The sequence below is a fragment of the Erithacus rubecula genome (assembly GCF_903797595.1).
Source record: "Erithacus rubecula genome assembly, chromosome: 6".
Classification (NCBI taxonomy): domain Eukaryota; kingdom Metazoa; phylum Chordata; class Aves; order Passeriformes; family Muscicapidae; genus Erithacus; species Erithacus rubecula.
Genome location: NC_136688.1, coordinates 38,301,376 through 38,433,545, shown reverse-complemented (window position 1 = coordinate 38,433,545; position 132,170 = coordinate 38,301,376). Strand labels below are relative to the sequence as shown.

Sequence of the window (132,170 nt, the reverse complement as noted above, 5' to 3'; positions counted from 1 at the left end):
GTTCCCCACTGCCTTGTCTCCTCCTTCTCCCCAGATTTAGGTGTATGTTTTCTTCTGCAGTGTGTAAATCAGAGGCTCCCTGGAGCACTTGTGCAGGGGAGCCCCATTCCCCCTTTGCCTCTCTGCACAGCCACTTCCAGCAGGGCTGGGGAGGCTGCCCGTGCCCATCGGCTGCTCCTGCAGTGCTGTGTGCCAGCTGCCTCAGTGTGCAGAAACAGCTCCCACGCATGCACCCAGGGACTGGGACCTGTGGATTGGCCAAAAAAAATTAAAATTATTGCGTTGGAGCTTTCCTTTGTTTGTTTACTTATCTTGCTAGTAAACAGAGCAGCTCTTGGAGATTATGCAGGATGGAGAAGAGGAAGGGAAACCAGGCTCTGAGGTTATGACCTCCTAGTGGATGCTGGGCTGTTTACATTCCCTGCTTTGGTCCCAGTAACTATTGCAGGGCAGTTTTTTCCCAGCACTCTGCCAAGCTGCAGAGCTTTTCCCGTTTGTGCTGTTTCTGTTCTTTTCCCTGCAGCACTTTCTGGCGGGCACTGCTGCCACAGCTAGTTTAGGCGGCTGGCAGTCTGGTGTCCCTTGAGGGACAGAGTCCTGCACTTGGTCTGCTGCCTTGTGTTTCATGAATGAAAGCCTCTGAATGGGGATTTCAGGAGCTGTTAGCTCTGCATAGCTGAACTGAGCCAAAACCTGTGGCTCTCTGGAGAGCCTCAGGCTGCTCAGAGGGACCATGGCTACAAGATATCCAACTGTCACTAGCCAGCCGCTGCTGTCAGGACCCAATGAGTTAGACAAGGACTGCCCAGCAGGACTGAAAAGGAGGGATTGAGGAAGAGGAGAGACAGCAAAGACAGCAAAGGGGACTGACACAACTGCAGACAGTGCTGGTGATGTGGACAAAAGAGCTGAGCAGGGAATGAGCCGAGCATGGCAGCACATTTTATGGGCCTGCAGAGGAGCTAAAAACTGCCTTACCTCCTTGGAGAGCTGCCAGCCTAGCCAGGATGGCATCCTGCTCTGTACCATCTGGGCTGATTGCTGGAGACACTGCTTCCCTTGGCCCAGGGAATTCTGCATCCCTGGGGGCTGAATGTCATCCCCCAAATGCTCATGTGAGGGAGGACAAGGCAGGACAGAGGCTGGGTAGAGCCTGGGAGCACGGGAACATCGTGTGCTGGGAGGCTGTTTGGATTAGAAACTCTCAGCGGATAAGTGGGCTGGAGAAAATGCCAGGGAGGAGAATCAGTTTGCTGAACTCTAGTAATTGGACTCATCTGCAAGAGTTGGGTAAGCAAAGTGAGCTGCTCACGCTCAGCATAGGCAAAGAAAAGGAGCCAGCAGAGGAGAGCCAGCAGAGCCATGGCCCAGCAGGAGCAGCAGGTCAGGCTGTCAGCTCAGCATGGACTAGGTGGGTGACATGGGAAGAAGCAGCATTACTGCTGGGTGCCTAAGCCACTTGCTGAGCACAGAGTGACAGAGTGAAGGAGGTCACAGTGCATGGGTGTAGTGGGAACACAAAGGGGAAGGATGTACTAAGGTGTTTTTGATGTGACATGATTGCTCTTCAGAAAACCTGTGCTCAAAAGCCCAAGACAAAAATAAGTCAAGACCAAAGCTCTTGCAGTCACAGATGTAGAGGCAGGAATGAATCTGCTGAAGGGAGCCCATACCAGTGTGCTACAGGGGAGAAAGTAGGTCACTTAGTAAGTGAAGGAGATGGAAATGATGAGCTGAACTGAGTGTGGAATGCAGGTTTAAAACTCCAGCTTCCAGGGAAAGAAGACAACAAGCCCAAACAAACAGCTGCTGATCAAATGCAGGTACGTGGATAGCTGGAAAGCTGAGCTCTGTGGCTTTTCAGGCGCACGCACACATTGGCTGAGTCATCGGCAGTTTTGGCATGCTTGAAATTCACATCTGACGCTGCAGGTACCAGGGCACGTGGTCTGCTGGTCTTCGCTGATGCCTCTGGTAACAACTGTCTCCTAAACTGGTCATCCTCAGGAAAGCCTGGCTGCTATAGCTGCCTGGGTGGCCAAGGGGAAACAGGCAAGGATTGCTAAGGGGAATAGCAGATGAATTCAGATTCGCAAAGGATTTGGTGCAGCTCCTGGCTTGGCCACCTACACGTACGTGAACTTGTCTCTGCCTGGAAAACGGCTGCTCTCTCATCCTCACATCAGCACAGCACACACAGGCAGGCCAAGCCCATAGCCAGACCCTTGTTGTACCAATGGAGTCCACAATCCCTATGGAAAATGAGTAGGCGGTTCTGAATCCAGCCCAGGGACCGTCTCCTGCCAGCAAGTTTGTAATTTGTGCCCCCCCTCCTTTTAGAAGCCTTAAAAATAGAGACCAAGGCTGGGAAGCATGAAGGTTTTTCTAGGGCTTGTTGTGGAAGCAGCCCAGGCTGGGCTGCCTCTTGCTCTTCCCAGCCCCTGGGAGAGGCATGGGAAGCTGGCGTCTAAATGCCTGCCCTGGATGTGGAGCTTCACTCGTCGGCTCATTCATCTATGGCAGAAGACCAGGTCTTCCCTCGTGATACAGGCAGCTGGAGGCAGCTGGTTCAAAGGCCAGGCTGGTCAGGAAGAGGTGAGGGAAGTGTGGGAAGTCACTGCATGTCATGTAGGAAAACAAGCTCCAGCAAGGGATGAGGGAACATGCTACAGAGCTGGGTGGGATCTGTTGTCCTCAGCATTGCTATTAGTGTCCTGGACCTTCATACCCTGAAAAACATTGGGTTTTTTCACTGCCACCAGAGGCACGAGTGCTCAGAAAGCTCCATGGCGCCATGCAGGTGTTGGCTGTGGCCCTGTCACCACTTGGAGGGTACAAGGCAGGCTGGCTGTGCTGCTGCAAAGGTGCTGCTGGGGGCTCATCCCTCCGGGCTGGCTCCAGAGAAGTCCCAGGGCAATCCTGGTGTGGCTGCAGGAAGCCAGGCCCTTGGAGCGAGACACAGTGTGGCCTGGACGCTTTGTGGTCACCGAGGGGTCCGTGACACCAGCAGTCTGCGCTGCTTCCTGGTCACAGCCAGCTCCCCGCAGCTCCCTGCTCACGCTCCCGGCGCTGCAGCTGCCCCGGGCTCGCTTGGCTCATTGTCTGCTGCGGCTGATGGCAGCTATTCAGTGGCTGCCAGGTTTCAGGGAAAGGGAGAGATGAGCCACTCCTCCACCCACATTCTAGGAAAGCCTCTTGGGATGAAGCCCTGCCGATACACACGTTCACTCTTCTCAGCAGGGAGAGTGTGTGCTGTGAAGCTTATATCCCCCTCCGCCCGCATCCCACATCCCCCCCTTATCAGCAGGAGTGATGCTGAGGAGCAGAGCTTGGAAGCAGCCCTGGCTGCTGCCTGTCCCACACAATAGTGGAGTCTGCTACTCCCCGTCTCCTTGCCTGTTTGCCTTCCAGAGCCAGGCAGAGTCTCGCCATCACTATTATTTTGCTTTGTGTCAATATTATGACAACTAAAAGCAGGAGAACTGCATCCACATGATAAGCGGCCAGAAGCTCTGGGCTGGGTGTGGATCGGGTTCCAGTTTGGCAGGGGAGAAAAGGGCCTGGCAGCCCCTGCCCACGGACTGGCTGGGCTGGGAAAGCTGGAGACAAGGGACAGCAGCAGCAGAGCAGCACCCAGTTTGTGCCTGCGTGCCTCTCTTTGTTTAGTGCTCACTGCCCTTTCCCCAGGGTAGACGAAACGTGATAAATGCACAGAATATGCTTGGTTCACTGGTGGTAAAGTAACCTCTGTCTAGACCTTTCCTGAGGAGAGGATTCTCCTGCTGGGAGAATCTCACCCCTCCCACGGCTGCCATACCCTGTGCCTCCTCCAGTGCAGGCCCAGGGTGTTCTGTCTCTGCCGGTAGCAGAAGGTCATGCACACTGCTGCACCAGCCCGTCCTGCCTTCAGCCTTGTTTTTCCCAAGCATAGCACTCTACAGCTGCTGGAGAGAAATTCCTGCAGGCTTTCTGGGACTTGAAGGTGCAGCTCCCACCTAGGGCTTCGAGAGAGGAACTTGGGCAGAGCAGGGTGAGCTGTGCTGTGGTTATTATGTCTCTGCTTCCAGCTCTGGTCTCTGGGCACTTGGTGTGCATGGGGCTGTTGTTCTGGCACAGTAACTGTGCTTGCTGTCAGGGCTGCTGACAGAATGCTTACCTGAAGGTGCCCACGTATGCTTGGGGCTGTGGTGTGGCTCTCCAGTGCCTCACCCTGCTCCAGGGCTGTGCTCTTCTGCAAACACCCGTGGCCTGGCAAGTCCCTGCAGCATGGGGCTGCCCAGCCACCGGCCACTGAGCACTAAGCTGAGTGGCACTATGTCTGCCAATGCTGATCTGTGCCTGGAACGCTGGCTGGATCAGGGCTGTGGCTTTACAGGGCTTGGGTCTGGCAGTGTCAGGGACCTCCTTCTTGGTAGCATCATCACTTTCCCCATGAGGGATTTGTGTCTGAAAGCAGTGCCCAGGTTTGCAAGGATTCCCCTTGCCTGGCTTCTCTGCTTGGAGAGTTCTCAGACAGTCGTGGTGCTCATCCCATGCCCCTCCAGAACTCATGTCTGACCTAGGCCAGCCTGCAGTGCCCATGGGGACCAGACCCTGATGTCCCCAGGCATGGGACTGGACTGTCAGGTGCTTGCAGCTTTGGCTGTGGGTCCCTGGGGAGGCTGAGCTCCCCTCCCCAGGAACCAAAACAAACAGCAGAGTTCCTGCCACGTGCGGCCGGGGCTGACTAAGGCCGGACGCTTCCGCCTGCCGCGGGCAGCGGTGGCCGGGGCTGTGAGCCACCACTATGGGGTGCACAGCCCGGCCCATTTCCCCCTATTGTCAGCCTCCCCCTCAGCAAACACATCCCCCTGCGCACCTGGGCTGGGGCAGGCGCTGACGCCACCGCAGCCAGCCGCCGGGGACAGGGGATGTGCTGCCGAGGGCATTGCAGAGTGGGAATTGCTGCAGCACAGCTCTGAGGGCCCAGGTGCCCAGGCAGGTTGTGTGCAAGCTGTTTCCTTGAGGAGCAACACTGGCTGTTCAGGGGTCATTGGTGCAGCTCTGCTTTGCCTGCAAGGGCACTGGAGAGCCCTGCATTTCTCAGAAGTCAGTAGCAGTCTCCTGAGAGCAAGACCTGGGTTCCCTGTGACAAGAGGCTGGAGCTGGGCATGCCCCAGCCAGACCATTCCTATCCTCATTCTCACTGTGGAGACACAAACTGCAGATGATTGACCTGCTTTATATCAGTGCTAGCTATAGACTGGCTCACTGAGAGTGGAGCTTAGGAGACTCTAAGAAGAGATCACAGAACCACAGAAAGCAATCAAATGAAATGACGAGGGTGAGACATGGGGGTTCTGGGATGATGGGCAGATGTGAGGAGCCCACTGCCCTACTTCCTTATGCTCTGACCTCAGGAGTCCTGTCACAGTGCAGGACATAGGGAGCTGCTGGCAGGGTTCTTGCTTACTGGGGTCAAACACCAGAGTGTGACTGTGCTGGGCACTGAATCATTTACAGTTGGCCCTTCCCTTGGTAGAAGTCTATAGCTTTGATGAGACTGAGTCCTGTGTCCTAAATAGCAGCAGAACAAAAATAATATCCTTGAGGATTTCAGAGGTGCTCTCTGAGGGTTTCAGGGTGACAAGCGAGGTCCTGGCTACAGTCGGTTTAAGAACGATGCAGGAGCAAGTTTTTGTTGGGTTCTTTCTGTGTGAGATGCTAAAGGTGGGATTTTGCAGAGAATAAGATGCCTGTGAGAGAATTCTGATGCTGAAATGGGACTGTTTTATGGAAAAGATTACTTAAGAGAGACCTTGCCTGCAATGAGCAGGGTGAGGTTTTGCAGGGAAGAGCAGCTACTTGTTCTGGGCTCCTTCAGTGCTTGTGGGCAGCCAGGGGCCCTGCTCTTGTCCCTCACCCACCCTGAAGGTGTAGGAGGCAGGAAGGTGACCCTGTTCCCTGGCAGGGCTGTGCCATGGCATGCTTGCAGCTGGGTGCCAGGGCTGGCCTGCCTCCCCTGACAGCCAGGGCTCACCCACACCATCATTCCCACCCACCTCCTTCCTCAGCTCTGTGAGCAGGGCAGGGAGGTGGCACAGGCAGGCAGTGGCATATTCAAGGTGATGCTCTCAGTCAGCAGCCACTGCATGGGGCTCGCTGCAGGGGTGGCATGTGCTCTTTAATGAAATGTCTCTATTTGCCTTATGTCCCTGACTGGTTCCTGGAGCTTCCTCTGTCCCTTGTTCCCAAAGTGCGTAACTCTGCTCCCCAGAGCCGAGTGGGAAGCGGCGCAAGGGACATGCTGGTGCATTTATAGCATCGACCTCCAGCCCTCTCCTGCAGCTGGGGAAGGGCAGATTTGGCTCCCCAGGGAGGAGCATGGCAGAGGGGAAAGCAAGCAACTGTGACCCCAGCCGGCTTGATGCTTCTCCCATATGCAGGAGGATGTTGCTGATCACAGGTTACCAGTGTCCGAATGTTATTTCTCTTCTCCTGTCTCTGTTCCACACTGCCTAGAAAGTGGATGCTCATCCCAGGAATGTAAACTCTGCCCAAGGCCTCTGAGGAAATAGCTTCAGACCAGGAACAGGACTGCACTCAGCAATTAAGGGCTGGTCTCCCCAGCCACACAGCTCCTGGGGGAGAGCCCTTTGCTCCAGAGCCAGAGGCTGGCCTTGTGTCTGAGAGGTGGCCCCAAGGGACCTTCCTGCAAGGACAGGCATGAGGCCCTATGTGGTCACGGTCTTTGCAATAACAGGATTCTGTCTGTCCAGTGAGTTGGCAGCAGCTGCTGCTCAGGGCCTCTGCTCTCGGGTGGGAGGAAATGCTCTCTTCACCCCATCTCACAACCATCCCTGGGGAAGTGGGGAGGGGGTCCCTTTGGCCCAACAGGGTCTGTAGGGTGGCAGAGGGAAAGCACAGGTATGCTCCAGCCATCACATTAAGGATGTTCCTGCTCTTTGCTTCCCAGCCAGGAGGAGTATGAACAGGCTGAACACGGTCACAGCAGTCCCTGGCAGCTGCTGAGTTGGTGCTGTGCCGCTGAGTGATGAACTGCAGCACACCCTCCCCGCGGTGGGGCTGGGATTTCTATCTGCTTATCTCTGCAGCATCTCCATGCTAATTTGCCAGGCCTTGCTCCAGCAGCTTTGTCACACATTCAGTATTACCAATGCCTAGAAGCTCCTGATGGAGCTCAGCTCCTGCTGGTGCCTGAGTCACTGCCGCTTGCATTGCCCAACGGGGCTGAGAACAGGCAGCTGGCATGTCCTGCATCCCCTGGGGACAGATCCCGCAGGGCTGGGAGCAGATCACTGGTATCCTTATGCTGCAGGGCCAGACCTCACATAGTGTTGGGTAGGGAAGCCCTGAAGCAGCCTCCCCACTCTCCCAGGAGGACAGAAATGTGAATCCTGGCACGGACACAGAGCCTGTTATTTCCCTGGGACCTGCAGCCCACGAGGGATCAGGATCGTGTTGCCCGCTGGAATCTCATCACACCTCCCACAGTTCCAGCTTCCCTGGCCTCTGGGGCTTAAAAATAGAACAGAAAAGGCCAACGGAGCTCCTTTGGGTTGGCAGCAGGGTTTGCCCCCAGACCTGCTGTGCCCCTTTCCTTTCCGAGCAGTTGACCAGAACCAGGGATGCTGTTCCTGAGGCTGGGGAGGCTGGAAACCTCTGGCAGGGGTCCAGCGGCCGGGGCTGATGGAACAGGCACAGGGGAGCTTGAGGGGGAAGGGGTGGGTGGACACTCACGGGATGTCTGAGTGGGAACAGGGCATCAGTGGAGGAACGAAGAGGGTGGGTGGGAAAGGGGCTGTTGTATGGGGGCAGAGGAACCAGGTGGGCACAGAATGGGTGGATGGGCACGGGGCAGCAAAAACAGCAAGCCGAGAAGCGCAACACAGCCCTGGTGGTTCCCGCTGGCCGGGGATTCACCGGGCAGAGGACGGTGAATAGACGCGCCGGGACCCCGATGGAGTAATGGGCGGGGGCGGTGTGGGGGCCCTGGAGGAGGGGGCTCCGCCGCGCCCGGGAGCAGCGGCCGTCCCGCGGCCGCCGGGGCCGGGCACCTGCTCCCGCCCCGCGGCGGGGCCGGGGCGGGGCAGCGGCGGGCGGCAGCGGTGAAATACGGCGGCGGAGCGGGGAGCGCTCCCATGGCCCGGCGGCGGCGGAGGTGGCGCGGCGGGGCCGGTGGCCCGGGGTCGGGGCAGCATGCCGGGGGCGGCAGGGCGGTAGCGGCGGCGCCGAGTCTGTGCCGGGGCGGCGGGAGCGGCGATGCGGCTGCTCGGCGCCTTCCTGCGGCTGCTGGTGGCCGGGACGCTGGGGGCACCGCCCGCCCCGGTGAGAGCCGAGGGGCGGGAGGGCGGTCGGAGCAGGGGCAGCCCGAGCCCAGGGGCGGCTGCCCGGGGTGGCCGCGACTGCCGGGACAGCTCCTCCCGGCGCTGGGCGGGGGGCGGCGGCGGGTCGCCCCGTGCCGCCCCCCCAGAGCTCTCCTTTCCCTCCCTGCAGGCCACGGAGGAGCGGGGGACCACCAGCACTGAGTCGCCCGGTGAGTCGGCAGTGGGCGGCCGCCCGTGCCCCGGCTGGGAGGGGGCAGCAACCCAGGGAGAGATGGGGACCACCGGGGCTGTGTTACCTCGGGAGTCCCGTGGTGACAACCGGGGAGGCAGCGCGGAGTTATGCCGAGGCTCGGAGCAACCCGATTCCCCCAGCCCGCCTCGGGCACCCCGCGGGCCGAAGCGGAGCACAGCCCAAGCCCTGGGCTGCCGCCCCTCCGGTGGCGGCGGGCGGGTCCCGGGTGGGAGCACCCCGCTTCAGCTCTCCCTGCGGGAAAGCCCCCGGGGGCGGCTACCCGGCCGAGCGAGGTGCGAGGAGCGGGGGAGCCCCTGCGCGGCGGAGCCGGGGGTGGGCAGAGTGCCTGGGCAGGAGACAGAGCTGGCGATGGAGGGAGAAAGAGCCTGCTGGGGTGGCGGTGTCAGCACAGTGATGCGCACAGTACGGTGACGGACTCAGTGGGAGCACAAGGTGGTCCTTTGCTTCCCTGTGCTCCGTGAAGTCCTCAGGACCCCCTGCGGCTGCTGCACCTGCCCCGGCAGCGGCCCGGCTGGGCTCTGCCTCTCTGGGCGGCTCCTTACAGTCCCTGTCCCCGTCTCTCGCAGTCCTGACCTTTCGGGAGATCTGGAATCGTAGTTTCTGCCGGCCTCTGGAGCAGCTGGTGGACGTCATTACCGAATTCCCCAACGAGGTGGAGTACATATTCAGACCCTCCTGCGTGTCCCTGCAGCGCTGTGGAGGCTGCTGTGGGGACGAGGGTCTCCGCTGCGTCCCCGTGGAGACGAGCACGGTCACCATGCAGGTTCGTGCTGCTGCTGCGGGGCCAGGGCTGTGCCGGGGAGCTGGAGGGCTCCTCACCAAGTGCGGGAAGGTGAACTTGCAGCTTTGCATCCTCTAGACACTGTAGCAGTGTGACTAGCAAGGGAGAAGACTTAAAAGTGCTCAAATGCATGCCAAGCCAGTAGGGTCCCTCTGCCTCCTCTTTGGGCTTTCCCCTGAGGTCAGGTGTCATCCCTGGTGGTACTGACCTCACTCCCTCCTTCCCTGACTTCTCTCTGTGTGGTCTGTCTTGCTCATTGCTGTCATTTTCCCAGATCTTTCCGGTCCTGTGGTGGGGCTGGGGGGTGTTCCAGTTTGCCTGCTAGGACAATGTAGGTACTGCCCTTGAATGGAAGGGAGGAGTGAGGCTTTCCTGTATCAGGTGATGCTTGGGGTGGTGCTGACATGAATGCTCCCACACTGGGGCATGGTGAGCATGAGGGGCTGAGCCAACTGCATTTTCAATCACCACGCTGTGAGCTGTGAGCTGTGGTGTGGGAGGTCCTGGGCTGTTCGACTCTTCCCCCTGTACCAGGCAGCAATTGTCCTCACACTGCAGCCCTTGCACTGAGCTGCCAGAGATGAACCTGCTGATGCTTCAGGGACAAGGAAAAGCTCTGCTTTGCCATGGATGGTGGACTAGGGAATGCCTGCAATAAATCACCAGTGATTGTGGTTTCTTTGTGGTTGAAAGTTTAGTGGAAGGCAGGATGGCAGTTTCCAAAAGCTCTTGGCTGAGGTGGATCAAAAGCCTGGCGTGGACAAGAGTCTGCTTTCCAAGCACAGGTCTCCCTCTACGGGAGGGATCCTGCTGCTGTGTACAGGGTGGAAATGCCACACTTCTGCAGGGGCTAGTGTGGATCACACAAGGGATGAACATACCCTGTAAGACCCTTGGATGTCCAACCTGAGCTTCAGGCTGGGCTGTGGCATGTGACAGGGCAAATACTGTACCCATGACCTGAGGAGGCAATGTGGCACTGACTCCAGTCAGTTCCAACTCAGTGCTGTGGGAAGGGGGTCCAGGAGGAGGAAGAAGCTATGGGATTGGTCTGAAAAATATGACTGGAAGGTTTTTTTCTGTCAGAGAAGGGAGATGTGCAAAAGGGTCAGATATGTGAAAACTCCAGAAAAGCAGAGACTGAAAAATCCTTTCTAAGGCTGGGAAATCCCAAGACCATGGGACTTAAATTAAAGCCCTGGAGACATAGGGTGGCTCTAGCAGAGCCTCCCAAGTTGCCAGGGCAGCTGGGCCGGGCCAGTACTGCCTACGTGTGGAGGTGGAGCCTCTGTTGTTGGAGGTCCCGAGGAACAGGTTAGACATGCATCTTCCCAAGAGCCTGGGGTGGCAAGGCAGTGGTGCAGGAGCCCTTCCAGCCCCCTCCTGCCACTGCCTGAGAAGTAACCTTTGCTCTTCTTTCAGCTCCTGAAGATAAAGCCAAACGGGGAGGCACCCTATGTGGAGATGGCGTTCACCGAGCACAAGCAGTGCGAGTGCAGGTAGAGACTCCTGGTTCCAGCAAGAGCAACCCTGCCAGCTCAGCCTGTGTGTGCAACAGGGATGCCCTGGCTGTGCTGGGACCCCTTTTTGCTGTCTTTGCACTAGGGTTTGCTGGTGCCTGTCTGTGGCCCTTGGTCAGCTGCAGGCTGCACCACTTCTCTGCACCTGCTCCCTGCAGAGGAGGAGCTGCATGCCACTGTGAAGACAGGTCAGGCATCATGCACCATCTGCAGGGCTGTTCTCCCCATCCCTGCAGCTGCCTTGGCATGCCTGGTATATGCTCCTTTAGCCAGAGGATCTGCCTGTGGGTGATGGAGCAAGGCTAGTGGCTTTGAGGTAGGTGTTCGGTGTGTGACAGCACATCCAGGGTGGTGACTCAGCCTGAGTGTGACCAAGGCCCAAAGAGAAAGCTCAACAGCTGAGTCTTGGGCCACCATTTAGGTGAGGTTGCCTCATACAGACCTGGGGATACAGCAGAGGTTTACATCCAAGCCAACAAATGAAAGCTTAAAACACACAGTGCCAACCTGGCCTGGATACACAGTGCTGGCCTGGAATGGATGTGCAACACCAACTTGCCAGAGACTCCTGGCATGCTTGGTCCCAAAAGTGGTGAAAGCCTGGGCAGGACAGGGCCTCTGCCTGAGGACTGCAGTGCTGTGGGAGCAGCTCCACCTGCAGCTGGTTCTTGCCATAGAGACTCCAGCAATGCCTCATGGGGGGTCCTGGTGATCTTTATCATGATCCGAGGGTGATTTAGTATTGCGAAAACTGGGGGGGTGAGTGTCCTGCTGGGCAGCCATTAGTTATGATCCTTGCCTGGAAGAAGATCCTGAGGACTCCCAGACTGGTATTCCCCTGCAGTTTTGTGAGCAGCTGCACTGGAGCAGACCCAGCTGCACATGGTCTCTGTCTGGAATGTCTGTCAGTAGATGCAGAAGGGGGAGTGGGAAGAAGCAGATGTGTTACTTGCCTCCTTCTTTGCTTCCAGCTATTTCCCATGGAGGGAATTTCCTTAGCCTTTTGTGGTTTTCCTAGCTAGGGTAACTCCCAGGGGATCTCCTATGAGCACTTGTGCAGGCTGCCTTCTGCAGCAGTTTTTGGCTTCTTCCTAATCCGCTTTCCACACCTGTACACCACTCCCTTTTGTAGTTAATGTAGGTGTGGCAGATGTTCTGGCTGTGACCCCCATGGAGAGAGAGTATGTCATGGCTGAGAACCCACTACCAAAATTTTGCAGCAAATCTCCCCGTTTATTATTCAGGATGTTGCACCTTGTTTAATTACAAAATATGAAAGCTGTCAGTGAGAGCAGCTAGGGCTGAACTTGCCCTCCCCAGCCTCACTGGCAAAACATCACATCCCCAGGGATGACCAGTCCCTCTGCTGCCTCTGCCTTCTCTCTGCCTGCTGCAATCAGCTGCTGACTGAGGAGTTGGTAAGGGCAAGAGAAGAGCTGCTCATGTTCATTCAAACATGAACGATAGCAGGTAGATTGGGCTGTGCACTGGGGCATGCCAATGGACCAGCTCCTGCAGCTCAGCATGCAGCACTGCCCAATAACCACTTCTCTGTCATTTTTCCCACTCTGCAGGCCCCGGCAGGACCTGATGAGGTTGGGAAGGTAAGTGACATCAGGAGCATTGGTACTGGCTGGAATTGTGGGTCTCATCTCCCACACATCAGCCCTCTCATGGTACTTTCCTTTTGAAGGAGGAGGTCCAAGGGCCGAGGTAAGAGAAGACAAGACAAGAAGGGACGGAAAGACTGTGAAGTGTAAGTGAGCAGGGGCAGGTATGAGTGGTGTCTTCTGGGTCAATTTTCTTGGGATGAGTGTCTTCATTAAGCATTTAGATCTTTACTGACCCTGTAAACAGTGAAAGGTTTGTGCAGAACAGACACAGAAGAAAGCGGGAGGGGACAGTGGCTGTGGGGAAACAGGCCTTTTACCAAAGACTGGATAAGTGCTTGGTAGTCTCCAGGCTCAGCAGCTCAAAGCTGAGCAGAATGGGGATGGATGGGCTGGGTAACTTGACTGTGCTTAGCTCTATTGCCATCACAAACCATGCTGGGTTTCATGGATCCATGAATTTCCAGTTTCAGCCTCATCTTGCTGCCAGCTGTGTCCTTACTGCTGTCCTTGACTGGCTGTTGTTTGGGTTACTCTACTCTTTCCATCCTTTATCTCATTTTCTCAAACTTCTTGCTGTAAAAGCAGAGGCTGGACTCATTATGGGCACTTTTGAGGTATGACACCTGTGGCTAGCACTTTCCTCTAGCATTTCCCCCTTTTGTCCTAAGCCTGCTGTTGGGGGCTCAGCCAGCACCGGCCCCATTACCCTCACTCCTCCCCACAAAGAGGCTGCCTGCAGTCCCTACCCCTGCAGTTCCATGTCAGAGGGGCCAGGCACAAAGAGAGGGATCCAGGGCAGAGCAGGTGAGCCTGCCATGCTGGCAGTGCTCACCCCGTGCCATGCTCTCTTTGCAGATGTGGCACACCACGCAGGTAGCCTCTGCCCTGCCTCCAGCCTCACTCCTGCCACCTGGGTTTGAGCCAGCTGCCTTTGCCCCCAGCATGGGGGAATTGTGGGGGTCACACTCTCCAAACTGCATGGGGAGCAGGACTCCAGCACAGAAGAGCTGACTGTACTCTTGGTTGCCCCTGCTGGGAACACAGCCTGGAACTAAGGACTCCCTTGCCCCATCTGCCCCATTGGCAACAAGAGAAAAGGACTCATGACCAAGCCTGGGGCTGAAGATGAGGAGCTCAAGCAGTGTGTTGGTGTTTGAGGACATTCTAGGGCAATGAGGAGCCAAGCTGGTGGATGTGCTGCTGGAACTGGCTGGGGAGGACAACATGATGTGGGAGTGAGTGGAGATGGCTCACAGAGCTGCACCTGCGAAACTTCTCTGTCCTGCCAATGCTCTGCAGCTGTGGAGGAAGGAAATCTGGGGCAGGCAAGGCTGTAGGGCTGCATCCGTCCCAGCTTTGGCACGGGGCAACCGAAGCAGATGCCAGGGATCTTGCCTGGGAAGCTGTTTTGGTTGGGAACAGAAGGGAACTGGGTCCTCATGTATTTACAGCCACATCCCAGCTTTGCCCTGCTCAATAAAAGCTGGTCAGACATGGGAGCTGGCAGCTCCTGCCTGCTTTCCTGCAGGCAGGGAGCTTCCCCATGGGCACCCACTCAGGCTGGAGGAGGGCAGTGACCCAGGGCTTGTCCCCATCACCAATCCTGCAGCACCCAGGACTGCCCTTGGTGTGATGCTGGAGATGAGCAGGTTGCTCCCTGGGCTGGGGGCTATCCGTGTGCTGGAGTTCAGCTGGGTGCTGGGAGATCCTTGGGTGAGCTGCCCTTCCCCTCCACACCACAGTGTGGGACTGGTCCCTCTCCCTGTTCACCATGCCATCCTGGTCTTATCCCAGTCCAAATGTCTGGCTCAGTGTCCTGTCCTCCCTGGCAGGGCTGATGCAAAGTTTAGGGCACTGGGAGGCAGGCTGCCCACTCAGGAAATACCCCACCAAGGGTCATTTACCTGACATGGGGACAGGCTGGCCTGGGGCCCCCTTTCCTTACTGGGAATGAGGAGCTGGTGGCCCTCATCAAGGTGGCTGTGGGGACTGTTTGCTGCTTTCCTCAGTCAGCCAGCTCTCTGCCCAGGTCCAGGGGGAGGCCACAGCCCCTGGTTTTCCATGCTTTAAGCAGTTCTCCTGAGGCTCTTCCTGTCCCCATTCCCACCCCTACTGCAGGGGGTCTGCGGCTGTCTGCCAAATGCATCCCATGCTGATCTGTGCAAGCCATATCCTGGAGCAGTGCATACAGCTGGAAACCCTAGGGGTGAGCTGGGCTCCTGCATATTTGTGGGGCACCCCTGGCACTGGGTTAAAACAAAATCAAGAGTCATTCTTGAAAGTTTCAAACAAAAGACTGGAGGAAAAGATCTGCAAAGGCTTTGAGGTTACCCTTAAATGATGGGACCTGTGGTTTATCCTGTCTGAGGAACAAGGCTGGAGCCTAACATAGCAAGAATTGGGGTCCAAGGTGGCTCCTTCCCACATCTGACAGGGCTGCCTGTAATGGAGGTTACATTATGACTCTAAGCCATAATGCTGGTGTTGTCTGAGGCTGGCACAAGGACATGGGGACAGGGCAGATCCCTGTCAGGGAAAGCTGGAGGTGGGTGTTGAGGTGATGTGAACCTCCATACTGCCACCGTGTAGCAGGGAATGGACTGTGTGAGCTGTAGCTGTGCAGCTGGGCATATGCTGCAGAAGCCTGCTGGATCCCTTTGGGATCCTGTTTCCAAGCATCCATGGCATCCTGGAGCACAGCCTAAATGGGCTTTGCCTCAAAAGTAGCCCATAAAGTTCCTCCTTCACTACCTCATGGATGAGGGGAACTCGCTGCTCCCCTTCCCATATCACTCAGTCTGTGTGGACCATGTGGTGGCCTGGTCCACACAGGCTTTCCCTATCACTGTGTGTCATTTCTGCCTGGCTGTTTTGCTCTGAGGCCAAGGAGAACCATGTGCAGCACTTGAGAATGTATGTGATGGTTTCTGTATTGTTTTTAGTACCCTATTAGTATTAAACATTTAAAAAAGGAAGTTACATAAATCTAAGTATGTTAATTAATAAAAATAAGTTAATCAAGACTGTTAATAGGATTAAAACAAATTCAAACACACTAACACACAGTGATTTTTTTCAACAGTTCCTGGTGTCTGACATAACCTCTTTGGCCACTGCCTGGCACTGAGATATTCCAGGCAGCTCTGGTGGGGCCAGGCACCTGCCTTGCACAGACCCCTGTGTTGCTTCTCTCCTCCATCACCTGAGCTGCCTGGGGGCTGAGTGTGGCCTTGTCCCCTGCTTCTCCTGTGGCTTGGGGTGCTGGACAAGCAAGAATCTGGATGCTGGGAGGGGTGTTGTTGCCCTACTGCAGCTGTGATGAGCAGGGGGAAACATCACAAGAGGTTTGGGGGCTGCATCTCCAGCTGTCAGGCTCCCTCCAGCTCCTTGGAGGTAGCAGGACCCCAGTGAGCCCTAGCTTATGAAGTTCCAGTGACTGCTGCAGGTGTCACACTCCCGGGGAAATGCTAGCTCCTTTCCTGCCAGAGGGGAGACTCCTAACACCCTCCTCACCCCAGGGTGGCAGGCACTTGCAGCAGGACATCACACCCATAGAGATATGAGGATCAGGGTGGGAGACTGCTGCTCTGAGGGGGAGAGAGGGATTCCTGGCTTCAGGACTTGTGCCCAGTGCCTGTGTTTCCTCTCCAGGGGACCAATCATGGTCTGCTTGTCCCTCCTCTGTGTGGTCCTGGCCATAGCTTTTTTAATACCATTAGCTCCTGGCAACCCTCCTTGGGCACAATAGATGTGTGAGCACTCTGACAAGGTCAGCTACATCTACAGAGCCCCACATCCCCCATGCAGGGCTGTAGGGGGAGACAATAGCCCCAAAGCTATCAGCATCCACCATGCACAGGCAGAAAACATGTTCTAGCCCCAGTGCTCCCAAATCCCTCATCCTTTCCCTGCCTGTGTACCCCTTTCAGACAGGCAGCTGTCCCACAGGAACAACACACCACTGGGTTATCAGCGTCCCTGGGCTCCCTGTGTCTTCCAGCCTTTCAGGGCAAAGGTTTGTTTAATAAGGCTTTAGGAGCCAGAGCTGCAGTAAGTTGGTTTAGGAGGATAGTTATAGGAAGACAAAACATAAAGCAGCCTTATGCACCAGGAACAAAATTTTACATTTTTTGGTAAAGGTGATGTGGGGATTGGCCCAGAGATTTAGCATCATAGCTGATGATGCCCTGATATTAAAACTTCACTGTGTTATGAAGTAACCACAGGTCACAAATGGGTGCCTCTTCTGCCAGTCCCACAGCAAGTACCAGGTCCAGAGGGGCTGAACACAGTGACTGACCAGGCTGGTGTGGCTGTGATGGCTCAGCACAGGGACAGCTCCTGACAAAATGAAAGCCCTCATCTTAGGATCATTTCTTGTTGCAATAGGATACATGCATGGGTTAGCAAGGGCTGGACAAAGATGCAGGGGCTTCCCTCTTCCCAAACAGACTTAGCACAGTTTTTTTAAGAGTATCCCTTAGATTTCATTCCAGCCCTCCTCCCTTTGCAGGTAAGGGAGTTATTGTCTCCCTTGCCTGTGGTAAGGCAGTTATTTATCCTGGACCATTTATGGGACCAACCATCCCACAGACACAGCAAAAACAGTTGGTAGTAACCACTTGAGCACTCCTGGTTCAGCACATCTCCTTTGCTAATGACTGCACTGATCCAGCTGGTCCTGCAAGGTCTCCTGGCCTTCCAAGAAAAAGCCAGGTCAAAAGGGCAGGAATACATGTTTCTAAGATAAATCAAAGACTGACATTTTCCTCATACAAAACATTTGTTAACCACCAGCTGGGATCTCGATTATGCTGTCACTTTGCTGCACGTTAATGCATCTGTGCTGATGTTCCCTGTGCTGTACATTTGGAATAAGTCTGTAAAACCCAATGAGTCTGCAAGAACTGGTAGAAGAGCTGGCTGAGACCCCAGTGTCAGAGCCAACAGCACCTACTTGAAAGAGAAAATCGGGAAGAACCAGGGGTACCCTGGGCTGGCCATGATGAAGGAAAGCACCCACCACCTTAACTGTGGCAGTGGGGAGCTGCTGGAATGGGTGCGCCTTCGGGCAGACAGCAAAGGCTAATCAAAACACAGCTAATTACGCGTTATGGGAGGAAGGAAACGCGGCTGCAAAGCCATCATTTAATGAACGGCAGCTTGGTTAATTAAGGGCAATTAATGGTGAATAAGGATGACAATAGAGTAAGCGGAGCGACAGCGCTCGGCGTGCGTTAACGGAGCGGGAGCGCCTGCCTCGGGCGGGGGCGGGAACCGGCGGGGGGACCCGGGCACGGATCCCGCGGGGGGCGATGATGATGATGATGATGATGATGATGATGATGATGATGATCTCATCCGCGGCCAATCAGCGCCGGCCGCTCCTGCCGCGCCCCTGCCGCTCCGCCCGGCGGCGCCGGGGGATGCTGGCGGCCGCGCTGCCCCGGTGCGGCACGGCGGGGCCGGGCCGTGCGCCGCTCCCGGTGAGCCCGCTGTCCCGGGGCCATGAGCCGCGCCGAGGCCGAGCCCTGTCCCCGGGCGCTGGCCCAGGCCCGCGCCTACCTGGGCCAGCGGCGGGGCCGTGTGGGCCCGGCGGGGCCCGAGGGCGGCGGGCGCCGGGATTACCTGGTGGAGGCGGCGCGGCAGCTGCGGCTGGCGCTGGAGCGGGACGTCAGCGAGGACTACGAGGAGGCCTTCAACCACTACCAGAACGGCGTGGACGTGCTGCTCCGCGGCGTGCAGGGTGTGTGCGGCTTCCCGGGGGCGGCCACCGGGGCATCCCTCCGGGGACACCCGCCAGGGGACCAGGGCGGTCATACCGGGAATCCGTGAGGGACCAAGGTACCCCTGAAGGGAGAGTGACCAGGAAAGCCCCTCTAGGGAGTGTGAGGAGGGCACTGGGGAGTGCATCCCTAGCGGGAGAGGGATGGGGCTGGGGCTCTGGCGGAGCCATGCTCCTCACACGCAGCCTTCGCACCGACCGCAGTTGACCCCAACAAGGAGCGCCGGGAGGCCGTGAAGCGGAAGATCACCCAGTACCTGCGGCGTGCCGAGGAGATCTTCAATTGCCACCTGCAGCGGGCGGCGGGCGGTGCCAACACCACTGCCACGGTGAGGGGCTGGCGTGGGGCCGCACGGTGCCCTGGCAGCGGCTCTGTGGCACTGGGAACGGGGCTGGGGCTGTGGACGCGCAGGTAAAGCAGCCCCGGTGGCTCTCCTTGTCTGCCTCTGCCAGATGCCCAGTAAGATGGTGTAGGGAAAACGGCAGGCACATTAAGCTGCCGAGTGTCCTGGCCTGGCAGTGGCTGCAAGGGAGCTGGCAGCTCTTTGCCTTGCCTGGATCGAGGAGCCGAGGGGGGCTCAGGCTGCCTAGGGTGTTTCCAGAGCCCCACCCTCCAAAGTGTGTGTGCTTAGCTTGCTGCCACCAGAGTGGGTGTGGACATTTTTGTGGAGACTGAAGCCACTGCAGGGAACCACCCTGTCAAATGTTAAAAATGTCCTCTTCCCATGTGTCATCGTTTCCATCTGTATGGAAACAGAAGACAGTGGTTGCTTTCTGCATTGTGAGAAGGAGATGGTTAAAGAAGGGAGAAGGGAATGAGGCAGGGCAATGTCAGAGCCTAATGGGAAGAATGTGGGGAGAAAGACAACAACCTTCCACACAGTTCCCCTTAATATTGAAACAGCCTAGGGCTAGCTTCAAATTTTGGTGTGATTTTTACTTCTGTTGCAAGTGCAAACTTTCCCTAAAAAAATTTAGAAATCCAGGGGTTGGCCAGAAAAGTGGTCCAGCTGATGTTACAAATGAATCACGGCCATATGAGCGTTGTCTCCACGTGTTGAACAGCTGGGCAGTATTGCTGCCTCCTCTGGAAAATTCAGGGACTTTTTCACCCACTGTAATGGACAACAGCATTTGCAGGCCCTACATCCTCCTCTCTTCCCCCCTTGCAGGGCTACAGCAGCCTGCGCTTCCGGCCGATCAGGACCCTGAGCTCAGCAGTGGAGAACCTGAGGCGCTGTAAGGTTGTGGGAGTGATTGATAAGGTAATGAGTTGACCTGGAGGTGGGGGGAGGCTGGGGTTGGACCAAAGGGAGCATAAGCTGGAGGGTCCTAGCAGCTGGAATGGGGGTGCCAGCCCTCAGCACATCCATGAAGCAGTGTGGGAGTATACAACCACACTATTCCCATAAAGAAAAATTCATAGGAGAGGACTCAAGACCCCTTAAGGAGTTAGCTGGGAAATCTGTTAATGTCCCCATTACTTTTGCTTACCAGATCTCCCAAGATATTTATGGGGAGGTTTATGCATCTCATTCTTTCCCACATATGGAATTGTGCTTGATGCCCAGGTGCCATGATGGTGGACTCCTGTGGATAATCTAGACTTCAGCAGAAGCTGAACTATCTGGATGAATAAACTAATTAGAAGTTCATTATCTTGGAGTGAAGATGCCAGGCTTACTGTATCCACATGCAGATGGCACATGGCTCTCCATTGCTGTTCACACATCTCAGTTTGTCAGGACTGATGTGATCCTCCTGTCCTGCCAAGGCCCAGGTTTGAGCCCAGAAAGAGCACTGTGAAACCCTTCAGTGTGAAGGAAGTAAAACTGCTATAGGAGCCACCTCTTGGTTTAACTAATTTCCTGCTTCTTGTCTGCATGGCTATCTTCTTGCCAATAACCTGTGTTTTGCCTTTCAAGAGCCTTAAAACTCTTCCATTTGGGTGGGAGCTTGTTTCAATTCCAGAGTTGAGTCCCTTGGGTCATTCCTGTATGCTGTGTTGGGTCACCACTTCTGACTAGTCCTGTGTATTCTGTCCCAGGTGCAGATTGTCCAGGATCCAGCCACTGGTGAGACCTTTATACTCAAGGTGGGTGTTTTCAGTTTAATCTGCCTGCTTCTCCTTCTCAGGTGGGGGCCACCTTGTCCAAGCTGATGGCTAGGGCAGGTGAGAGGATAAAAAATAGCAGCTCTCAGAGGTTGGATGAAGTTCATGGTTCAAAAAATCTTAATTTGGCTGTCTCAGTCATCCTCTGTGATCACAAGGGAAATGGTTCTACTTGGTCATCCATTTCTCTGATTTGTAACACTTCAAGCCTGTGTTAAACTGAGTCAACCAGGTTAAACAGATTGCAAGGTGTGCTCAGTGCAAGTCCTAGAGTATTTTTCAGTACCCTTTGAACTAACAGTGAAGTACTTCAATAACTGGACAAGGAGGATCTGGCATGAGAGGGAGAAGCATGATTTCCAGGGAAAGAGGAGAAAGGGTTGGGATGGCAGGCTCCTCCCTAAAGGGAGCAGGGTGGTTGCAGAGGAGTCACTGCTCTGGAGCAGCTGTGCCCTCTGGCTCCCACAGGGCAGATGGGGAGTGCCCTACCTTGGCAGAGCTTTGCAGAGCCTTACCACAGCTGGGTGCTGGGGCCTGACTGACTCCCTGTGAGCCCCAAGTTTGCAGAGGTGGGGGAGCCCCATCATGGGTGGCAGGGGAGCAGCCATGGGGCTTGGCAGAAGGCACACTCCCTTCTGCTGGCCTCCAGCCCTGCCACATGCTAGGCTGCACAGAGTCCAAGTCCCTGCTGTGCTGTACCACCCATCTACTTGTACCTCCTCAGAGCCTCCCCAAATCCCATGTTGAGACCCGTGAGCGACAGACCATCATCCCTCATGGGGTCCCCTTCATGGTCAAGCTGTTGTGCTACTATGTGAGTGAGGACTCCATCTTCCTCCATCTGGAGCACGTGCAAGGTGAGTGAGGACAGCCTTGACTCCCATCTGAAGCTTTCTGGTTGATCCCTAACTGTCCTTCCTTTAAAATCCCAAGTATGTTTTCCCTCCTGTTTTGGGACTGTTTTTATAGTGAGAGTGTAAGTTGTCTTCTTTGTGGGAGGGTGGTGGGTACCAGGGCTTGGAGACTCAGTGGACAGAGCTGCTCAGCTGTGAATTGCAGAGGTTTGATAAGAACTGGCTGGGGATGTAACCTAGAAATGTAACCTAGCCTATGGAGACCTACAAGGAGAAAGAGGCTGTGTGTGTGTTATATGGAAACCAGCCTTGGTCTTTAGAGAGATGAGCCACTGGGCCTCATGGGAGGGCATGGTCAGGCCTTTACGTAATGAAGTTGATGTGATTCAGCATCATGAAAAGAAAAACCTTGTCATTTTACTGTAGAAATGGATTTTTGCATCAAATCCAAATCATCAAATAAGCTTTGGCTTACAGGCCCAATATTCTGAGAATTTCTTGCATTTTGAATTCCAGCATTTTACTGGCATTGTCTGACTGTAACAGGAAGGTGATGGAGAAGGAAAATGAACTGAGGTAGTTCACCTGAATGCTGTAGAACAAAGCAATCTTTTGACAAGACCTTTATAAAACTTTTTTTTTTTTTTTTTTTTTTTTTTTTTTTGTTACAAGAGGTCACACTGGATTTTGAGATCATACCAAAGAGAGGAGATGGAAAACCAGGGCATAAGGGGCAGTGAGCATACTGGGGTTTGGGTACATCCAAGAGGCATGCTTGAGGTTGTCCCAGATCTTGGTGAAGAAGTATGACAAGAAGGAAGATGAGATTATTTACTCTCTGCTGGTGGAATGGATGTCCAGCAGCAGCTGGACAGCAGTAATGGCAAATGGAGCCTGATGTGTGTAGAACAGGCTCAACTCCTTGTGCATTGCTATAGGATGAGTTTACAGAAAGAAGCCAGAACTGAATGTAGTGAGGCTGGGAAGCCCTGGTAATATGCTGTGGGCTCCAGGGATTGCTGCTCTGGCTCATTCCTTTTCCATGGCCTTGTGCCATGCTGTGGGAGCTCTCTGGCATTCCTGTCACACAGGAAGGAAAGGCTTTCAGGGGAAAGTGGGGATGACAGTGGGATCAGGAGCATTTGTGAGTATGTGGCTTGTCTATGACAGGGAAGTGGCAGAGGTGAAATCAAGGAGACTGTGCAGAATGGGGAGGGCTGCTAAAGGAGGAGGGAATGGGATTTAGGTGTGGCAATGGGCATGGTGTGCTTGGAGTGCAGGGCTGTATTCTGCCTGGACTTGAGCTTCAGTGCTGGGGACATTAATGGTGTTCAGTCACAGCCCCACTGTGTGGGCCTTGGCCTGGGCCTGAATGGGCCATGTCAACAGTGGGGGAACCAGGGATATTTTCTGTCTCATCACTTGCCCTCCTTTCTGCTTTCCAGGAGAGACACTGTGGTCTCACCTCCGCTCCAAGTACTGTGTCCAGCAGGACTGTGCTGATGCAAGCACCATTCAAACCCTGAGGGACCATGGCACAGAGGATGGTGTGGGAAACTCCCAGAGTGGCAGCCAAGTATCCATCCTCCCTGTTTGGAAAGGCAGTGGCCTCCCAGGCTCTGTGAACTACCAAGTATTGGGAAACATGGATGCCTCACTCCCTCAGCAGCAGTCCCCTGGCAACACAGAGTCTGGCTCAGGGAACCACTGCCAGCTTCTCCTGGCTCCTGCTGGTGGCAGAGGGGCTGCACCTGGAGGACAGGATCCGAGTGTGGCACAGACTGTGTCTGGTGTTGTGGACCATTTTCAAGCAGCGTCAGCCAGATGTCCTGGCCACCTTGCCAGCCAGCAGGGCCTGGTTGTGTACCCATGGAATGATCTAACCAGTGGCACAGGCTGCATATCTGAGAGAACAGCTTCCCAACAGGGCCCCAGGCTTCCCCAGGGGCTTGTCCCTGTACCAAAGACTGTGAGAAGGGGGCAGCCAGGGCCAGGGCAGCTGCCAGCTCAGAAAGGGTCTGAGGCCTCCCAGGCTCAGCCCCTCCAGACTGTTGGTGAGAGGCAGCTCCCTGTAGGAGTTGTCCTGCCCAGCTGTGGCAAATCCAGTGTGTCTGACCCAGCCATGTGGGAGCCCTCACGGGGAGCAAGCCTGACCTGTGGCCAGCTCAAACAGCCACCAGCAGGACAGTGCAGGGCTTTGGCTTCCCATGGGCACAACCAGAGAGCGTGGGCTGTGAAGGAAGAGCAGGTGCAGCTGTGGGCAGCAGAAATCCTCCTGGCCTTAGAGGGACTTCACCAACAGGGTGTATTGTGCCGGGATCTCAACCCCAGGAATTTGCTGCTTGATACATCTGGTAGGTAATGTCCCATGCTGCTGCCCCAAGGAGGAGGAAATTGGTCTCTCAGCTGGGAGACTGCTGCTTGCCCCATTTCCAGAATATGTGGAATTTCTTGTGTTTGCTTTGGTGGAGGGTGGGAGTCTGGGAAGGTTTGGTATTTCTGAAATTGGAAGTGTGATCTCACTTAGGTTTTCCAAGTAATTATTACAAAAGATAGCTCTGGAGTAGGAGAGTTAAGGGCCATAGCCACAGAAATGCATAGCCCCTGCTCCCACATGGGGGTTGGCAGCCTGGGAAAGCTGAGACCACCTGAACTGTGTCTGAGGTTAGTAGAACTAGTGGGTTAGTTTTCACCTGCTTATAGTAGGTGGGGGTATTCTGGAGCCATCCCATCCCTCTGAGCCACAGGTATTACTGTCAGTGCAAGTCCCTGCTCAGCTGGCAACACCTGGGACAAACTGGAGAGCTGCAATTTGCTTAAGAAAAGAAAACGACAGATTTGCAAGGAGAAAGCTAACCTTTCCCCCCCTTCCCTTTTAAAAGCTATTTCTTTCCTCATCACAGCCTGCACTCAGATCCATGAGCTTGGAGCCCACCTAAGCAGTCTTGCCTGCTGGGCACCTTGGGCAAGCACTGGGAGGCCAGCAGGGGCATGTGTGGTGCCAGGGGATGCTCAGTGCCTCTGTGTTCAGGGCACGACAGGGGCCCAGTGCCCTGGCTGTTCCCAGTGGCAGGGATATGGCTTGGCTTTCTTCTGTGACCTAAGTCCCCAGTCTTGTCCTAACCTTCCTGGTTTTGATTCTGGTGCTCTGCAGGTCATGTCCGTCTCACCTTCTTTGGCCAGTGGACAGAGGTGGAGCCCCAGTACTGCAGCCAGGCACGGGAAGAGCTGTACAGTGCTCCAGGTAAGGGATGTGTTCCCTGACTGCTCCATCTTTCTGCCCAGTGGCACCAATTGGTGAGGGGGTTTCTGCAGGCAGTGAGATGTTCCTAACACAGTGTGGCTGCTGGTGCTCCCTGCCTCCAGCTCTAACCCCTCTCTGTCTCTTTCTACAGAAGTGGGGGGGATCATGGAGCCCACCGAAGCAGCTGACTGCTGGAGCTTTGGCTCTCTCTTGTATGAGCTGCTGACAGGAGTGGTAAGAGGCTGAGGAGCTGTGCAAGGAGGACAGGGGAGGAGGAGGTTCAAGGGCTGCCGGCTGTGTAGGGCTGGGAGGGTGCCTTGCCCTACTGGCACCTCAGTTCTTGGTCAGGCCATGTTATATATGATTCCCAGTGCCTGTGCTTGATCTCTGGGTGTTAAGAGCCCTGGCTTTTAAAAGCTGCTGTGTAGGGCTGGCAATGTGGCAATGAAGACTCAACAGGATGCTCCAACTCTCCTTGGTGCCTCTACTTACCATCACCCTCTGCCTCCTGCAGCCACTCTCCCAAAACCATCCATCAGGGATTCAGCCTCATACCCAGCTGCACCTGCCAGAGGGCCTCAGCCTGGCTGCTACATCGCTGCTTACTGAGGTGAGGGGCTTGGCTGGATGGGAGGGAGAATGGGACTCGAGGTTGGGGAAGGGCAGGGTCCAGTCTGGGACCTTTTCCAATGTCCCCATCTCCCCATCCTCCTGTCCTGTTACTTTTCTCTGCAGCTCCTGCAGTACAATCCAAAACAGCGCTTGGGCTCCGAGGAGGTGGCATAACAAAGCTGAAGTCTCATTCCTTCTTCAGCACAGTCCCGTGGAACAAGCTGGTGGGCTAGGCAGGCTGTCCTTCCCCCAGGAAAGGGGCCCTGGGCTGCTTCCCTGGCACTTGTGACCCCAGGTGGCACTGGCAGCATTGCCTGCTGGGGAAGGTTTGCCTCAAGGGCTGCCCTGAGGTGGGCTACACATGAGGTTTTGCAGTCTTACATGTCCTCTGTCTCTGCTTCTGTTTGTTGGCATCTCCAAAGAGGAGGTGTCAGGCTGGGCCAGGCTGTCTTGTCCAGGTCCTCCCTGGTGGGAAAAGGAACCTGGATGCCCACCTCCAGGAAGTGGTGGTGTTCCTCTCCTTGGGGCATCCCTTCCTCAGCACTCTGCCCTAGAACTCCCTCCCTGTATTTTCTATCCTCACAGTAACCCCTGCTCTGTTAGTTTTTGTGGCTTTCAAATGCACCCTGCTGGGCCCTGCTGGCTGGAGCCCAAGCCTATGGTCTCTGCCCCTCCCTGACTGCATGTGTGTGTGTGTGTGTGTGTGGGTCATCCCTGCTGCAGGGTTGAGACAAGAAGGAGCCCTCTGCTTTTCTCCCCCTTGCCCTCTGAAAAAAATAAACTACTCAGTATCACTTAGAGAAGTGTCCTTTTGTTTCTGAGCTGCATCAGCCAGGTGTAGGCCAAGCCTGCTGAGTGACCCAAAAAGAGACCTAAATCTGTTTCTGAAACCTGCCTGGGAGCCCTGGGTTGGTGTCATCCCCAGCCATCAGCACTCTGCAGCCAAACCCCAGGGGGCAGTGGCCTTCTTCCCTTGTGCTCCTGCCTGCCTCACAGCCTCTCAGGTCTGTACAGCTGTATGGCTGCAGCTCAGATTTGGGAGAAATGCCTGGGTTTTCTTCCAGCCTTTTGTTATTGTTACGTGTTGTGGCTCCAGCCTTCCCTGCTTGGGTGCTCCTTTCCACTGGTAGGATAGCATACCTCCCAACCATGCTCTGAGTAGTCATCCCTGGTAGACCACACAGGGAGGATTTAAAGGAGTGAACTCTGAGAGCCAGCACAGAAGGAAAGAGGCCAAGTGTACATACATTCTGCATTAAAGAAAAAACACAAACACATGTGTCTGCTGACAGCCCAAGGTGGAGGCTGCTGTGCTCAGTTGTGCAAGTCAAAGCCACAGGCTCAAGGATGAACTCGCAATGGCAGTGGTGCAGTTCTGGCCCTCCCCTCCCAGCACCCCCTCCCAGTCCATAGTAAGGAATTAGTGGTATCAGCAACATGTCTCTGTGGCTAGCTGGTTCCAGCTCCTGCTCGCCTGCAGCAGTAAAGACACCCTCCCAGGCAGCAGGAGGAGCACTCGTCCACCAGAGGGAAGCAGAGCTCTGGAGAAACACATCTACACCACCAAAGGTACAGACACCTCAACTGCTGTGCAGAAACTGGGGGACTGAGCAGGGAGATGGCCACTGATGCCACAGAAGGCCAGAGAGCAGGAGCAGCTGAGCCTGGGGCTTTTCCTCTCCCTGGCAGCCTGCATTGGCTGAACCCTCCAGCTGCAGCCTTGCACCCTGATCCACCAGCCTCCTAATCCTAATCAAGGGAGGCTCAGGAGGAAGGCTCTTGTGTCCAAAGCCACAGCACAGCATCTTGCAACTCAGTGCCATGGGTGTCACCCAAGCGAGTCAGAAGAAGTTTCAAGCATTACTCTCTTACAGCAAGCCTTAACAGGGCAGATGACATTAGCAGTTTCCTAGCTGCATAGGTTAAGATCTCGACTGTATATTCCCTTCCTGCTTGGTTCAAAGGCCTCATTTATTGCAGCTCCAGACAGAATAAAGGCAAAGTCAAGGTGGACCCTCTGTATCCTAAACCAGCACACAGGCTGAGTGCAAGCAGCATTATTTTAATCAAAACATTATCTTTGTGCAAGAATTTGACTCTCTATCCTTCCCAGAATAAGGAAGGGTTTTTTCCTCTTTCCCTAACCTACCTTAGCCAGGGCCAGGCAAAAAAGCTGACTCTGCAATCTGTTTTCATCCTTAGCTGCCAGGAAAATGCAGGCACCAGTACGAGGAACTGCCCTCCCTTTCATTCACTTGGCAGCTGAGCACAATCATTTTCTGTTAGAAGGGACTGCCCTCTTCACCTGTGGCTGGGAAGGGTAAACCATCTCTGAGGTTGGTGTCAGAGCTGGGAAAACCCTGCCATGACACAGGAATGATTTTGTATTGTCCCAACAAGGACAGCTTCTCCGGGACACACCCAGCACCCCAGAGAGCTTCTCCTGTTCCTTGTTCTTGCTTCCTTTCTCCCTCTGCAACAGCCTTTCCCACTCTTGCATGAATTACAACTCTCCCCTGTTGCAGCAGTAAAAACACAACTTCTGAAAAGCTTTATGAGCCTGTCCCAGAACTCCCGCTTGGCCATCATGCCCTTTAGCTAGCACTGGGAATTCCTCACCATCTGTAACAGTTCTGTTGCTAGAAAAGGATGGTTTCCAGCTCTAAAAACCTCCTCTTTGCTGGGAAGAACAAATTCTTTGGCAGAGTTTAAGGACAGCAGTGTTCACAGGCAGAGAAGACTCAATTTAGTATCACCAGTAACGGGATCAGCTCCCATTGCCTCTTTTCTCTCACCACCAGATAACACTACATTTAGGATGCTGCTGATGCCAGTCCTCACCCCCTCAAACACACCCCACCTTGCAGTCGTTGCACAGTTTTATTTCATTTAAAATCCGCTGTGTTAAATATTTTTGTTACAAGTTCTGTGTAGGGGGTAAGAGTAATAGACTCTGCAGGCACTAGCAACCCCCTCACCCCTCAATTCATGTGTGCGCTATCAGATTAAGAACTGCCCCCCTCCCCCCAAAACCAGCACCCGTGGGCTGGGATTATATGACAGTGAAAGGCCTGGCCCCCCCAGCTGTGTGTGCTGGGAGCAGGCCAAGCCCCTGCACGCAGGAAGCCAGCAGTCAGATCCACCACCAGTGAGCTGTGAGCCAAGGAGAGCTGCTGGGGGCTGCTTCTCACCCCCACATCGGGCATGTAATGGTGAAAGGGTTGTCCCCAGGAACAGTGCTACCTCCACAGAGGTCACAGTGGGCTCTGCCCACCCCAACAAGAACATTCATGCCACAGTGACTGGGCTGGTGAAAGACAATCTCCAAGGGAAAGTAGGGGAGCTGCCACCCCGTGTTACTGTCTGTGGAGGGAGTGTAACTAGGGCACTGCTAGAAGCATGACACAACACCTACCTCAAACCCTGCTCTGACCAAAACTTTTCCTGCAAGTGGCCTCGAGGTCAGACCACCCTTGCAAGGCAGATGAGTGAAATATTTTCAAGCAAAACATGGACAGGACAATAGCCTTTCCTCTCCTCTCCCTCCCAGGAACCTTAGTGCTAGGCAATAAAGCTGAACCTGCCACAGAGGGGCAGGGAAGGGTACCCTAGCACAGCAGCAGCAAGCAGTTTCCAGTGGTATAGGACAAGCTAGAGGTGAGAGTTTGGTGCTGTGAGGGAGAGGATGCCACACAGATGGCTCTGGAAAGGCAGCGCCATTCAGTGGTTGACCCACTGCATTGTGAGATACTAAACCTTCATTAAACAAAATAGGAAAGGAGGTAGGAGCTATCCCCGCAATTCCCTCTGGGACAGCTCCGATGACAGCGGAGGGAGAAAGACTGGAATGAGCCCTGCCAGTTCCTGAATGCCCTGCATTGTCCCTGCTGGTGCTGCCCTGTCCTGGGTGGGTTGTGTGGGGGTGTGGCTGCCCTACAGGTCGAGCAGCAGCACGCGGGGATCCTCCACCGCCGCCTTGATCTTGCGCAGGAAGGTCACGGCCTCTCTGCCGTCGATGAGCCGGTGGTCGTAGGTCAGCGCCACGTACATCATCGGCCGCACCTCGATCTGAGGAGTGACACGGCGCCAGTGAGCTCAGCGCTCCCGCCTGCACGCTCCCCTCTGGCAACTCAGGAAACCTGGCTCTTTCCCCAGACCCTGAATCTGGGTTCAGGCTCTCCTGCATGTGTCCTGCCTGGCAAAATGACCTACCCACCCACCCAGGCTGGGCCCATGCCACAGACAAGATAAGGTCCCTTCCTAGAACTGCTCCCTGTCACGAAGGCTACAACCTTACAACCTCCTCCTTCCCACACCTGAACAGATTATAACCAGCTTGCCCACTCACAGAAAGAGACCAAAGTCCCCGGCACAACTCAGACAAATACCAGGGCCAGCAAAGGAGTCCTACACCCATTAGTCTCTGCTCCTCCTTCACACTAAATTATTTCAAAAGTGACATTAACCCCTTAGAAAAAAGTCCTCAGTCTGTTGAGCCCTGTCCTTTGTTCACTAAAACCCCCTGTGCAGGTCCACCTACCTTGCCTCCTACAGCCACAGGCCTGTCAAAGATGGCATGCATGCCTAAGATGGCAGACTGGGGTGGGTTAATGATAGGTGTTCCAAAGAGTGACCCAAAAACCCCACCATTGCTGATTGTGAAAGTGCCACCATCCATGTCCTCAATGGCCAGCTCATTCTTCCGTGCCTAGAAATGAAAATAAGGTCTTAGAAAGCCACACAGATCACAGAGAGCAAAGAACAAGGGTTTGGACATCCAGTCTCTCCAGGAATAAATACTGATTGCAAGAGCTTTGCTTATTGATTTGTTCAGCTGAAAAGCAGCACAAATTGCTTGAAAATGCATGCTGTCTTTAGAGTGAACAACTATTGGCTTTGGGGAAGGATTCTCTTGCATTTGCTTCCAACTCCTGCTTTTGCAGGAGATTGACACAGAGACTTCTCCCCCAGGGCAGTTCGCCCTTGGCCGTTAAAGACAAAAGTGAAGATACACCATGTCACTAATGCACAGATTGAAGCCTTCTGGAAGTGCAACAAGTAGAGCTGTCCTAGAAGGCAGAGGCACAGCCAGCCATGTAACTGGATCACTCCTCACAGCACAACTCAGTGGGTTAGAGGTCAGAGATGACGACACAGAGACCAAATCAATACATGTCGATCCAGCATTTCCAATTCTTTCCATTCCTTCCAACCCTCTTCAGAAAACTGCCCTTACCTTTTCCCCCAGCTCGTAGATAGCCCGCTCTATGTCAGCAAAGTTCATGGTTTCTACATTCCTAACCACAGGGACCACCAGACCCTGGGGAGAAGCAAAGTCCATGAATAGCAAATTCAGTGCAGTGACACACAGATAGCTGTCATGGGGCAAGAACCTGGACACAGCCCCAGAGAGCTCCTGCCTTCCCCTCAGCCCACAGCAGCTGGTTGGCAGAGCTGCCTCACACGATGGCAGCCTGACAGGAAACTTGGCATGACACACATCAAGGGCTGACACCTTAAACTGAGCCATCATCTTTGCCTTTGTTAGCTTATCTCATAAAATTAACCAGGTCTGTCTGAAGCCAGCTCCAAATTGATAAATTCCCAGGTGAGGCACTGGGAGATTTCAGCTGGCACCTTTCTCTCACCTCTTTATGCTGGGCCTCCCCTAGACTTTGGGAGAAGGCAGTGATAGAACTTCAGCCTTTGTCAAACCTCTGCTTCATAGCAGAATCCTCTAATCAAGAAGGTAACTCACTAATTTGACATTTGTAACTCCATTCCATACTCTCCCTGGACAGAAACATCTCTGTGGAACAGCACAGCAAAGTTAGCCAGAAGACAGGACATCCAAAGCTTTTACTGTCTATGTCATGGATTCATGACAAGACAGTTTCCCTAACCTGGCCCTACTCATTAACAACTGAGATCTATATTTACCCTGTTACCAGAACTCTTATTAAGATGAATCTAGTGGTAGAATATTCTTGGTACTCCATCTTCTCTCAAAACTTATCTCAGCAGTCCATAATGTATCAGGTGTCTCATTTATATAATCAGTTCTAAACAGTTAATTTCTACTGCAGCAGAGCACAAAGTTGAGCTGGCTCAAAGTATCAGATCATCCTCTATGAAAGGCTGCAGGAAGCATGGACAAAGCACCCAAGGTACCTACCCGGGGAGTTGCTACAGCGACACTGATGTCCACATAGTCCCTGTACACAATCTCTTTGGTCGTGTCATCAATCACTAGAAAGAAAGAGAAAAAACTTGTGTTATATATGCAGAACTTAAGATCAAGGTTTTCACAGGCTACCAAATCGTAACAACTTGCTCATGTCTAGCTTAAACGTAACTCCAGAGAAGAATAAGCCCTTGCTGTACCTGTGGGAGAGGCACCAGGATAGACAGAAGGAAAACAGTCCACACAGCTCAGTCCTTCTCAGTAATTCTCCCTTGGTTATTCTGCTCTGTGTTTCAGCAAGCACCTCTGACACGCCCAGGAACTGCACAGTGCCTACAGCAGCCACCTGTACACCAACCAGCAGGCTCAGCCCTCTGCAGGCTGCATATGCATGGCCCCAGCCCCACTGCTGCTCACCCCTTCCTAACTGAGTCCCTCTTGGCAAGCTGTCCTCTACCTATGTAAGTGGCATTAGCAAAATCAGCTGCAGTATGCAGGACTGTTCCCATTTTTCCTGAGTATGTGACTTGCTTCTACAAGCTACTACTCCTGCCATGGACTTGGACGTTTGCTTTCCTCCATTCTGCCACATTCCCTAGACTTGTAAATCACCAGCAAGGGTCCCCACTCACCTGCATTCACAACAGGCTGGTCCTGCAGAGCAAAGGCTGCAGCTTTCACAAAAGCTGACATGAAACCTAGCTTCAGGTTGTGCTTTTTGAGAAAGGTATCCTTGTGTACAGCTCTCATCTCCCTGATGTTGCTGTGAAACAGATGATAATGCTGGTAAAGGTGGAGTCCAAGAAAACACTGTTCCCTCACTCTGTAACAGATTTCAGTGCCAGCCCCAAGGATGCAAATCTGCACCACCAAGTGGGAAACCTCCAGTATGCTGCAAAACCCTTCACATATATGTACATGGCTCTACAGTTCCTGCCAAAGGTTCAAATGGAAACTGGTTCTGGACCACAAGCTCCACAGCCAGGGTAAACCTGCAAGGCCCACACTGCCAAGCACAGATGCAAGTGTTTCCTGCTTAGGCCTGATGTTGCCACCTAATCTCTGGAGATGCCAGTGCTCATACCAGTGTGGCACTACAGAGAGCAAATGCAGGTGTGGCTGCGCTGACATAGAAAGGTGAAAAACCAGTAAATGCCAAAAGCAGTAAACATGCAGGAAATTAAATCAAAGTGATCAAAGGAAAAGATCTCAATCACTCTGCAAATTCATCACCAGACAGCATAACACCACTTTTGTACCCAGCCCTCTGGCTTTGGGAGTTGAGTGAATATGAAAGGAATTTTCCCAGGTGCTATGGTAGTGGGTGCCAGTCTACTCACAGCTCATGACCAGATAAATCACATTTTCTCACTGTTTCTATTAATCAAAATTGAGGCCGTTTACAAAACATCAGCCAAACTGTGGCTACAAGCTCTACCGATCCAGGTTAACACCAGATGCTGTAGAATTGCATGTTTCATCCCTTCCCCCTTCAGAGACCTTTAGTGTTTGAAGAGACTGTTTCACCAAGGAGCAGGATTTTCCATGGTTTAAAGTGTTTGTTTTCCTGTGCCTAACCTTGTTTAGGGTTAGGATTACCGCCCAAAGACATTAGTGCCTCCCAAGACACAAGGACTGCAGCAATGAGGATGCAGCTTGCTATGGAACTGGCTCATTAAGGCCTCCTCCTTTCAGACACTGACTCCCGTGGGAAGAAGGAGGCCCCAGCACAGGTCTTCACAAATCAACTTCACAGTAATCAATCCAAACCACATTACCAGATGCAATGAGAGCCCCAGGCTGGCGTAAAGCGACACCTCAATGAGCCTCTGAGAGGAGATAAAGCTGCAGCACTTCCCTCCAATCAAGACTATTTTGCCAGCCTTATTGTTCTGAGACCCAAATATTTACATGTTTTGTCTTAAGGAGTAGCATAGGATTTCACAAGGCAATTTGATTTGGGCACAATTTCCCCTTAATGTACTGTAACATAAGCTGCCCACCCTCCAAAGACATTAGTGTGCTCAGTCCACGCAAGCACTTGAGTCAGGAGCCCCCCACCTGCTTGAGAGGATGGAGAAGGGTGCTGGTCTGTCTCTGGAAAACTGTGCCATCTGACAGCAAAGGCCTTAGGCCTAAGCAATGCTCACCTGAAAGGCTGATGAGCCTTGGAGAACCAACTCACTGGAAGTTAAATACCTCCAAAAGCAGTAACCTGGTGGAGTGGCAGAAAGCAGATGCTATATCTTGCTGTCTTCTAACAGCCACCATATGCAAGTGATATTAGCCTCTTCTGATCTTCTGCTCAACATTTACTTGTCTTCCACTAAAAAGCCCATAGAAGAGGAACCAGAGACTACCCCTATTACAAGTAGCAGGTCACTCCCAAGGAAGGACAGGCCATTAGGAAGCTATGCACCCCCTCACACAACACCAACACGGTCCTGAAGAAGCTGTGCAGACCACAGTACACACCTAAGAAAGAGGTCCCAAAAGACATGCTGCCAATCTCTCCAAGGAAAACCTGCAAGGTTTTGACTGCTATTTAAAGATGACTGTTCACCTGCTTCTACTCATAAAGGGAAAAAGAGGTTTACTCCTCACCTCATATCGATCTCATTGAAAGTGGTTAGCATGGCACAAGTATTCTGAGCCTCTTTCAGCCGCTGAGCAATACGCTGACGCATCCTATTCATTTTCACCTGCAATTTAAAAAGGTATAAGCAGAAGCTGCCTCAAGCTCATCCAAGGGCAAAATGCACAAGAAACCCCAAACCCCTTTCTCTTGCCATCTGATTGACTAGACACCTGAAAACTAAGGTTTTCACTCTAGGTCAGGAACATAATAGGCCGAGGAGTTTATTTCACTGCTCAGCTCAACACACAGTTCACCGAAAAGCAGTGCTGAAATGCATCACAGTATAGCTACTTCTGACCTCTGCATTCCTCAAGACCTCCAAGCATGCACAGCTTTCCATGTGGCTAACGTGAGAAAAGCAAGACTGCTAAGAAAGCAGGTTGCTCAACCATGCTCTCTTAAGAATGTGCAAGGCAGTTTCAGCAGCCTCAACCCTTTGCTTGTGGACAAACCAAGCAGATCACACTGAGTCCTTCTGTCCTGTGTCAGCAGAGCTCAAGACAAGACTATTTCCTAGAAAAGACCCGTGCCAGATTGGTCCAGGCTTTTCCTCCACACTACTTGTAAGTGGTTCCCTCATGTAGAGAATTCTCCCACCTGTCACAGCTCTACTGAGCTGGGTGTGTACAGGTGGATATGAACACATCTGGAAAGCTCAGGGCTTATGCCAGAACAGATTATCACCTAGCAACAGAAGTGCTGGCAAGGCCCCTGTTCTCACAGCTTACCCTATGCTCTGATCTGGCACCTTTGGTGAGCACTGCCTCCCCAGGAGGGGCTGCCGCTGGGGCTGCAGCCGGCTTCACAGCAGACACTGAGGGTAAAAAACACATCAGTCAAAAACAGAAGCCAGGTAGAAAAAGCCCTGAGGTAGAAAGCACATTTGAGCTCCTTGCTTAAACAACACAGTATGGAAGCAGCCTTGAATTAGACTGAGAAGGTTCCAGGCATAGCTGAGCAATCCTGTTTGGAGCATGCAGGGCAATACTGCGGGAGGCCTGTTCACCATAAATGCCTCTGTTTGCTGTCTTTAACCTTATACACACTCCCCCAAAGAAGAGAGACTTGAGAACAGGAACAAATGGCTGTTGCCTCACCTGGTTTGCTGTCGATGGGCTGAGTTGACACAGGCGGCACTGGTGGCATTGTAGTGGGAATTGGTGCTGCAGCAGGGGGAGGAGCAGGTGCAGCTACAGGTTCAGGGGCTGCAGGAGGAGGAGGGGCTGCTGCTGGTTTAGCCTTGGCAGGAGCAGCTGAGAGACAAGGAAGAACCATGGTAAGGGCACCAGCTTCCACTGGCAGAGACCTGTGAGTCAAACCAACCTAACAAAAGTAAACCCTCAGGCAGAGTGCCTTTATGTTCTCAGCACTACTGAGTTGACAGAAGAGTCACCACAAGAGAAAGCCATTGTGGAAGTGTTTTACTCAAGAACACCCTCGAGGTCCTCATTGGAGGAGGCTGGATGCTAGAGAGAAGAGGGCACAGAAGGGAGTTAGAAGAATTCTCAACTAGTTATAGTTAAGAACTCAGTCTTCTCCAGAGCAAACAAAAGAGAAGATCCCCCTCAGAAGGACGAAAATGACACTTTTCTAATGGACAACAGAATAGAATATTTTCTTCCAGTTACAGAGGCAGATGGAGGAATTATTTAACCTGTGTCAGGATCTGTCTAAATACTTTGCTTTCATCTTCAGAAAAAAAAAAAATGGTGGAAACACAAAGGCCTACGCAAATTATAGGTGCCTGACTTACCTCCAGTTTTCCTGAGTTTGAAAAGAGGTGTCCCCCCTTCCACTTTGCCACCATCGGGTACCAGAAGGGCTTCAATCACACCAGCTGCTGGGGCTGGAACTTGCACTGATGTCTGAAAAAAAACCAAAATCAGTGAAATTCTCCCAAACATTGTTTGGAGAATAAGTGCCCAAGAGAAGATGCCAAAATGTGCACATTCACATTGTAATTTGGCACAAACAGCAGCTATGTCTCACACTATTTGCACCAGTTTTTCACACCCTCCACTGGGATTTTGTGTCAATAGTTAGAAGCTTCAGGAGATGCTGGCAGTGTAACTATAGTCTGATCTCCAGAGTACAGTCAAGAACTGACCCACTGCCAGCATCTTCCTGACAGCAAAGCTGAAAACAAAACTTGGCAGAGAATTCAGCAAGAACTTCAAGGCTTAACAATCCTTTCAGGGGGGGATAAACTTAAAGCCTAAATTTAAAACAATCTGAAGACAACATATGGCTTACAGATTTCTCTTTTGTTTAAACACAAACAGGTTCCAAAAATCAAAGTGCTCAAATTGGAAGGAGGAGTAGAATTACAGTTCCAACAAACATCAACACCATGATGATAAATCAAATGGGTGAGTAAGGGTTATCAAGAATTCTCACTTAAGGCACAGCAAGTTTTCATACTAGATGAGAAAAGCTTTTCTCCATGAAGGGAACAGGAGACACAGTCAGGGCCATGCAGGCTCTAGGAGCTCTTAGCAGGAGAGGAGCCATACAGGGTACCTGCCATAGAACTAGAAAAACTTTTGGTCCAGAAACTCCTACCTTGTCTGTTTCAATCTCACACACCACTTCATCTTCCGCCACTGTGTCTCCAACAGCTGAATGACAGATATGAAGACCACTGTGAGGAGGGAGGTGTGCTCTGGCCTCCCCTCTTTACCCACAGCAGTTTCCCATAATAACCCATAACTTTTACACCCCAGTTCTCTTCTAAAGAAAACACTAACTCAAGCAATCTGCTGCACAGTTAAGAATGATTCCATCTTAGACATCTCCCTTCATCAGACACTACCTCTGACAGAGAGGTGATGAGGCAGTAACTGCAATGCTTACCCCTTAGGAGAGCTGCAATTAAATGCCTCATTTGTCACAGACTGAAAGGCACAGAGCAGGATATCAGCCAGTGAACTGTAATGTATCCCCAAGGTGTCCAACACAGCAGTAACAGCAATGAGAATTTCAGGGAAGAGGCAATTGCTTACCTTTCTCCCACCTGACATCTCCTTCTGTGACTGACTCTGCAAAGGCTGGTGTGTTCACCGTAACCACCTCATCCCCTGTGTGAGAGACAAACAGATATGACTGCACTCAGAGCTAAACATTTATGGCATTGCTTCATTCTTGTCTTCACAACTTTGCTAAAGGAGGCAGGCCATCAGATATCATTTGCTCTCATTCTCCATGCTTCAACACTGATCAACATTTAAACACCAGAGAAATTCACATTTGACTGAAAGGCACATTGTGACAGGAATTCCAGACAAAATCTTTAAGGCCCTGGGGATATAAACCCTGAGTCATCCATGCAGGCAGGACAGCAGTGAGCCTTGACTAAGGATGGAAGGTAGCTGTTGGCAGGACAGCAAGAGGTACATCACCCTAATTCCTGACTTTTTACTTACTATGTACCGCAGTGGTTCTGAAGTAGCGGACAGTGAAGACACTGGAGCTATTTACTCTGCAGAAAGAGAGAAAAGTATGAACACAGAAGAACATTCCAAGCTAAAGCACAGAATCTACATTTGCTTAACTGATGTGAAAGGCTGCTTGGCTGTTCTGATGCATTTGTTCCAATGGACTCATACTTACTGTTCAAGCTGCAATAATCCAGTAAGAAAGGAAACATTACATCCTACCATTGTGAGTGCTCTCAGAAACTCAGCAAGAACTGACATGTATGGAATTTTAATTTAGACAGACAATCCAACAGAACCCTTGTGACTTAAATACTGATTAAAGGGTGACCTGGCCAACCCACACAATACCCAAGACTAGTGCAGCAGCTATTTTTTTACCTCCAGATTAGGACTGTCGTCTCTACAGAAGTTGTTAAGATTGCTCAAAAAAAAAAAAAAAAAAAAAAAAAAAAAAAGAAAAGCACCATAAATTGCCTATGCCAATGCATCCAAAAATGCATCCAAGTTATTTCCCTCCACCATGTTTCTTCATAGGGAGCTGGCAACCTCAAGCATTCCAAAGGATGATTTTTATATCTACTGACATCACATTTGGAAAACTGAAACAAACATGCTTTAGCATTTCCTCTATCACAAGCTACTTTGTACAAATAGACTGGTATTTCAGGCTTTTATGCATGTATTCTTATGGTTATTTCCCCAAATGCATTTTTTAAGACCACCTCAGTAATGAAAACCCTGACATATGAACAACAGCCCTATGAATGACCCCACTACTCCTGAAAGAAAATCTACCAGGAGACTATCATAGAGCAAACACCTCTAGTCAGATAATCAATGAGCAGAAATCCATTTATCACTGGTTTCCTCATTCCTGTCCCTTCCCTAGAGATCTGATTGCGGACAAAGATTGTTTTCAGTTCTCAACCTGCAAAACTGAGATTTTGTTAGGGTTTGCTCCATGTTCCTATGATGCACACAAGGATTTCATGACAGCCAAGCATATTCTGTTTCTCAGACCTCAAATCTTATCATGGCTAGAGCAGTCCTAGTCTCCCCACATGACAGTTTTCCTGTGGATACTTACACAAGCTTCCTGCTGTTTGTGTAAGCCAGTCCTTGGCTCCCAGACACCCCTGTGAATGAGAAAGGAGTTACCCACAGCAATATCATCCAGCCCTCAAGTATCCCCATCAGATAAAAGAAGGCAGAGGACACCACTGCCCACTCTCAAAGAAGTTTGGGACCTGCCCAGAGCTTGCCAAGAACAGTGGTCTTGTCTCATCAAGATTTATACAGATGGGGAAAACAGTTATAGCTTGACAACAAAGCTAATAAGGATAACTTTGAAAAGGGAAAAGAAAGCAGCAGCTACCCTGGTCAGAGCAAAATCAGGGAAGAGCTATGAGGAACCACCTCCAGGACTGCTGAGTTATCCACACCTGTACAAAGGGTAGGAGCAAGGTATCAGCCCTGTAAGAGGCATCCCCAGGAAGCCTCACAGTTGCAGAGACAGCTAAGGAGGAAAAAAAGGACTGAAAAGAGGGTGTAGAGCAGAGTAATGAGCCATCCATCATCCTTCTTCTATGCCCACTCCCTGTCCAGAGAATTATTTTCCAAAACTTGCAACAGGGAAGTACTTGCACAGCTTCCCAGTTTCACATACCCCACTATCCCCTTCTGACACTGCTGATATGTCCTGACACTGCAATTTTTATTATGAACTGAACTCCTGTCCTTTGTCTCTAACAGGGCACTGGGCAGTTTTCCAGACTGATCTTAAAGAGAGTCAGCATATTAACTGGAGAACATAATTATCTCAATTACACATTGCCAGAGGAAGAACCATTCCCCTACTTGATATTTTAAAAAAGCAACAGAATTTCTACACCATCCTTTACTAAAGAATTGATATTGGAATTCTAGAGACCAAAAAAGCAGAGTTAACTGGTTTCTCAAAGTAGAATCAGAAGTGAGTGAATTAATGCTACATGAACACAGCACAGCGAGAAAAAGCAGAGCTCTAAGGAAAAACAGTTTAAGCACTGAAGTGGAGTTCATAGGCACACTAGATTTGACAGGTCACTTAATATTCATGCATAATTTTCAAAGGAGTTTATTAGAGGGCTAGGGATCTGCAACAGCATGTGCTTCAAGCACTGCAATGCTTGAAATACACTGTGCTGCTGCTGTGAAATCTTCACCAGAGCCAAATGGATCAGGCAGCATATTCATCAGGCAAGGGAGGCACTCCCATGGAAACCTAGCTCATTCCACTACTTCTTCACTTCCTGACTGATAGAAATGAACCTCAGACCTATTACCAACCTCCATCATCAGCTCTGTTCTTTTCTATGTAGTCTAAAACAAAATAAAAGTGTAAGACTCACCAGACAAAGGGCATCTTGCCAGAGTACAGTTCCCCTGTCAGAGAGAAGAGGATGTATCAGTATTGCAAGAAGACAAACCCATCCTAGAAGGACTTTGGTTTTTCCCTGAGATTTGAATCAGACACAGGACCAACTGCTCCCATGCTCCAGTTTGCAGGCATACCACCTTCCCACAGCGTGCTAGACCAAGAGAGCACCTATGCCCTTCTCTATCCTTTGTCTCCTCCCAGGGTGCTTTTTGATGCAATGACATTAAATTTGATGCTTTCATATTGCTATGAAAGAGAAGGTAAAGGGTTATGATGAAAAAACATCCCACGATGTTTACTTCTACAGTCATGAATGCAGCATCTAGGATTTTTTTTTTTCTAAAGCTATGGAGCCTTTGAACTCCAGAAGGCCACAATTCCTCTCAATGGTAAAATTTCTACTGCTGTCAATTAGCCAAGAATTCCACATTCTTTGGTTTTACTTCATACCTGTGCAATCATTGACTGCACTCCTAGCTCAGCACAACAGCGCTCAAAAGTAGAAGACATTTCAAAATATTTCAGTTACTTCCCCTACTGTTATTACATTTCTCTCACATCAAACCTGCAGGATTGAGGTCTTTAGAAGCTCTTTAAAAGCAATCAGAAAATAGCACTGTAACTGCAACTGAAATACACTTGACTGGCTTAGAGTAACAGCAACTCAAGAGCCCAAAACAGCTCTCAAAGCCCTTATCCAGCAGCTAAGGTGAAAGTCAGATTTTCTTCACACCTTCAGCATCTGTAGTAAAGTTTGCATACAAGCCCTGATTTCAGTTTCAGCAAAGAAAGCAGGATCAACTGACCTTAAATATCAAAATAAATTGAGCAGCTGTGTGGCAAGACAACACAGAGACCAAGGACCAACAATGTACTTAAGCTTGGCACACCATCTACAGGACTGAGTGCTGCAGAGTACAGAAACATATCCAATGAACACTTTGTATCAAAACTACTAACAGGCCTGGAATCAAGCCCTCGGTGGTTTAATTAGCCGAGCTTATAAATGGATTTACTTGTCGGATATTAACACAGAGTCAACTCAGTGATCAATGGCCAATTCAACAGGGTTGTGAGTAGCTTTGCCAAGGATGCAGGCAGCAAGTCTGACTTACTGCTGAGCTCCAGCACAACACCATGCAGCTACCCTGCTTGCCAGTTCACTGCAGCCATCAATGATTCTGAACCAACAGTCCTGCAAAACTGGCTTCTGGCAGGGCCTGCTGGAGCCCCTGCCCCAAGCCTGGCTGGGTAAGGGAAAGCAGCAAGCACTGTGTAGACTTTGAAGAGTCATCTTGAATGCTACAATGCCTAATCTTGGTGCAGCACTGGCCCCTGCTAATTCAGATCTAGTTTGTGTAGAGTCAGCTCTAAGCTAGGATCAGTAAGACAAACTCCAACTTAACTTCACTGGGTCAGCTGTCTAGAGCACCACAATCCTCAGCACTCTGTATTGGTCCTATTTTTCCCACTTTCCATAGTGTCCCAGATACCATGGAGTCAATCACAAACTGAGTATCAAGCAACCTGAATTCCCCTCTATCCATTAATGTTTCCCTGTGTGCTTTATTAAAAAAAGTGGTTAAAGACATTCGTAGCATGACAGACAATAAATTGTAAATAAAGGAACAGCCCCAGACTGAAGCAAAACCAAAGACAATTTTATTTGCTTAGGACCAGTTTACCGTGAAGTTAAAACCCAAAAGGAAAGTTTAGAAGGCCTGTCCTAAAATAAATCACCACAAGAAAACACATCTTCAGCTCTCTTCCGTCAGTGGTGTCAAGTCTGTGTTCTACAACTGCAACAAAATTGAGGAAAAAATTAGTATTACTCTATTCTATGTCTTTTAGGTTAAGAAATTAGGGAAAGAGCTTAATGTGAGGAGGAAGCCACTAACAAAAGATACTGTGATTTCTCTGGCTTACATTCTGCAGAACTGCTGTGTGTTTATCTCTTAACTACAGCACCTCAGAGATGAACATGCACTCCAGGAGACATTGGACAGGACTGCTTCCTGCTCCCTTTTTTCCCTCAAGGAATCATTCTAATTGAACCTATTCCTGGATCACTTGGCTAAATTTGCCCTCTGCCTTCCATTGGAGCTTTTTCAGTGAGAATAAAAATATTCCAGCTTTGCTACCTGGCATTAGTACTCTGGGTCACTTTAAAAAGGCAGCCTTCACTTCGGGAAAGAAGTCTTGTTCTAATTAACCAGTGACTCACGTACCAAGTGATTAATATTTCCCTCTCGTTTCACATGACTTCTCAGAATTGTTTTTACAACTGTTATTAGGTCAAAGTGACCCTGGCATGCACCATCCCAGGCCACACCTTTCAAGGAGCCATCACCTTTCAGTAGGTCACTACACACTGACATGAAGCATGGAATGCATCAGCTAAAGCAACAGCCAGTACACCAACAGTGAGGGACCAGTTCAGGTGAGGAATCTGATGAACTTGACAGTGCAGTTCATTTCAACGGAGGCAAACCAGAGTGCTGTGCAGCTCCAACAACAGGCAAAGCAGCAACTGGTTCTCCAGCCATGGCTCCTTGAGAGCAAATCAACTGCTGCTTCGACAAGGATGAGAACAAACCACTGCATCACCTGAAAACCCCACTGTACGGCTTCCATGGGTTATATATAGCTTGGGAGGGCAGATGCCAAGAGGGGATGGAGATAATGCTGAGAGGTGAATGATACTGTTACTAAGACAAGAGGCTCAGAACTCCCCCAGTATGAGGAGAGGATCAAACAGGGAAGAAAAAGTTCTTTAGGAACTCCTGTCCAGATGAACAGAAGGATTTGATTCTCAAAGCATCCTACGCAGCTCCTGATCAAACCAATCTTTACCAGACCAGTTCTTCTGTAGACTTGTTCACGTAGACTACAACATCTGCCTGTCCCTGCCTCAACTTCTGACATGCTACAGGCTATTGATGCACATTCATGGTTTCTACTTGATGTGAGTTCAGGACTTTTTCTTCTTTTACAGACAGACAAAACCCAGTCAATCTTTCCCGACTGACTCCACTCTCCTCCCATTCAATCCTCCACTTCTGAATTTTGTACATGACTATTGCTCTCACTTCTGCCATCAGAGGTTTCTGAAGTTCTGGAATTTATTTCTTTCTCTCCAAAAAGCCTGTATTACATCATAATCAAATTTTACTTCCCATATCGCTGCTGAAATGGAAATCAAACCACTACCAGAACTTTTTCAATAGGAAAAAGGTCAACTAGCATTTTGCCTAAAATCTGAATTTCAGACTAGCTTTGTACCAGGTTTGAGTACTTCATCTGACGTCTCCCTGTTCTTTACGACTACACAGCATCACTGAGTGCTGACAAAGTGTGAATATTGCTAAAATGACACTTTAATATGCTTGTTTAAACTGCATTATAATAAATTTGTCTCTACACGTGTACAACAAACTGTAACTGTACAGTTACTTGTAAGTTGTTCATAATGCAGTTTTACATGTATACACACATATTTATAAACACAAACGTGTCATTACATTTCAATGGGTTGTCAACACACGCTCGCCTGCATTTACAGGATGTCTAAAATCAAGTCTCATGCTGTGAGGCTCAAGCCTGTCAATGGAACAGAAGTGACCTTTCTCATCCTGCAGGTATGCACGCACATGTGTGTGCACATGAAGCTGTGCGTGTTTGCTGTTTAAACGGAAGATGTGTGCAGCAGTCGCTGAACGACAGGACCCAGCTGGCCAAGGGCAGCTTCAGGGTTAAGCAGCTACAGCGCTCTGCCAGCCCACGCCGCAGCCAGCAGAGGTTACCGCCGCTCGCAGCGGGTCAGTGACTGCTCCGAAAACCGAGCACAGGATTTAAACAACAAGCCACGCACCGGTTTGTTGCCGCTCCTGCCCCGGGCGCACCGGGCCCGGGGTGTCTCTGCCGGCGCAGGCCGGCGGCTGCCAGCAGCGAGGGCCGCAAATGCTGCAGCCGCTGGCAGGCGGGGCCGCCGGAGCCCGAGGGCGGCGGCGCACGGAAGCCCTTGAGCCGGTCCGCTCTGCCGGTGCCGCGGCGCCGCCGCCCTTCCCGCCGGGCCGCGCCGGGCGGCAGCGGGGCAGCGGCACCCGCTGGAAGGGGCAGCGCCGCGCCCGCCGCCGCCCCGGCTGGGGGACAGCCCGGCCACCCCTTCCCACGCCCGGCCCTGACGTGTGCCCGGGGCGGCGGCGCCGAGCGCCAGGCAGCAGGGGACGCGTCCCGGTGCCCTTGGCGCCGCCGACCTCGCCCGCCCAGCCGCCGCCCTCCCTCGCCGCCCCGCTCCCCGCGGCCGGTGCCCGCGGGCCGTACCTGTCGGAGGGCGCGCAGCGAGCGGCCCAGCGCGCGGCCGAGGCAGCGGGACCGCCACAGCGGCACCATCGCGGCGGCGGCGGCGGCGGCGGCGGGAGGGGCCGCAGGGCGGACACCGGAACCAGGCCCGGCGCGAGGCGGAAGCGCGCGGGACCGCACCAAGCCGGCCGGAAGGAGGGGAGCGGCGGGGCGGGACCATCGCGGGGGGCGGGGCTGCGGGGCAGGGCCGGGCGAGGGTCCGCTCATAACATATTACCATACGTGATAATATATGTATCAATGCATTCTATATATCTCATGTTAAATAGTCTTATTTATGGATCACATACGTATAAAAATCTATGTATGACGTGTTTATATGAGCATGTATATAGACGTTATTGTATGTAACAGCACATGTATTGCAAGGTGTAATAAATAATCCTGTGCATTACGAAAAGTGCCGTTTCAGGACGCTCTTCTTTGAAGCAGCTCTGCGTTGCTGCAGGGCAGCTCTTCCTGCGGTTTTCCGGCTCACCTTGGCAAACCGTGGGGCTGAGCTCGTGTGGGATGATATTGCCGCAAGCATCACCCACTGGGATGCTGCATGGTTAGAAACGGGCAATGAGGTCATTTCGCCATGGGAAACAGGAAGATTAGACCATAAGTAAGCCCTGCTCCTCAGGTTTGCTCTGTATGTTGAAAACATTTGAGAATTCCCCAGGTAGATTCTGTTTTCTTTCTGCTTCCAGGCAGGGAACCACAGGTGGAAGAAAACCCAAGGAACCTATTTACAGATTCTGAGAATCAGCCTGGGATAGTTATAAAGGGCTGTCTGGCAGCCAGGCATCTCTCAAGGAGCCAAGTCTGGGTTATGCACATGTGCTTTATTTAGCCACTGCTTAATAATATATGAATGGTAAACTACAAGCTTCAAAATATGAGATCATTTTTAAAGGAAGGAGGTTGAATAAAAACCAACAGGGGATAGTCTCTGAAGCTTTGAGGACGAGCTGACTGCTTTAATAAAAAGATCACTGAGCCAGAAATGCTCTCTGCCAGGGATTTCTCTGTGATCTGCCTTTCGAAGGCTAATATCCTTGAACAATAGTGACCACCTGATGTCAACTGCTTTTAACCACAACCTCCTGCTTACCCAACGAATACAGTAAGCATTGCTGTGCTCAATAAGCACATGGAAGCAAAGCAGATGAAGCCCCAGGAGTGGCATGCCTGGCTAGGCTTTGCTCACCCACCCACAGCTCCTGCATGAGAAATGTCTGACAACCACATGTGCTGCCGGGGCAGGCAGGTTTGTCCTGGGGCTGGGGTCAGGGTGTGCTCAGCTGGGAGTGATGGATGCCAGCTCTGCAGGTGAAGCACCCTGTGACAAACAAGGGACTCTGTGTGGCTGCTTTTCCTGTGTTGTCCCATTTCTTGGCCATGTCCATCACTGCAGACCTCCAGGATAGCCAAAACTTCTCCGTGTCCCCGTAGTGTGGGATGTTGGAAATGCCTGACCAGTTTCCATGGAAGATGGGTAGCTGGTGGGATCTGGGCCAGCTCCTTCCTTGCCTGTGGCACTGCTTGTATTTTCATCATCTCACCAACAGTTCACCATCCTGGATCCAGAATGGGCTTTCCAGCCAAATTCCAGGGTAAAAATGCTCTTCTGGGCCTCTGGTCACCTGGGCACCAGCAATTTGGCACCCGAGAGCCCTTGCCTGGCTGGCTCTGGGGGCTGTGAGTGTGAGACAGCAGGGCAGGTGGCTGGGCGCTGGTGTCGGAGCTGACCTCCTGGGTGTCCATCTGCATATTCAGGAGTCGTTCCCAGCTGGTTGGCTGCCTCCGGCCGCCCCACTCCCTCTTTAAGGCCGGAGCGCGGCGGGAGGACGCGCGGCGCTGCCGCTGCGGCTCAGGGGGCACCGCGGCACCGCACAGCGATGTGGCAGCTGCCGAGGGCTCAGGGGACACCCGGGGACAATCGCCGTCCGGAGGCACCGCACGCTGCCCCGCGTCCCAGCGAGCAGCGCCCAGCGAGCCCTGTGCGGCGGGTTCAGCTCTGGAGAAGGCACTGCCCTCCTCTTCTGAGCATCTTCATCTCGTTCCCGTCTTTTTCTTCAGGTAAGAGGAGTCTCGGCTGCTTCTTAGTGCTCTGAAGGGTGGCACTGGAGAAAGCTGCCAGCAAGAGCAGGAACCAAAGCACACACCTGTTAACTGTGTGGGGATAGAGCTGTATCAGCAGGAGAGGTGTGCTTAGGGCAGCACCTTCTGCTCCTGCCGTGCCGGGGATGCTGTGAAGGGGACAAGGTCACCCACAGCGAGCTGCCACGGCCTGGGGCTGGAGGCTCTGTTCTCTCCTTCCAAATCTCCAGAATAAAGTGGTAGTGCTGGAAACCTTTAGAAAGTGGAGACCACCTTTCCAGCTCTGAGTTATCTGCTTGAAAGGGATGTAACACCCAGGTTCCAGGGGCCTGAGCAGCCTCAGCAAAGGGGACAGGTAAGCTCCTGTCCTTGCTGTTGAGCACAGCACAAGAGAGAAATTGTCAGCAAATGTCAAAAGAAGGTGTTCCTGGAGAAAAACTAGTGAGGTTACAGGATCGCACCTTTGAGGAAAGGATTAAGAGTGGATGGAATCTATGACTGTAAAGTGATTGCTGTGTGACTTTATTGGGTGCAGAGGGCAGGCTGAGAGGCAGCTGCAGGCAGTGATGAAACTTGGAACACAAGGACAATGAAGCATGGTGCTGAGAGCTGGTGGCAACACGGCCTTGTGCTGGCTGTGGATAAACCCAGCAGCTTGAAAGACCCTACAGCAGACTCATAGAAAATCGAAACCCTAATGATCAGGATGGGTGGGGAGACAACACAGAACATGTGGTGTAAGATAACCCAGAAAATACTTGGTTTGCCGAGACTATGGCTCTGCAAAAGGTAGAGGAATTTAGGGGTGTTTGAAAAAAGGCAACCTGCTAAAGACCACTGAGAAGGGCAGGAGACTGATGGTGTTGAAAATGATCAGGCGTTTCTGGGAATAGCAAAATAATCTCAGACTTTAAAGGTGTCCGGAAAAGACAAGAGCTGTCCTAATTTAGTGCTGCAAAGCTTCTGCTAATTAATGTGGATAAGGAAGAAACATCCCACAGGGACAGTTACTGTGTAATTGCCCAGGATACAATGTTTTACACCTTTTGCAAAGCTGTGTAAACAGGGAACGAGTGGAAGGGGTGGATCCCTGCTTGGAGCCAGCACAGCAATTTTAAGCCTGGGGCTGCTGGCTCAGTATTTTTTCTCTTCCCTGATAATCCCCATCCTCATTTCTTTTATTCAGTGTTTTGCCAAGCACTTAGGAACCCTGTGTTGTGTCAGCCTGAACATCTCGGTGTATTCTGCTCCCAGCAGGTCCCATTGTACTTTTACCCTCTCTGCCCTCCTCCACCAGCCTGTTTGTGCCCAGCCCCAGGTGCTGCCCCCATCCCCGTGCCCCGGGGGCTCTGCTGGCAGTGCTGGGGCTGGTAGAGGCCAGCAGTGCCCATGGTCTGGCCGGCTGTGTGCCATGAATATTCCACCAGGGATGCAGCTGCTCCTCTGCGCTGCACCAGCACCCAGCAGCATCCAAAGCCTCCCCTTTGCCCGGGTGTAGGAGGCAGAGGGCTCTGCCCGGTGCTCCCTGTCCTCATACCGAGCAGTTTCCCCAAATGCTTCTGGTGCAGATGCAGCTGGTGATGTGGGAAGTTTCTGCTGCCAGGCAATGCCGGGCCCAAAGCAGGTGAAATGGCCCCTGGGCTGGTGGTGGGAGGTGTGCTGGTGCCCAGGGTGTTGTTGCTGTTGTGTGACATCTGACAGCCTGCTCACAGGTTTTGCAGTGCCTAGAGGTTTCTGCCTGGGTCATTTCCTGGTGAAATAGGTTTAGCAGGGGAGCAGGAATGCCACGGACATCTGGGAAGAAAGAATCTCTGGCTCTGTGCTTGGAAAACAGCTGTATGAGGTCCTGTTTCTTGCTCTTTCTCCAGTTCCACACCACTAGCAGGCTGAACATCAAACATCTGGGAAGTCTGCCAGTCTGTCCAGGCAGGAAGAAGATATGATGGACAGCAGGACTGGCTTTGAGCAGGACAGAGACTGTGCCACTTCAGGGCATGGCCAGAAGCTGAAATTGGAGCCCTGTTTTCAGAATGACTCTCTCTTGCCTTCCCCCAGTGCATCCCTGATGCCACAGCTCCTCAGCCACACAATGGTTGGCAGGAACCTGGATTCCACCATTCTATTCCCTTCCTCTCAGGCAGTGGCCTTACCTCACGACTACAAACGTGGTGCAAGTCCTGCAGAAGAAGCAGAAGCCCTGGCTTTCCCCAGGACCCATGCCCCAGCTCCCTGTGCTCATGATGGGGACCAGCTCTCCAAGCAGCACCCACGGGAGCAGCTCTGTGACCAGCACTTGCGAGCCAAGAGGGCCAGGGTGGAGAGCATCATCCAGGGCATGAGCCTCCTACCAGCCCCTCAGGCATTTGACACCAGCCCAGACGCAGCTTTCAGGCATGAGAGGGAAAGGGGTGGTGAGACGCCCCAGGAGAGCAAGAGGAAGCCAAGGGTGCCCCAGCAGGGTGTGGGGACTGCTGGACAAGTGGCTCCCACAGGGAGCAGCTCCCATGCCAAGGGCTGCCAGCAGCTGAAAGAGCAGCTCTGCTTTCTAGAGCAGCAGTTGAGGTGGCTTCAGGAGAAGTTCCACCAAGTCTGTGACGCTGAGGATTCTGCCCAAACCCAGGAAGATTCACTGCCTGGAAGGCCTGAAGACAGACTGAATAAGGACAGTGGCACTGCCAGCAGCAATCCATGCAAAGTGCCTCTCAGGAGGAGTGTCCTGCAGGTGTGTGGGCTGGAGGAGGCTGAGGACAGAGGTGACACAGGAGGCCTGCCCTTGGCAGTGAGGGTACTCTCACAGGCCCTGAAGCACGAGCTGGCTGTGGTGACATCCCAGGTAGTGGACTCCGTCCTGAAGACTGTCTGGCCAAAGGCAGACAGCCACATCCAGAAGAAGCAGCACAGCCTTCAGATGCTGGGGCCAGATGCCAGGAGAGAGTATTCTGCTGGTGGAAAATGCAGAAAGCCACTTGCTAAGCCATCTCCCATGAATGCACCAGGCTCCCTGGGCTCACCCCAGGCTGAAGTCCTACCAGGAGCTTCGGTGAAGAGCCTGGGCTCTTATGCTGGCTCCTTCAGCTCAAAGGAGGTCAGAAAATCCTCTCGGGTACCCAGCATGAGTTATTCACTGGGCTCAGCCACCCCTGTCCAGCACAGCCAGCTGCTGAGCCAGCTGTTGGGCTATGGTCAGCACAGCCTCTGGGGCAGTGACTCTCGTGAGAGCCCACCTGCTCTGGAGAGGGGGTGCCCAGAGCCACTCAACTTGCACTGGGGAACCATTAAACTGAGGTCATCGATTGTGAGACAGCAGCAGCACCATCCCCTGCCCCTGAGCCCTGCCAACATGGAGAGCCCAGCACTACTGCCAGCTGGCAGGGATGGCCACAGTGAGCTGCCAGCTGCAAAAGACGGAGCGCCCTTTGCCTTGACCCATGTATCCTTTGTGGGGAGCTAAAGGTCTCTGGGGAATGTGCTCCCCTTGTCCTCTGGAGCCCTAGCTTGGCACTGCCCCTGCCAGTCTCTGCAAGGCAAAGGTCCCTGCTGCTCCACAGTGGGGGCTACACAGGCAGGAAAAGAGTCCTAAGCCATGGAGGGGCACTGCCACTCCTCAGGGTTGGTCAGAGGCTGTAGCATAGGTGTGGGTACAAGCCTGCTATTGGACCATACTGGGGGTCCTATCATCCTAAACCATGAACAGGTGTCTCATGGAAATTCTAGTTCTCACAAGACTGTGGGGAGCATTAACTTCCTCAGGGATTCTCAAGGGAATAATCAGTGGCCGTCCAGCCAAGGATGAACTCCCTCTGCCCCACTGACAGGCCATGAGGGGCTATGGGCATGGGTGTGTCAGGAGTGGTGCTCAGGGACATGCTGAGCTCAGGATTTGCTGTGTGTAGGCTTTCTTTGACCCCAAGGCAGATGCAGGAGGCGCTGACCCCTGGGCACCTGAAGAAGGCCAAGCTGATGTTTTTCTTCACCCGCTACCCCAGCTCCACTCTGCTGAAGACCTACTTCCTTGATGTGCAGGTAAAAGAGCAGCAGCCAGAGCTGGTGCTGGGGAGGGCTCCATGTGGTGTAGCATTTAGCCTGTCTCTCTGGGGAAACATGAGGAAAGGGATGCTCTTGTGTCCCCTTGCTATGCTGGCAGGAGATGGAGAACAGCACTCATTTCAGTATGTGCTTCCCAAGAGCAGGTGCACAGGGCTGTGGCACACCTGGGCTGTCAGTTCTTCACTCTGTGCAATCAAGATATTCAGATTAAAGCACAGCAGAAATGTGCCTTCCCACTGCAGGGCAGCTGGAATCTGAATGTCAGTGTGGAGAACACCTCGGGCACCCCGATGTCATTTGCCCCAGCTGGGGCTTTTGCAGCCTTGGGGCAGGGCTGGGTTTGGGCCAGTCCAGCAGTGCCTGGCTGGGTTTGCAGGGCCTCGTGGGTGGGGAGGATCCAAGCTGGCATAACACAATCCTCTCGCTCTCCTCCCACCAGTTCAGCCGCTGCATCACCTCCCAGCTCATCAAGTGGTTCAGCAACTTCCGTGAGTTCTACTACATCCAGGTGGAGAAGTTTGCCCGGCAGGCCCTGCTGGAAGGTGTTGTGGATGCCTGCACTCTCCAGGTCTCCCGGGACTCAGAGCTCTTCCGTGCCCTCAACATGCACTATAACAAAGGGAATGACTTTGAGGTGAGCAGGGGGATCTGGGGGAAGGGGGTTTGTGGGAGTAAGGAGGGACCATGACAGGGTGGTGCCATTGGCTGGTGCCTGTCTTGCTGCAGGTGCCAGGACGGTTCCTGGAGGTGGCCAGCCTGACACTGCAGGAGTTCTTCAGCGCCGTCAGGGCAGGCAAGGATGCCGACCCCTCCTGGAAGAAACCCATTTACAAAATAATTTCCAAACTCGACAGTGACATCCCAGAAGGGTTCAAAGCTGCTGGCTGCTCCCAGGAACTGCTCCACAGCTGAGTCTCTGTGAAAGCAGCCCTGGGTCATATGTGCAGTCAGCATGTGCTAAGCACCTCATGGGCACTCTGTACAGCACCTCTTACTTGGGGTACTCTTTGAGGGCCATGCACTCTCTGTAAGACAGCTCCTTAAGTGAGGCCTATCACTTGCCTCATGTGCTGGGATTTTATGCTGTGTATTTTATTCTGCTGCTCAGAAGACTGCCAGAAGGGAGGCACAGAGATGAAGCCATCAGGTTGGAGCCTGAGAAGCTGCCTTGCTCCAGCTCTCTTCATGACCTGGCTGTGCTGCCTTCATTCTCCCTTCCAGAGGGTCATAAACCAGGGCAAACAGCCTTGCTCTTTATAAAACAGGAAGAGGTCCTAGTAGTGGACAAAGTTTCCTTGGCACAGCAGACTAGCGGATGTACTGAGTCCAAAAGCATGACTCAGTTTCTGTCCAGATACAACACACCAGTGTCCAAAAAAAACAGCTGGTGAATTCCAGCATTTCAAGCACTCCATGGGGACAGCTGTTCTGTCTGGGATATGTAAAACTATGTTTGTCATAGCCAGCAAGAATAACACTCTCCTCCATCTCCCTTGTGCTGTTAGACAAGACCCCTCCTATGCAGCTGGGTGCTCCCAGCAGTGTTCTCTGGGATGCTGGAGGAGAGCAGTGTGCACAGCCAGCACTGCTTGGCTCTCCAAAGAGCCTCCATCAGCCCATCACCTGGGAGGACAGCTCCATGCTAAACACCCATCCATGTTCCCTCACACCATGCTCCTGCTGGCAAAACTGCCCCAAGCATCTCTGCTCTGCACCCTGCCCTTGGTGAAAGAGGAGAATGTTATTTGGGATCCATCAGGCCCTGTGGGTTTAACACAAGCTGGGGAAGAGCTGGGCATTGACATCTACAACCCCATTGCTGTAAGGGTTGTAAACTCAAGGAGTTTTCTTTACCCTGTGGCCAAGACTTAGTGACCACTTTTCTACCTGATGGAGCATGGTGAAGCTTTTTGTGTTAAGGGCTCCCTAATCCTGACAGAGGTGGCAGTGGAGAGGAAAAGGCTGTGAAGAGCAGGGAACTCTGACAGGGGCATGGCACAAGAGCACTGGGAGGGCAGTGATGGGCAACAACACACCTGTGCAAAACCCTCAGGGAGAAGAAGACTGGGAAAAGGCCAAGATAATTTTGGGTGTACTGTAAGGTGTCAGCTGGTACTAGAGTGCAGCAAGTGACTTGAGAGGAGAATCACAGCTCCAGCATCAGAGGAGCACATGGGATGATCCACAGGAAAAGCACCTACAGGAATAAAGAGGTGGTAACATTAGGACACAACAGAGAGCTCTGAAATAGAGGCAGTTTGACAGTGGTTCCCCCATCATGAGTGTGACCACCTAGATTTCCTGCTTCTTTTTGTACGTTTATTTCTCCAAGTTTGTATATTTTACAATTCCAACACCAAATTTACTTGATTCCTTTTTAAATAAACACATTAAGTTACCCCTTTACAACCCCATAGACCTATTTTGATGTCTGCTCTAAAGTGTTATCCTAGGAATTTCTTACTTTTTGTTGGGAAAAATAACACTGCAGCAAAAGGGCAGTCCTTCAGCCAGCATTTCAGTGGGGTCAAGCAGGCCCCACCAAGCAACATCAGCTCCTTTAAACCTGGCCCCTCACCCCAATGCCTCATGGATAGTCTGCTCTGAAATGCAACTTGTCTACCTTCAGCCAGGTGTGACAGTGACCATAGAAGTGTCAGAGATGCAGAGGTAGAATCCACCCACTTTTTTGACACCCTAGGGTCCTCCTGCAAGCAGAGATCCTGCCTGGGAGCCTGGGATGCAGCTGCCTCCTCCAGGGCCACTTGTCTGGAAGCAAGGGCTTGCACTCAGACAGGCACAACTCTGCTGCTTAAGTCGAATGAGCTGAATCAAAAATCCTTGTGCTCCTGTGAGAGCTGAGAAAGAAGGAGTTCACACTGCCTTTCCTCCTATCTAGGTCACAGAAGTACTGATATGGAAAAGGCAGTACATCTGCTGGGAGGTGGGGAAAGCTGGGGTTACTCTAGGGGCAATGGAGCCTGAGGTGTGAGGCAAATTGGGTGTGAATTTCACACTACCCAGTCACTAGTGGGGTTCTGCAGGGCACCAGTTCTCTTCAACATCTTTGTTAATGACTTAGGACTCAGAAGATTACTAAGAATAATAAGTTTGCCAATGCCAACTCCCTTTGAGGGCAGAGAGTACTGCAGAGAGACCTCAACAAATCAGACAGATGGGCAATCAACAATTGTATGAAGCTGAACAAGGGCAAGTGCCAGACTGTGCACCTGGGAGGGGCCAACCCTGGTTGTGTGCCTCCAGTAGCCCCAGAAGGTGAAGTGGAGGGGCAGGCACTGATTTCTTCTCTCTGGTGACCAGTGACAGGACTTGAGGAAATGCCACGAAGCTGAGTCAGGAGAGGTTTAGTTTAGATATAAGAAAAGGGTGTTTCACCCAGGAGGTGGCTGGGCACTGACACAGGCTCTCCAGGGAAGCAGTCACAGCCCCAAGCTTGACAGAGTTCCAGAATTATTTGAACAATGCTCTCAGACACATGGTGTAACTCTTGAGGTGTCTTGTGCAGAGAGGGGAATTGAATGTTGATGATCCTGATGAGTCCTTTCCAAATCAGCATGCTCTATGCTTCTATGAAATTAAGGTTTCACTACTTGCGCTGTGCAGGGTACAGTGCATAATGTCATTTACGTTCTAGTCCTACCCAAGACACAGAAGTTAGTTTTCAAACAAAGCCTAATGGGTGCCCATCACCCCATTTCAATAGGGAGATTCCTACTGAAAAAGTGGGTCTGCTTGGAGGGCTGAGGGGAGAAGGGAGAGCTGCTGCCCCCACAGAGACAATGGTAATGACTCCCAGGCTTGGTTGGGCTTGTGCTTCACCATTTCCCACTAATTAGCCAAGGAAGCAACTGGGGCAGTGCAGTCACTACTGCTGAGTTTCATCTTTAAATAAAATATTCTTTCCTTCCCTCTATCCAAATTTCTGTGGTATATGCAAAAAACCCACAGCCACTTGTAACTACCTCCTCTGGGAACAGTTCCTTGGGGCTATCCTCTTACATTTCCAATTGCATTCCTAGCCCATCCACCACAACACACCAAGTCCACATAGCTATACAGCAGCAAAGGCTACTAAATATTTAAAATCACTGATTTCTGCCTCCAGGCTGTGGCTGCTGAAAGAGGGAGGTGTGACCACACTGACTAAGCTGGCCCTTATGTACTTCTCTATGTTAATACTTACCATAAGAGCCCTTATTACTCAAGTGTAGCTAATTAAAGCTTGAAGAAGTTCCTAGTGAATGTGTGCCCTGTGTGCCAAAATAGCTTGGGGGAAATTGACAATAACACATATCTGTTTTTCCTTTTCTTCCATTTAATAACTTGCACCTATCTACAGTGAGTGAAGTTCCCAGCTCAAACAAATGTTTGTGAAAGGGTCCTTCCCTCAAACACACATCTCAGATGCTTAACTTGACATCAGGGCAGCTCTCCATGTAAGTATCCCTTGGCGAGCCAGTGGCCCACATTCATGAAAACTGCTGTCCCATTATATGCCCTGGAAGGACAGATTAATCCAGGTTATAGTACAATTACCACATCTGAGAGCATTTGACTTTGCTCTGGAGCAGACAGCCCTTCCTCTGCCTCCTGTGTGCAGAGCTGTCCTGTGCTGCAGACCCAGCACCATCTGGGGAGGGGGAGAAGGTGAAGCGATGCACAGAGAGCCTGTGGGGAGCAGTCCTAAGGCTAAAACAGGCTGTGGGGTCACTCAGGACAAACTGCTGTGTCTAGCTGATAGCAAAAGCTTTTCCTTTTGCACACCAAGAAATAATGTGTTAGTTAAGCCATGGACCAGGAGATGTGAACTGGGGCTCTGCCAGGTGCCAGCTTCATAGCAGCAGCCAGGTGAGCTGTTCTCCCTTGCCAGCGTGTAGCCCAGGGGCTTTTGAGGGAGATACTCTGATCAAGGATACACAAAGGAGTGAGAGCACAGTCAGTCTCTCCTGGAAGCTGTCTCCACCACCCAAGAGTGGTGCTTGTCTTGGAGAAGAGGGTGGGAGAAGATAACAGACGAGCTACTAGAGAAAAAGCACACATATCCATGAATACATAGACACCAAACCAGTAAATCCATTTTAAAAAGCAGGCCTGACAGAGAAGGCTTGAGAATGGCTCTTCATGTAAAACCAGGGAGAGCTGTGCACAGATCCTAAGGAAAAGCAGATTTAGGGCAACACTCAACACTTTGAGGGTATTGTTCATATTCATATTCCTTCTCATCTAACTGTACAGGCTGCTGAATGGCAGGTAAAGTCCCACATTACTAAATCCCATGGTCAACATTTTCCTTTTTTTCTGGTAATATGCAAACATTAGAAACACCTAAAATTTGAGAAAATTTCTGATTTTCTTCTTTTTAGATGGCTTTTAGCATTTTTACAGCAAGCAATCCCACCTGTCATCATCTCTGCAGTATTTCTACAGGATTTCCAAATTTAGTCATGTTATTTAGCACTAGGCTTTTGATTAAAAGTTTATAAAGTAATTTTCACTTCACGTGCAAAGGTTAAACACTGTTCTTGTTTTTGCTAATCCAATAAAACAAGGCACTACAAGCAACTCTTAATGACATAGCATAAAGTCCAACTGCCACGAGCTGAAGTGGCAGCTTCACTCCTGATGTTTATTGCTTTCTCACTAGTTGTTCTACCATATTTAAAAGGATAGTTTTTAAAAGGGCCAGTCTGTACAATAGAATCAATCTTTTTGTCTTACTGCAATAATGGAAAATAAGCAGCTAAAACTAAGGGGTGGAGTGAAAAGGTAAGAATATGAAAAATAAAAATAGAGGAAAAAATGTGAAACTTCAAGGAAGATATTTTACTGAATTTTCCAAAGCACATTTGTGTCATCCATAGCTTTATACAAATAAATTACAAAAAACATTTAGTATTATTAAAAAAAACCCAAAACAAAAACGCTAAATACCTAACATATGCATATAAATATATCTACATATCTCAATATAAAACCTCTCCTCATTTGGTTCTCAGAGAGCAAACACAGAATATTCAACAGCTTAAGTAATTGTAGTAATTTCTTGTTTTCCGCTTTTTAAGAAAAAAACAACTATAAGGAGAACAATAAAAGCCACCAAGAATTCATGCTAAAGGAAAAAGTGAGGCCACCACTATGCATCTCTGCATGTACTGAGTCCCTACGACTGGCAATACAACCTGTGTTGAAAAAAAAAAACAATTATAAAGGCTTTTAGATAAGCAGTTATAAAGGTTTTAGATAAAACACTTTTGGAATAGTACCTACAATTAGTCTTAAAAAGGTAATGCTGTAAAATGGTGTTTTTAACCCCAGAGTGCTCGATCCTCTTGCGCAATCATTATAAATTAGAACTATCACCTGTTCATGTTTTGCAATGTCCCAAGGCTGCAGCTGTGAGAACACAGATTTTTCCAGTTGTTTCTTTTGAGGAAGGCTGTGCCCATAAAATGGCATTTCCTTCTGAGCACAGAACACCAGGTGCTTTTTACTTGGCAGTGCTCTTCAAATAACTTCTGGGGAAAACACAAGCTCCAGTGCAGCATCCAGGCTCACTGCTGCTGTCAGAGCTTCACTGCTCTGTGACTTCAAACAAACAATTTTTTCTGTGACTTCAAACAAACCACTTCTTCTGCAGCTATCTAACCCCTGAGCTTCAATGCAAGCACCTCCATTTCTGACTAAACTTTTAATAAGCAACATTATCCAAAAGACCAGGGCAATTTTCACAGGAATTGGAAGCATCAGGAAGTTAGAAACACCATCTCAGTCTTATCAGTGAAAGCATTCATGGCACAGGTTCTTGGCTGCAACAAAATTGTAACAGAACAGGCCAAGGTGGGAGTTCTTGATCTGGTGACAAACCTTCAGCTTCAAAAACTTTACGGAGCTTTGATTATTTATTGGAATGTAAAGAAGTCACAACACTATACTCACCCATATGTTGGCACTTAACTGGAGACATGTCCATTAACACTGTATAATTTGCTTGCACAAGCATCTTCCAACCTGCAATGCAGGATGCTGCTGGCAACGTTTTCTGTATTTGAATAGTCATACCGACCAGGGAAACAAAATCCTTGCAGATCCTGGGCTTACTCATAAAAATGACTGGACATAATTTTTCAGAAGGGGCCACCCATGCTAGGAGGAATTATCTTTGGTGTTTCTTGACAAGTGACAGTGGAGAAGATTGCAGAGCCACAGAGCACGTGTGGTGCAGAACAAATTGTTGCTGTGTGAACTCTTGACAAAACTACAGAATCGTCTTTCTCTTGAGCTCCTGTAAGGCCACTCCTATAAAACTGCTTTGGGTATTTCAAGCAAAAAGAAAGCAATTTCTCTCCTTTACACCCTCAGCAACACCAATGACTATTCCATTTCCTGGTAACAAGTACAATGTATTGATATACTCTGAATACCCCAACACCACCTGTGACCATTTGTCACCTGATTTATTGGCAATGAAAAGCAAGTTTAGCTCTTCACTGTGTCATGAATCACAGTATTTATGTGGGAATATGCCAACTTGACAAATAATGACTATAAAGGCCTCAGTCAGACAGTAGACATGCAGTTACCACCACAGGATCTTACCTCTCTCAGTATTACTGTGTGGCTTGCTATGTCAGCCACAGCCAACCATCAGCCTCAGGGCCATCCAACTGCTTTTTCTGCAGAGGCTGTCCTCTTGCAAATAGTGGCAGTAGCACTCCCTGGCAGGCCAGCTTCTCATTGTAAACAATGTTGGAACCAGTGTGGGAGATGTTCCTTGGGAACACTGCACTGACATCACCTGAAAGCAGCGTGTAGTGCCCCAAAGGCCTTTTCAGGAAAGTTTACTGTCCCTTGCATGATCTCTGAGACTCAGTCATGATCCAAGGATCTTGCTGCTTCAGCAGTTTGCAAAACTCAGCTCACCATCTCACAAAGATGCTCCTGTAAGCCTTTTGGATGCCGTTTCAACCTGTCTTTATTCAGTCTATTATTGAATGGTCATATGTTTGCAAGGATCCAGTGGCTTTTTCCACCGGAAATAAATCATAGAATTAGAAGTCCACACCAAAAAAAAGCATCTCTAGCACACTGGAAGTCAAAGTCAAGAAAGGATTGTCAGACACAAAAAATAATAATTAAGAAAGCTGGAGGAGAGGGAGGTAGAGAGGACAGAGAAATGCCAAGTACTGTAGATGTAACTCAGATATCATGCAGGTGTAAAAGAGAAATCTAGAAGTAATGGAATAATGACAAGGTAAATACAGCATTCCAAACAATCAGGTCCTACATGAGAAAGATCTATGTATGATAGCTCTAAATCCTAGTACAGTTAAAAGAGCACTGACAATTAACAAGGAGAAAGGTTTCATGCAGTTGCCTCTCCAATGTCTGTTTCTCCCCATATTACATTTAAATAGAACTGTAACACTGGGAAAGTGTCCTGCCATGACAATTCATTTCTGCACTGATAAGATTGAGCAGTTATGTTATTAATACATATGACCATAGCATGGCTTCATGTGCCTCAGCACATGAATCCACATCATACATAGTTCCAAATTACAAGTCATTCATCCATTATCCCACATGAAGATGTAGCACTCCCCCAAATGCAAAATGGAAGAAGACTGACTCATTAAACCCCTAGATAAAAATCAACCTAATTAGTCTATGAAGAGTTACAAGGTGAATTTCTGAGAAGCATCCCTGAAGACATGCATCTTTGTGCCATTCCTGCTCAGGTAACAGGGCTTATCTGCTCCACATTAACTGTTCAGAGCTTAGCTCAGATGTATCCTGGGCACAGGATGGAATCCCTGCGTGCACAGAGTTCAAGGGCAACATATCAGTGACTGCCAGAGAAAAGCTTCTTCTTCCAAAGGCAAAACTGCTCTTAAAATAAACCAAGTTCTGTCACAATGACATCAGCAAAATCCACAGTCAAACAAAAAAATACCAGTTGGTAGCAGTGTTAAGTAAAAAAAAAGTGCTGTCTAATTGCAAAAGTGGTATTTTTCATATTATCGTATTTTCAAAACCTTCTTATTTTATCACAGTTAGAAAACCAGCATAAAAAGAGTAATCTGACATTGAATGCTGAACTCCAATTCTAAATTTTTTCACAATGTATTCCTACACTTTCATACTTTCCAAAATTCCCTAGAATATTGTACAGTCTAGATTTTGCTGCCAATTACACTCTTTTTGCCAGGGAACATGCCAACCACATGCATACTTGCAAAATATTTTAATAATGCCATTATTTCCATTATTTCTTGTTTATCAAAGATTGTGTATTACACTCCTGCAGAATGTAGCCATCTCATTACTAACCCTGGACCTCATGCAGACTTGTAGGTGGTGTGTATATGAAGTTCTGCTTCACTAGAAATGATAAACAACTGCCCATGCACAAGAACACAGCACCTGCATTTTCTGTTCCCAGAACTTAACACCAAAAACTTCATACACTAAGAAGAAATGTCTAAATGAAGAAATATTGCAATGTTCCTTGAGAAAGACCATCTTTCTCCAAAACTCTGCAATGACTGCTGCTGCATCAGAGGATGTAGTGAAGAATAGCCTTTGAGAGAGAAATTCTCTGGACAACTGTAGCTTTTCAAATAAAATTACTTACACATATAATGCAAAAAACTATCCAAGCAGAGTTCAGTATGACATGATATGGTCAGCATTTTTGCATAAGCAAAACACAAACTGTGCCAGTTTTAACTTCTAGAAAGTCCTTTCCTTGAATATAGCACATTGCTAAGTCTAGCCAAGGAACAAGATGGAAGTCTGCAGGACTCAGACAACTTTCCACAAACCAGCACTGATGTAACTGATAAGGAAGGTGATGAAGAAATGTTTATCACTGAAGGTCACACGTCTCAACAGTTCCCCAAAACTGAACCAAAGTCAAACAGTCATTTATGTTTTACTGAGGTAAATCTAGCTTTTGAGTTAGATCGTTATTTTGCTTCAAGTCTGACTTCAAATAGTACATAACAGGATGCACTGTTAGCATACTGCTAGCAATGCAGCATACTCACCAATTTACTGTCTCTTCCAAAAGATTAGCAAAAGAATTGCTTAAAAGGCACCTGAACATTCTTCTCGAGCTACATCTGAACTGTATACACTGCAATGATATTATAACAGGCAGGCTTTGAAGTAAAAATGAGAAAGTTTGCATCCAAGTTAACTTTAGGGCCATCCCTTCAGCCTTACAGCAGACTTTCTCTGGCTACTGGGAGAAGATAAACAAGGAGTTACATTCTTAATAAATCAAAATGAAGATCATAAACTTCTTGGAAAAGAATATTCACATTCTTACCTAACTATAAAGTTAGCAAACAAACTCCAGCAAACTGTGCAGCAATCACACAGTACATTGTGGAAACCTATTTGAACAGTTCACATTAGAGCTGCAAGTTTGTTTCATTATGACAGATCTCAGTAGTGCCTCTTTATCAAGCTGTGGTTCTGAGACTTTTTAGCCAGAATAAAGTTAGCAGGTTCTTCTACAAGAAGTATCCTTAGTGTTTTGGCTTAGATAGTTATCCTTACTTTTCTTCCCTCCAAGAAGAAAAAAACAAAAAAACCAAAATCCACAAAAGATGCAACAAGAAACTCTGGAAGGCTTCAGAAGCATTATTTCTTACTACAATATATTTAAAGGCTTAACACTCCAAAAGCAGCTATTAGTAAGGTTAAATCCCATTTTCCATTAGAAATCATCAGTTGTCAAGCTTTTTCAGAGGATATAGATGACCATTTAATTTTGATGCCACTCATTAAAGCACAAGAAAGATCTTGTTCTATGTTTATACAGCCTGTAGGTTCAATGGAGTACAAAATCTTGACTGTGGACTGCAAGTGATACTCCACAAAACAGCAAATGTTAATCACTGATTTTTTTTCATAGGAAAGTGGCCACTTTCCTTCATGAAGTAGAGGCTATTGGTTTGTAACTCTATCAGGCAATATGAAACCACAAAAACCAAATTATTGTGGAATCAATATCACGTTTTTTCCCCCCAATTTAATCCTAACATTAATTCAATACTTTACTGCCATCTGGTTGTCATTACCTGAAAAATCTTGAATTCTGTGTGGCTAATTGAGGAGTACAATGAGATCTGCTACCAGATTAGTTGAACTGTCCAGGCCTTCAAAGAAAAGAATTTGGCAACTGCAGTTCAATGGAAATGTAAAAACAAACACCTCAAAGCATAGCAGTAAACTTGCACAAGAATTTTGAGCATCCACAGATGAATATATGGAAACAATGTAGGTGTTTGTAATCAATGTTTTCTGTCCTTCAAACAGTAATATGGTCTTCTCACAAAAACAAGCCACATACATGCAAAGGCTTGTACCTGGGTGAGTAACAGCAGTAAAATAAAACTTTTTTTACTATTTGCATCAAACTTACCAAAGCAGAATTAAAAAAATAAAATTAACTGCTGCTTAAGATATTTTGTCCTCCACATAGAATGAAAGTCACCAGTAAAGTAATTTTTAATACAAATATTTAGATTTTCTGTAGTTAATGGCTATTTACACTCTGGCACCAGAAAATTAACACCCTACAAGATTTAAACAGAAAATATTTTAGATTTCAAAGACTTTTTTTTCCTTTGGTAATATTTCAGTTTACATGAAGAAGCTTTTTATGGGTTACAAGTCAAACTGCTTTCTGAATCAGCTTGCTCAACTATACTCTTGATCTGCAGGCAAAAAATGGCAGGGATTAATTTAAGATTCTCCTCTGTAAACATATATGCAGCCAGTAGCTAAATCAGACATCTCAGACAGTGGGGCTGCTATCACATTCGACCCACACAAGACAGATTCCAGCTCTGATAATTACAGTAAAAGTAACTGAACTCCTTTTCCTTTTCCTTTTTTTTTTTTTTTTTTGTTTTTTTTTTTTTCCCACAACGACCACTGCAGCTATAATTTCTTTCCAAAGACAGCAACATCACAGGAAGTGGCAAAGTGATGACAACCTTGCAGTCTTCATGTATTCCTGAGAGTATTAGCTGTTCAAACAGTAACTTCATAAAGGGAAATACTGGTCACAGCAGACAGTTCAGATGCCATCCTAATGCACAGCATTAGGAATTTCTTGTGTGAACATCCATTCATACAGGTGTATCTTGATCAGTTATGGAAACAAAAGTTGTTCCTGTACTCATGTACAATGGAAACAGCATGGAGAAACACTAGACTGACATTCCAGAGCACAAGCTGCAGGGAGAGGTCTCCCCTCCCAAAAAGATTCAATCTGAGAGTTCCATGAGGCAGAAGGATCTTTGGAAAAAATGAAGCTGTGCCATTTCCATCAAGACAGCTTTAAGTCTTCAGTTTTGCACATTGAAATATTAAATCCTGCAATTCAAAGAGACTACAGCCTTCTGTCTAGAAATCTAACACAGAATAGAACATACAAGTGACTTCAAAACACTTTTGCCTCTCCATTTGCAATAACTTGTTATGCCTTTGTTTGGTAACAGTACTTGAGCTTACCTGATTAAGCAAAATCGTGAATATAAATGTGTTCTTCTTCCAAAGAGTATTAATCAGCTAGAAGGTGATAAATAACACCTGAATGGAATATTGTCATTACTGATTTTCCAATCTACATACATGAGGAAGACTTAAGGCTCCAGGCTGCAGATTCAGTATCATGCAAATTTGGAAGTAACATGGCAATTGCTGGAACACTTCACAGGTAAGAATAAAACAAAACACTTTCACCATGAAGAAGCAAGTGATAAATCTTGAACAGAAATTAGAAGTGTTCCTTGTAGTAAACAGTCCTTTAGTTGGCTGAAGGATTCTGACCTGCACATGTAGAAATAGATGAGAAGAAGACAATTGTGATTTAAGTTTTATGAGAGAATAAAGATGATTGCCCTAGAGACTCCAGAAATGTGCCACTCATATTCTAAATTCAATGAAACTTTTGTTCTCTCTGTTCTCATTTCTACTATGACAAGAAAACTAAGTATAATCACAGTTTTAGAATAGCTGATGTTGCAAGTGTACAGATCTCAACTGAGATGGCCACTTCTGCTCCTCAAATATTTTATCTCATGGTATGCAAGTTGTCCTGCTGCAGTTTGATCCCAAATTGTCACTGGACCAGGAGTTCAGAATTTAGAACTCATTTTCCAGAACTAATCTGGGAAACATTAAACAATGAAGAGCAACATAACAGAAAAGAACCATGTATCCATCATTATTTAGCTTCCTGAGGATGCATGCCATGTGAACATTCCACAAGCAAAGAAAACGCAGTACTGGCTCTCCTTTCCAGTGCTTGTATGCTGAATTACAATACTCCCAGGAGAGGTCCAGGGTTTCAGTTCAGCCAGTTCAGTTACTTAATTTCATAGCACACCTTGCTTCCAAACCCAGCTCAACCATGTTTCTCCAAATCCCAAGGTGCCCAGTATTGTGTGGGTGGCAGCAACATGAATAATAAGATGGCACAACCTGCTAAGGGAAATTGAGTCCTAAGGGCACAAAATTATTTACTATGACAGCTGCATTTATATAAATGAATAAATAATAATTTATTATAATTATATAATAATCTGGTAATAATTTGTTTAGGTGACAGCAAGGTATCCCACAAGTAGAATTACTTTAATCCTTTGAAAAGGATTCTCCAAGTGTTCCAATGATGTCGAAATCTCAAATTGGGAAAAACTGATTCTGGATGGTGAGGTCATGTTCTTCTCTCTCATTTAAAAGTACACTATCTACAGACTATTTTTCTGCAGGAATCATACTTTCTAATGTAACTTACAACTTTCAGTTCTATGATAATTTTTAACTCTTCAACTGCATTAGATGTGGGCTTTTTGGGGGTAGGTTAATATCTGTTTCAGTGTAATGTCACAACACTACTTATGCAATTCAATCCTTTCAGAAAAGCCTCTACTGAAATCCTATTCAGTATCTCTATGGTTACTTAAATGGTTGCTCAGAGATTAAAAGGCTTTGGAAAATAGTTAAAACCTTAACAGTTAAAACAATGCCTTATGAAGAGACAAGAGCAATCAACAGGCAAGGAAAAACTAATGGACAGGGTTAACAAAGATAACTGAAGCAAAGCCCAAAAAATGCAAAACCCAACTTGATGTGTGAAAAGTAAAAATAACTTGTACCTATACCAATTCTTCCCTTCTAAAGACTGGGACCTAATAATGCAAGGTAAATTATTTATCTTTATTGATGCAAACATTCAAGGAAACAGAAAAACAAGTTTCTAGAACTGATCTAATACTCCCACCTATTATTTCACTCCTTCTTACCATAGTCAGACCATCATGCTTAATGAGCAATCCTACAGTAAAACACAAGGTGACTGACGATGACAACTATTCACATAGCACAGCATGTTGCACATTTCCTTGCAAAAAACACATGTACTTCTCTCATAACATAGGTAGCTTCAATACTAAAAAGCAAACTGACTTGAAAAAAACCAAAGTGCCACAAGAAACTGCAACTCACAGAAAATACTATTTTAACAGTCAACTTCACTGAGAAGGCAGCAACTCCCTTCTGCAGCAGCTGATGTTATTTTCAGAGCTGAATTTTTCAATGTGATGTACAGAAACAGCTCAACAGTTAGCACAATTGCATGTGTGGTCGAAGATGGATCACCACATGATCATTACTTCTAGTTAGTTGTCAATGAAAGTTAGTATTCATTGTGCTTAGTGCTGTAAAAGGTTCTACTGACAATACCAGGGAGCAAACGAGTAAGAACTAAATCAGGATCAAGACAATGTATCCTGTACTGAAGGACTCCCCAGACAAAAGCAAAATCACTAATCACCAACCTCTGGTTAGGAGCCAAGCAGGAGACAAGCTAGCTGTTCTCAGTTCTACCAGCAGCAATGATGAATATTTCCTTTTTGCTTGATTTCTTCAGTCACTGAATATCTAGAGTATGTAGAATCTGCTATATGTTGTAGTTCTGGCATAAGTTTTTTTTTTCAGAGCCACTTCCCATCAAAAAATGGAAGACTGATCTGCTAAACATTCAAACCAACTGAAACAAATGGTAAAGATTGCATATGTATTGATATTTCTGTATTAAGGAAGGGAAAAACTTCTGAACTTCAAGAAAACAACAAAACCCAAGCCTTTCAGCCTCTTCTGGTCAAACAGTCTGACAAGTCTACAGTGGTATGCTTTCATAACTGAATTTTGCTTTAGACTTCATGATTGATATATTTTCTGTCTATTCTCATCAGAATAAAGTGTAATTTTATGTATATTCTCTGCTTATTTTCTTTAGTTCTACATGCACCACAGAATAACCAGCATTACAATCTCTCAATATTATCAGCTAAAATAATTTCAAAATTCATAAAACCAGTAAACAACATTATAACTTCTCTCAAACATTATACATTTGAATGCTCCAGTAGTACTTTTTAGTCTGGAAAAAAAAAGTTAGAAAAGGATCTGGTACAGTTGTATTAGCAAAAGTACAGACAAAATCACCATCAGTTCTTAAGAGTCAAGAAACAGCATCAACTCATGGTGTACCACAAGAACAGTTTTGTTATGGAAAGCTAAGTATGGATGGAAACCCATTTTACACATACCTGAGAGTAACTTCTCCAAAGTGAAGCTCACCTGATTTCCACAGCAATACACAGTACTCATTTTTTGGTTACTATTAGTTTCCCTTTGTCAACAATTCTCCATCACAATTCAAAGAGTACTTACTTAACAACATTTTGAGACATATATATGCTATGTAAGTACATGTACAGAGAAAATGTGCATTAAATGCCTTCTATTTAAAAATGCTGCTTTCAGGGAGCTCAGTTTTCTTGTATTAAATATATTCAGGGCATAACACAAGTTAAACTATTCCTCTTGTTTACTGAAGAACTTTTAATCGTGCACCACAGAGAAGGCTGAGAAGCAGCCAATAAACCAAAACATTAGAATGGCAAACAAACCCATCTATTACCACACTCTCCTTCAACCTGAACTACCACCACACCAGAACAAACTGATTTACCAACCTAGATGCAAAGCACAATGTAATCACTCAACAGAGAAGGAAAATTCAGGACTTAATTTTTTTTCCCCTCAGAAAGATCAGGAGAAAAATTCAATTCACCATTAAAAAAGGAATTATTTTCAGATTTAAACCTCTTTCCTGGTTACCATATTGTTAATGCAAAGCATTTGCTTTGAAACCTGGGAGGACAAAAGAAAGTTTTCATCAGCAAACCTGACGCTCTGCAGAAGTGATATCCCAGCATCTGTGAAGAATCTGTACCACTTTTAATAGTGTGGACTGTTATTCACTAATTTCTTATTTTTTATTTAATCAAGCTTAACACATTGATCAAAGGAAAAGAAGGGTATAACTTCTGGTCTGTCACTTCTTTTAATGATGTATCTCTGTGACTCAGTAGACTTATGGATGGAATGAAATACCTCGATAGGGATCAGTGCTGACTAAAAGGCATAATAAGACCAAAACAAATTTTCTAGGCTGCCCCTCAGAGAACTCTGTAGTATCTGTCTTCATATTGAGAATTAAAGACAAGCTTTTCATACATTGTTACCTTCAGCATTACAAAACCACCCAACAGAATTCATATTCACACAGTAATGAAAATTTGACATAATTGAGAAACTAGGATTCAAACATAATGATATTCCCTTTCCAGGAACATGAAGTTCTAAAGGCAGCAAGAGCTGGAGTCTTAATGGATCTGTCTATGAGAAGAAGAGCAGGTGAAAAACTTAGAAGACAGGACACACTCCAGAATATGAGCACAGTACATCTTCCAGGTAAGGATGGTGCTGAGCACTAACATGTGAACACAGACCACATTTAAAATATCAAACAAAAACCATACTACAGGGTCCACCAAGAACACTGAGTTTATAGTGAAATTTATTGTTCCGCTTCCTAATACAATAAGCTACAAGGTACATACAGTATAAAACGAGAACATCCACAGAGCAAGGGTGATAAACATTCTGTGATGGTACAGTGGAGGTAACATCTGTCTAATCCTTCCACTTCATCCCACAAAGAGCAGCTAAAACTACTGACCCTCCCCCTCCCTCCCCTCCAAAAATATTAAAAAGTAAACTGTCTCTCTCACTTAGGAGCAGTGGGATTCAATGAGTTTTTTGAGGGCACTGGTTATCTGCCAGTATCTCAAGAAAATTGCTGAAACTAAAGAAACAAAGAAAAACTGTGAAGGTGGGAGTGACATGACCCATGCAAGATGCTCATGACACCTTGGTTCACTTCTCCTCAGAGCAAATGGCCTGTAAAGAAAGGAAAAGTTTGTTTGTAAACCAGCAATTAGCATGGTTAGAATTAAGATATAATAAGCAACATTTGAATTCAACAGGACTAGTAGGCACACAGCTAAACTACTCTTAATGAAACCACAAGCTTCCTTGTAATAAGTTTGGGAGATTTGATAGCTGATAATTCTTCCCCCTTTCTTGTCAGGTGCTGCACAGAAGTGTGCATGTTGACAGAGGCACAGCTGACACCTATTATACAGAGTTCCAAATCAAATAGGCTCGTTTGGGAGAACTCTAACAATAAGCAGCCTTAACTCTGGGAGAACTCTAACAATAAGCATCCTCAACTCTAGAAAAACATCAAGGCTGTAAACACACAGAAAGACTGAATATTTACCTTAAAGGCACAAAAATCCACTTAACCATTTTTCATATATACTTGGTGCGGTTGAGGGCTCTCTCAGCAAGGTGACCACTTTCATCTGTTATCTTCTCCCAGTCAGTTTGTCCAACAACAAAACCAATGGCCCTTTTCCTGTCAGCATCTTTTTTTTCTTCTAGATCTGCCCATCGCACCTATGGAGAACATCCTATCAGTACAATAATCTTCCAAGAAATCCTGATATGAGTCTAGGCTTTCCACTGCAAGTAAGAATACAAGAATACTAATTTCTACTTATTTTCCTTAGAACAGGTAAGTATTATTTTTTTCTGATAGGTAAAGAGGGAAATTATTTTTAATTGAATCTACCAGGTGTTCTGTGCAGTAGAAGAAAGGTATAGATGATAAGCTTTTCCCATTTCAGTGCTATAGTTCTGAAAGTTGAAGTATAACTACTACAATTATGTCTCCGTTCAAAGTAACACTTTCTGCAGGAAAAACTATCCAAGACTCATTTACTGTTTTAATTTTCTGGAAATCTGTCTTTCAATTGCACAATGGAAACATCTAGAAGATGACTATGAAACAACAGAAAGACAGTGTTAAAGAGCAAGATAGCAATTAAAATAAAATGAATGACGGACAGTTTTCTTCTCTACCTTCTGTGAGATATTTCTATTTAAATTTTTCCACTATTTCTTTACTCTAAGTAACTTTTCATATATATGCTGTTTCCCCATCTTTACATCTCCATAGCTGCACTGCACCTCTTTGTGGTAATGCAGATCCCTTGCATTTACCCTGTTCAAACACACAAAGTGACACCCCCAAAGCAAGACGTGATGGGAGGGAGAGCAACAGGAAAGAGGGAGGGAGAGATGCAATGAGAAAAGGCTACAGTCCAGAAACTCAGCTGAAATACACCATTTCAGGACAAGAAAAATCAGTAAGTGAAAGAGCTCTTTGCTATACTGATCAATCTCATTCATGCCTTTGTGTTACTGGGGAACTTAGCCTTAGCAATTTTCTGCTAGCACCTCCCTATCCACAGTCTACCTGGATCTCCCCTGACATTTCTACTGATAAGCAATGTCAGTTATCTTCCACCATCATCTCCTTTCCCAATGCCTTAAGTGTCTTCATTTCTCTCATACACACTGTACAGTACTATCAGTTTTCTATTTGACATTACAGAACAAAAATATACCCAAACACTGACAGTTAATTCAAATTACTTCTAGTGGCAAAAGCTGGTCTTTTTATTTTGGAGAGGGAAAAAACACCACTACCTCTTTTTATTACCTCTCTTTCGTCTCCTGCTATGATTTCCCCCCTTTTTTCATCACAGAATTTAAACACACAGCATTTTGCATTCAGACCATGTAATGCATAGTTAATCTGCATTATCTACAATTCCTAGTTATAACTAATATGTTTACCTCTGGAAGACACTACTTGCAAGCATAATCTCTTACAGAATCTAATGGAACAGCAAAATGAGAAGTGAGTCAATGAAATTCCCATATTTGGAGACATTGGATGACTTGATAACAGCTCTTTCACAGAGATCATTAAAGGGTTATATACAGACATAAGTCATTTGAAAATTTATTACCCTTTTCTTTCCAGGTTCAGAAGCACGTGTATCATAGTCATCTGGAAGCTGCAGATAATCTTCTATTCTGCTGGCAATTGCTTCCCAGTCACGTTTTCTTTTAGTGCCAGTCCGCAAACCATCCAGCTTGTCTGAGAACAAACACAGAGCCTCAGCGTTAAGGGAGATTATTTTTTCTGTTATTCACAAAAACAAGACGAGAGCGGAAAACATTTCAAAAGAACGAGAAGCAGGATTTGTACATCCAGCTTGTTCTTGACAGGTGTAATGATGGATGAGAGTTGAAATAAACTAGAGAAGACTCAACACAGTTTTCAAGTTTTATTGATCTTTCATGTTAACTGTGTGGCAATAACATTCATTGTCGTTTTCTATATGAGGGAGAAAAAGTTTGCTCTTCTGGATCTATACGGAGTCTGTCCTTACGGGTACAATACAGCCAACAATAGCCAGGAACCACAGATCCATCCTTCTGTATTTGAACACAATACTAAAGCTGTAGCATTTTCCCCAAATTTGGGGATCAATACTGTGTCAAACATGGCATACATGCAGCATCAGGGAACAAGTAGCAATTATATAATTTAATGCATCAAAGATAAGTTTCTGCTAAACAAAACTCTCCTTGGAAAGCCTGATCATCCCCTTTCTTTTTCTCTCCCCATAAGGCAAACAATTTAAAACGTCTTCCAGGACTGGGAGAAAAATATCTCAGAATCTTTTCTTTCATGGTGTAAGAGGTCAGTCATGAATATTTGAGCAGTACATTTGTCCAACAGTCCTCATTTTCTTCTTTTTCTTATTGAACCAATACAACATGAGGAGAAACAATTCCATTCCTAGGTTCTAAAATTTTGTTCCTCTTTAGGCACTTATTCTCAGTAAAGGAAACAACACCTTCTTGAAATTATGTGGCAAACTGTCTTTGGAAAGGAGATGAAACATTCATTGTAAGATTATGAACAACCAAGCATGGAAAGGAAAACCATCTCTACAAGTCAAAGAAAATTCTGTTACTTCTGTCGATGTAAACTACCGACCTATAAGCCAATAATTCAAGTATGTGTAGAAGGAACACTAAGCTTGGCAATAACATTCATTAAACCATTACTGTTTTTTACTGGTGATATTAGAAATACTGTTTCAGAAATTACTGTTGCAATCAAATTCACCCACAAAAGGCCTCAGAAAAAGACCAAATACAAGGCAGCATTCTTTTCTGGATAGTAGAAGATGATGTTCAAAAGTATGTACTTAAAGAAGCTCAGTTCAGAGATGAGTTTTTTTACTTAATATGGGAGAGAGAAGAGTAACAATGGACATAATGTGAGGCAATGGTAGTGTAGACATGCTAGTATAATTTAAAGTCCATAAGCTAGTGAAGTTATTTCTCCCTCATACAACTCAAAACCTTTTAAAGACTCCACCTTTGCCCCATTTCCCTGGAACAGATACAGAACTTCTTCTGATAAAACATCATAATCCTCCTGTTTCTTCTTAAAATAGCCAACATTTAAGAAAAATGTTCAGAATATTTGTATCTATCACATGATTTAGTTAAGGTTCTTCTTTTGCTCTAAGCTAAATCTGCCAAAATTGATGCTCAATCTCCAGAGAAAGATGACACTCCCTCTAGAAGACAAATTGATTTATACAATATTGCACTGTTACTCCAGCTATGTTCAATCAGTGTAGATCATTCGTGGCATTAAGCATTTCCAGAAAAAAATAACATTGAAAAGGAGATCAACAAATTCATTGAGGAGCATTGAGGAACATGAAGAAGTGAAAACTGAGGAGCTCTCTGATGACAAATACCTGTAGACAGACATATTCCTGTTGGAGGCAAGCTGTGATGCAAGCTCACCTCATGACTGTTGTGAAAGTAAGTTAAGTCTCCCACTCCCTAATGCACACCAAACAACTGAAAAATCTTCAAGAAACGTGGAATGCTCAAACGTCAGTAGAGGAGCTCAGAAGCTGTTCTGAATATGCAGTTCCCCTCTGTTGTCTTTTGTTACTGCTACACAGAATTTCTTTTAAAAAGTTATGTCCTTCCATGTTTGAAGCTGGATTGCTTTTCCAGAGGGGTCTGCTTCCATCCATACTATTGTGTTCAGGGTACATGTGTCATGCAGCAGACACTACACAAATGTCAAAAACCTGCCACAAATGATTATTTCAGAATATTCTTTTCCGAAAATGAGACAAAGTGTCATTTTGTAACACAGGTGCTTGTGATTATTTATGGCTGATGATTACTTAGTGTTAAACTACTGAACATCATTTTATCATTTCAAATTTAAAAACAACAAAGCAGCAGCATTTCTGAAAACCCACAAAACTTAAAAACTCACCTTTAGAATTTTTAAAGTAACATCTGAAAGTAACTTATTTTGCCCTTCTTATACAAAAACCACAAAGTTTCATGTAGAATCCCATTTGCATTCTAGAGCAAATTTTACAATGGTATCAAAGTTTCAGCTACACCAGAGCTCATTTCTCCATTTCTGAAAGTTTGTAGAACTTGCCACTAAGCCACATCTTGAAACAGAGCAATGCACTAAACACTACAGTCAAATTTTAAAAATGAGAGTCTATTACTTTAAATTTCAATATAAGAACCTGTGTGCACTGTGTGCTGAGAAGACCCATGAACAGACTTTCAGAATAAAACTGTGGCTGTGCATAGCACATGAGGAAATGATAAATCACACACATACTCAAGAGGAATGTAAGAATAAAATAAATATGTGCTAAAGTGAGAGCTCTGGGGCATATGTTTGACAATTGTCACATGCAGCTAAAGAACTCAAACTTTTCAGACATTTTCTGCAGTTTGTTACAACTAGTAAGATCTTACTATACTTTCCTGTAACATTGACTCAGAAAGAAAATAAAAAAGCAAAACAAGACTCAGAGCATCATTTTTGGAGTCTGTACTTACAACATTCTGCAAAAGTGTTCCCTCTGGGACTAATGCAATAAACCTAATAGGCAGGCCAGCTCCCAGGAAATAACTCATTTTTTGGAGTAACTAATGCATACCACAGTTTACATACCTTTCCAGAAATAATTACAATTGGTCATCTACAATAAAGTCTTATTGTGAACTAAATATAGTGATTCTTACAGACTGCAAGTGCTTCTAATGTACACCTTAAGCTAAAAGTTGACTGCCATGGCAGAGTAACTTTGCAAAGAAACTGCATTTGTTACATAGGTTTTAAAAAAGCCAGGCATTCCTAAGTTCTGTCAGAACTTACTTTTAATCTATAGTCCTACATATACATAAAACTGAAACTAGAGAGTAGTTTTAGAAGTAAAATTGTGAATACAGATTTAATAGAAAACTCTTTTCAGCACCTCGATCTGTGCCTTACAGCATGCTAACATCCAGTTTGTTAATAAAGTTTGACTGTTAAAGGATTATTTCAACAGCCTTACAAGTAACTTACTTCAGCATAAAAGTGACTCTGCTGCTTGCTCCCCATTTTACATTTAAGTGTAGACCATATAAAAACCATGTAGTTTACATTACAGAGTTTTCATTATGGACGGAAACACAACACAGTTCTTAGCATAAACTTAAAAATATTTTTACATTATTAAACAAATCATTGCTTATAACAAAAATGCAGAGCAATCCTAGCTTAATTAATCCTAGCTGTTTGTTATGCCAAAAATCATTGAGTATAAGGTGTCTCTGCTTGTACTGCAGGTGCCACATCATCAGTATCATCCACAACTATTTATATGACTTAAAAGAGAGCACAGCAGCAGAAAAGAGGGTGTAGGTAAGCTCTTAGCAGCAAAAGGTGAAAGGCTGCTTTATGTAAGCCAGACCTTCTAATGCTATTTCTATGGTGTAGTTGTGATTTGGGTTATTGGAAAGTTATGATGCACAGGGCTGTACCACATGAGAAGAAGCAAACCTCAAAATGTTAAGACATGATGTGTCCCATTTAGGTGTTTGTGACTTCGCACAGACATGACATAAAAATAGCAATTCTGAGTTGTCTAGATAAAATCTTCATTTTGAACTTACTCTGTTCAGTAAAAAAAAACACAACAAAACTGATCATAATGACCAGAAACCCCTTTCCATGAATGATCCTTTCACCATAGATGTGGTGCATGCATTTCTGCCTGAAAGTTGCTTTTGACTTTGACACAATCTTAATACCAGCACTAATGAGAACAAAAAATGTACAGCAAAAACTGTACCCTTGTGCTTCTGGAAAGTCCATTTTACATACTACTAAGAATAATTCTATTGCTCTCCTGGAACTGCAAAGCATCATGAACTTTTAATTTTTCAATGCTTAAGATGTTGAAAAGATACACTGACATCTGATCATTTAGAACCAATTTCAAAGCATGCCACTTCTTTGTCCTCACAGATATCAATTTTGAAAAGTAAGAAACATCTTAAATACAGTTCAGCTATGAGAAATGTCTCCAAGAATGTAAGAAGTTACTGATGACACTTAGGAAAAAAGGTATGTAATGTGAAAAAGAGTACAGTGTGATGTAAGTTGACTCTTTGTTCATATAAAAATAATAAACATAGAAAGATGAAGAATATAAATACTGTTCTTTTAAAATTTGAAGACAAAGTACTTTCCTTGAACAGATGGAACAACAATTAATGAGTATTATAAAACAGTGATGATTAGAAAGTAGTAAAGTCTCCTGCCTCTGTCAGAAGCTAAGTTCCTTTTCCGTATAGACGCTTTTGCAGTTTCAGACACATATATGAAATCAATGCATTTATTGGTCTTTGTAAGGAGGCACAGTAAAAACAAAAATTCAGGTCTTGCAAACATCATTAGATACCAACTATAAGAAAGAGGAAAAAATAAATACCCACCTAGCTTTGCCTCAGAAGTGTCCATCTCCCATTTGCTTTTCGGAATGTAACCCTAAATCATACACAGAAAGAAGCTCGGAGGATTAGAGAGAGACACACATGCATATCACTTTTGAACTGGAAACAGCATTACAACGGGAGCTTAAGGTATTTCTTTTTGTAAGGCACAATTCTCATTATCAGATGGAGACCAATTACTTGGTATTTCAGAACTTCTGCATCCACTTCCCATTCAGTGATTTCGGCAGCCCTTGCAAATCATTACAAGAGTGCTGCCCTCTGCAAACACAGAACTCCAGAATGAGTCTAACAGACAGCAAAGGCACTGTGTGCAGTTACTGCATTGTATTATCCCAAGTGGCAAAGTCACTGCAACACAACTTTCAGGCATAAGGAATATTCAAAGCTTTACAAACATAAATGAAAAAGTTACCGTAAGCTCTTTTATGACCCGATTTAGTACACACGAACTTCACTTACTCCTTTTGAAGGGACATACTCAATGTATGAGTGGTTAATCCACAATTAAACAAAATTTTTCTTTAAATAAGAGTATCTGCTAAGCCACTAGGATTTAAGTATTACTTTTCATTTTAAAATAGTACTCTTAGCACAATGATTCTTATAAAATGATTTTTCCCTACAAATAATGTCATGATGTGTAATGACCTTTAGTCAGTTTATTCTTTGAAAATGAGCATAATGAAAATAAATTTGGCAAAAATTTATTTATTTTAATTATCATCTTGTTTTCTTTTTATATTCTTTGACAAGTAAGTTGTTACTAAGCAACCCTCATTTCAGCAGTTCAGATTTGGTATAAAAGTACTTATGTTCCTCTGCAACAACATAAAAAAGCTCAAGTAGTGAATGAAGCCTTGTGAGAATTTAATTATTATTTAGAATGCTTTTTAATAGAGAGGGAAAAGAACCTCTCTTGAAGATTTCAAGAAGAAAACCAACAATCCACAGACCAGTTTTATTACACTAACTTCTTTCCTGCTTTATTTATAGGTTGCTTCCACTGTGGTAAAAATATGTGTGTATTTGTTAATGCTGCATGTTACTAAATTAGTGTATTCCTGTAAATTCCAGAGAGCCACACTGCATTTGAATTCAGCACTGCTCTTAAAAAAATCCTTGAACAACCTTTTTGTCTATCATATACCAGTGACTTGAAGTTATTAGATCTCTGGATTTTCCTGTTTTTAATCAATCTGTAATTAATGCAAACCAAAACAGTTTGTGCTGCAATATTTCCTTGTAACAAATAAACTTCATATATATACACATATATTTATACACTTAAACCAAGTTGCACTTTAAAGTTTGCTCAGCAAGTTTACACCACAGCTACAAGCCTGCATTAAACAAAGTGATGTGTGATACACTAGTGAGAACATTAAATTAAACGTATCCATAATTCATACCATCAAGCACAGAAAAGTTGGAATTGTCTGAATGCTACAAATAATCCTGTGGGTGTTGATAATAGCAAGAAGAGTGACTTTGATGGTGTGAAACAGCCTATTGTGTGCTGAATCTATACAATATCCTGGTGCTCAAATAGGATAAGCAAAGATTCAGACTTTATCCTTTGGTACAAGACAGCTGGATATTTCAAGGATATCTGCCAGATGGCAGGAGCTTCAGACCTCTCTTTTCTCACAGAATTAAATGCAGCAAAATGAATCACAGAACCCTTATCAAATGCTCTGAAAAAGGCAAGAGATACCAAATACAGTGTCCCGTTCCACTTTCTGTCTCACATAATTCTCTGAGATCAGCCATCTAACTGAATTCCAGAGATTACAAACGGCAGATAATGCTTTGCTCTTTTTCATATCTTGTGAATCTGAATAGAACACATTCTTATATGCAGATTACTATTAGTTCCTTAATAATTTGCATAGTTTTCACCACCGAGCTTTCTCTTTGTCTCAAAGAAAAGGTCTATTGTTATAAGTGCTGTACATTAGGACACTCCCCCAAACCCATAAACACACACATACACACAGAAATTTATGCACAAATGTCTTAAAAGCTAAAGACAACTTTATCTTTTAGCTATAGCTCATGGAAATGGGACTAGCAGCCATATTCTTGTAAACATGGATGCGTCTTTGAAATGTTCTAACCACACTTTATGCAGTCTCATATTCTGCACCAAAGAATAATTTAGTAAAGAGAATGAGTCACGTTGAAAAAAACAGATGTTTATTAGAATCCACTTTTCCTAAGCTTTTCAAAATTCTGATTTCATCTCCTTTCTGACCTGCCACTCCTGAGGAATAGTAAATTTCCATCAAGGAAAAACACTGATTAACTTGGACATTTTTGGTTACTTCCTGTTTATTGAACTTTAACTGCTTGGTTGTGGGAACCAAGATTTGAGACATTCAACTCATCAAGCATGGACCAGTTGCAGCTCCAACACATACCAAGAAGTTACAGCAGGAAGCCTTTTGTAGCCTTTTAAATACGTACCTAAAAAAGCCAGCCCTCAGGGCAATTCTATAACCTTTATTTATCCAGGAGGCCTAATGCCTCACCTTGGAAAAACCACCTGACAAACAAAGTTAGTCAACCATGGCAGAAAAAGCAGTCTTCATAACTGTTGTCAGATACTGTGACAGTTGAAGAGAGTTCTTTAGACATGTGAAAGGAAATAAGCTAAATGAATCTTTACCCATTGTTCCCATCCCTTCACTTTCTGTAATTCTTAGATTATCTGGAAGACAGCACTATTATGTACTGCAATTTAAAATGTCTCTAAGAGGCATGTTACCATGCTCCACTGACAATACTGCTTGTAGCACATACTCACGTATTCTAGGAAATAAATTAGGAAGAAATAATATGATTTATCATTAAAGTTCTCCTAGAAATGTTTAAGTAAAAAACTACTAGACACACGTGCGTTAAGATCGCACCACTGAGAACAGCAATGGGTTGGCACTTGTAAGACTGAGATTCCCCCTCAGACACATTAATGAACAATTTTTTAGGGATGGCTGATGTGTCTCCTACCAGTTCACTTTCTTCTTCCTCTGCTGTGTCCTTCTTGACTTCTTCTTTCTGGTCTTCAATATTTGCATCAAAGTCCTCCATCTCCACCTGTTCCAAAGCACATGTACAGACTTACAAGGCACTGCCTGGCTTTTAAGTACTTTCTTCTTAACAGGGTAAATATAGATATCCAAATTAAAATAGAAAAGAAAGGATTCATCTTTGAAAGTATGATGACGCAATACATATGAATCCTTCATGCCCTTCCTTCACACACATTCCTTGTGTTACCACTATCTGTAACAGCAAGATACTTCTGCTTTCCACACATTTCAAGAATCACATTTCAAGACTTGCAGTCTCAGAAAAAAGTCTTAAACTTGCTATCTATATATACCTGGAATGGCTGTCTCTGCATAGAACATCTCTACTGAGCCCTATCTTTTATATATTTTAAAATCACAGTAAAGAATAATAGTAATCATAGAGTTCAGCACAACAAAATACAAGAATGCTTGAAGACATATATCTAACTCTGCTCATCTAATGCAATACCTTCTGGGCACCACAGCTGTACTGGGGACTCATACATACACTCTGGAATACACAAAACTCTCCAAGTATGTACAGTTCTTTACATAATTTGCAAAACCTTATAAATCCCAATCTGCCATTCTCTGAGCCTATTTTAGAGTGGAGCCATTTGCTGTCCTTTTAACGATTACTATTTTCCAGTACAAAGAATTTGGAGATTTAATAATAACCTGCTAACATAATGACAAACTTCAAAGACCCTCTGTCTGTTTCAGCAGTTCACCAGTTTCTATGGCTATGTCAAGAGCTGTTCAGACAGCAACAAGCAGCTATGGTTTATGCACAAAGACCACACAAACACACTAATTTATGCCCAGAGCTCCTGACACAACTGCCAATGAAGAATGCAACAATACAGTAAGCTGACACACCAAGGATGCATGTCACAGCAAACTGCAAATGAAATAAAAAAAGCAATTGTAACCTTCATTCTCTGCTAAACATCTGTATTTTCTCAAAACAAGGACTTAGCTGAAATTTGCTTATTTTCTTATCCTACTTTCTCCAACTCCTTTTTCAAAAGACTCTCCTTAATATCCTCAATTGGTATTCAACAGTTGCTAAGAGCAAAGTGACTTCAACTCTTGCTCAAAGATGCCTAAGTCTGAGCTTCAAAAAGGTGATAAAATGTAAAAATGTACCTTTATGTTTAGGGTAATTAATAAGAGCAACAAAATAAACTTTCCTGAAGCAGTAATTCCGGCTTTCCAAAGTGCTTTGCTTATAACTGCCTAGGTGTAATCACATCTTTGTCTGCTTCCTAATTTCAGTACAGTCACATTGACCTATTGTGTAGTTTTAACAAGCACAGAGGTTCTCACCTCTTCGATAGCAGCATCCTGCAACAGTGAGCGAATGTCCAGGCGCATCATGTGGCGTGGTGCTGCCTCCCAGTGATCAGACATCTAACAAAACACACACAAAAATGAAGCACCTCTAAAAATCTAGCAGATTCATTGGAAAATTCAGTTTCTGATTGATAACAAGATGTATCTGTACTTCAGTTATTTTAAACAATCCCCTGAAATAACTCCCAGTACTTCTTAGAGGAAAAGTGTAAGCATGATATAATCTATAGTTTTCAAACTATAAAAAAAAAGGTCCCAAAAGCACAATATGACCCCAGATGTATACAGTTACCCTGCTGATATCCTTTAGCTTGCGCCCATGAATATTCCTCTTGGAACATGTCTGGTTGTCTGCACTCATTTCAGCTAAGTAGACCTAGAAAGAAAAAGGTAATATTAAATACTGTAAACCAATTTTTAGAGCTCTTTTTCTACCTCGTGATGCACTCTGCAGTTGTACACTTAAAGAAAGCAAACTTGTAACTGCACACCACAGCGTTTTTCTTAATGTGGGAGACACTTTCCATTCAAAAGTTTAGAAACATCAGGATATGGCTGTTAGCAAGTTGAAATGCTATTTAGGTTCCATTACCTCAAACCCCTTTGTTTTCGCAGCACTCCAAAACTGTTCAAAGTGTCGCACTCTGTCATTGATAGCATCCAGGATAATGAAGGGAAAGAAACCGTCATCCAAGGTCTTTTTGAAAGTTTTAAACATGCTGGTACGATAGGTCTCCTCCATATCAGCCTCATATTCGTACTCCATCACCTTCACCAAGGACAAAAACATTAAGAAAGATTTCATCTATAAAATGGCTAATATTTAACACCTGAATGTCACGACCACAAAGTGCACTCGTGCGAGAAAAACACCTTTCAGGTCAGTTTTTAAGAATTTGCTCATACCACCCTAAGTTATATTGGCTTGTTTTGAAAAACAGCCCTGAGACCTCTGCACCCTTCCCAACCCACAGACTGGAATTCTGATGTTTTTCTGGAATGCCTTGTTTCTTTGTCAAGAAAAGCAACAAAATTAAGACTACCTTCTTTTTAACTTTTTTTCCTGTATCTGGGTCTCTCTCCTCTTTCTCCACTTCAGTGATAAAATAGTCATCTAGGCTGAGCACTCTTGGTGCAGGTCCTCCACATTCTACTTCTTTATCCTAGGAAGAAAGCAATAAGAAAGCATATAGCTTTGCTGTAAAAATTCCATTCTGTTATACAGGATCTTCAAAATACTTTTGGTCAACAGCAGTTCCCTGTTCAACACTCAAAACAAGAAGAGAGTAGTATCTCTTCTGCTTGCTAATAGTGGTGGAGATTCACACAGCACATGAAGACATCAAACGTGAAATAACAACAGACTTGAATTCCAGGGAAACAGAGAGCAAACAACAAAGGAAGCACATGTAAAAGGCAAGCAGCACTACACAGTGACTGCCTGTTTACATACCCTGATAAGTTTTGCTACATGAGTCTTTCCACTGCCAGGTAACCCTCTCATGATGATCACAATCTGAAACAAAGATCATGTAACATGATACTGTACTACATTTAACAGATTGTCTTTTGCAAAGATTTTCTTCTAGTGAATTATGCGCTGTGGGCTCACACTCAATCCCATCCAGCACTCACTTGATTTAGAAACCAGGCTGTGAGAAATGGTAATAATTACACATAATTCAGAGTTTTTGATGTTAATCATCTCAGCATTTTAGGCTGCATGTTATAGTTTTGGTTCAGTTTCACTAACTTCTTTCATTCAATTTAATCAAACTTACCCGAACGCTTAACAACCTAAATCGTGTTCTTTCTTATATAATACGGTGAATTGCCAAATCTCTGCTTAAAGACAATTTTGTTTTCCTGATACATCACAAAAAACCAGTGAAGGCCTCAGAAGAGGCCAAAATACCTTAGTATTACACACTAATTTGCTCTGAACATTCCCACGAAATTTACCTCTCCTGTGGACTCCTAATACTACAAGATCCTAGGTATTTGCAAAGGAACCAAGCTAATTCCTAGAGCTTCCTCAAATATACACTTGCTCCCAACATATTACATCCACCAGCATTTTACCTGAATACAGACCCTGTCAAAATTGATTGTTGCCTTCAGAATGTACACTCACCCTCTCTGGCCTGCTCTCCCGTCCTGGTGGCTTTAAAATATCATCTACATTCTTAGATTCTGGCTTCCTTTCTACTCGTGGAGCAGGCGGCGGCTGACGAGGCATTGATGGAGCAGAAATAGGAATCCTTTCCTCAGGGTAATTTCTACGATCACCTTCAAATTCCAGTGTTTGGACAGAAGAATTTTCTTAGTTCAGCAAAATAGAAAAATTAGGATGTTCATACCCAGCTGAGCTGATTTAAACAGACCTTCATTATTTTAAGTTAAATTCACAGATACGTCCTCAAAAATATTAAAATTTCTAACCTTAAACCTCTTGCAATCAAAGACAGTTTTTAGCAGAGTATATAACTGTTTCATTCATGATCTCATCACCACTGAGAAACAAAACTAAATGCCACCACCTAAAGAAATTTTCATGAATTATATATTCTGAACACACAAATACTGCAAATCAATTAATCTTCTACTAATTAATCTTCACCTCTGCAAGTCCATTATTTTTCATAATATTCTAACATGACTTCAAGATTGAGAAACTGTACCTCCAAACATGGAAGGCCCATGATCATATGCTGGACGATCTGTCTTTCGTTCGTATGGAGGTCTTTCAAAACCTCCTCGCCTGGAGGACGGATGGTCTTTCTTGTCACGGTAAGACTGAGTTCTTGAAGGTGTAGTAGGAAGAACCCTGCCAAAACAGTATCTAGTGTATTTTGTGCATTTTTGTGAAGTTCCACTATGGATTACAGAGTGAAAGGAATGTGCACCTCACAGGCAAAACGGACAGCCTGATACTCAAAGCAGCCTCAACTGTATTGATTTCCATAGTGCTCCAAAGCCACGTACCTATCATCTCGGGGATGCCGCTCTTTTTCAAACCTCTCTCGTTCGTAGTCCACAGAACCACGGTCTCTGTGCAATTCCCGGTCTCTCTTGAAATCCCGGTGATCTGTGTTGGAATTACCTTGACGATCAAAATAAGGCTCACGATCTCTTTCTCTGTTGTAGCGACCTGGATGGTCTGAAGGGAGAAACCCATGGAAATCCAAACTACTCATTTAGAAAAAGAAGGCAACAGGCAAGAGTGCAAGCAAAGTATATGATATGTGAGCCAGGATGGACTTAATCAGAGACTCCCCCAAACTGTAACAGACAACCATATGGTGCAATCCTACTTAAAGCTACAAAACTTAATTTTAAAGTGGCTAGGTTATTAACTGCAGTACTCCTCTTGAAAATATCAAAATATGTTATGCTTATGGACCTCTGAGGGAAAAACAGTGGCTGTAGCTTAAACAAGAGTTACTTAGTTTGACCAAGGTTTTAGTGTCTTACAACTTTTCTTAAGAGCTAAATAACTGTTTAAAAGCTAGCCAAGCACCTCCTACCTTTTTGAAATGTTTGCCTGTCTGGTAGAGGTTCTGGACGAAGGGTTACCCTCTCCCCATATGGAATCTGTTCCACTTTACTGGTGGTTATATCTGATTGAAAATAAACAAAAAAGATAAATAAGATTTTAAAACATATCTTGCGTTTTCTTTCCTCTTCATGGAAAGTAATCAGTCAATGGCATTAAAAGTGACTAGAACAAATTGCCATCACTTCTCTGAATGGATAATGCAAAAAGAGTTTTAAGTAAATAAACAGCACCATCGTTTTTAAAGGCCAAAGTGGGTTTGTGTGTGTGGACACAAACCACTTAATCTTAACAATGGGACTTCTGCCTTTTCAGGTAGCATGCAGTGTCAGAAAATTATAAACATTAAAATGCTCTCTAAGTTTCCATAACTTACAGAACTACTGTAATGTCAAGAATAGTAACTAAAAGTCTCACAACAATGACATTTTTCTAACAGCTTTTAGTACAACATCTGCTTAATGGAACAGATATGGCTTCTAGTCCTGTTATGGTATTTTAAGAGAGAAAAAACAGTCTTTAAATGACAACGCACAATTTAAGAATTTCTTTATGTCATGATTTCACTCCTGTCAAAGGAGGGAGATCAATTATCTTTAAAAACTAATGTTGAATTTTAGCTTTGGTAAGCTCAATAGTAAAAAGCAGAGCCCTCCTCTACTTACATGCTAAACACCTGTACAGGATGCCTATACTGGCTACAAAACCAGACTGTCTCCCTCTCTGGCTAGAGGGTACCTCACACCCATTATGCAGTATATAAATAATGCAAACACCAGCCACAATCTGCTTTAAATCACTGTCACACTTAAGAACTGTAACCATCTGAAGTACCTTCCAGCCCACTTACTCCCACCTACCTACAAAGGGATTAAGGGAAAGTATCTGTATCAATCTAAATACCACACATCATTTTGTGTTTATTAGAAGCACCCATGGCTATAACAACATTAATGGAATAGCAGCCATGGAATATACACTGTTTTTTTACCAGCACAAAATAGGTCTTTCTAAAATGAACAAGTAAAACACTAACTAATTAGCTCTTTGATACGTATCAAATACACTGTAATACCCACCTCGCCCGTGGCCATAATCCACCGTTTGCTGAATGATGGGTGCTTTAGGAACTGGTGGAATTACTGGAGAAAGGGACACTGGTACAGCTGATGGAATGGAGGTGTGGACAGCAGGAACTTTCACAGGCGAGGAGACAGGTGGAGGCATCATCGACTCCTGTTTGCACAACTCGTACTCCATATTTGCACCTTTATCCTCATTTGTGTCCCACAGCCCATGGAAAGAGTCCTCATCCCAGCGTTCCTGTTCCACAAGAGAAGGTGATGGTTTTAAAGATTGACCATGACTTGGGGTTGTACTTGGAGTAGAAACTGGAGCATGTGGCCTTGTCATAGGTGTAGTAGGCCTTGCCAGTGGGGCACTTGGTCTTGTCACAGGGGTGGGCTGTCTGAACAACACGGGAGGCTTTATAATAACAGCAGGAGAAGGTTTAATAGCTTGGGCTTCTACTGGTACCTCTGAAGATAGCTGAGAAGAGACCTAGATGCAGAAAGCACTTGAATGTAGATCTGTAAACTAACCTTCTCTCAACCTCAGTACGTGCAATGGCAATCGGTAGTCAAATCATACACATTTTCTAGTACCTCCATCAAGGTGCTACAGGAGGACTAGTTTTAAAAACTGGTGGCCTGATTTAATTTTGTGTTTGTTCACTATGTGAAGGCTTAAAAACTACTTATTTTCTTCAAAATAACCTTACCAATTTTAGCTCCAGTAGGCCTATCTCAGTATGAAAGTGTCTACTGTTTTACTCCCAAAGACTCCTGCCGTATGCAAAGATTCCTGCTGTCTGTGTGAAGGCTGAAAATCTGAAAGTAGGGCAGCTTGCTGAGATGCAAAAGGATTGATAAGGCCAGTTTCTTTGTGGAAACCACTGGAAAAATTCACAGAGAGCAGAAATACCAGGAAAACCTTAATAAAATCAGTATCAGAATAACATAAGAAATTGGAAGGTCTTGCCTAGTGGAAAACCAAACTAAACCAAATCCTTCACAAATCAAACATCCACAAGAAATCTCACGCATTACAGGACTTCTCAGCATCAGAGTAGATGCCTAGTTAAAGGCAGTCCTATTAGCATCATGCAAGAAAAATTGCAGAATGGTTGTAGATACAAAATTGAGTTCTGTAATAACAGCTCAAAGTCACAGCAGAAATACTTGGAGGGAGGAATTGTTTGAAAACCTCTAGGCAGATGAGTCTGAGATACAAAATATTAAAATTGAGTAAAGTAACTTCCTAAAGGCATCAACATACCTGCAGTTCTTGGTAGCAAATCAGTTCCATTATTTTGCTTTACAGACACTGTAAATAAGGAAAAGGTCAACCTAGGCAAAAAGAAAACTTTCAGTGCCTCCTTCACTGAGTAACACCTCTCTGGACAGAGGGACAAAAAAAGGATGGTCTGGCTAAATGTCAGACCCAGAAGACCTTATGACTATATTTATTGGTGTCAGTAACTCTGGGGTTAAGATATGCATCAACTCAGATATCTCCTCCAATACACATTAAACAAAACTGTTTACTCATTCTAGGGAAGAATTTACCAACCTGAGTTAGCATGACTGCAGAAGTTCAGTTGATTTCTGAATTATCAAAAAACCAAATATAAGCAGCTAATGAGTTCCCAGAATTGCACAGGAAATTAAGCAGCAGAGCAGTAGTTGCACACAACAGGATGCAGGTACACAAACACAAATTCACATGCACTTGATATTCTAGAAGGTAGTAAAATTCCCAATAAAAACAGCAAACAGAAGGCTAATGTCAATGCTACATTGAAATATTTTAATTTCTGACTGACATCTTCAATTTTTTCCAGCTTCAGAGAGGACACAGCTCCTGGAGCAGGAAAAGTAGTGCAAACTGAAAGAACTTAAGCAAGGAAAGGCAGGGTCTTCTTGTGAACCTTACATCCCTGTTTTGGAAGAGCTCACCTCTTTTTGCACATTATCCCACAGCAATCTAGACTGTTGAACCTCATGTGCAACCATCCATGATGGGTCATACTTGGATGTATGTAGGGTTGGTGGACTGACTGAGTAGAAAATGCTTTGAAAAATTTAAAGAAACGAAGAAGTTGTTTTGCCTCAACAGAAGACAGCTAAGGTTGTAAGAACAGCTGGGGAGACATTCCATAGAGAAATGTGACTACCAGTGTGCAGAACTGGTTCAACACACATAAACCGTAATTACTACCAATATGTTATCAGTGTAAGTTGAATTTACCTGAAAGGCACCTGGCCTTGCGCTTGTGTTCTGTGATCTTGGAGAGTCCTGGGTAGAAATGTCAGGTTTGAACTCTTTCAACTTCTGTAGCTGTTCTTTTTGCTCCCTGCACATACATCATAAGACAGTGTTATCAGTCTATAGCTTAAATGAAAAATTAAAGAAATGGTGAAAACACATATTACACTAGCATCAGAGATGAAGCCAAAAGAAGAAAAGGACACAGCAAGCTTTACATGGGAAATGCTGTGATTCAGAAATCCCTGTTTCACATCCTCCTAACCATGGAGACATTAAGTGTATTAGCTGCATGCTTTTTGATCATAAGTTGCCTGAGACATGCAGTTATGCTCTTGTGCTTTGCCAGAACCACTTAATCTGAACGGTAAAGAGCAAAGCTGGATTTTTAGCTTCTGTCAACACCTTCTGCAAGCAAGAAACCCCTTGGAAATGCACACATAAGTGTTCACAGTTACTTGCTCTGGTTTACATGGTAATGGGATTGAGGCCAACAAAGCACAAGAGATTCCAATATATGAAAAACCAAACTGTGAGTTTAACCTTAGTTTCTTTGGTTTATATATCAAAACTCTATTTAATATACAATCAATACGTAGTCTACAGAGCAGAGACCAGGTTCAGCTGTGAGTACTACAATCACTGGATTACAAAGTTCTAGTGAATATGATTTCCCTTCCCTTCAGCTTTTGTTTGCATTTTTAAATCTAAGTTTTCCAATTGCTAATAATTCTGTGTACTGAAACAGTTTCTAAACAACAACTAAGAATGGGATCCCTCTGTAACAAGACATAACAGAAAACTCCTTAATGAGTAATGCATCTGTTCAGTGTTCAGCAGAAAGGGAACTTGGCTCAAAGAAAAGAATCCTCAGCATTTTGTAAATACAAAGAGTAAACTGACTACTACACTAGATCACAAAACCAGAACAGTCTGCAGCTGAGAGCATGCTGTTTTACAGACAATAAAAGCAAAGCCAGATGAAGGCTTTCATTTTGGAGATGAAAGCAGTTAAGTACCACACTACTGGTGTAAGTCTTGACTCAAAAAATCCCCATAAAAATCAGTAGGTAATCTCCATAAAGTTGTTCCTACTATTCAGATTTAGATCACCTGCCTATAACAACCTAATGAGAAGTACCAGTGTAACTAATTTTAAGATTACCGTCATATTCTATTAAAAAACAATATCATGTTTATATTTCCCCTTTTCACTGGCTTTGAAAGATTATATGTAACTAATTTTTACAGAAGACATTTTAGTGACTATGTTTGAAATATTTCAGCCTTAATAAATCACTCTTGTAGTGATTCCCAAACTATGTCCTTAGCCTAAGTGACTGGCTTGCAGCTAGTCACAATAAACAGCAAAACATACGCCTGGCAACTGAGGCAATGGGAAAGTCAGGAAGCTGAAAATAATCTATTACTCCAAACTTGTGGCAAATACTACTTTACAACACAGATTCCACAGTGAATAACACCACTGAATTAATCTCATTGCAGTATATTATTAAATTATTCAGAATAAATTACTCCCTTTTAAAAATTATTTTTCTTGCATTTTGGCATGCAACTAAGACCTTCCATACGGAACAGGTGCTCAGCAATCTTACGAATCTGAAAAAGAAACAGCCTGAAGAAAAGTGCAAAGCATCTCTATCACAAAATGGATTGGGTTGAAAGGGACCTCTAAAATCCTCTAGTTCCAGGCCTCCTTTCACTAGATTAGGTTGTCGAAAGCCTCATACAGCCTCTCCTATTACTAATTTCATAATAAACACTTATTAAAGCCTTAGGACGTCTAGTAGCTAAAATGTGGTCTTGATGAACTCTTGCATTCATACCCTCCTAATTGTTACATCACTCCTTTTATGCTGATTCCTAGAACTTAAGATCAATCAAATTTGACAAAATTGTTCATTGGCAATATTGAGTTTCAAATGAGGAAGCTCTGTAAAACAAACAAACAAACAAACACACACCTATGCTTTAACTTAAAAGCAAACAAGTATCAAAAAAATTAAATAGGTTTTAAGAACCACATTAATATAGGTCTTAATGAGGGGTAAGTACTAATAAGCAAGTATAACTAAGCTCATCTGATCCCACCAAAAAGACTGAAAAGCAATTATCCACAAGTTAATTTGAGGACAACAAAAAGATTGGTCAGGTGATGAGACAGATCTCTTCCTGGAAAGTAACATACAGGGAACACCATATTCACAGGGAAAGGGACAATAATCTATTTAAGAAAAAAAGCCCACCAACAGAATTTGTGATAAAGGTACTCAAAATAATTTGTTCCACATGAGCCCTTACTATCATGCTGTGGGTAAAAGAAATGAAGCCATTACTGTGTTGATTCAAATGGATTGCAGAGAATGGGATTCCTATTCAAAATCAGAACCAGGCAACTCACCGAAGCATTTTGAGCTCCTGGGCAGCCTTCAGAATTATCTCATGCTGTCTTTGGCTTAGTACCATCACTCCTCCCAAGGACTGGTCAGAGTCCAGGTTTGAATCTGCTCCCAGCATATCAGAGGAATGTGAAGGTGGAGGAAGGGATGAATCCGGGCGGTCATCCAAAGAGCGCAGTCTCTCTCCATCATCTGGATACCACCTATCTGACAACCGCTCCCTCTCCCAGTCAGTCCTTTCGGGAAGGTAGTCTTGCTTCTCCCGCCATGTGTCGTATCTCTCTGGATATTCTCGAATCCTAAGCTCCCCCCTGTCTTGGAGGTCTCTGTCATAATGATCTCTGCTCCTTTCGTCCCTCCACCTATCCTCACGATACCTGTCCAGAGGTGGAAGGGGTGGTAATGGTGGTAGAGGAGGGATATCCAGGTCACGATTTCCCATTTCTCTGTCATCCATAGGTCTCATGTCCCAGTCTCTATCCCATTCTCTATCTAAATTTTGATCATAAATATCTGTGGATCTTCCAGTTCTATCTAGATCTCTCTCTAGTTCCCTTTCTCTCGGCCTTTTCCAATCATCCCACCACGAATCTCGTCTGTCATGATCAGATGATAAAGGAGGTAGTGGTGGTAGAGGAGACAAGGGAGGCAGTGAATGGTGGGATTGCAATCTGTCATCTCTATCATAAGTATGTACAGAATCATCCTGATAATCAGAGTTATGATCTCTCCAGTATTGTTCTCTTTGCCACTCATCCAACTGCTCATGCTCCAAAGGCGGATCATCTTGATTATCTAAAGGAAACTCCTCCTGCATTGTATCATCTTCATGACCCCAAGAACCCCTGAATGCTTCATCTCGATGGTATGGAGGCAATTTGTCAGGGTCATCTCCTAGGTGAATGGGTTTACCCATACTGCCTGTTTCAGATCTACCTGCTTCCCTCTCATGGCTATCTCCCCTCCTGATGGGACACCTCTCCCGGCTCCCTGCCCGCCTGCCCAGGTCCCTCTCGCGGCTCCCTGCCCGCCGGATGGGGACCCTCTCGCGGCTCCCTGCCCGCCTGACGGGGACTCTCTCTCGGCTCCCTGCGCGCCGCATGGGCTCCCTCTCTCGGCTGCCTGTCCCTCGCATGGGCTCTCTTTCCCGGCTACACGCCCGTCTGACCGGGCCTCTCTCCCGGCTTCCATCCCGTCCCCTGTCCCAGCTGCCAGTCCGTCCAGGCAGCTCTCTGTCTCGGTTAGAGAATACCCTCTCATGGCTATCTGACCGTCCACCCAGTCCCCTCTCTCGGCTGCCTGACTGTCCCTCTGGCATCCTCTCCCTGCTGCCTGACCGTCTATCTGGCATCCTCTCCCTGCTGTCTGCTCGCCTGAACATTCCCCTGCCACGGATAGATGCCTGCCTAGCCTGCCCTCTGCCTCTGTATACATATCCTCTACCACGGCCATCGTCCATCCTGCCCATTCCCCGGCCATGGCCATCATCCATTCTGCCCATTCCCCAACCACCGTCCATCCTTCCCATTCCCCGGCCACTGTCCATCCTTCCCATGCCCCGGCCACGGCCCATTCCCCAGCCGCGACCATCCCCCTGCCCTCTGCCACGGCCCCTTCCTCTGCCTCCTGGCCCCTTTCCTCTATCTTCATGCATAAATGGCCCTCTTCCACTGCCTTCTGGTCCAGGTAGGCCCTGGGTGCTATCTGAAGCTGCCAACTGGCCATCTGCTGAATCCAAATCCTGACTTCCTGTTGCAGGGGCTACTGTATTCTGGTTCTGAATAGGTGGGGTGGGTGCCTTGGACTCCTCTACTTGTTGGTTGGGATCATGTGAACTCCATGTCCACTTTTTAGGAGGGTCTGAACTAGGTTCTTTGACTTCAGGCTTGGATGGTTCCTGTTGAGTGTCTGTCAGGTCCTCATTTGGCTCAATGGGATCTGCACTCTGTGTGTCGGGAGTAGACTCTGTTCTGGTTACAGACTGCTGATCGCCAGCTGTGTCTGTAAAAGGCTCTTTGCTTTCTGACTGCGAGTCTGTCTGTGCCTGCTGCTGCTGTCCTGAATGAGGCCTGGGCCCCATCCACCGTGGACCACTAGGCCGGGAACCGTGTCCATGTGATGCATTTGTAGTATAAAACTGTCCTGCTGGTCCTCGTGGGATAGACCCCCATCTACTCGAAGACTGTCCATCCGTATTCGGGCGGTCAAAACGTGACCTGTATCCCTCTGAGCGCTGGGAGTCAAAACGAGGTCCTCTCTGTCTGGAGCCTTCAAATTTGTCATATCCTCTTCCTCGAGGTCCATCAAATCTACAGATGACACAATATAGAAATTTTATTCAGATGAACATGTCATATTAAAATCCTGTAGATTAATTTTACACAAAATATAGAACTCATGTCCAAAGTCAAGTTGCTTAGATGTTTGGGATTCACTGTACGTAACTGGATGAGTCAGAAAGGCCAAAGCACGGCTGAAGCTGAACTTTGCAATGGATGCAAAGAGTTCCAAGAAGGACTCCTATAGGTACATCAGCCAGAAAAGAAAATTCTAAGAAAGTGTACCCCTTGGACAAACTGGCAAACTGCCTGACCAACTCAGTAGCCTTCTATGATGGAATGACTAGTGGATAAAGGAAGATCTATGGATGTCATCTACCTGGACTTCTTTAAGGCCTTTGACATGCATCCCCACAACATCCTTCTTTCTAAATTGGAGAGAGATGTATTTGATGGAGAGGAATATTTGGGGGATGAGGAACTGGCTGGATGGTCACATCTAGAGGATAGGGAACAATCGCTCAATGTCCAGAGAGATCAGTGACAAGTGGTGTCCCTCAGATGACTGGGGTGAGCACTGTTTTGTATCTTCATCGATGACATAGACATTAGCATTGAGTGCACCTTCAGCAAGTCTGCAGAGGACACCAAGCTGAGTGGTGTGGGTGACACACCTGATGGACAGGATGCCATCTAGAGGTGCCTAGAAAAGTTTGAGAAGTAGGCCTGTGGGAACCTCATGTGTCCAAGTACAAGGGGCAGTCCCTGGTCTCAACACAGGCTGGGCCATGATGGGACCAAGAGCAGTCCTTTGTGAACTAGAAATGTCTGCTCACAGCCCAGAAAGACAACCTGTGCCTATCACTGCATATCACTGAGCTCTAAACCAACACACATAAAAGACATGCTCTAGCAAGTCATGAAAACAGTCTGTTAAGAACTGTACATCCAACAAATCCCCAGGAACTGAAACACTTCGTAAAAACTATCAGGAGGTAGAAAATTATTCATTTATATAAAGTTCATGTACATTGCTAGCAATTCACAAATTATTATTCATGATTGATCACTTTGGAAGCAAAGAGAAGGGTAATAATCAAAAAGATATTATTGTAAAGTCTAGCAGAGTATGAAAGGATAGAAAGAATTGAACAGAACACCACTATCCTTTGATTCAGCAGACATCACACCAACCCATCTCAAACTAATAAGCAGATAGAAGAGATGTGATTTCTGCACCCTGATATCCTGTATTAAAAAAAAAAAAACATTCAAAAAACAAGATCTTGGATTAAATTATATAGCAAATATAAAATCAGCAAAGACACATCAAATATTTGTAACAGCTTTCCTATTTTCAAAGAAGGAGCATTGTGCCTCTGCAAATGAAAAGGGGCAGCATCCCTAAGCACTTCACCAAAAAATAAAAAGAAGCAATCTACTCTAGATTATGTTCAGGTGAAAGAAGTCTATATATCCTTACTTTAAAAATATAAATACAGAGAGCATAGTGTACATATATTAAAACAAAACCTCCACTGAACAAATACACACTTCACACAACCTGAAAAAGATTTGAGAATAAGATACATATTTCGTTTCTTAATAAATCACTGAAAATCCTGTAGCCTGGAATATGTATAAATCAACAAAAACATTCTTACCTAGGGCCTCTAGGTCCTTCAAAACGTGCTGATCTGGGAGGATCTGGAAGCAATCCACCCGACCTCACCGGTTTATCCTGCACAATAGGTGTGTGTGTTGAAGACACTGAAGAAGTGCCTTTCAGTTCCCCACACTGTTGTTCGGATGAAATATTTACAGTTTGTTTACCAAGATGACCTTGAGACTTTCCGTGGTCAGATGAGCTAAAGGATGAACCTCCTTGAGAGTGATAAGGTGAATAGCTAGTTGAACTAGCTATTTTTGATGCATAGGTACCTGGGGTGGGAAGGAGAGCTGGCCTTGGTGTTTCAGTAGCTTGACTGCTTTGAGAACTGGATCCTGAAGGGACAGAGGAATTGGGTAATTGAGAAACAGAAGACAGAGGTGGAGGGACCAGTGGAGGGGTGGTTGAAGGTAAAGTTGGAGGCATAATAGGAATGCCACCTTGACCAGTTTGGGAATATGGAATAAATGGAGGTGGCAGCGAAACATTTGCAGGATATTGATTCTTGAGATTTTGGAGTGAGGTCACTTTTTCTTGCAGATGTGACTGAGTGACCTTCATCTGTTCATCCCATGCTTTCCACTGTTTTTCATACTCTTGAAGCTGGTCTTTGTGAGGGTAGGTTTGAAGCTGATGCTGCCACTGCTGGTTCATTGATCGCTCCCAGTCTTTGTGAAGCTGCTGGAACTGTTTCTGCTGTGTCTCATAATGTCGCAGCTGCATGTCCACTGACATTGTCTGCAATGAGAACAAGAATAGGTTCAAAATACTTTAGACAGTCAGTTACTCTCAGAGCCATGTATTTCAGTATCACTTGTAATATCACAATTTCTGATGAGTTGGCCGCAAGCCTGAGGAAGAACCACACCGAAACAAAAGCAAACACCAACAGTGACATCAAAAGACATTGTGAAAATTCACATATTTTATGACTATATACTATATCTATGTATAGAAGACTTCAATAGGAGAGCAGAAGAAACCTAAAATCTGTATAAACTGTATTATTACTGGATCCTAACAATGGCTAAAGCCCAAATCAATCTTCACACATATACAGTACGTGACTGTTTCTCAAGGTTTCAGTTTTTGCTATTAACCTGTTCAGAATGACCTCAGCTGCCTGCAATTATTCTTCTCTAAGCCTTTGCCAGATCTTATTGCACAAATAATAGAACTTCTTTCAAGGAGTTCTATCTTTCATTATGTGAGGATATTGTAATATTCGTGGCTTGATCTTGCCTGAGATTTTTTAGGTTTACCCAAAGATATTTATTTTAAAAAACACGTAGACAGCCCAACCTACAAAGATATGCTTAATGTACGAACTCTACCAACCCAGTAAAGGATGACTCAACTCTGATACAACAATCAACTTCTACTTAAAAGCTTAAAGGTTAAAATACTGGTTTCAACTGATTACTCGAATTAAAAATAATGTGAGATACTGATTTTCTTAATTACATTTACTGTCTATTTTTGGCATCTACATTTATCATTGTACATATTTATTTTTGTAAAAAAGAGCAGCTTTCAAATTATGCTGTGCAATCATCTGTTTACCTGACCTTTCTGAACTGTTTCTCTAGTGGCAAAACATTCAAAGCTGAGTAAATTCAACATTGTGTTCAGCTTTGCTCCTGAATCACCTAGGTATGTCTGAAAAATCTTATGAGAAGTCTTGTATTTCTCATCCTACTGAAGCGTCATCACCATCTGTCAATGCTTTTTTCATTCTGAAGCTGAGTGATAGTAGGGAAAATGGATTTAAACTTCTACCCAAGCAGAAAAAGTAGCTAGACAAATGAGCCAACCATCACAAATTATTCAACTACATATTTTTCAGCAGACTATGAGTGCTGGGTGACTCAGGATGTATACCAAATATCAACTCCTTAGTGTCTCACCTCTAAGTGTGGAGGCTGTTGCATGATCTGTTGATACTGCTGTACTATCTGCTGCAGCTGAGCATGCTTCTGCATTATTCTCTGATATTGAAACCCAACCCGGTGATGGGGGTGCTGCTGCCACTGAGCTGCTGCTGCTTGCAATTGCTGCAATCTCAAATCCTCCTCAGGGTCATCAGGAGGCTCAATATTGAGCTACAGAAAAAAGGCAAATACTATAAGTAAAGGAAAGTTGTTACTGTCAGAAAAAAAATACACTTGCTCATATTTTACAGGAACTTTCTCACTGTTCCTTACTTTATCACTCTATTTCAGTGCTCCAGCCACCCTTCTGATGGTTCTGGAAGACTGATTTTTATCCCACCTTTCCTTAATGTTTTCTTTTTCACATCTTTTCATAATGTGAACAGTCTAATCTAAAGGTTAGGCGATGGCAATTAGGTTATTCATACACAGAGAAACTACCTATAGGAAAGAGATTAATGAAAATCTGTTATCTGTTGCTCACAGCAAAGGTAATGAGAAACAGTGGTTTTTCATGACAAGGTAAAGTAACTCCAAGTACATTATTTTTGCCACTTCGTAGGAATCCGTGTGCTGTAAGTTAAAGTGGAGCACATACTGTTCAAACATCAATCATGATCTCCATCTATTATACAGTAACTGCTACCAAGCACGCTGACAAAAAAACCTCCGCAAAATTCTTGGTTTTCAGATCAACTCTAACGCACAGAGGGAAGGGGAGCCAGAATTCACAAACTACCAGAGAGAAACTAAGAAATAGTGTCTTAAACATAGCATTCCTCAGCTATGGAGTACCTACCTGATTTTGCACTTTGGTATCATAAGGTGTTCTCACATACAAAGATGATAATATTGTGCAAGGTGCAGGGGAGTCAGCTCAGACTTGTTGGGGCATTTGTGGGTGAATATGCAATTTCATACACAAGAAATGTATTTTCTAATTGGTGCAGCTTTAGCAAATGCCTTTTTAAAGACTGCTTCACAACATGCAGTTATTGTTAAAAAGTATACACGAGAATTTGATGGCATTAATTTTCCTGAGGTTTTGGCTCGTCTAGGACACAAATGGAGTGGCATCGCTTTACAAAGCCTACCTGAGTTTCAGTGGATGTAAGAGAAGATTCGTCTTCTTTGGATGCTGGAGGCAGGGATTCATTAAGAGGGGGAGGCTCAGACTGCTGAGTTGAAGCACTCATTTTCCCTTCTTCAGACTTTGCTCTCTGCTCATCCTTCACTACTGGACTTTTCATCTGCTGCTGGCCCTGAGCATGGGCTTTTGCCCTTTGCTGCAGGCTAAGCAGGTGCTGCTGGTACCAGTATTGCTGCTGTTCCTGTAATAGGTGTAAATTTTCTAAGACAGTTTCCACAAGAAAAACAACAGAAAATCAATAATGATCGTCACTAGAATCATATCATAGAGAAGTTTTTAAAACTGTTTCGAGGAAAAACCCACTTCTTCAGCAATGGATGTCAGAAGATCAAATCAAAATTCAGAAACCACCATGTGATGCACAGAACCCACAAGAGAATTTACTTTTTACCCAAACAAGCTTACTATTCTATAAATATAACAAACAATAATAACAAAAATCTGGAACACAGGCAATAATAAGCAAAATTACCACAGACATGCTATAAAGTACCCTATTTATTGGTTTTAGAGCTTTTTATATCTAAGAACTACAGTAAAGATAAAAGGAAGAAAATGTACAGAAGACATGAAGAGGAGGAACAGAGAACACAGACATCAAGTAGAGTGAAAATGACAGCTGAGAAATTGTGGTGAAGATGTTTGAACAAAGCTGTGGAGAGTAAAAAGAACAATCAGAACCAGTATATAGGGAAGATTCTGAATTCTCATTAATCCTGGTTCATTCAATAGCTGAAGAGGGAAGCAGGTGTGATTGCACCCCCAAAAAATGATCCATCTAAGAAATAATAAGCTTTCTTTTAAAATATTTCAGGGTAGAATTCAGAGTACTCAAGGCAGGTAACAGAAGCTTCAAAAAGAAAGCTGCCACTAACACAAAGAACAAAAGACTAAAGATAAGTATCTCAATATTAAAGTAGTAGTGTCTTAAAGAGACCTGAGTAAGAACCAACAATTTTGTATCTCTTTAAATATGAGAAATATCAGGCATCAAACATAAACAAAGACATCTGAAGGAGGCAACTCTACATCTGTCGTGATCTTGTGCCACCAGAGTCCCTACTAGAGACCTCTCCACAGGCTACAATTTTGTGGATTCAAGACACAGCTCAGAAAAATCTAGGTATTTTAAAAATAAATACACTATTTACATCTAAGGCAGGACTCTGTTAGAAATCTTCAACAACATGCTGAAAGAACTGCAACTCAAGGGAGGAGCATACTTTCCCAGCTATACAAAACCTGATCCATCTCTCCATCTCAAAAGGTACTGTAAGGTGATTTGCCATCATGGTGTGAGATGCTATGATGAGTGAGCACATGTTCTACTGCTACAAAATTGTCTCCACAGATCTATTTTGTTTCCTTCTCATTCCACAAACTGGACATGGGACTAGAACTCAAAATATGACATGGGCTTTCCAGAGCAATGATAATACAATTACCTATTATTTTCAGCAGATGATTCAGTGATATCTATTACTGTGCTATCTAAAAAGCATGAGAAAGGCAGAAAAGTGGATTTTTACAGCTTAGTTGGAACAAAACAGATGTGCTAGTGTATAAAATTTTTCATGATGAAGAGTTCAGTTATTTGAGTGCTTATCTCCTCACAATGACTTACCATTCAGCTTGATTTGTCATTTTTCAAGTCCAATTATAATCCTTAAGGCCAAGGAAAATATGAGCATCAACACAGTCCTTTTTCCATCTTTGGCTGACCAAGAGATGCCAGTTGCATTTTACAGGAACACTGAAACCAGCACTATGAGCTCCTGATCACAGGGCATACCACCAAACATGTTAATTCCAAGTACACCAAAAGACTACTTCAAAGTTAATACAGGCGACCCTAAGCCATAACATAATACCAATTTTGGGGGACACTATGTCCTTTCCAGGTGAAAATTGCAGATAAACGGTATAGCACCCTCTATACAACAAAGGGACTATTTAAAGAGTGCAGCAGTCTGTTAAATGGTGAGGTGGTAAAGCTGGGGTAGCTTTAGCAGATGTAGATAAATGCATATTTATGGGTAAAGATGTACCCACACATCCTTGGAGCAGGAAGAGCACTGCCAGCAGGTTGAGGGAGGTGATCCTGCCCCTGTGCTCAGCCCTGGTGAGGTCACAGCTGGAGTGCTGTGTCCAGTTGTGGGCTCCTCAGGACAAGAGAGACTTGAACTCCTGGAACAAGTCCAGTGGAGGGCAATGAAGATGCCAAGGGAGTGGAGCATCTCTCTCACAAAGAAAGGCTGAAGGAGCTGAGCCTGTTCAGCCTTGAGAAGAGACAGCTGAGAGGAGACCTCATCAATGTACACAAGTATCTGAAGGGAGGGTGATAGAGGAAGGATCCAAGCTCTTAGTGATGCCAAGGAACACAGAAAGGGGCAATGGGCAGAAACTGACGCACAGGAAATTCCACCTGAATATGAGAAAGAACGTTTTTACCATGTAGAGGACTGAGCACTGTAACAGACTGCCCAGAGAAATTATGCAGTCTCCCTCACTCAAGAAATTCTAGAACTGTTTGGAACACACAACTCTGTGCCATGTGCTCTGGGATGACCCTGCCTGAGCAGAGAGGTTGGACCAGATGACCCCTGTGGTCCCTTCCAGCCTTAACCATTCTGTGGTACTATAAACAAATAGCAGCATACATTACCCAGGTATCAGATGGAAAATTAAGGAAATACCACAGTTATTTAAACTGGATTTGACAGGAATCCAGCAATTTAGTCCAACTATATAACTACAGAAGAAGCCATGCTAAACTCATGATACTTTCAAGGCAAAGAACAGTATCTTAGGAAAGGAAAAGAATAAAACACCAACTCATGGAAAATTACATATTTTCTGAGTTAAGAAAAAACACTGATATATTTGTCTGCAGCCACTATTACTGTGGGATGAGAACAGAAAGATTTGCTTTCAATTGCCAGTTTAAACAACAGCTTAACAGGATACTACAAATGACAAATTACTGTTTCTTTACTGAGCTTTTCAGACTACTAACACGAAAGCATCATTACACTTAGCTTTTCCTATTCCTATTGTGTAAGAAGAACTTGTTACTCCAAATCCTGTCTCATTTTACAGCCTAAGATAACCAAAATTGTATCAATCTATTATAACAAATGTATTAACAGGAAAGTAACATATTCCTTTGGAATTAACACTGAATTGTGAATGTGAGCAAGCAAACTACTCAAGATAAAAGCTATTTGTATAAACACTCATAAACCAAACAACAGAAACTTCAGCAGTATCCTGCTGCTTCCACGTGTGCACCACAATAAAGCATTATTTGCAACTCTTCTGGAGAGTGTTTACTATTTTATCATTGAGCTCAATAATTTAAGAAGTCAACAAGCTGCCTCAATACCAAATTAACACCACTTTCTACACGTGACTTTTTGTGGTTTTGGTTTTGTCATTAAAAAATTAAGTTTTGTTGTTAACACAAGATCAATTAGTACTGTCAAAAACCTTCATAAAATTAAGTGAAATGAACTGAAAGCACTACTTTGCCAGGCAGCAATTAGTTATGCAGTAAAAATGTAAAAATGAAATTTACATAGATAAAATTTAAAAAGTGTCCCAGCAATTAGTAAATTTAAAGTGTCAGTGACTTCAATATGACACAACAGGATTTTTGCAAACCTAGTTTCAAATCAGAACCCCGAGATCAATTTACCAATAAAACAGATTTAAATAAAGAAACTTTAAAGTATGCACTTCAATTTTGATCTTACAGGTGGATCCCAATGAGATAACTCTAAACCCATGCAAAAGCCTCAGTGAATCTGCCTAAACCATGTACATAGCTGAAGGCCTCAACACACGTGCCCTCACTGTGCATGCTGAACCTTAAGCCTGGATTGTCCCTGACAATGCAGATGAATGGTCCCATCAAGTTCACTGGAACTGGTCTCATTTAGGAAGTGAAGCACACAAATATTTTGCAGTATTTTGGTCCTAGGGTACACGTGAAAAACACATAGCAGCAACATTTTTCTCTTCGAGGCATTTCAGAACATTTCCCTCCAATGGCCTATGAAATTTTATACTGGAAGATCAAGCACACACAGCACAAAATGTGGATTAAGCCTAAATACAGGGTAAATTTGTACTGAAACAGAAACATTTCTGCAGCTTTAACTGCGTGTGATAAGATTAAAATAGTCACAATTCTACACTAATCAGGCAGACAACTGCAACTCAACCCCTTAGAAAAACAATAATAAAGAAATCACTGAAGACAAGTGACACCCACAATGTGCAACAAGCGAACAGACTGCTGCATCACACAGCAGGCCAGACAAAACAACCGGGGTTAGGTGAGGTTTGCTGTGCTTTGGAATACATTCTCCAGAGACCAATACACGCTCAAGAAAAGTAAAGTCAGTCAGAATTTCACTTTTCCCTAAACAACTTTTCTTGAGAAATATCAACTTATTACATCCCTATCAACTACACTGGATAAATCAGCCTCAGTTTCCCTTGAGCTGTGCCATTACCACACCTGCACGGATTGCGTTAAAATCCTTCCAATATTATGCAAATGGGGTGTGTTCATTAACTGCCCCTTAGTCGGGGACCTTTGCAACACCCCGCACTTGCCAGCGGCTCATCGCCGGCGCTGCCCGGCGGCTCCCCGCTGCCAGCCGAGCCGTCTTACCTGGGGAGTCATGGTGGAGGGGTCCGGCTGCTCCGTCCCACCGCACTCCTTGGCAGCACCTTGCGCGGCCTCCGGCTGGGCACCGGCAGGCGGGGGCAAGGACGCCTGGGGCGGGGGGAAATGAGCCTGCGATGGCTTGACCGGGGGAGGGATGGAGGGGGCCAGGGCGGGCTGCGCGGGCTGGGAAGGGGAGGCCTGGGAGGAGAGCAGGTAGGGCTGGGGATGTGCCATGTAGCCCTGGGCAGGAGGCGGCAGGTAGGGCTGGGAGGCGGTGGCCGGCGGGGGCTCCAGGTAGGAGGGCGGGGGCTCGGAGAAGGAGGGGGGCGGCTGTGAGGGCGCCCGGGACAGGTAGGGCTGGAGCGGCGGGGACTGGGCTGGGGGCGGGTAAGGCTCGGCCTGGGGCGGCGGCAGGTAGGGCTGCCCGGGGGGCAGGTAGGGCTGGGCAGCGGGCTGCGGGGACTGCGGCGGCGAGGACAGCTCCATGTCCATGGGCACCGGCTCGGCGGGCACCGGCTCGCCCCAGTCGCCGTGCCCGCCCGGCGGCTCCTGCCCGTCGCGGTCCCGGGCCGAAGGGGGCGGCTTGCGGGGCGGCGGCTCGCGGTGGCCGTACTGCTTCTGGTAGCCGCGGACCGGCGGCGGCACCGGCGGCACCGGCGGCTGCTGCTGCCAGTCGGTGAAGGAGCCGGGCAGCGGCGGCGGCGGCAGCCCCGGCGGGGGCGGCCCCGGCGGCGGCGGGGGGCCCAGGAGCACGGACTGCAGCTGCTTCTGGTGCATCTGCTGGAGCTGTTGCAGCTGGGCCAGGTGCTGCTCCTGCAGGCTGAGGAACCCCGAGGAACCGGCGGGCGGCGGCGCGGCGGCGGGGGGCGCGGGCCCCGGCGGCGGGTAGCTGGGAAGCGGCATCGGCGGAACGGCGGGAGGCGGCACGCTGGGGGGCGGGATGGGCAGCGGCGGGGGCGGGATGGAGGTGGGGGGCGGCGGGTAGTGCCCGGCCGCCCCGTACAAGCCCCAGGCCGGGTACATGGCGGAACGCGGAGCGGACACAGGCCGCGGCGGCGGCGGCGGCGGCGGGGCGGCGCAAGGCGCCTGCGCGGGGAGGCCCAGCCCCGCCGGGCCGTCGAGCGCGAGCGCCGCGCCAGAGCGCCCCTTGCGCCGCTGGGCGGGAGGCAGCGCCGCCTAGCGGACAGCCACCTCCAGCGCGCAGGCGAGCCCGGAGCGGCGCATCCCGCCCGCCCCGCCGGGAACCGGAGACGGGATGGGAGCGGGCGGAACGGAGGCAGCCGACACGCGGGAGCCACTGCGGGCACGGCGCGGGGCCTCCGGTGTGTGTAGGGGCGCCGCCAGGCTCTTTGCAAGCTAAGCTGTGTATGGCGGGCCCGGCGCTGTCGAGGGCCGCCCGTGGTGCCGGTTGCCCAGCCTGAAGCGCGAGTTAAACATACCAATATATGATCTGTAGGCAGTTAGCAATGGCTCATGCCAGTGCTGAACTCCCATCGCAGGGAAGAGGCGCGCCTGTGTATGTGTGAATTCTGGTAGCTGGGCAATGAAGCCTGGTGGCCAAGGGCCAGCAGGACACCAGCACTGTGTGTGCCTCTGCTTGGTCCCCTTTACACGCACAGAAAGCCTGAGCAATTTTTGTCATGTTCAGTCTCTGGTTCATGCCTGTTGAATCCAGGATCCCTGGCCAGTGGAGAAAGGCAGGTGTGGAGGAAAGGTCCTAAGACTTTTCAGTCAGGAGAAATATCAAGAAAATCACATTGTTTGGTGGAGAAGAAGCTTTATCCTCCCTGGAAAAGATGGACTTTATGTTCATCTGTTGTTAAGAAAACATTTGAGTGAATTCAACTGAGATGCAAATCTTTAAGAAAACAATCTTAATTTTATACTTATAGCACTGTCTTTTCTATTCTTTGGTATCCCTTCTTTTAATTTAGAGGTGATTATTGATCCTTTTCTATTTAGGATGGTCTTTTTAGACTTCTCTTGCAGTGAATATGACTTTCAGAGAGCATTTGCATTTTTAGCCTGCATCTACTGTTCATTGTATTGTATTTAACATTTATATACCTGAATTCTATGGGCCAGTTTACTCACTAAGCTTTTGAAAATCTGTCCTTCCCATATAGAGAATTTCTGTTGCAAACATCCTTTAGTTTCTCCTCCTGAGCTATTCATTCTACGCGAGTTCTCCTGTGATCAGTTTACTAACAGTTATTTCCTGCAGGCAGATCTCGCCTACTATTTTTGCTGATTTTTGTGGTTACTCAATATTGACAAAGAGACTTATTACTTCCCTTGAGGGAATACATGTACCTAAAAACTTTCAGAGTAATTGTTCTCCAGCCTACATTGTGGAAGCCAAAATGTAACTTCCAAATAACTGGACAGGTGCTTTTTCAATATTCAAATCTGGTTTGGGTTGCCATCCAGTTGACTCCCATCAGACAGGATACACTGGTTTTACCCAATGTTACCTTGTCCTTAAAGCAACCCTTTTAAATTCACATTATGCCCTCTGATTCTTTTATTCAGAATGTATTATTTTCATTCTTTTATTCTGTTCAGTCTATATCATTAAAGGGTGCCATCATGGTGGCTTTGGTTAATTATTTTTAAGTAGCTCATGTTCTTCCTGCTTCCAAACACTATTATACCACATTTCAGTTACCCCCTCAAGTAAACAGTGTCACATCTTGGATCAGCAGCTTAAATTTCCTCATCTGGTAAAGCTGTAGTAATCTTAAACCTTCTGGTGGCTCCATAAAGGAGTAGAAATTATTTTCTACCATTCTTCGCATGTATTCAGATTTTCTTTATATGGTGCTCCTGTACCTTCTCTGTCTTCTGCAGCTATGGAAACCAGCTACAGCAGGAGACAGGATGTTAGCAGGGAGGCTGAATTCTCTAGTTACTAAGAAACACTGCAAGCATCTGATATCTAAATCCTGTGCAGGTTTAAGCCATCTGCCAGGGTTGAGTCAGGAAGGAATTTCTCTTCCGGTTTGGATTAACAGAGTTCTGCACTTGTGAGAAACTACAAAATACTGTAGTTCAACAAACTCTTTCCTGTGACAATGATTTTCCTCCTCTGACATACTGTAAATTGGATAAGACACTGGGTTGCCATTGTGTGCATGGAGTAAATATTCTCCTCTGAACCAAGTACACAGGCTCCCTGGCATTGGAGCATACAGAGAGCCAAGTGTGGCTATTATAGAATTTTAAAGGTTGGAAGAGACCTCCAAGGTCATTGAGTCCAACCATTAAAACAGCACTGCCAAATCCAACACTATACCATGTCACTAAGCACCACATCCACACTTGAAACACTTCCAGGCCTAGTGATTCTACCACTTCCCTAGGCAGCCTGCTCCAATGCTTGCTACCTTTTCAGTGAAGAAATTTTTCCTAACATCCAGTCTCCTCATGGCACAACTTGAAGCCATTTCCTCTCATCCTGTCACCTGTTACTAGGGAGAAGAGACAGACACCCACCTGGCTACACTCTCCTTTCTGGTAGTTGAAGAGAGTGACAAGGTCTCCACTGAGCCATCTTTTCTCCAGACTAAATGCCAGCTCCCTTGGTTGCTTCTCATCAGACTTGTGCTCCAGACCCTTCATCAGCTCCACTGGAGCCCTTCTCTGGACAAGCTCCAGCACCTCAATGTCCTGTCTTGTAATGAGGGATCCAAAACTCACCACAGGACTCAAGGTGCAGCCTCACCAGCACCAAGTACAGGGGGAGGATTGCTTCCCTAGTCCTGCTGGCCACACTATTTCTGATACAGGCAAGGGTGTTGTTGGCCTTTGTGGCCACCTCTGCAGCCAAACCAATGTAAAGGACTACAGGATAAAGCTCTATTAAAGTTTGGAAATTTTCTAATTTATACCAAGAATATAAATTGGCAGTCTTCTCCTGTACTACACCCCCAGCATTTTGGCCAGGAAGTGTGCTTTGGCATGTTGGCTCCTGGTGACCCTCCCCTCCACACAGCAGAGATCATAAAAGCAAATTATATTGCTAAAAATGAATAGTGGAGGAGATATGAGAATGCAGAGGTATGATTTTGAAATACTTTTCCCACTATCTTTCTTCATGTGGCTTAATAATTTCCTTCCCTCCCTGACTACTTCCTTCCCTGCAGCAAATTCTGCAGACGACTCTTTATCTGCAACTGTTGTTCTTATTCCTCTACCAGGACTGTGCTCCCAGCCCACATGGATACCTTTGCCTGTTAGGCACTTTCCTTCTTGCCCCTGATACCTAACAAAAGTGATAAGGCTTTGAGGTGCACAGGGCCCTAACAAACAGGAGGGAGAGACCTGTCCTGACCCAACCCTGCCCTCCCCCACTCTAAATGTAAGCAAAAGGACCACCAGCTAACAAGTACAAAAAGAGCAGTCTGAGAGGACACTTAAACAAACTTCATTCACTTTGCAGCTGAATAAAAGCCCATCCATTCTGAATTAAAATTTAGACTGCTTTCCCAGAGAAAGCCACCAACTGGTGCAGATCTGATGTCTTTTCTGCAGAATGCAGATTCTGATTTGGCTAAACAAGTGTGTGAGGTAGCTTCCCAAAGGAATACCTGTCCCACTCCAGGTGACACAGTAAGAAACTTTTAAAATCTCTCGTGGTTTCATTCTCAGCCAGAGTTGCATCATCAATATTTAATTCAGAATGCTGAAATCACTTTTTCCAATGGTCCTGATGCAGAGCTAGGCACATTCTTGGTCCTGCTGTCCTCTGTTTCCTATATGCTTCTCCCAGCTGTAGGTAATTGGATCAAGGCAGAGGAGGGATGAATAAAACCAGATTCTTCAAAATAGCCTTTTCTTAGAAAAATAAGGTTAAGAAGTCAGTTTGGTGTTATCCACAGTCCTATTAGCACAGTTCTAACAAAAGAAGCAGGAGGGTTGGAATCAGAAGAATCCTTATCCTGGCTCACAGTCCTGGCATTGATGGCTTGGCTGGACAGGTTAAAATCGAGGAGCTCCATAATCATCTGGCATCCTCTCAATATTGTACCTGAGAAAGAAGGAAAACTCATGAGGACAATCTATTCCACATTGCTCCCCTCCCCACTGTGGTGGTGCATCTCCCCCTCTTCCTCCTCAGGGCTGCAATCTCAGGGATTCCTGCTAGACCTTGGCCTTCCTTGACCATACCAGGAAGCCTTGCATGACTAATGTGAGAACAGCACTGACTGTACTGGGAACTCCTGTTGCTGGTCTGAGGTGAAGGATGAGATTGTCAGTCATTCTCTGACAATCCTGCCTAAGTTGTGGCCTAAGTGAAATGGAACCAATGTTACCAGAGTTTTGGTAACTCTAGCAGTTATCAATCTGAATTATGGCGAAGATGTAAAATTTATGCATGATTAAAAGCAATCATCTTGTGACCCTATAAGCAGTGGTCTTAAGTGAGGCCCTCATAGCTTTCCTGGACTGCCATGGGCTGCACCTCTCTCTGAGCAGAATGCCTCTTGGTCTCAAGGCTGAGACATTTGAAGGATTACTACTCAAGCCTTGCCTGTTGAGAAATGCAGAGGCATTTCATGTGTTTCACTGTACCTGAGGGGAAGTTCAACTGGTGCCTTTTTACATGTACACGTACATCTTTGTGTTAGTGTGCATGCATATAAATTGGCTGAAATACTTTTTATTGAGAATAGGATGAATACTGCTTCCTGAAACTATAATTAAGCCACTGTTAGTAAACCCTATTGAATCACTTTATAAATGTTAAATCAGTCAATGATTAAGTGTGTCTAAAATTTAATTAAGACAGAGATTGTTGACCAAGTCTGGGACTAAGATTGGATGCAGCTGCATCTGGACTCCATCAGGAGTTTGAAAAGTAAGGAACCTCATGACTGACCCTCATGACTCAATGGGAGGGTCTTCCTTTGTACTCCTGGTCTCCCTGCAAAACATTCTAAAGTGATTTTAAGTCCTTTGTATTTTTATCCATGAAGTAATAGAATGAACTTTGCCATTAAATTCAATTTGCACGGCTACAATCTTATATTAAAAGCTGCTTTTGTTAGTGTAGCTACCAAATAGAATATGGAACAAGAATGGTTCTTTTCTTCAAGAACCTGTAGAATGCATTTGCCTGGTAGTCCTGCTGCAGCTGGTAAGCAAAACTGATCTATGGAAACACTGGCCTTAAGAAAACCACTTCTTCAGGTAAAGACAAGTGAACATGTAGACTGCAATAAAAATGGGTCTGTGACCAGTCTGTTCCCAGCAGTAGCTGTACTTCAACTTCTGTGTAAACACCAGGCCCTTTACTGCAGCCTGCACTGCAGACAATGAAGGACAATGTGGTGAGATAGTCCCAGTCAGACAAGGATTGCACTGGTCAGGATTCCTTCCTGTCAGGGGGCCCTTACCTGTGCCTGGAAATATACATTATGGGCACTCCAGGAATTTTTCGTATTCTCCGCTTGAGCTCTTTATCCACTGTGGCCACAATGTAACACTTGTGCTGCAAAAACAGAAGGCAAGTCAGATTCAACACCAGTGAACCCAGAAAGGAGTCATGGCTGACCAAAACTTCCAATTCAGTGAGATCACTTAACACAGGAAGGGTGAGAGTCCTTAGAAAGGCATTGCCAGAACTTGTACAGAATTCTGCAGCAGACTTCTAAAATCCTCCTGCCCATCCAAATAGACTCAAGAAATCTTTGAAACTCCAGCCTTTTAAGGTGACAGCTTTCCCATCCTGAGTGCTTCTTGATGCTATCCTGTACAGCAAGAATGCTCAAGGAAGATACCTTGCATCAAATAAAGTTGTTCTAAAACTGAAAATCCCCCTTGGTGAGATTTTATAGTTCCTCTGTGGGAAATTTAAGTCAGTCAGGAATTAGCAGGGCTCAGGAATTTTTAGTATGTTAGCATGGTATAGAAAATGTCAGAAAGGGAAATACCTGAGTGACCCTCTGCACCAAGCAGTCATCAGCATAGGTTCCTTTGTGCATACATGGCAAGCGTTCAAACCGAGGGTCCTTGGCAATTCTGGGGACATAAAAAGCAGCATCACAGCAATCAGACCAGAGAGCACAGTAACACAGTCTGGAGGAACAAGAACACCCCTTTCTGTGATATACAGAACACTGTTCTCAAAGCAAAGGGTGAAGAGATGGAGTGAATGGTAGACAAAGGTCAACTGAAATTACCTGCAAAAAAAAAAAGAATGCAATTTTTCTAGTTATTATAGGTTAAGTATTTCTTAAGTATTGGTTTGTTGGATTCAAAACCTGTACAATGTAGGGCCATTACCAAACAAAGTAATTTTAAATAAGTAATTTTCAGGAAAAACTAGAACTTCTGTCATCTGATAATTTGTACCATGCACAAAGGGACATTTCACCTCCTGCCTGAAGAGCAACAACAAAGCTGTTGAGGGTATGCACTCATATACTTTACAACACAGCAGGCCAAAACAAAAAGAACAATACATCTGAGTGATGTACATGAACTACATTGTTACCTACTCATACAGGAATAACATGGAGTATGAATGAAAAGTTCTGTAAGACTTGGGTCACTTCTTTATTCATTTTTAGAAATTATGTAATTAAGTTTTTTTTTATTAACAGGAAGAAGCATTACTTTGAAAGTCCTAGGAGGTTAAAAGATTTACAGATTAATATTGTGCACTCATACATAGCATTTTGTGTCTAAAACTTGAGCCATTGGATTGATCTAAGGGGTACAAAAATAAAACCAAGTTCAGGACCCTGCAACAACCTAATCACCCACTAGCACAGGAGCAAGTGTTTTAAATTTATTTATATTACACCATTAAGTTCTAGAAACAGAGAACACCCTGCACCTACCTTAATGCTACACGGTACTTCTGTCCTAACTTCTCGATTTCACCCATCACGCAATCCGTGATACATGGAATACCTAAATGCAAAAAAAGCTGTATTAAAACAAAGCAGTATTTATTCCCAGACCCCTGCATACTGCCCACATGCCCCAGAAACATTATGGAATTCTATAAGGTATTACTCACAGTGACAGCTGATAATGTTGCAAAGTGATGAAATGTACAGCCACCAAGTTTAACCACGCCATTGTAATTTTAGGTTTTTAAGTTATTAGTACTGTACCTTTGCTGAGATTAACATTTTAAAACCATTACTTGACTGAAACCAGAGACATTGCTAGGGCTACCACAGCTCCATGATTATAGCACATATTCTTTTTGCAAGATTTCTGTTATTCTCAGCCAGTGGCATGAGGCTGACTAAGCACATTATGAGCACACTGTGGCACTGTGTGGTCTGAAGAAGCTGTGAATGGTGCAGAAACTCACACTTGGCATAGAGACAGTCCATCATCGACTGCACTAGGTCCAGTTTGGCCTTGATGGAGAAGTTGATGAAGTTAGTGTCAACCAGGATGTGGTAAGGGGGGCCCAGCTGTGTATTATACTGGAAGAACAAGCAAGAGGGATGCTGGGGGCTGCCAGGAAGACAAAGAATTCAAATCAATCAATTGCATTTAACACCATGTCCAGTCCTACAACTTGCACAGAATGAGAGAGGGATAACGAGCAGAAAGACCCAGGCCTCCTGCCACCTCCCAAGCACAACCCTTCGTTTGGGGCACCACTTGTTCTTCTGACAGTATTGCTCAGAAACACTCTCAGTTCCAGACTGCAGCGTGGCCGGCCCTCCTCCTTCCTTCTCTCCCTCCCCAGTGCCTCGGCAGCACTTACACCTCCCGCTCTTTGATGGCACTCGGGTCCTCCTTCTTCTTCACGGGGGCTTTTGCGCGATCCTTCTCTTTACTGCAAAGAAGCACAGGCACTGCTGGGGTACAGCGATAAGGAAGGGCGGCCAGCGGCGCGGAGACCTGGGCCGGAACCTGCTCCCGCCTCTCCCGAGCGGGGCCAGGCCCAGCCGCAGCCACACTCACATGCGCTCGTCCCGGAGGCTGATCATGCGCTTCATGACCGCGTACTTCCGCGCCTTCTTCTGCTTGCCCTGCAAGGACACGGACACACGGCCGCCATGAGCGAGGGAGACCCCCGATCCCGGCCGGACCCCCGATCCCCGCCGGACCCCCGATCCCGGCCCGCTCCCGGCCCACCATGCTGCCGCCGCCGGTGTCCCCGGTGCGTCACTGGCCCCGCCCCGGGGCGCGTCATCTCCGGCTGCCGGCGCCGGGCAGCGGCAGCGCGCCGCCGCGCAGCGCAGCGAGCTTACGGCCGTCGCTGGAGACCACGGTAACAGCGGCGGCGCCTTTCGCTCCTCGCCGCGGGGAACGGGGGCGCTGCAGCCGCAGCCCGGCCGCCCCGCCGCGACCGGCGGCCGGCGGGGTGACGGCCCCGCGGCGGGCCTGGCGGAACCGCGGCGGGTCCCCGCGCTGTCGGCGGCGGGGATGGCTCCGGGAGGGCCGCGGCGGGGCCGGTTCTTCGCTTCGGCTTAGCCCCGCCGTGTGCGCGGCGCTGCGGGGTACCGGGGCCGCGTCGGGTGGGTGGGGGCGAGCTGCTGCCCGTGGAAAGGCGTGGGGACTGTGGGCTCCGAGCCCCCGCTGTGCGGCTGGAGGGGGAACCCACCAATCGCCCTCCCTCCCCTCTTCTCTCTTTAGCGGAGCCGGGACGTTACGGAGGTCTTCAGCCCACTCGCTTGAGCTTGCTGGATTGTTTCGGGGTTTTTGGTGTTTTTTTTTTTGTTTTTTGTTTTGTTTTGTTTTGTTTTGTGGTTTGTCATTATCTTTAGATCTTACCTGTATTCGTATCAGAAATCTTAGTGAATGAGCATAATTTAGCTGTATTTTATGCGGTCATAGCGGTGTAGTCTGACCCGAATTGTCTTTTCTGCACATGAATGGGAATGTCCTCCAAGTTCTTGGACTTGTCGGGGGCACTTGGTTTCTCGTGCCCTGTGCAGGGAAGGGAGAAAGAGAGGCGTTTCTCATGAAAGCTTCTGGGATTAGTGAGATCTTGTAGCTGTTAGTATCTTCCAAATACAACCGGTTTTATCCGGTGTGCTGGTGAGAAAAAGCACCCAATGAGAAACCACTTAGGAGTTTTTTTTCCTGAAGTGGTGACCTCTGTAGAGCTGTGACTGATGCTTTGACAATGAGGAAGAAAATTAGACTGTAAGAAAAACTGCTTATTGGGAAAACCACGCCTGAGCTTTCCACCTGAGCAATCATACTGTTAACTGTTCCTTCACTGTTGATTGAGGAAATACAGTTGGCAGAGCTCGCATGATGCTGTTCAACCTGGTGACCCTCAGTGGTTTGGGAAGAGAAATAACTGAGGAAGAAGGGGGTGATCCGCCTTCCCCGCTGTGTTTTAGGAGGAAAGTCCTTAGACTTAAACAGCTGACAGAAATCTGTCTTTTGTTGGTTTGTTTGTTTATTTTCCTGTTGCCACTGTTTTATATAGCTTGTATGTAAATGCATATGACAAATTCCATCCCTAATAAGAGAATAACTGTTTTGTGAAGCCATTGACTATTGATGCAGCTTTTGTCCTTGACAGCTGATACTGAATCTTGCTTAGTGCTTTTTGTACTGACTTGTCAGTTTTCTGTGAATGTATTTTAAAGTTAGTTTCTCATGAGCATTCCTGCTTGTTGGTTTGTGTCTGCCTTCCTTGGTGTAAGGGAATACTGTCTCTTTAACTATAGAATAGTCATTTGTGCTTGGCATGAGATAGATGTGACATTGGTAGATATTTGTGCACATGGATTGAGAGAGATTCTGCACAGAGATTGGATGAGGTAGTATTAACCTGCAAAAAGGCTTTAAAACAAAATTAAAGGTTTATTGTTAAGAGAAGAATGACAATTTACCAGTGCACCAAATAAAATCAAGAGGCACAGCCGATTTCCTAGGAGTTCAGTACATTTGTTCTGCAGAGCATGCCCCTAGCTGGTTTTGTAGCTGTAGCCCACGATTGTGACATTATTATGTTACAGTTCCTTTTGTATGTGTTACATTTGTGCTTCCTTCTGGAGCTCTGCACTCGTCTGGCTTCAACAGCGGCAGTGACACAAACTAGATGTAATCCTATTACTGAGCTTCCTTTCCTTGCTGTCTTGAGAAAGAACGGCATGAATGCAGTTTATTTTATGGTTCCATGCATCTACCCTGATTATGCCAGTACCTCTCCTCGAGTCAAACGATGGTGAAGCTTCCAAATCCCCATTTTCCCTGCAGGTGGCAGGAGACCATTGTTTACTCTGTCCTTGGATCAAGATTACTAAGACCTGTTGGATAATTCAGCACTTTTTTTTTCCAGCCTAGCTATGATGGCACCTTATATTGCTGCTTTTCAGAATCTATTTCCCAGATTGTTACCTAGCAGTTCTCAGCACAGATACCATTTTAATTCACATCTGCCTTCTGTTAAGTGAGTGGCAGTGTATCTTGGATACCACCTACTTGCAAGTAGGTTCTTCACCTCAATGTGTTCCAGCTGCAAGAGCACCCTTAAAGCTGCTGGCAGTAAGGTAGAAGGAAGGTGATTGTATAACAGCCATTTCATCTCTGTGGCCTCCTGAGTTGGTGTCTTATTTACCACATCATGTAGGGGTAATAAAATGACAAGCTGCTGTGCTGGTTAATTAATACAACTGAGATAACTGATTCCCTGTGTCCAGCGAGTTCAAAAGTTCTGCAAACCAGGTCAAGAAATTCAGATTCCAATTGACTTTAAAAACCCTGAAGTTTAAATGATGGATCTTTTTATGCTTGAGAGAGAGGCTGTGTAACCTGTGGTGTGCTTCACAGAAGGAAAGGAGTTGTGAAGCAGGAATAGCTTGAGGAGATGAATCCACAGAGACTGCTTTGTGGGTTTTTTTGTGACATGAAGAGACTGCTTCTGGAAGATGCTGGAGGCAGATTGTGTAGATTCCTAATATTGGTGAGTTTCTGTGAAATTCCCCAGCTGTGGGGGAGCACTCACATGCCTTCCACAGCCAGGCTGAGCTGGAACAGGGTTTCAACCAGTCATTTGTAGCACATCTGGGATATGTACTGTGAAATGACTAAAATACCAAGGAAATTGCTAGCTCTGTGGTCCTTAACACGCAGAAATTTGTGAGTTGAGAAAGCTGATGCTTTAACTAGGAGGGGGTGCCCTGGGGACTGCAACAGTGTTGCTGTGAGGAAAAGTAGAGGAAGGAGGAAAATAGATGAGTGGGTGGGACTTTCCTTGAGATGTGGGTGAGGAAAAGGCAGTGAAAGTCTGGCTGTTTCTGCAGTGCAATGAAAAAGCTCGGCACAGGTTTACTGGTTGATTTTCATGGGTGTTAGAAAGATTGGTAGAAGCGTATAAAGGCAGCCAAATCTAAAGGATTATTGGCATGGAGGGAAATAAGAGCCTTCTGAAGAGGAAGGCAGAGGAGGGGGACTAAGGAAGAAGTGGCAGCTGAGGTGGTGGCATGGCAGGCGAGAGGAGCACATCACATCCCCAGAGGAGGTGACTATCTTAACAGACAGCTGCCTTGGTGAGCCCGGCTCTGTTCTTTTCATTCTCACTCCTTTATGTAATCTGGGCTCTGAATGAGCAGAGACTGTGTGGGCTCTGTGGTGTTTCTTCTGGCATGTGTCCTGGTTTTTGTGGGCTGCGTCAATCCTTGCTGTTAAATTTTAATTTTTTTTATCTCAAGCCTGACAGTAAACTGTAATTTAGTGGATAGTGCTGCTGAAGCTGAAGTCCCTTATGGAGATCTCAATTTCCTGAATACCTAAAACAGCAGTACCAAACCCAAAATCTAATTTGCTTTGTGGTTCAATAATTCTGAATTTTTTATTTTTTTATTTTTTTTTTTTTTTTTTTTTGAGGCTTGGCTACAAATAGTCCTTTAAATCTGGGCAAAATTGGTTTGAGAATAATATATAGTATTTTGTTGGGTATGAAGATTTGAAGGGCTACCTGATTGCAGAATGGTTGGGCTTGGAAGGGACCTTAAAGATCATTTAATTCCAGCTCCCTGATATGGGCAGGGATGCCTTCTACTAGACCAGGTTGTTCAAAGCCCCATGCAACTTTGTCATGAACATTTCCAAGAATGGAGCAGCCACAGCTTCTCTGGGCAACCTGGTCTGGTTCCTCACTACTCATATTGAAGAATTTCTTCCTTATATCTGATAAAACCCTACCCTCTTTTGGTTTAAAATCTTTCCCTGTGTCCAATCACTACGTGCCTTTGCAAAAAATCCCTCTGATCTTGTGTCAGTGGTCAGTTCTTCATTCTCTCAGTCCCTCCATTTGTCTTTTGTGACTTGGTTGGTGTAGCTGGAGCAGTCGCTGGTGAAGACTGAGGGGAAAAAGTTGTTGAGTACCTCAGCCTTCTCATTGTCCTGGGTAACCACGTCTCCTGTTTCCTTCTCAAGAGGGTACATGTTTTCCCTAGTCTTTATTTATCACCAATGTACCTATAGAAAGTTTTCATGGTGCCCTTTATATCCCTGGCAAGATTTAGCTCTATCAGGGCTTTAGCTTTTCTTGCATGATCTTTGGCTGTTGAGACAATCTCTCTGTATTTCTCCTAGGCTATCAGTTCTTGCTTCCATGCTTAATGCTCCTTTATGAGTATCATGCAGGTACTTAACTGCTCCATGAAACCTATGGAGGCAAGAATGTGTTTTGTTCCATCTTGAACATGCTAGTTTCAGGGGTCATATAATGGAATGAGGTTGTGACAGATAGGGGTTGAAGATATGGTGAAGCTTTGCACCTCATCAGCAGTGGTACTTTTATGGCATCTCTCATGGACTTGATGTCTAGTGATGATCTTGCATTTTGCACCTCTTATGTGTTTCTGCATGGTAGATTTATCCACAATGTAGACATCTAACATTTCTCTCTCTTTTTTTTTGTTTTTTGTTTTGCTTCTTCAGGAAAGCTAGCAAACTGCAGGCTAAAGGAAACAGCACAGAGGAGAACCTTTTCCCACAAAGAGGAAGAAACTGCTGTGCTCAAGTCCTTATTTTACAGCAGTGATTCTGTGATGCAAGTTCAAAGAGTTACTCTTTCTGTGATCATCTTTGCAATGGCCTCTTCTTGCTGATGCTTGTCCCAGATCTGGGATCAAAGTGGAAGGATGCTGAAGAATGGGTACCCACTTTTTGGCTTTTAGGACATGGGCACTTGTGTAAAGGTATGTGGTTGCTCTTCGGTTGGAGGGTTGGACTATGTGCCAAGGCCAGCAAAGGAGAAAGTCATGACTATTGTTGGGGGAAAATACCTCATTGAAGCTTTCTGCATGCTGATGTCCATTATTGCTGCTGTCGAGATGACTGATGAATAACTCCTCTTTTGTGTTTGTTTAAAAAAAAAAAGCAGCTTGATTGCACAATGTAGCTTCTCACTAACTGAATGGTGACATGGTGAGCTATATTGTATGCATCACTGTATGCCAGATCCTTTGTCTAATTGTCACATGCATTCCTTGCTGCTGCTCCTGTTCCATCTGTCAGCTATGCCTTATCAACCAAACAGCATGTTGTTCTGGGTGTGGTATTTTTACTACATGTTTGTTTAGCAGTCCCCTTGGTGAAAACTTGAATCTAGATTGGTGTCTCTTAAAATTGCTGTAAACTTAATGGTGTACAAACAGAAGGTTTTAGGTTTTGTGTTGATCAGTGAGAGTTTCAGCAGAGAGGCTCCACTTTGCACAAGTGAGAAGGAAAATACTAGTGGACTCTTTCCCAGTTGCATTTGTACATTCTGTAGTAAATTTGCAGGGCAAAAATAGATTCACCTGTGCCCTAGAAGGATTTTGTTTGTTCTGAACAAACGGGGATGGTTTTGCCTGCAACTCTTTTATTCCATAGCTTTTTCTTCCAAGGTTGCTGGCTAAGGGTTGGTTTCTGTCCATTTTGGTGGTGATTCTGAAATGTGTTTTTGTATCAGAGTAGAAGTTGACTTCAAGGCTTTCAAGTAGGTGTAACAGTTTGGATGAGTGGGTTTAGCCACTGTTGTTTAGGCTGGTGATCCTACAAAAAAAATGTTTCCTTCCTGCCTGCTCTCACTGTTTTCAGAGGGATGATATGTTGTCCTTCTTACAGATCCCTGAATCTGAATGAGAATCTGTAACAGAGGGAGAACTGTTAGTTGTAGCATGCTGTGCTGTTCGCATATTTCAGTCTTGTGGAATAATGCTTTAGGGATCTCCTTGGAGAGGAAGACAAGTGTTCAATAGGTTTTTTTCCTGAGGAACCATAGATTAAATTAAATTTAGGCCAGTGTGTGGAGGAAGTCACTGGACTGGACTTGGCATATTTTGTGTTCTAGATGCAGCTGTGATCCTCGGCTGTGTGTCTCACCGAAGGGACCTGATGTTTTACATTATTGGTAAGTGAAGGAAAGGCTGCCACTGTATTTGATGACCTCTCCATAGGCTTTAAAAGGATTTCTTGAAAGCCTTTGATTTTTAGTTCAGAGTTTACCTAACAAACATGAAGTTACTGTCACTCCACGCTGTACCCTCCACCTGGCAGACTTTCCTCTCGACCATTCTTCTTGATCCTGAAGTCCTTCCATTAGCCTAATTCCTAAACCATCCCCTTACTTTTTCTTCCCAGAGCTGGTGGAGGATTGTTGCCTCTGTGATGCTTCTTAATCCAGCCATAATGTGATGTGCAGAAGTTGTCTGGTTATCTGTTTCCCTTAAAGGAATCGCTGTGGTTCTAACTTGCAACTTGGAAGGAATTCTGTGTCTCTGTTGGGATGTCCGCAAGCCTTGCCTGAGACTCTCTACCACCTTTAACTATTTCTTTTGTTTGCAGTCAGTTGCAGAGTTTTAAGAGACTTGGTATTTTCTAACCTTACTTGTATCATAACACAAACCATAAACGTTCACACAATAGCATCTGCCTTAAATAGCTAATTTGCATTTAAGTAGAATATCATTAACAGAAAGGCATCTTTGGCTGATGCAGAGGGGATTTTAGAGCCTGACTCAGCCATTGGCTTCTGCAACCACCCTTTGTTCTCTCTCTGCTGCAGGTGGGATCACAGTGTCTGTTGTAGCTTTCTTCTTCACCATTAAGTTCCTCTTTGAGCTTGCCGCACGTATAGTCAGCTTCCTTCAGCATGAGGACCGGGAGCGCCGAGGGGAGCGGACTATTTATGACTACGTGCGGGGCAACTACCTGGATCCCCGGTCCTGCAAGATCTCCTGGGATTGGAAGGAGCCCTATGAGGTGGGCCACAGCATGGCCTTCCGAGTGCATGTAAGGCAATATTTATGTTTCCATCCAGCTGTGTGGGTGGGAATAGAGGTCTGAGTTATTGGTGGGCTCTTCAAATGTTTTTTTCTATTGGGGCTAAGCCAGATGTAACTGAGGAGTAGCCAAGCTATCTGTTTATGCCTTCTGCTCTGTTACTATGTTGCAAAACCCTGTAAGTGTATATTTGAGGTTTGAACTTCTTAAAGTCTAATCTCCCTCTCTTCAGAATCCTCTGAGGAGTCAGAGGAGACGAGGCTTGTCCTGGCTGCTGCTTCCTTTACTGGGAAGTGAGTAGGCTGAGCCTTGCCTTCAATCAATGTGGTGCTATCTTTTGGTTGTGCAGCTGAAGTTGAGAGTGTGGGAATGGGCATTTTACCAACTCAAGAGCTGTAAAGCTTTGTTGCCACTCCCCATTAACTGTAAAATGGATTGTTATTCTGTCAGACTTGGAAAAGCCTGCCAAGGACTCTTGTTTCCCTCTAATCCCAAAAGGCCAAGTCTAGGGGAAGTAAGATGAGTGAACACAGAGTTTGGAGCTATGTGAAGATAGTTTGAGCAGGTTTTGCTGGACTTATGTGCTTATCTTTCTATCCCACCTTCCCTACTCCAAGAGAGTATCAAGAGAAGAAGAAAGGTTCAGCTGGGTTGCCGTACCCATCCCTCTTGGGAAGGTGAAGAAAACCCTTCTGCTCAATGGTGTGTGAAGAGTTCTAACTCCAGGGCAGGCAGTGAAAAAAGCTGAGGGGAAAGGGTCTTGTTCTGTTCCTTACATGTATTTCCTTCACCTTGCTGAAATTCATGAGCTACAGCAATGTGCCTTTCCACTTCATACTTGTGTGGCATTTGCTTAGCCCTTTATTCATCAGCAGTAGCTTTGCATACACTAGTTTCTCCTGATTTCAGTCAAGATGCAAGCTACTTCAGGCCCCACACGCTCTCTTACTTAGAAACAGGGAATAATAGTAACTTTTTTCTGACTGCAGTCTGATTGCAGATAGTAGGCAGGCTCTGGCCAACAAGCTGTGGCTCTTGAAGAGCCATGCATGGAGTTACAAGGTGCAATCCTTTCCTTGCAAGGAACTAGTGGTCGAGGTGTGTTATCTCCTGGACAATTTCAGGAGGTTACTTTGGTGATTGAAGTGCCTGTGATTTTATCTTATGTGGTGTTTTCATTATGATGCGTCTTAGCAGTAAAGAGTGGGTCAACTCCTTAGGTCAACATCTTCATCACACTGTTTTCTGTGACAAATGGGTAAGAGTTTTTTCAGAGCCTAGCTGTACAAATAAACAAGATCAGCTTGTTTCTCGGAAAGGATAAGGCTTTACTTTTTTCCTTTTGCTAGTGGGTTCTCATGATTTCTGCTCTAATATTGCACTACAAGTGCAGATGGGAAATGCCTAAAGGCATGTTCTTTTCAAGGCTTGCATTTGAACCCCAGCACAAAAGAGAATGGGGGCTGTTCAATGCTCACTTGTCCCTGCTCATTTTGGAAAATAGAGTCTGTGTGACAGAGCTATCTGTTAATTATTTTTCCTTTTCTGAGCTGAAGTACTTGCCCTTCCCTAAGGGAACTTGTTTCCTCTTCCTCTGTGTACCGTGTGCTTTTGCTGACCTGGACTTTTCTGTTTCCCATGCAGTTGTTCTATAAAAATGGGCAACCCTTCCCTGCTCACCGGCCTGTGGGGCTACGAGTTCACATCTGCCATGTGGAGCTAGCAATTGATATTCCTGTAACCCAGGAAGTTCTTCAGGAGCCCAATTCCAATGTGGTGAAAGTGGCTTTCACTGTGCGCAGGGCCGGGAGATATGAAATCACCGTAAAACTCGGTGGCTTGAATGTGGCTTACAGCCCCTACTACAAGGTTTTCCAGCCAGGTAAGATCTGAGTGGCCCTGTAATGATTCAAAGTAGATTTGGAGGTATTGGAGGCCCTTAGGTAAATGTGTTTCCAGTTAAAATAGGTAGGTGACAGGGAAGGGGTTACCCTTCGCCATTTTCCTCCTGCCATGTGTAGATCTCAGCAACAGACCCATGAGTAAAACATACTTGTGACTACCAGTAAGTAACAAAACAGGAACTGCTTTACAGAGTAACTCCTTAGTGCTCCTTAAAATCTCTATCAACTTCTGTCACGTTCTCAGTTTTGTAGTAACTTCTTCATAATCCAGCTAGTAGTCAGTGAGTACCTTTTGTGAATTGTTTGTATCTGAGTTGGAGATGCTGTCATAATTTGCCTCTTCCTTTTCTGAATACCCTGCTCTATTCTTGTAAGCTTCTGGAGCAGCTGATACCTTTGATTGCACAGTTATGTAAAAGCATTTCCTTTTTATTCATCTAAAATTTGTTTTCTTCTACTTTTGGTTTTGGTTTTTTTTTTGCCCCAATTGGTATCTTTTATGTTTCATGTACATGTCATTGAAAGGACCTCTATTCATTGCTTTGTGTATAGATACAAAGCTTGCTAAAATATCCCTTCAGAAGAGATCAGTTTTAACCCAAATAAAGTTTGTTTGGTAAGCTGCATTTGCTAATTTTCTTAGGTGTCAGCTAGCTTATATTTTGTATGTACAGTGGGAGCAAGTTCCTGAGCAGAAAGTTAGAATGGTGGAAAAGCATTCTTTAGAGAACTAGTAACTTAGTTTGCTTTCTTAGTATTAAGTCTCTGATCAGATACTTTGCTTTTTTAATGTAAGGGCTTGGAATGTGTTTAGATTTGTTCCATTTTCAAGACTATTGTGCCCCTAGTTGCTTTTCTTTTGCTTTTTGTAGCTTCGCCTTAGAATTTGTTTGACTGAATTATTGTTGTCTGCTTCAGGAATGGTGGTTCCCTCCAAAACCAAAATTGTCTGCCATTTCTCCACTCTGGTGCTGACCTGTGGGCAGCAGCACACTCTGCAGATAGCTCCCAGAGATGAGTATGATAATCCCACCAGCAATTCTGTGTCCCTGATAGATGAGCACAATTACAGCCTCTCCATCCATGAGGTGAGTGCAACCACACCCCTTGCTGCTTGACTTCAGGTGTGCTGGAGACCTCCTTTTATTACTTTGTTTTCTGTTTAGTTGGGTCCTCAAGAAGAGACGAGCTCTGACGTGGTGTTTGAGAAGTCTGTGGTGTCCAATCGGCAGACTTGTGAGGTGTTCTTTCGACTCACCTTGCATTCTAGGGGATGCTTCCATGCCTGCATCTCCTACCAGAACCAGCCCATAAGCAATGGTGATTTTGACATCATTGTTCTAAGTGGTGAGTCAAGATCTAATCAGTATTCATTCTCCAGATGTGTTCTTACAATGTGCTTTGCACTCTCATGTAGCAGAGTTATTTGTGGCTTCCCTGCAGGCTGGCCATGCTTACTTGCTAAAGGAAAGCCTATTCATTTAAAAATGCTAAGGTAAATGAATTTGCTTCTAGCTGGGGAGATCTCTGGGGGCTGATACTCTCTGATCTATCAGCAGATAAAAATAAGTGTTTTCCCCCTATTTTCAGGAGGTTTACCTCTGAAATTAGGCAATTTTTATTGCTTGCAAGTAGCTGGCATCTGACCCAGTCATGTATTGTATGTTAAGTTATATGGAGGAAGAACACTGCATGTAACCTATGTGGTTTTTTTGTTTTTTTTTTTTTTTTTCTTTTTTAAACAATGCTATAATTCCTGGTTTCTTCAGGAGTGAGCCAGAGATCAGTGTGGCTGTCAAGTGGCTATGCCTTCAGGCTGGTGCTCTGAGAGAGAGGTTCTCTCTGCCTTTGTTGTTCAACCAGTCACTAACAGACAAATGGCCGTCTTGAAATCTTTTCATCCCACTCTTGGGGTTCTCTTTATCAAAGTTTCACTTGACCAAGTTTTCCTTTGGTTGTATAACCTTTTCTTTAAAATCAAAGTCACTGATTTGGTGGTGGACTGTGCATTCTTTTTCATTCTTGTCTCCATTAGGATTTACACAACTCTTTCATGTCTATTTCCCTCAGAGAACGAAAAGAACATTGTAGAACGCAATGTGTCCACCTCAGGTGTCAGTATTTATTTTGAAGCTTACCTTTACGATGCTCCTAGTTACACCAACACTCAGTGGCAACTTCCACCAGTGCACCTGAGCTCCTCCCAGCGCCGTCCTTCTACTGCAATCGAGGATGAAGATGAAGATTCTCCTTCTGACAGCCAGACCCCTGAAAAAGTGAAGAAGCCTAAAAAAGTGTACTGCTATGTGTCACCTAAGGTAGATATCAAAGTTACCAGACTTGAATGCATGTTTAAAGACCTTCAGATCTTCCTTGTCTTCTATATCTTAGCTTCAGATTCAGTTGCCTCAGATTTGATTTAAAAAAGGTTTGCTTATGGCAAACATGGAGCTTGTGACTGAGAATAATGTTAAAATGAGCCTTGGAAGTTTTAGGATTGTTATTTTTGATTTTAGGATCTTTCTAGGTCTGATCAAATCCTACTGGAAATTTTCTTGCTGATTGTTCAATAGATACTCTGTTTGCCTTTCCTTTGCTTTCTTCAGGTCAGACCTGCAATTCCTATTCTCAGTTTCTGATACCTGTAAGTTTCAGCTTAAGAGAATCTCACCTCAGATTTTGTGTCTTTGTCCTGTTTCTGGAATTTTGCTGAAAAAGGAAAAGGGAAAAAATGGTCAGAGAACAAAGGGTAAATTTATAACTAGGAGAAACTGAGGATTCTCTTGCAATAAGATTATGTTAGCAGTAACTATTTCTCATTATTATTGCCTAAAAGTGTTCAGAAACTAGAAGGAAAATTTCTCTAAATCTAATAATGAATTTAAATTCATTCTGTTCATCTGTTTCTTCAAAAGCATTCTGAAAAATGTAGTGATAAATATCAAAGTGAAAGACTAATCCAGGAATTGCTTTCCTACCAATGAAAGAGAGCTGTGAAACAGTTATAGGATGCAGGGAGTTGCTAGAGATTTCTAAATCTGTGCTGCACATGGCTCTAAGAACTGACTTTGAGTGCTGTGTCTTTGTGAGCTCAGAGTCCTTTCATCCTTGGTGGATTGTGTTGGACTTCTATGTTCTTTTCTATTGCGTTGCTTGGTAAAGCAGATCACCCACCAGAAGTGGATACTGTTGGGTACTCCCTTTAGGTGCCAAAGTTTTAATGTGATTCTTAGGCTTGCATTATTGTATCCCTGGATGTCTCTATGTATAGAAATAGAAAAAGTAGAAAACTGTTATGCTGCTATTTTAAAGAGTTGCTGTTTTCTTCAACTTGTTTTTGGACAAATGGTGATTGTCAGTTTTTGCAATGGTTTTCTTTTGTCTAAAGATGCAAAAATTTCATTCTAACTTGCTCTCCAGAAGACAGGATTTGAACAGTTAGTCATTTGTTCTGCCAGAAATACACTGAGAATAAATTTCTGCAAATCTCATGGATTTAGGAATCTCAAATGCTTTTTAAAAGATGTTTGAAATGGTGGTGAAAATTAGGGAGTAATAAAAGTAATCCATTGACGTGACTTTTACCAAAACCTTTTTTGCCAGTGCATTACAATCTTGTCCTGAATTCAGCTTCTTAAGTGTACTTAAGATTACTTTCCAATTAGACTGATGACGTTCTACTGCACACAATAGCTTACTGCTATAAAATCTGTGTCATGCTGGCATCCCACATGCGTCACAAATGCACGCAGTGAAGTCTTGCTGACAAGTTGCTTACAGTTCTGTGGAGCTTTAAAGGTTCCCAAGTATTATGCCAAATGCTGCAGAAACCTGTTCCTGGGGTTGAAGAGTGGTCTAGCCTTATGGATCTGTCCTCTTCCTCATGTGTTTCAGGGACAGCCCTTAACAGATGTGTGACATTTAACATTTTCTTTTCCTTGTGGTTACTCAGCAATTCTCGGTGAAAGAATTTTACCTGAAGATCATTCCATGGCGCCTTTTCACCTTTAGAGTGTGTCCTGGCACAAAGGTGAGCCTCTTTCCATGTACCTGTCACTGCACCTCCCTGTTGTTAGCTTGTCATCCCTTGTGAATCACAGTCTGTTTTTTTCCCTTTGGGGAGAAGGGCTTCCACTCACAGAACAACATTGTGTGGCATAAATTTCAACTCTGGAATTACCTCTCAGTGCCTAAGTTTTGGTAGTATTTGTGACTAGGAGCCAGTCTTATCATTGTTGCCTGCCTTTTGTCCCAATGCTAGGCAAAATTCTTGATTCCTTTGCATTTTTCTTGATTATTTTCCACATAATCTTCCTGAAATGTTGTGACTGTGTCCACTGAAGCCCTCAGACTTGTGTGTGAAGTTAAAAGCAGCCTCCTAAATAGAGTCTGGATGCTTGAAGTAGTTTTCCTGTTAAATGCATACACATGGGGGAGCAGAGAAAGTCTTAAGAGCATAGATGGTGTTGCTCTGTCTACTGAACATGCTGTGCCTTCTGCATGATGGGTTTACCCTTTCTTGCATCTTTTTGCTGCTAGTTTTCCTACCTTGGTCCTGATCCTGTGCACAAATTACTGACATTGGTGGTGGATGATGGAATCCAACCCCCTGTGGAGCTCAGCTGCAAGGAGAGGAACATCTTGGCAGCCACTTTCATTCGCTCTCTGCATAAAAACATAGGTAAAGGGACAGTGAGGTGGGTACAGCAGTCAGGAAGTTAGCACTTGAGTCTGCTAGTTTCCCTGGGGAATAAAGATTGCCACCACTGAATGACTTCTGATGAGAATTCTGGTTCCTGGAGTATCATGTTCTTTTCCTATTGGTGCTTCCAATGAATGTACTTCATCACAGCAGCTGTTCCTTTTCAGCCTGGCTTCTCTGTCAGGCTCTTTGAAAGTGCACCTGTGAGTATGAATACCAGCAAGATTAATCAGAAAACTACCTTGAGAATTCTGTCTCCAAACCTTGCTGTGGTAAATGCACTTTCGGGCTGTAAAGCTGATCTGTGAGGTTAATCTTAGGAATGTTCTGTAGGTGTTTGAGATGTTGACAGCTCAGGCCTCACCCAAATTGTCACTCTTCTCAGGAGGCTCTGAAACCTTCCAAGACAAAGTGAACTTCTTCCAGCGAGAGCTGCGTCAGGTGCATATGAAAAGGCCTCATTCGAAGGTGACGCTGAAGGTCAGCCGCCACTGTCTGCTGGAGTCGGTGAGTGGGGCAGTCATGTTACTTCAGCCAGTGAGCAGCTGTGAAACATTGAAAAGGACTGCTCAGGGAGGGTGGGGAGTCACCATCCTTGGAAGTGTTCAAGAAGTGCCTGGATGCAGCACTTAGTGCCATAGCCTAGTTGATGAGGTAGGGATCAGTCAAGTTAGAATTGATGATCTTAGATGTCTTTTTCAACTTCAGGGATTCTGTGATTCTGTAAAGGGATTCATAGCCTGTAAAAGCAGGAAATCTGCTTATGGTATTCTATCCCTACTTTACATTGGATCTTGAGGCCTGGAGAGAGACTGGATTAGATTTGGGAGCAGAACACAGAGCTCCTGAGTGTTTATCTACCCTTTTCTGGCACAGAGCCATTCAGCAAGATAGGCTCTTGTGTCAGATTTTCCTGAGCTGCGTGCAGTGAAACTCTTGCATCAACAGGCTACTAGTAGTGGTTCAGAGCAATGATAAAATATTCTGTACAGTCACTTAGTAAAATCTTTGCCAATTCTGACCTGAACTGTGTGTTTCTAAAATAAAACTTAGTCATTCTTATAATACATTTCTTAAGTGACATTCTAAGTACTTTGTGTTCTGGGGAGGCAGTTATCCTGACTTCTTGTTTCTACCTGCATCTCACAACAGTAATGTTGCAAAGATGGAGAGAACATTTCTGAGGAAAACACGAAGTGGCTGGGATTTCCCTTGCTTTATTCTCAGTAAATTTGTCTTTCAGAATATTTTCTGCATTTACAAGCTTGCAGAGTTTGAGATTTATGCAATATGCTGCAACTCCTTCCTATCTATCTGTAAGAAGGAGCTAGGCATTGCATGGGATAAATGAAGGTTCAAAAGAGGCTCCTTGCCTTTCTCAAAGTTTGTAGTTTATTTCATGGTGATCCCAGGGCAAAAGAGAGGGAGGATCTCAGATAATGATCTTTTCTAGGAAAGGGTCAGGGAGGGGAATTTGGCTCTCTGCCAATAGGATAGGGACAGGAGGGAAGGGTTAAGACATTCCTAATGCCTCTGGTATTGGATTACAACAAGATTATGTTTTAGTTAATAGCTTGGACAAAATTACTTCATTTCTAAACAGTATTTCCATGACTACTGTCATAATGATGATGATGATGATAATAATAACAGTAAATATGAGCTCTAGTGACCGAGGTTAATAGACACAATGAACATGTTTAGTCCAGAGGTGTGAGTAGCATGATGCTCTAACCTGTTTGAGGGTAAACTAAGCCAAAACTACCTGTATGACTCAAGTCTGCAATGTAGCTCTTTTAAAGTTTCTTTAATTGGAGTCCAGAATCAGGGCATAGGAAATTTTAGACACTTGCAGTATTTTATTACTTTTTTGCATCGTGACTTGCTGTAAGTATGAACTCAGTAATTCTCTTCAAGCTATTTTGTAGTGCTCTTTGAAACATTCCAATTTTAAATCTAATTCGTGGGCTGAAAGTGCTTTACAGAAATTGCTCCTTCCCACAGGCATTTTAATACTTCAAACAATACTTTACTGCAGCCTTGAGAGTGATATTTCTGTGCTAAGACCTCACACTGGTTTTAAGATGAGCTGTATTTTATGTGGGTAATGTCTCATAACAGAAAATGAGGAATTGGCTTCTGTGGCTTTGGACAAGTAAGAGTTAGACCTTAGGTGTTTCTAATTTTCACTTTTATACTTTCAAGTGCTAGACTATTGTGGTTTTGTCTTTGCCCATTCACATATACAGGACTGCATACTGAGGTGCCAAGCAATAATGGTTGCTGCTGTTTTCTTTTTCTATTTTTCAGTCTTTTAAAGCAACACGAAATTTTTCTGTCTCTGACTGGAGCAAAAACTTTGAAGTGATTTTTCAGGATGAAGAAGGTGAGTTATCCTGTGAATATATACACAGAGAAAGTAAAAGGAATGATGGCAGAATAGTTTTAGTCTGAAATTCTGGTTTCTTGTAGTATGTCCATTATTTTGTGGCTTTCCAGCCCTTTTTATTTTCTCACAGATGTTAGTGAATTATCCTGCTGGTGCTATTTTATACCTACTTCACATAGGGACCTAAAGCCTTATGTAAGTCCTGCCCCTCTACCCCTAAAAAAAACCCAAAACAAACCAAAAAAACCAACAAGGATTTGGTTTGGGAGAAGAACTTATAGTTTTGCAGTCCCTGTTTACTGCCATATTGCTGCAGAGCTGTTCATTGTAATGAACTCTTGTGTTGGGTAATACTGAGCAGCATACATGAAACTCTTGAGCTAATGACCAGTTTGTATGACCAGATTTGTTTTATTTTGTAGCTCTGGACTGGGGAGGTCCACGCAGAGAGTGGTTTGAGCTCATTTGTAAGGCATTATTTGATACCACCAATCAACTGTTTACCCGCTTTAGTGATAACAACCAGGCCTTGGTGAGTCTGTAGTTCCTATGCTGAATGCACAGAAATGTGACCATTGATGGCTAAACAATGCTGCTGTTAAGTGGTGTGCTACCTGACTCATCCTTTAACTTGCCTTCATAGTCACTTCCAGTGGCTTTCTCGAAGCTTTACTTAATGATCTTAACCCATTGAAGTGTCAAAGAACTGGCTGGATGAGCAGTAGAGGGTGGCAAGTCAGTAGGGGAGGCTGGATTATTGAGCAAGAAGAGGTGCAAGACATCAAAGTGTTTAGGGGTTTTGTTGGGTCTGAATATTTCAGAATCCATTTCTGCTTATACAATTTCTTGCTTGTGCATGTGAAACATTTCATGTTCTTCCTAAGCAGGCTTAGACATTTTAATTCTATTGCTTGGCTTTGAGGACATTGCACTAAATCTCCTTGGCCAGCTTGAGAGATATAGTGATTTGAAATGGTCCCATATTTGCTATTTGTGCTTGTCAGTCTGATCCTTGGATATTTGATTTTGCTTCCTCTTTGCAGGTGCATCCAAACCCAGGGCGCCCCACGTATTTGCGACTCAAAGTGTATGAATTTGCCGGGCGCCTGGTGGGGAAGTGTCTGTACGAGTCCTCTCTGGGAGGTGCTTACAAACAACTGGTCCGAGCTCGCTTCACTCGATCCTTCCTGGCTCAGATCATAGGACTCCGTATGCACTACAAGGTAAAGCTTCCCAGCCCTGTCTAAAGCCTCTGGGGAGAAGTTGAATTTTGATGTAGTAGCAGACCCAGAATTATGGTTAACAAGGTAAGGGTTTTGGGTTTTTTTTGTTTTGTTCTTCCCTCCATGTCCCTGCTTATTCTTTCACACAGTATTTTGAAACGGATGACCCAGAATTTTATAAATCCAAAGTGTGCTTCATACTGAACAATGATGTGAGTGAGATGGATCTGGTCTTTGCTGAAGAGAAGTATAGCAAAACAGGACAGCTGGAGAAGGTAAGGGAAGCAGTTCCTGAAAGTGGGATAGTTGAATCCCAACTGCCTGCAGCACTGGGGACTGGGAGCTCTACTATGCCCCAGAAAATTGAGCTTACTCTGGGAAGTAACTCCTTTCTTGTTTTTTTTGTGGTTGGGGATTTCAGGTTTGGGGCCTGCTACTGGTGACACTCAGGTCAAGTGTTGTGTTTTCAGGTGGTAGAGCTGGTGGCAGGAGGGGCTCAAGTGCCAGTGACCAATGAAAACAAAATCTTGTACCTAAATCTGCTTGCACAGTACAGGCTGGCAAATCAGGTTAGAGAGGAGGTGGATCACTTCCTGAAAGGTAACATGCTGCCTTCTCCCTGCTCTCTGCCTTTCTCTCCTAGGGCATAGCACATGCTGCTCTTCTCTTCTGTTCTCTTCCAGGTCTTAATGAATTAGTTCCCGAGAACCTCCTGGCTATTTTTGATGAGAATGAGCTTGAGGTAATTGCTGCCTCCCTAAGCAGCTCTACCTTTACTTCCCCTCCTGTCTGACAAGTGGAGTGCTTTCTGGATCTGGGAGATAGCCAAAATGTTTCTTCTCTAAGCACTTTAAACATCTGCAATTTGCTGTTGCCTTGTTTCCTGGGCTCCTGACTTTCTGACTGCAGTCTCTTGCCTTTCAGCTGCTTATGTGTGGTACTGGAGATATCAGTGTCTGTGACTTCAAGGCACATGCTGTTGTGGTAGGAGGATCTTGGCATTTCCGTGAGAAGGTAAATGAAAGGGCTTCTCTCCTTCCTGCTTGTCAAAACCAGTTATCCCAAATACAGCAGAATTGGTTGGAGTTTAGAGTTTCAGAAGGACAAATTGAAAACTTCAGAGGTCAGGTAGGACTGCACACATTATGATATAATGTTTCCCCCTAGAGAGATCCCTTCAGCCAGGCTGTCTAGAGGTGATGCTTAATCAGATATCAGCAAGTACAAATTGTCAGCAGTGGTTTCTTTAAAAAAAAATCCAACACAGCTCTAATTAAGAACAGTTCAGCAGGGAGTCAGGAGGAGTTGGTGGGAATTACTGCTACTGAAGATGTTGATGGTGATATATTTATCTTTAAGAGATGCTTGAAAAACATGCTTCAGCCCACATGTAGTGTTTGGAGTTCAGTGCTGTGGTACTACTGATGTAGTAGCCCAAATTCATATCCCCTAATGATTCTTATCCTTTTCTGTATTTCCCAGTGGGAGGAGTATGGGAATAGTAGCAGCTTTGTTTAGAAAAATGATGGAAGCTGCCAAAACACGCCAGACTAAAAGAGGTAGAAACTTCCATTTTCAATCTGTAAACACTGGGATGGTTCCACTTGTCTGCAGAAGTATCAGATGATCTTTTGGAAAACCAAAAGATTAACATAGTGCAAGAAGGAAGTGTGTTTTCTGCACTGTAAACCTACCTCATTGCCTATGCAGGTATTTCTAAAAACTAAATCTCTGTGGGGAGAGCAGAAGCAGCAGAAGCTTTTCTGCTTTAAGGGAAAGGATTGGTAGGTGATAGTAGCGTGGGATCTCTTAACATTAGTAAGTATGTAATACTTGCCTCTATGTGTCACCCTGGTGAAACAAATCACTGTTCATAGAACACTTGGTTGTGAGGACAATTGACTGATATTCTTGCAAGTTGCTAATATGCTTGCTTGATTTCCTTGGCTGACCTGTCTTCTGGTTTGTAACAGGTCATGAGGTGGTTTTGGACTGTGGTCTCCAGTTTCACACAGGAAGAGCTGGCCAGGCTTTTGCAGTTCACTACTGGTTCCTCCCAGCTACCCCCAGGAGGGTTTGCTGCACTCTGTCCATCTTTCCAGATCATTGCAGCTCCAACTCACAGTACTTTGCCGACAGCCCACACTTGGCAAGTATCCTGGGGTGGTAGGACTTTTTCCATTGTGCTTTTGGGAATGACACCAGCTAGTTGTGAGCAGTGTAATGTGTGTGATGCTTGTGTCAATCCATCGAAAGGCAGCTAATGGGGATGGTTCCCTCTCACCTCATTTGAATGGAGTTTTTCTTTTGTTTTACAGTTTTAACCAGCTGTGCCTCCCTACTTATGACTCCTATGAAGAAGTGCACAAGATGCTGCAGCTAGCTATCAGCGAGGGTTGTGAGGGATTTGGCATGCTGTGATTTTCCCTTCCCAGGAGACCATTTAGCCTCTCAGCTCTTTGTGGCAAGACCCAGGTTCAATCCTCTGCTTGTTCTCCTTCCCTTCACTTGGCAGTGGAGGCAGAACAAAGACTCCATGTAAAGGAATTTGTCATCCAGAAGATGTCATGTGGCCTTTCTGTGTCCCAAATATGTCATCAAGAGCTCATCTTTTCCCTTTTCCTCGTTCTCCCTTTGATGCAATGTGAAAAAGCAAAAGGACTGGTGCATTTGTAAAGGAGATACTGCACCTTACATACTTATCATTCTCTGAGAAGATGAAGTTCATAAGCAGAACTTACATTGAGGTGCAGGAGGTCTGCTGAGCTGCCTTTACTGTAGCTCTCTAGGAGGAAGAGGGAAGACCAGCATGGAGCTCTGCTGGAAGCCTTGGCTCATAGGAAGTCTTAGTAACTTCCTTTACCTTGGCTCAGCTCTCCCAGTGATGCTCCCTGATATCCCACTATGACTCGTGAGGAGAATAGAGTTGTCCATCCTTTCAGCACCTGACCAGAAGGGTTTCTGGTTCTCCTTCTCCATCTTGCTCTGGATGCTGTTGTTGCCTGTGCCACAGAGAAAAAAGGGCAGTATCCACTGGAGGGAGTAACCCAAAGAGGAGAACAATCTAATTGGAGCACAAGTGCTGGCCCTGACAGTGATCCTGTACTACCTCCACCAGGGTCCAGCAGCAGAAGCGCCCTTCTCCAGCAGTGGCTGGTAATTAGCCTCTGCAAACGAACTGGAAGAGGAGTTTCTCCTCCACTGAATGTTTCTGACAGTTGATGTTGCACAGGAAGCTATTCCATGCCCTTGCCTTCTTTTCCCTTCCTCAGGAGAGAGAGTATGGGCATGAGTATGATCCCTCAATGCTGAGCACCAATGCCTATCCCACATTCACCTTCAGGGTATGTATGTTATATGGTAACAGTGACAGATCAATAAGCAGCAACAGTGTGCACTGTGCTTGCATTTGTTGTTGGGATGATGGTACTGGGCAAAGTATGGTACCTCCACCCAGCATCCCACAGGATCTTGGCTTCTACCTCTATCATGCAGCAGCCTGAGGCTTCTTTCTCTACTGCATTTCACGCAGAGTGTCCAGGGAGTTGCTGGTGCCTGGACAGCAGCTAGATTTCTGCCCTTCCAACTTTCTCATCATCTTTCTTTTTCTTTCCTTTCCACATGTTCCATTCAGTGCTGTTAGCTTTCCAGCACAAAGTGTTAACTAAAATTTCACTTAAGTGGTCACTCAACAGCTTGCACCCACCATTGTCTGGCTTGTGGGAAAATGAATGGATAGACCAGAATGAGAAGCACAGGGTTCTGTTGTAGTTGAAAATCCTTTCAGCCCTTCCAATGGAAGTAAAGGGAAGGGGAATCTGGGAATCTTGGTGAATTCTTCAGTGAAGCAAAATTCAAGATCTTTGCTTGCTACAGTCTACAAGTAAGTCAAAGGCATGCAGGAGTCAAAATGGGAGAAATGCATTGCTGCTACCTGCAATGTAAGCTTTCACTGGATTATGGAGTTGCTGGATTTCTTCCAGAATGGATTCTCAGATTGGCATCCCTGAGCTAATTTTAGAACACTGTATTGGATAAAATGTCACATCATCCTCTTCAGTTCCCTCCTGCTGTCCTCAGGTTGATCCAGTCAGACTTGAGCACAGTATGGATATTTTAAGTTAACTGCGTGTGCTTTTCAAATATAGCTTAGTTGAATTGACTGGGAATTTGTGGGAAATATTCTACATCTATAAAATGTTTTTAAGGCAGCATCTTAGTCATTCTTGGACTGAGTGTGTTACTTCTGATCAGAAAAAAATAAGCCATTTTGGTGCCAAAAAGCAGTCATCTGAACATTGAGACTACTCAGGGGGATTTCTTTGCCTTGTGAATTCATTCCCTCACTGGCACCAAGGTGCTGCAAGGCTGCCAGCTTGATAGTTGCCACTGTTGTGCTCTGACAGATCACATTAGTCGTGGCTGTTCTCCCTTTCTTAGTGCAGGCTGCATTCTGCAAGGTTCTGACCTTCTTTGGGTGGATACTATGGTACCATTTTATTTATACTGCTGGTGGCTTCCATGGTCAGTAGAGTTACAGCTTCTGTGTTCACCATGCCACCTTGTCAGTGCTTTCTCCAGGGGCTGAGAGGAGGTGGTGATGCTCAGCTGAACTCCAGTTTGTTGGGAGGCATAGCTTGGTGTTTTTTCCATATTGTAGCCTCACCTGGTTGAGGATGTTTTCAGTCCTGTAGCTGTGGGTCAGCTCTGATGATGACATCTCCCTCAGGAATCTTCTCCCTTCTTTTCTTGAGCTGGCCTTTTTTTATTCTGAGGATGAAGTAGCTGACCACTGAGTAAACTTCTACTGGAAAGAGCTCCTAAATGCTTCTCATTTCATTGCAGGCAGCACCCAACCCTTCCCAGCAGCTGTGAAGATGCCAAGGACTTTCTTCTTAACACAAGTGCAGTCAGAGCTGGGGTGGGTACTCTGAGTCAACTAAACCCATTCCCTCTGTTTGCACAGGCCCCTAGACTGCCCCCATGTTCCTGAGTTCCACCACAATATTTCTAAACTTATCTTTTGCTTTACAGCCCTTCCCAGTACAGTCACTTTTAATGCTGCCCTTAGCACTGGCAGTGGGGATGTGCTTTGGTCACCCATACTGTATGTTGCTTCTGGCAGAGGCTCATTACTTTCCTTTTTTACTCCTTATTTATTGCCACTTAATAGAGACTCTTCTGTAGAAATCCTTAGGATCCTGATACCATCTTAGACAGGTTTCCATGTTTCCTGAAGCTGCTTTGAGGTGCAGGGGGCCTAGCTTCAGCCTGCACCTGCAGGCCATATTGCATGTTTATAGAAACCAGGAGCTGTGGATGATACAGGTCAAATCCTACTTCCCTCTGATGAATTTCTGGCAGAGTACAGCCAAAATTTGGAAGCCTATGGTTGTAGTAGCTGATTTTGTAAATAGTTTGTATAATAAATAAAATATTTTAAAAATGCTGCCTTCTCAGCTCAGCGTTCTTTTTGGGCTTTACAGAGGGAATCAAGCTGGTGTTGTCTGTGGGCAAAGGACCTCTCCAGGTCTTCAGATGTCTAGCAGAAATCTGGTGCAGGAGGGAGGGTATGGTTCTCCACCTGGAGCCTTTCAGGATGACTGACTGAAGCCAGGACCTGGTAGCTTTTGGGAAGAGGCAGGACTCTGGGCTGGTCTTGCAGGCTACTGTGGGGTCTCACTGCAGGTAGGCTGGAAAATGCTGTGAAGCAGCTAGTAATACTAGAAGGAATTTTAAGGATTCTTTCATATAAATTAATAATTTAAATCACTTTTCCATCTTACTGTGTGTTACCT

The 132,170-nt window shown here is 45.8% G+C and overlaps 6 protein-coding genes across 12 annotated transcripts; 3 read left to right on the top strand and 3 right to left on the bottom strand.

The window, feature by feature from the left end:
• Positions 1-7,859: 7,859 nt before the first annotated feature.
• Positions 7,860-26,997, top strand: RPS6KL1 (ribosomal protein S6 kinase like 1). Its single transcript, XM_079308714.1, is given in 16 exon segments — positions 7,860-8,328; positions 8,497-8,536; positions 9,147-9,343; positions 10,784-10,860; positions 12,456-12,485; positions 12,575-12,594; positions 18,484-18,608; positions 19,452-19,544; positions 20,327-20,374; positions 21,117-21,249; positions 22,692-23,600; positions 24,401-24,490; positions 24,642-24,724; positions 25,005-25,100; positions 25,226-25,265; positions 25,268-26,997. Coding segments are annotated over 16 exon segments (2,115 nt in total). The 5' UTR covers positions 7,860-8,262; the 3' UTR covers positions 25,336-26,997.
• A 966-nt stretch (positions 26,998-27,963) lies between these two features.
• Positions 27,964-44,258, bottom strand: DLST (dihydrolipoamide S-succinyltransferase). Its single transcript, XM_079307797.1, has 15 exons — positions 44,104-44,258; positions 39,752-39,785; positions 38,449-38,497; positions 37,347-37,402; positions 36,927-37,001; positions 36,487-36,542; positions 35,678-35,789; positions 35,022-35,177; positions 34,653-34,738; positions 33,891-33,988; positions 31,919-32,049; positions 31,278-31,351; positions 30,339-30,422; positions 29,643-29,810; positions 27,964-29,170 (listed from the first exon to the last, which is right to left on the bottom strand). The coding sequence occupies exons 1-15, from the start codon at positions 44,170-44,172 to the stop codon at positions 29,036-29,038; spliced, it is 1,383 nt and encodes a 460-aa protein (XP_079163923.1). The 5' UTR covers positions 44,173-44,258; the 3' UTR covers positions 27,964-29,035.
• Positions 44,259-46,123: 1,865 nt separating this feature from the next.
• Positions 46,124-52,688, top strand: PROX2 (prospero homeobox 2). 2 transcript variants are annotated; one of them, XM_079309364.1, is made up of 5 exons: positions 46,124-46,206; positions 48,096-49,657; positions 50,143-50,250; positions 50,714-50,908; positions 51,001-52,688. In XM_079309364.1, exons 2-5 carry the CDS (start codon positions 48,167-48,169, stop codon positions 51,184-51,186), a joined length of 1,980 nt encoding a protein of 659 aa, XP_079165490.1. In that variant the 5' UTR covers positions 46,124-46,206; positions 48,096-48,166; the 3' UTR covers positions 51,187-52,688. The 2 variants fall into 2 exon arrangements, with proteins under 2 accessions (XP_079165490.1, XP_079165491.1); XM_079309365.1 differs by lacking the exon at positions 46,124-46,206 and adding an exon at positions 46,471-46,582.
• A 14,541-nt stretch (positions 52,689-67,229) lies between these two features.
• Positions 67,230-101,004, bottom strand: YLPM1 (YLP motif containing 1). 5 transcript variants are annotated; one of them, XM_079308545.1, is made up of 21 exons: positions 99,949-101,004; positions 95,212-95,448; positions 94,094-94,288; positions 92,182-92,924; positions 88,241-90,547; positions 85,801-85,906; positions 83,571-84,051; positions 82,463-82,555; positions 81,921-82,095; positions 81,617-81,762; positions 81,070-81,257; positions 80,389-80,451; positions 79,979-80,098; positions 79,528-79,704; positions 79,228-79,311; positions 78,909-78,992; positions 77,515-77,601; positions 74,485-74,536; positions 69,612-69,742; positions 68,012-68,190; positions 67,230-67,629 (listed from the first exon to the last, which is right to left on the bottom strand). In XM_079308545.1, exons 1-20 carry the CDS (start codon positions 100,966-100,968, stop codon positions 68,044-68,046), a joined length of 6,636 nt encoding a protein of 2,211 aa, XP_079164671.1. In that variant the 5' UTR covers positions 100,969-101,004; the 3' UTR covers positions 67,230-67,629; positions 68,012-68,043. The 5 variants fall into 5 exon arrangements, 4 of the variants coding, with proteins under 4 accessions (XP_079164671.1, XP_079164672.1, XP_079164673.1 ...); XM_079308546.1 differs by having other exon boundaries at positions 81,070-81,224; XM_079308547.1 differs by having other exon boundaries at positions 83,571-83,814.
• Positions 101,005-104,355: 3,351 nt separating this feature from the next.
• FCF1 (FCF1 rRNA-processing protein) lies at positions 104,356-109,120 on the bottom strand. Its single transcript, XM_079308724.1, has 8 exons — positions 109,057-109,120; positions 108,883-108,950; positions 108,683-108,754; positions 108,278-108,426; positions 107,793-107,865; positions 106,881-106,968; positions 106,344-106,438; positions 104,356-104,974 (listed from the first exon to the last, which is right to left on the bottom strand). Exons 1-8 carry the CDS (start codon positions 109,057-109,059, stop codon positions 104,926-104,928), a joined length of 597 nt encoding a protein of 198 aa, XP_079164850.1. The 5' UTR covers positions 109,060-109,120; the 3' UTR covers positions 104,356-104,925.
• Positions 109,115-131,821, top strand: AREL1 (apoptosis resistant E3 ubiquitin protein ligase 1). Of its 2 annotated transcripts, XM_079308712.1 has the most exons (20): positions 109,115-109,192; positions 113,827-114,086; positions 115,223-115,282; positions 115,937-116,163; positions 117,799-118,036; positions 118,977-119,146; positions 119,225-119,405; positions 120,129-120,376; positions 122,011-122,088; positions 122,598-122,739; positions 123,146-123,267; positions 125,071-125,146; positions 125,572-125,681; positions 126,193-126,372; positions 126,522-126,647; positions 126,843-126,972; positions 127,056-127,114; positions 127,297-127,386; positions 128,346-128,521; positions 128,691-131,821. In XM_079308712.1, the coding sequence occupies exons 2-20, from the start codon at positions 113,996-113,998 to the stop codon at positions 128,791-128,793; spliced, it is 2,607 nt and encodes an 868-aa protein (XP_079164838.1). In that variant the 5' UTR covers positions 109,115-109,192; positions 113,827-113,995; the 3' UTR covers positions 128,794-131,821. The 2 variants fall into 2 exon arrangements, with proteins under 2 accessions (XP_079164838.1, XP_079164839.1); XM_079308713.1 differs by lacking the exons at positions 109,115-109,192; positions 115,223-115,282.
• The last annotated feature ends 349 nt before the right edge of the window (positions 131,822-132,170 follow it).

Coding starts and splice junctions, on each gene's coding strand:
- AREL1 (XM_079308712.1), top strand. CDS start 113,996: ATGCTTGTCCCAGATCTGGGATCAAAGTGGAAGGATGCTGAAGAATGG. Junction 119,147..119,224: donor ACAGCCTCTCCATCCATGAG/GTGAGTGCAACC, acceptor TTTTCTGTTTAG/TTGGGTCCTCAAGAAGAGAC. Junction 120,377..122,010: donor ACTGCTATGTGTCACCTAAG/GTAGATATCAAA, acceptor GTGGTTACTCAG/CAATTCTCGGTGAAAGAATT.
- DLST (XM_079307797.1), bottom strand. CDS start 44,172: ATGGTGCCGCTGTGGCGGTCCCGCTGCCTCGGCCGCGCGCTGGGCCGC. Junction 36,543..36,926: donor AGATGTCAGGTGGGAGAAAG/GTAAGCAATTGC, acceptor TCTGTCATTCAG/CTGTTGGAGACACAGTGGCG. Junction 35,178..35,677: donor CAAACTCAGGAAAACTGGAG/GTAAGTCAGGCA, acceptor CTTGTCTCTCAG/CTGCTCCTGCCAAGGCTAAA.
- FCF1 (XM_079308724.1), bottom strand. Junction 108,427..108,682: donor GCCATCAAAGAGCGGGAGGT/GTAAGTGCTGCC, acceptor TCTTCCTGGCAG/CCCCCAGCATCCCTCTTGCT. Junction 104,975..106,343: donor ATGTATATTTCCAGGCACAG/GTAAGGGCCCCC, acceptor CTTCTTTCTCAG/GTACAATATTGAGAGGATGC.
- PROX2 (XM_079309364.1), top strand. CDS start 48,167: ATGATGGACAGCAGGACTGGCTTTGAGCAGGACAGAGACTGTGCCACT. Junction 50,251..50,713: donor CCTACTTCCTTGATGTGCAG/GTAAAAGAGCAG, acceptor TCCTCCCACCAG/TTCAGCCGCTGCATCACCTC. Junction 50,909..51,000: donor ACAAAGGGAATGACTTTGAG/GTGAGCAGGGGG, acceptor GTCTTGCTGCAG/GTGCCAGGACGGTTCCTGGA.
- YLPM1 (XM_079308545.1), bottom strand. CDS start 100,968: ATGTACCCGGCCTGGGGCTTGTACGGGGCGGCCGGGCACTACCCGCCG. Junction 90,548..92,181: donor GAAGGACCTAGAGGCCCTAG/GTAAGAATGTTT, acceptor TGTCATCTGTAG/ATTTGATGGACCTCGAGGAA. Junction 82,556..83,570: donor GGATTATGGCCACGGGCGAG/GTGGGTATTACA, acceptor ATTTTCAATCAG/ATATAACCACCAGTAAAGTG.